The 122,980-nt window shown below is 42.2% G+C and overlaps 2 pseudogenes; both read left to right on the plus strand.

Moving 5' to 3' along the window:
• Positions 1-41,202: 41,202 nt before the first annotated feature.
• Positions 41,203-78,588, plus strand: LOC117521222 (annotated as a pseudogene).
• Positions 78,589-78,848: 260 nt separating this feature from the next.
• LOC117521223 lies at positions 78,849-104,780 on the plus strand (annotated as a pseudogene).
• Positions 104,781-122,980: the final 18,200 nt, after the last annotated feature.

Raw genomic sequence — 122,980 nt, forward strand, 5'->3', positions numbered from 1 at the left:
TATGATTCAAACCACCGCAGCGCAGTGCCTTTAATACCTATGGCATGCTCTAATCTCTGTAATAAAATTTTATGGTCAACAGTATCAAAAGCAGCACTGAGGTCTAACAGAACAAGAACAGAGATGAGTCCACTGTCCGAGGCCATAAGATCATTTGTAACCTTCACTAATGCTGTTTCTGTACTATGATGAATTCTAAAACCTGACTGAAGCTCTTCAAATAGACCATTCCTCTGCAGATGATCAGTTAGCTGTTTTACAACTACCCTTTCAAGAATTTTTGAGAGAAAAGGAAGGTTGGAGATTGGCCTATAATTAGCCACCTTAAAAGCCTGTGGTACATAGTCAACTAATACAGATAGATTGATCATATTTAAGATCGAAGCATTAAATAATGGTAGGGCTTCCTTGAGCAGCCTGGTAGGAATGGGGTCTAATAGACATGTTGATGGTTTGGATGAACTAATGAAATAACTCAGACAGAACAATCTGAGAGAAAGAGTCTATCTAAATACCGGCATCACTGAAAGCAGCCAAAGATAACGATACGTCTTTGGGATGGTTATGAGTAATTTTTTCTCTAATAGTTAAAATTTTATTAGCAAAGAAAGTCATGAAGTCATTACTAGTTAAAGTTAAAGGAATACTCGGCTCAATAGAGCTCTGACTCTTTGTCAGCCTGGCTACAGTGCTGAAAAGAAACCTGGGGTTGTTCTTATTTTCTTCAATTAGTGATGAGTAGTAAGATGTCCTAGCTTTACGGAGGGCTTTTTTATAGAGCAACAGACTCTTTTTCCAGGCTAAGTGAAGATCTTCTAAATTAGTGAGATACCATTTCCTCTCCAACTTACGGGTTATCTGCTTTAAGCTGCGAGTTTGTGAGTTATACCACGGAGTCAGGCACTTCTGATTTAAAGCTCTCTTTTTCAGAGGAGCTACAGCATCCAAAGTTGTCTTCAATGAGGATGTAAAACTATTGATGAGATACTCTATCTCACTTACAGAGTTTAGGTAGCTACTCTGCACTGTGTTGGTATACAGTTTTACTGTTACAGTGCTGTCAACAGTTAAATATGAGGTCAAGAAAGATTATTTTACTTTTTATAAAACAAGTATTTATTGTCATTGAAGTCAAGAAAGGGTGACTATAAAGTGAGTTTTGGCAAAACAGGTATCATTGTCATGTTGAGGTGGCAGAGGGTTGTTGAGGGTAGCTGGGGAAAGTAACTAAAAAGTAACTAGTAATCTAACTTAGTTACTTATACAATTGAGTAATCAGTAAAGTAACTAAGTTACCTTTTCAAGGAGTAATCAGTAATCAGTAATTGGATTACTTTATCAAAGTAACTGTGGCCACACTGATTATTACATTTCAAAATCAATATGAATTATTTATGAATAGGCCCATCGTTTTTGTCTTTAAACATTGTGTAGGCCCCTACCCCATTACTTAATTGGGGCAAATTAACAGTTTTTTTGCCTAATATAAAGCCCCCATCCACCCCGCCCCGATTCCCTGAAATGGTACAGCCCTGTTTGCGTCTTTCTCTGTTCGCTGTGTCAGCTAACCAGGGTTGCCAGATGTGATGATTTACAGTCCAATAAATGCTCAAAAATGCATGGAGGCACTAAATCCTGCGCAATTTGAACTGATTTTAAAAATGTGTGTGGCAATTCTATACAAAAAACTCGTCCAGTGCCATATTTTTACCCTAAACAAACCAATTGGATGGGAAAACACCCAATCTGGCAACCCTGCGCCTAACTGAAGTAGCACTGCTAGCCCACATTCAATTCTGACACGAGACGACAAGTTGCCACTATGCCACAATTAAACAATGAAGCGACAGCAGGAGTCTGGAGCTGAAAAACGGAGGAAAAAGAAATGAAAAGATGATGCCCGTGCATCCCTTGCTGGTAAGTATGTGTTAAAGGTTTAAATTGTTTTGATTACTTAATGTTCAGTGGTGTTGCTTAAGCTAGGTTGCGTTGGCTTTGCTGATTTGATGTAGCTTTAAACGCTAAACTTAAACACTTTAATAAATAGTAATGGTTTGAGTAGAACTTTTGTGTGTGTGTGTGTGGGGGGGGGTTCTCTTGTATGGGGATGAGGGGGCCTCCCTGACCAGTTATGCTTAGGGCCCCCAAAACCTTAGCAGCAGCCCTGTCTGGTTCCCTGCACTCCACCCATTCTGGTCCAGCCTTTGTCGCCGAATTCCTGCGTCTCTACCAGTATTTCTGTATCATTATTCTTCATGTACAATAAATTGTCATCTTGTTTTGCCACTCCAGTTCCCAGCATTTTTGGGTCTAATCCTTTCATTCTGGTTAAATCGTAACACACAAGTAATTTCCACAATAAGGAATTAAAGCATTTCCAAACATGGCCTTGTGGATACCAGTTTTCAGAAATGCTTTGATGATGAATCCGGCTGAAAGCATGCAACAGGTCAGGTTAAAAGACTTTATATTTACTCTGAGTGTTGCTTTAGCTTCTGCTGCTACATTGATTAGCTCCTTACAGCAGTTACAGTGGGGAAAAATAAGTATGTGAGACACTGTTGATTTTGCAAGTTCTGAGGACTCTGTGTCCACCTACAAAGAATGGAGAAGTCTGTAATTTTTATCGCAGGCACACTTCAACTGTAAGAGACAGAATCTAAAAAAAAAAAGAAAAATCCAGAAAATCACATTGTATGATTTTTAAATAATGAATTTGCATTTTATTAGAAGTATTTGATACAATAGAAAAACAGACCTTAATATTTGATACAGAAACCTTTGTTTGTAATTACAGAGGTAAGATGGCTCCTGTAGTTCTTGACCAATTTTACACACACTGTAGCAGGGATTTTAGTCCACTCCTCCATACAGATCTTCTCCAGAACATTCAGGTTCTTGGGCTGCAGCTGGGCAACACAGAGTTTCAGCTCCCTCCATAGATGTTCTATTGAGTTCAGGCCTGGACACTGGCTAGGCCACTCCAGAACCTTGAAATGCTTCTTATGGAGACACACCTTAGTTGCGGGCTGTATGTTTCAGGTCAATGTCATGCTGGAAGACCCAGCCATGACCCATCTTCAATGCTCTTACTGAGGGAAGGAGGTTGTTTGCCAAAATCTCACGATACATGACCTCATCCATCCTCCTTTCAATATGGTGCAGTCATTCCATCCCCTTTGCAGAAAGGTACCCCCAAAGTCTGATGTTTCACCACTATGCTTCACAGCTGGGACAGTGTTCTTGGGTTTGTACTCATTTTTCTTTTTCCTCCAAACACGGTGAGTGGAGTTGATACCAAAAAGCTCTATTGTGGTCTCATCTGACCATATGACCATCTCCCATGCCTCCTGTGGATCATCCAGATGGTCATTGGCAAATTTCAACCAGGCCTGGACAACTGCTGGCATGAGTAGGGGACCTTGGTGCCCTGCAGGATTTTAAACCATGATGGTGATGTTTGTTACTAATGTAATCTTTACGACTGTGGTCCCAGCTCTCTTCAGGTCCAAGTCCTCCCATGTACAACCCCAATTCCAATGAAGTTGAGACATTGTGTGAAATGTAAATTAAAACAGAATACAATGATTTGCAAATCCTCTTCAACCTATATTCAATTGAATACACCACAAAGACAAGATATTTAATGTTCAAACTGATAAACTTTATTGTTTTTGTGCAATTATTTGCTCATTTTGAAATGGATGCCTGCAACACATTTCAAAAAAGCTGGGACAATGGTATGTTTACCACTGTGTTACATCACCTTTTCTTCTAACACTCAGTACGCATTTACAGAGAGATAAGATAAAGTTCCGTTTGCTTGTGGACAAGGCCTAAATAAGCACGCCCCAAATGACCTGATGACTCACCTCATACAGTTTTTATGATTGAAAAACTAGCTATACAGAGACCAAAAGTGTTTTGTGCCAGGCACATGGATCAAAGTTCATGGTGCATTCAATACAGTTTGCATATTGGACAGGTGTTGGTGTGGAAGATGCCATCCTCTACCTGCTACACTGAGTCCACTTGCACCTGAATAAGGGAAGCAGCACAGTGAGGATTCTCTTCTTGGACTTCTCGAGCACCTTCAACACCATCCAGCCCCTTGTGCTTCAGGTCATACTGAAAAGGATGCGAATGGACTCCTGCCCTGTCACTTGGATCTCCAGCTACCTCACTGACAGACAATAGTATGTCAGGCTGAGGGACACCATGTTTAACACCAGAGCACCCCAGAGCATGGTACTGGCCCCTCTTTCACTTCAACCTGTACACCTCAGACCTCTGCTGCAACTTTGAGCTGTGTCACATCCAGAACTTTGCAGATTACACAGCCATTGTTGGATGCATCAATGATGGCAGAGAGGAGGAGTACAGGAGCCTAGTGAGGGACTTTGTTGTCTGGTGCCACACAAACCATCTGCAGCTCAACACCTCAAAGACAAAGGAGCTGGTCATTGACTTTGGGAAGACCAAACCAAGACCACGACCAGTTCTGATTGAGGGAGCTGAGGTGGAGGCTGTGGATTCCCACAAGTACTTCAGGCTGTGGTTGGACAACAAACCAGACTGGACAACCCACACCAACTGGAAGGGACAGACCAGGCTGTACTTTCTGAGGAGTCTGTGGTCATTTAACATCTGTAGGAAACTCCTGTGGATGTTCTACCAGGAGCCCCGTGGGTGTGCTGGGGGGCAACACATCCAAGAAGGACACATCAAGCATGGAAAAACTGATCAGGTGGGCAGGCTTCGTGGTTGGCATGAAGCTGAACTCTCTGGTGATGGTGGCAGAGAAGAGAACGCTGGACAAACTGCTGGACATTATGGACGATGCCAGTCACCCTCTGCACACCGTCATCAGCAACCAGAGGAGCCTCTTCAGCCACAGACTGCTCCTTCCCAAGTGCAGGACCAATAGACTGAAAAACTCCTTTGTCCCTCAGGCCATCAGAATGTACAACTCCTCACTCGGGGGGAGGAGGAGTAACAGGAAGACAGAGATGGGAAGGAGAGGAACAGTAGTAGCCAGTAAACCAGTAGTGAGCAGTATTTCTGGTATTCATATTTGTGTATTTATATTTGAAAATTGTTTTTTGCTTTCACTTTTGATACTCTGTGTGCTTCTTACCCTGTGTGCTGCTATACATTGCAGCTGGAACCTCAATTTCCCTGAGGGAGTCTTCCCAATGAATTAATAAAGTTATATCTAATCTAATCTAATCTAATCTAATGGGAATTGCACAACACGTGTAAGTGTAGCCTTCCCTGTCCAGCAGATATCCAACAAAATTTCCACATGAAATCAGTGCAGATTTTATCCTCAGATCTTCCCAGTGTGGTTGCTGGTTGGTTTTCTAACTGTGTGTCACTTTCCTTCTGTTTTAGTTTTGCTTTCTTTTTTTTTTTTTAGACTTGCAGTTGAAACTGAAGGACTTATGTGATTATGTAACAAAATAGTGTTATTCAAATGGCAACAAGAAGCAGTTTCCTCTTAAGTACACTGTGTCTAGTCCAACAACACTACCATAGCCTGTTCTCCTCTGGCCGGTGCTGCTCTGCAATGAGTAAATAAATGTCAAGTGCAGAGGTGGGGCTGTGTCTCACAGAATGAGCCCCTACTTGGCACCCAACTTGCATTTAGTCAGTGGAAAGCAGTGCCAGTTCAGGTCTTGGACCTGGCTGAGTGTGGGAAGTCACTGAAACCCTGGATCTTAGTCTTGATTCAGAATAATCACAAACCCTGGCACTCTGATTCTTCACTCAGCTTCTCAAGTGCTGCAATCAACCCTACCCAACAGCCAGTCCATGCAAGCATTGAAGAACGTAGGAGTCACATCACATCCTTAACAAACGCCACTCACCGTAACTGTGTATAGGCTGGCTATGATGTCCAGCAACATTTTTGGGGATCCCATAAATTATCAGGATGCCCCAGAAAGCAATCCCATCAACTGAACACTTTGTGAAAGTCAACATAGGCTGCAAAGAAGCAGTGCTGATAGTCCCGCTTGCAATCTATGAATATTTGCAGTGCTAGAATGCCATCAATGGTTGACTTCTTGTACATGAAGCCAGACTGAATCTTATTAGAATCAGAATCAGAGAATCAGAATCGTCTTTATTGTCATTGTAATTTACATTGCAACGAGATTTGAGTGCAACTCCAAAAGGTGCTTATCCGAGGTGCGAGTAATTATTATCCAAATAAAAGATAATAAAATTTAACAAAATAAATTATATATATATATATATATATATATATATATATATATATATATATATATATATATATATATGTGTGTGTGTGTGTGTGTGTGTGTGTGTGTGTGTGTGTGTGTGTGTGTGTGTGTACAACTAAAAATAAAATGTGGACAAAATATACGAGGTCTGTTAGAAAAGTATTGGACCTTTTTATTTTTTTCAAAAACCTGATGGATTTGAATCACGTGTGCTTGCATGAGCAAACCTTGAACCTTCGTGCGCATGCGTGAACTTTTTCACACCTGTCGATTGCATCATTTTCTGGAAAGCAGCCTTTGTGTGAGGTGTGTGTCGTGCACTCTGTGTTTTTTCATTCCAAGGAAAAAGACGGAACGACTGGAGCAGTGCCGCATCAAATTTTGCCAGATACTGGTCTCAAAAACATTTGGTGGTTTATAGTTGACTGGAGAATCAGCCACAAGAAGTATGGCACTGGAGATGCCTAACATCCCAGAAAGAGCATCTGCCTTATACATCTGCTCAAAGTAGTTGGCCCAGCGTGACAGCACAGTAGGCGCATTTGTCAGGAATGAACAATCATTTATCATGACTACATTGGGACAAGGTGTAGATTTGGAGGAAGGAAGTGCTTTGATTCCTCTGTAATGCTGCGTTTACACAGAACAACGGCAAGTCATGAATGCCACGAAGTATACATTCTTTGTCACGAATGTGATTATTTGAGACAGAGGCATCAGGTGTCCTCAGGAACTGCTGCAACCTGTTACCACGCGTTATGATTAATGGCACATGTTGCTGGAGAATTATCAGGAACCATTACGCACGGTCAAGAATAATGTTCTGTACTGTTGCACGCTGTTGCATTTAACATTGCATCGTTACATTCTGTCACGTTGTGAATGAGGCGAATTGTCTCCACATACACACCCATATTCATCCAACTGTCAGTTGCTGAACAATTCAGATCACTTCAGTTTGCTCCTCAAAATCCACAGCATAAGAACTTTGTGCTCTGTGCCGTGGAGTGGCGCAGAGAGGAGGAGGAGGAGACTGGGAGCCAGATGTTTGGCTCCACACAGCTCTCGTCTTGCTCGTTTTCCCAAACATCAGGCACATGCAGCAGGTGGAACACCTGCAGGAGCACGCTGAGGAGCATTGGAACAAAACTTTTAGCCAACTTGGCATCACTGTCATTCTTCATCACACTGCAGCAATGAAACTGAATGTGGCGCAGCAGGGTTTGATTGTGTGCACGTCAGAGAAGAACGCTGTCACACTCTATTAAGGATCACCACTAATCAAGACGGATCAACACGCTCAGTTGCGACCTCCACGACATGAGGCGAAATGAGGGTGGTGTGGGACATTCATGGAATATTTTTTTGACAGCCAAAAACATGCTCTACAAAAATCACAAATACTACGCACCAACACGCACTATTAAGAAACTCATTCAGATGCGTTAAGTCACATTAAGAATGTCAGGAATGTGTCAGGAATGTGCCAAGAATGACGCAAATATGACATTCGTAACGCGTCTTGCCTACGTGTAAACGCAGCATAGGCAGGTTAAAGGACACGAGACGACAAATGGTGAGTGACCCGAAAAAAAGATGAGCATGTCTTTTCATAAATAAAATGCACATTTTTGAAAGACCTAAATTTAGCAAAAGTTCAACACTTCTTTAAAATATTTCAAATTACAAAATCTCCAGCACCCTTGTGGTTCCATGTTTAGCGCTATGAATGGGAGTGCAGTTGTGAATCAGAAACATGTACACACATAAGAATCAACTTATCCAAACAACAGAAGGTATATGTCCTTCCAGGGTGTCTTTAAATTTTAGTTTAACCTTCATTTAACCAGGGTACTCCCACTGAGATCAAGATCTCTTTTACAAAGGAGACCTGAACAATTATAAAGTTTCCAATTCACCTAACCAGCATGTCTTTTACGTCTCCAGACCGCTAAATGTTGGTGCCCTCACCACTAATATCAACAGTAAAGCGGCTGCACAGATCACACGGGGACAGGAGTAAATTGTGTGTGATAGCATGCAGCATTCCCCGACTACCACTGAGGAATGTCAGCAAGGATTTTACTGCACCTAAATGGGATTCATCCGGCCCATGTGTTTTTCAACTTTGAAACCATTGAAATCAAACCTTCCCCACTGATGCTGCTGAATTATGATGAGGGATGAGCGTTATGACATCCTTTAATATGTTGAATGAGTACTGTTTGGATCTTTGCAATTTCTTTCAAAGACTTAAACTGCCCAAACCAAAAACACATTACATAGGTTAGTGCAAAGATTTTGACATTTTGGTTTGAATGGCAAAATCATTACTCTGCTTCCAAACACTGTTACATAAGTGTGTTTGGATATGAATAAGGAAAACATACTGTACTGTATGTGTCTGACAGCAGTGGTTGAACTATTAAGTCTATGACTGGTCACAATGAGTGGATGTTGTCAAAAAGTTGAATTAATGACGATGGTAAGCTCCTGTCAGTTTTTATAATTGCTAACAGCCACAGTTACTAAGTGCTTGTCTGCAATGGAACCGATCCCTAACGAATGTGTATTACCTAAAAATAATCATCCCATTGGAGGGCTACACTGCTCTGAATGCCAGACTGACAAGAAAAATGTGAGGTTGAAATAAGTTGGATGAATATTACATATGGGAACAGTAACTCAATGGGAAAGTTCTGAAGGGGCAAGATGTCTGTATGGTTCATAAGATTTATTCAGCAAAACATTTAAACGGACTGCTGTCAAAGCAACTGAACTCCACTGAGCAAAACATCAATGTGACACAAACGCTATTGAGTAAGTTACATGATATATTCATTTTTGGTTCCATCGATGTGCATACAGAAGTTTTAAGAGCTCTTCATTTTGTATCAAGAAGTATGTAAAATTTACTGGTTCATTTGCAGAATCACTGAATGCAGCCCTTGAGACGTTTAATGAGAAATCAAAGTGTCTGGGTTTGTGATTTTCCTGGATCAAGGCTAAGACTCGGGCTTTCAGTGACTGCCTGGATTTGGCTATCTCTATGGTGTGAAAATGTCAAACCTGTAGAGAAATTCACAAATGTCTGCAGAGAGATTTGTTGGGCATCGAGAGATGCCTGGGAAGAGCTGATGGGCTCACTGGACAGAACTGTTTGATGATTCTGATATATCTATGCACAAGAATGAATGTACGAGTCGTTTAGGGTCCTGGGGCCTCATGTACAAAGGCTTGCACAGATTTCCTACTGAAACATGGTGTATGCTAAAACCCAGAAACTTGCGTATCCAGATGTATTAAAGTGTGCACACGCATGGATCCAAGCACATTCCATTTTTACATCCCATTGAACGTGGAATTGAGTGCACAAGCAGATGTACCAAACTCCTAACTCTCCACACCCCTATTTAAATATGCAAATTCATGTAAATAGGCCCTGGGATGTGAGATTCCACATGAACACAGAAAAGAAATGATACAAAGTGTGAGCTACAGATGGTTGGAAATGATGTGAACACATGCAGGGATAGTTTATTTGGTTCTCTGTCAAACTGAATAAACATGAAATGGAAATCAAGTTAGTGTGTGTGTGTGTGTGTGTGTGTGTGTGTGTGTGTGTGTGTGTGTGTGTGTGTGTGTGTGTGTGTGTGTGTGTGTGTGTGTGTGTGTGTGTGTGTGTGTGTAAGGCTGTAAACCCTGTGGGTTCAGAGCAATGCACACACAGAAGTTAAGATAAACGAAGTGTGCCCTGGCTGACAGTGTGTGACATCCACAACTTTACACGCAAGTTTATTGACAAATACTGGACACAGAGAGACAATGGGGGCCTGTTAAGATTTTCTGGATCTCTAGTATCACCATCAAGAAAAAACATCAATAATAATAACAAAAAAACATATTTGAATGCGCACATGCCCAAATGTGCCCACGCTGGTTTTCATTCAGAACAATTACACAAATAAACTATCTACTCACTAAGCAGACACTCATCATGCACCGTACCAGCCCCTAGCCTGTTCTCAACCCACCCCAATGCATTTGCACATCACATATGATTTGTACATTGATGGAATGAAAACGTTGCCTATTAACAAAGACAAAATCATCATCTGATGGTGCCTTTATCGCAATATGTGTGCAGTCAATAGCTCCAATCACATTAGGGAAACTGGCTCTCACTGTAAATTGCACTTTCATGTTGGACTGTATTGTGTTGTGTGGGCCGCTGAAGAGGAGGTACTGCTGGCCCACCACCACCAGATGGCGCCCTGCTTGAAGTGCGGGCTTCAAGCACGAGAGGGCGTCGGAGCAACAGAGAGTGACAGCTGTCACTCATCACCAGCACCAGCTGTCACTCATCATCCACATCACCATAAAAGCCGGACTGCAACTCCACCTCCCCGCCGAGAAATCAGCAACCAAGAGGTAATCTGTCTCTATTGAAATTTCTCTGCTAAACTACCACTGAACTCTTCTTTGCAGCCGTTTGCCCTGTGGTGTCCTTATCGGAGCTGGCGTAAAGGCGTGACCGCGACGATTTCGCATCACGCTCCATCTCAGATAAGTGGTTAAACAGGAGCTGCACGAGTGTGTGATTGGAGGTGGAGGTGCTCCCTCCATAAAAGAACATTAACTGTGAGTGGACTACTGAGTGTGCGGACTCACACTCACCTGGACTTTCTCTATTCTCTGCCAGCAGTACCAGGGTCGACAGCCGAAGGCAGAGGCCACCTGGGGTCTCGGGACTTGGCGGCTCCGGTGTTCTTCAGGCCCATTGGTGGTGGAAGCTGTGTGGGAATCAGCTCTTCTCTCGCCAGAGGTCTTCTATCTTCGAGCCTGCCCACACGTCACCTGGTGTATTATTGGCAATCCATATTTCTGTCTGTATTCCGTTGTGTGTTTTCACAACATTAAATTGTTACTCGTTGGCTTATCCATTGTCCGTTCCTTAGCGCCCCCTGTTGTGGGTCCATGTCACAACAACCATCCCAACAGGATTTCTCGGCCAATCGTCATGGATCCTGAGGGGCGTCAACCAGAGCTTGAATGGCCAATAGAAGAGCAAGAGGCGCAGGCGTCAGCGGGAGGCGTGTTGAGTGATCTGCAGCATATTCTAACCGCTTTCACGGCTCGGTTGGATTTGGTGACCGAGCAGAATGTACTCCTTAATCAGAGGATGGAGGCTCTCACCGCCAGGATGGAAGCGCGCGATCAGGGCGCTGCTGCAGTCCCTCCTCTTGCTGGTCCTGGGCCCGACACAGACATTCCACTGGTTGTTCAAGGACCCCCCCCCCCCACCATCCCCTGAAGCATACATAAGCCCCCCGGAACCGTACGGAGGTTGTGTCAAGACGTGCGCAGACTTCCTCATGCAGTGTTCGCTCGTTTTTGCACAGCGTCCAATTATGTACGCTTCAGATGCTAGCCGGGTGGCTTATGTGATCAATTTGCTTCGAGGAGAGGCACGCGCCTGGGCTACGGCACTCTGGGAGGAGAACTCACGGCTCCTAACGTCTTACGCTGGGTTTGTGCGGGAGTTCAAACAGGTTTTTGATCATCCCAACAGAGGCGAGACTGCTTCGAGCGTGCTACTGTCAATGAGACAGGGGCGCCAGAGTGCAGCTGAGTATGCAGTCGACTTCCGCATCGCGGCAGCGAGGTCCGGCTGGAATAACGTTGCGCTCCGCGCCGCCTTCATAAACGGACTGTCTCCGGTCCTGAAGGAGCATCTGCTGGCTAAGGAGGAACCGCGGGATTTTGATGGGCTTGTTGATTTGGTTATACGCTTAGACAACCGTTTGGATGAACACCGTCGGGAGCAGGCCGGGGGGCATGGCCGGGCACGAGCCGTCTCTCTCCCTTCCGGTTCCGAAAGGGTGCCGTCGTCCCCACGCTTCACTGCCAGAGAGCTCCGTGTGGCAACAGCTCTCCCTGCTGACGAAGCTATGGACACGAGCAGGGCCAAAGTGAAAGCAAACATCAGACAAAGGAGGCTGGCCCGCGGGGAGTGTTTTTTCTGTGGTTCTTGTGAGCACATGCAAAAAGACTGCCCCAAACGGTCAAACTACAACGCCTGTCCTTAGAAACTGGGCTAAGGGTGGGCCATAACACACACGCGGGGAAGCCCCGCAAATCTGCACGAATCCCAGTAACGATCCTGAGTGGGGATTTAACCCTTCACGCCCCAGCACTGGTAGACACGGGTCGGAAGGGAATCTGCTGGACAGCAGATGGGCAAGGGAAGTAGGGCTCCCCCTGGTGACTCTGCCGTCACCATTGCAGGTGCGGGCACTAGATGGCACCCTACTTCCATTAATTACACATCAGACACATCCCGTGACCTTGGTTGTGTCTGGGAATCACAGGGAGGAGATCGTGTTTCATGTAACACCTTCTACCTCCCGAGTGATTTTGGGGTTCCCATGGATGGTGAAGCACAATTCGAAAAGGGGCCGCCCTCCCCACACTCCACAGCCGCAGCGCTTTGTGGGGCAACAGCTCCCCCTGCTGACGTTGTTAGGGAAACGCACAGGGCCAAAATGGGGAGGCTGATCCGTGGAGAGTGTTTTCTCTGCAGCTCAACTGAGCACACACAGAGAAACTGCCCCAAATGACCAAACGACAACACTCGCCCTTAGAGACTGGGCTAAGGGGGGGTCAAAACATTCAAGTGAGACACACACAAATTGCCACACGACTCCCAGTCACAATCCTGAGCGGGGATTTAACCCTTCAAGCCCGAGCACTGGTGGACACAGGGTCAGAAGGGAATCTGCTAGACAGCAGATGGGCAAGGGAGGTAGGGCTCCCTCTGGTGGCGCTTCCTTCGCCGCTGCAGGTGCGGGCACTAGATGGCACCCTCCTCCCTTTACTCACACACAAGACACAACCAGTAACTCTGGTGGTGTCTGGAAACCACCGGGAGGAGATTGAGTTTTTTTGTAACTCCTTCTACCTCCCGTGTGATTTTGGGCATCCCATGGATGTTGAAGCACAATCCCCGGATTGATTGGCCGTCTGGGGTGGTGGTTCAGTGGAGCGAAACCTGCCATCGGGGGTGTTTAGGATCCTCGGTTCCTCCCGGTTCACAGGCTAAGGAGGAGGTCAAAGTCCCTCCCAATCTGACGGCAGTGCCGGTTGAGTACCACGATCTTGCTGACGTCTTCAGTAAGGATCTGGCACTCACCCTTCCCCCGCACCGTCCGTACGATTGTGCCATTGATTTGGTTCCAGGCGCTGAGTTCCCGTCCAGCAGGCTGTACAACCTCTCACGACCTGAGCGCGAATCAATGGAGACCTACATCCGGGACTCATTAGCTGCCGGGCTGATCCGGAACTCCACCTCCCCGATGGGGGCAGGTTTTATTTTGTGGGCAAGAAAGATGGCGGACTTCGTCCATGTATTGATTACAGGGAGCTGAATGAGATTACGGTTCGCAACCGATACCTGTTGCCATTGTTAGATTCCGTGTTCACCCCCCTGCATGGAGCCAAAATCTTTACTAAGCTGGATCTTAGAAATGCGTATCACCTGGTTCGGATCCGGAAGGGAGACGAATGGAAGATGGCATTTAACACCCCATTAGGTCACTTTGAGTACCTGGTCATGCCGTTCGGCCTCACCAACGCCCCCGCGACGTTCCAAGCCTTGGTTAACGACGTCTTGCGGGACTTCCTGCACAGATTCCTCTTCGTATATCTGGACGATATTCTCATCTTTTCTCCGGATCCTGAGACCCATGTCCAGCATGTACGTCAGGTCCTGCAGCGGTTGTTAGAGAACCGACTGTTTGTGAAGGGCGAGAAGTGCGAGTTTCACCGCACGTCTTTGTCCTTCCTGGGGTTTATCATCTCCTCTAACTCCGTCGCCCCTGATCCGGCCAAGGTTGCGGCGGTGAGAGATTGGCCCCAACCAACAAGCCGTAGGAAGCTGCAACAGTTCCTCGGCTTCGCTAATTTCTATAGGAGGTTCATTAAGGGCTACAGTCAGGTAGTTAGCCCCCTGACAGCCCTGACCTCTCCAAAAGTCCCCTTCACCTGGTCGGATCGGTGCGAAACCGCGTTCAAGGAGTTGAAACGACGGTTCTCTACTGCGCCAGTTTTGGTGCAGCCCGACCCTAGCCGCCAGTTCATGGTTGAAGTGGATGCCTCTGACTCAGGGATAGGAGCCGTGCTGTCCCAGAGCGGAGAGACCGATAAGGTACTTCACCCGTGTGCCTACTTTTCACGCAGGTTGACCCCGGCTGAACGTAACTATGACGTCGGCAATCGAGAACTCCTTGCAGTGAAAGAGGCTCTTGAGGAGTGGAGACACCTGTTGGAGGGAGCGTCTGTGCAATTCAAGGTTTTCACTGACCATCGGAACCTGGAGTGTATCAGGACCGCCAAGCGGCTGAACCCCAGGCAAGCCCGCTGGTCACTGTTCTTCGGGCGTTTTGACTTCCGGATCACCTATCGCCCCGGGACCAAGAACCAGAGGTCGGATGCCTTGTCCCGGGTACACGAAGAGGAGGTCAAAACTGCACTGTCGGATCCACCGGAGCCCATCCTGCCTGAGTCCACTATCGTGGCCACCCTCACCTGGGACGTGGAGAAGACCATCCGGGAGGCCCTGGCACGGAGCCCGGACCCAGGAACAGGTCCGAAGAACCGTCTGTACATCCCACCAGAGGCCAGAGCTGCAGTCTTGGACTTCTGTCACGGTTCCAAGCTCTCCTGTCATCCAGGGGTGCGAAGGACTGTGGCAGTTGTCCGGCAGCGCTTCTGGTGGGCGTCTATGGAGGCAGACGTCCGGGAATATATCCAGGCCTGCACCACCTGTGCCAGGGGCAAGGCAGTACACACAAAGGCCCAAGGACTCCTCCAGCCGCTGCCGGTGCCTCATCGCCCCTGGTCCCACATCGGCCTGGATTTCGTCACGGGCCTCCTGCCGTCCCAGGGCAACACCACCATCTTAACGATAGTGGACCGTTTCTCCAAGGCGGCCCACTTCGTGGCCCTCCCGAAGCTCCCAACAGCCCAGGAGACAGCAGACCTCCTGGTCCACCACGTTGTCCGTCTGCATGGGATACCCTCCGACATCGTCTCAGATCGTGGTCCCCAGTTCTCCTCACACATCTGGAGGAGCTTCTGCAGGGAACTGGGGGCCACCGTGAGCCTCTCGTCCGGTACCATCCACAGACGAACGGACAGGCAGAGCGGGTCAACCAGGAACTGGAACAGACCCCTCCGCTGCGTCACATCCACGCACCCCGACGGCCTGGAGTAACCATCGGGCCTGGATCGAGTATGCGCATAACAGCCAGGTGTCTTCGGCCACCGGCCTCTCCCCATTTGAGGTGTGTTTGGGGTATCAGCCCCCGTTGTTTCCCGTGGTGGAGGAAGAGGTCGGTGTGCCCTCGGTCCAGGCCCACCTGCGGAAGTGCCGTCGGGTGTGGCGCTCCGGCCCGCTCTGCCTTGCTGAAGGCCCTGACGAGGGCGAAGACCCATGCAGACCGCCGGCGATCCCCGGCCCACTGCTTACCAGCCCGGGCAGGAGGTGTGGCTTTCCACGAAGGACATCCCCCTCCAGGTGGACTCCCCGAAACTCCAGGACAGGTACATTGGCCCCTTCAAGATCCTCAAAGTCCTCAGTCCTGTCGCAGTGAAGCTCCAACTCCCGCTTCACTGCGGATCCATCCGGTTTTCCACGTGTCCGGCTCAACCCTCATCACACCTCACCCCTCTGTGCTCCCGGACCGGCGCCCCCTCCTGCTCGGATCATCGACGTGGGGCCGGCTTGGACGTGCGCCGGCTTCCTGGACGTCCGTCGGATGGTCGTGGGTTCCAGTACTTGGTGGACTGGGAGGGGTATGGACCCCGAAGAACACTCCTGGGTGAAGAGGAGCTTCATCCTGGATCCGGCCCTCCTGGCCGACTTCTACCGCCGACAACCCCCGACAAACCTGGTCGGGCGCCAGGCGGCGCCCATTGAGGGGGGGGTCCTGTTGTGTGGGCCGCCAGAAGAGGAGGTACTGCTGGCCCACCACCAGAGGGCGCCCTGCCTGAAGTGCGGGCTTCAGGCACGAGAGGGCGCTGCCGCCATGGACACAGCCGGGGGTGACAGCTGTCGCTACATTACCTCTTGACAGCTGTCACCCATCTACTCAACATCATCTCACTCCATAAAGACCAGACGTCATCTCCACCTCGTTGCCGAGATATCATACTTCATTGGAGGTAATATCCTCAGCCATTTTTTGTTTCTAATAAGCTGTATATTGTGAGTGTTTGCAGGAGTACTGGTCCCTCTTCTTGTGGAGGCTGAGTGAGTGCAGGACGGCACTCTTTTCCTCTGAGGGATCACTGTAAATACCTCAGCATTCCTGAGTGAGAGGTGAGGTGGCATTCCCACCGTTGTTGTTACTGGGTGTACACACACTCACACTTGACTATCTTTGTTCTTCGCCAGCAGTACCAGATCCGACAGTCGGGGACGGTGATCACCTGGGAATTCGGGACTTGGCGGCTCCAGTATTCACCAGGTTCTGGGGCGGCGGAAATCGTGTGGTTCCGGCTCTTCTTGGGACAGACGTCTTCTATCCTCGAGCCTGCCCACACGTCACCTTTGTGTATTGACTGTTATGATATTCTGAGATTGTCTGTATGTTCATTGTGCACATTCACAACATTAAATTGTTATATTTTGGCTCATCTATTGACCGTTCATTTGCGCCCCCTGTTGTGGGTCCGTGTCACTACACTTTCCCAACATCCGGACCCTGAGACTCATGTCCAGCATGTACGTCAGGTCCTACAGCGGTTGTTAGAGAACCGGTTGTTCGTGAAGGGCGAGAAGTGCGAGTTCACCGTACATCTTTGTCCTTCTTGGGTTCATCATCTCCTCCAACTCTGTCGCCCCTGATCTGGCCAAGGTTGCGGCGGTGAGAGACTGGCCCCAACCAACAAGCCGAAGGAAGCTGCAACAGTTCCTCAGCTTTGCGAATTTCTACCGGAGGGTTCATTAAGGGGTACAGTCCAGGTAGTTAGCCCCCTGACTGCCCTGACCTCCACTAAGTCCCTTTCACCTGGTCGATCGTGCGAAGCCGCGTTCAGGGGAGTTGAAAACGCCGTTCTCGTCTGCGCCAGTTCTGGTGCAGCCTGATCCTAATCGCCAGTTCATAGTGGAGGTGACGCCTCTGACTCAGGGATAGGAGCCGTGCTGTCCCAGAGCGTGGAGGCCGACAAGGTTCTCCATCCTTGTGCCTATTTTTCCTGCAGGTTGACCCCAGCTGAGCGCAACTATGACGTGGGCAATTGGGAACTCCTCGCGGTGAAGGAGGCTCTTGAAGAGTGGAGACACCTGTTGGAGGGAGCGACGTTGCCCTTCACGGACCATCGGAACCTGGAGTACATCCGGACCGCCAAGCAGCTGAACCCCAGGCAAGCCCGCTGGTCTCTGTTCTTCGGGCGCTTTGACTTCCAGATTACATACCGCCCCAGGACTAAGAACCAACGATCGGATGCGCTGTCCCGGGTGCACGAAGAGGAAGCCAAGGCTGAGCTGTCGGACCCAACCGAGACCATCATCCCCGAGTCCACTGTCGTGGCCACCCTCACCTGGGACGTGGAGAAGACCGTCCGGGAGGCCCTGGCAAGGAACCCGGACCCGGGGACCGGCCCTAAGAACAGATTGTACGTCCCACCAGAAGCCAGAGCTGCCGTCTTGGATTTCTGTCACGGGTCCAAGCTCTCCTGTCATCCCGGAGTGCGTGCGTAGGACCATGGCAGTTGTCCAGCAGCGCTTCTGGTGGGCATCCCTGGAAGCCGACGTCCGGGACTACGTCCAGGCCTGTACCACCTGTGCCAGGGGCAAGGCAGACCATAGGAGGACCACGGGCCTCCTCCAGCCCCTGCCGGTGCCTCATCGCCCCTGGTCCCACATCGGCCTGGACTTCATCACGGGCCTCCCGCCGTCCCAGGGCAACACCGCCATCCTCACGATAGTGGACCAGTTTTCCAAGGCGGCCCACTTCGTGGCCCTCCCGAAGCTCCCGACGGCCCAGGAGACGGCAGACCTCCTGGTCCACCACGTCGTGCGTCTGCATGGGATACCATCGAACATCGTATCGGATCGTGGTCCCCAGTTCTCCTCACAGGTCTGGAGGAGTTTCTGTAGGGAGCTGGGGGCCACCGTGAGTCTCTCGTCCGGGTACCACCCCCAGACAAACGGCCAGGCAGAACGGGCTAACCAGGAGCTGGAGCAGGCCCTTCGCTGCGTAACCTCTGCGCACCCGGCGGCCTGGAGTAACCATCTGGCCTGGATCGAGTATGCCCATAACAGCCAGGTCTCGTCTGCTACCGGCCTCTCCCCGTTTGAGGCGTGTTTGGGGTACCAGCCCCCATTGTTTCCGCTTGTGGAGGGAGAGGTCGGAGTGCCCTCGGTCCAGGCCCACCTCAGGAGGTGCCATCGGGTGTGGCGGACCGCCCGTTCTGCCCTGTTGAAGGCCCGGACGAGGGCCAAGGCCCATGCGGATCGCCGGCGTTCCCCGGCCCCTGCGTACCAGCCCGGGCAGGAGGTTTGGTTATCCACCAAGGACATACTGCTCCAGGTCGAGTCACCGAAACTGAAAGACCGTTTCATCGGACCGTTCACCGTCCTCAAGGTCCTCAGCCCGGCCGCAGTGAAGCTGAAGCTACCAGCTTCACTGCGGATCCACCCCGTCTTCCATGTGTCCTGTTTGAAACCTCATCATACCTCACCACTTTGCACCCCTGGACCTGCACCGCCTCCTGCCCGGATCATCGACGGGGAGCCGGCATGGACCGTACGTCAGCTCCTGGACGTCCGTCGGAAGGGCCGGGGTTTCCAATACCTGGTGGACTGGGAGGGGTACGGACCCGAGGAACGCTCCTGGGTGAAGAGGAGCTTCATCCTGGACCCGGCCCTCCTGGCTGAGTTTTACCACCGTCACCCGGACAAGCCTGGTCGGGCGCCAGGAGGCGCCCATTGAGGGGGGGGTCCTGTTGTGTGGGCCGCTGAAGAGGAGGTACTGCTGGCCCACCACCACCAGATGGTGCCCTGCTTGAAGTGCGGGCTTCAAGCACGAGAGGGCGTCGGAGCAACAGAGAGTGACAGCTGTCACTCATCACCAGCACCAGCTGTCACTCATCATCCACATCACCATAAAAGCCGGACTGCAACTCCACCTCCCCGCCGAGAAATCAGCAACCAAGAGGTAATCTGTCTCTATTGAAATTTCTCTGCTAAACTACCACTGAACTCTTCTTTGCAGCCGTTTGCCCTGTGGTGTCCTTATCGGAGCTTGCGTAAAGGCGTGACCGCGACGACTTCGCATCACGCTCCATCTCAGATAAGTGGTTAAACAAGAGCTGCACGAGTGTGTGATTGGAGGTGGAGGTGCTCCCTCCATAAAAGAACATTAACTGTGAGTGGACTACTGAGTGTGCGGACTCACACTCACCTGGACTTTCTCTATTCTCTGCCAGCAGTACCAGGGTCGACAGCCGAAGGCAGAGGCCACCTGGGGTCTTGGGACTTGGCGGCTCCGGTGTTCTTCAGGCCCGTTGGTGGTGGAAGCTGTGTGGGAATCAGCTCTTCTCTCGCCAGAGGTCTTCTATCTTCGAGCCTGCCCACACGTCACCTGGTGTATTATTGGCAATCCATATTTCTGTCTGTATTCCGTTGTGTGTTTTCACAACATTAAATTGTTACTCGTTGGCTTATCCATTGTCCGTTCCTTAGCGCCCCCTGTTGTGGGTCCATGTCACGACACCATCCCAACATATTGTACCTGGATGACATTTGGATGATTGTGTTCCACACAGCTGGCTCAAGGTTAACAGGCACACTCCTGACTGATCAGCCAGCTCATGTTGAAATGCCCCTGTTGCCAGGACACTCAGTGTGGTCAGCAACTGTGTGGCACAGAAACCCCTGGCTCCTCACTGTATTGCGCTCTGGGCCTACTGCAGTTCTGCGCAACCCCAGTAACAGTGGCCTTGGTAATCAAAATCGGCTGATGAGCCAATTATCGTCATTTGCAAGTAATTCCTTGCATTCCCCAAATACACGCTCCCCTCGGATTACACCATTTGCAAGGTCCTCCAACAATGCTGTTAAAGCCATTGTTAATGCCATTTTCATCATCACTTTATGCATGCTTTCATATCCACCTGTATAATTGCAATAATGTGGGTGTGTTAAATGTTCATCAGTGTGTCTCTGGTGTGCACATCATTCTGATGACTTCTTGTTTTCACACTCTTAAGGTAAAATAAATATACAGATTAATTAATTAATTAATTAATGATGATAGTTGACTTTGTAAAAAGGATGGAAATGGCTGGGGTGAACACCTACTTTAAGAAAATGTAGGAGCACAGGGTGGCATATCAGAGTGGAGGAAGGTGCACCCAGGTGAACTACATTCTTTGTAGGAGATGCAAGCTAAAAGAAATTAGAGACTGTAAGGTGGTGGCAGGAGAGAGTGTAGCTAGACAGCATAGGATGGTGATTTGTAGGATGACTTTAGAAGTGAAGAAGAAGAAGAAGAAGAAGAAATCAACAAAGAATCAGATGGTGTAAACTGAAGGAGGAAGACCGTTGTGTGAAATTCAGTGAGCAGGTGAGAGATGCAGTGGATGGAAGGGAAGCAATTTTGTACAACCGGAAAATACTGCAGATGTGGTGAGGGAGACAGCTAGAAGGTCCTGGGTATGACATCTGGAAAGCAGAAGGAAGAGAAGGAGACTTGGTGGTGGAACAAAGATGTCCAGGAAAGCATAAGGAGAGAAATGTTGGCAAAAAAGAATTGGGATAGTCTGAGAGATGAAGAAAGTAGACAGGATCACAAGGAGATGCGGCGAAAGGCTAAAAGAGAAGTGGCACAAGCTAAGGAAAAGGCATTTAGCAAGCTGTACAATAAAGTGAATAGTAAGGATGGAGAAAAGGACTTGTACTGATTGGCCAAACAAAGGGACAGAGCTGGAAAGGATGTGCAGCAGGTTAGGGTGGTAAAAGATACATGCACATGGTAATGAGCTGACAAGTGAGGAGAGGGTTCTGAGAAGGTGGAGAGAATATTTTGAGGAGCTGGTGAATGAAGAACAGGAGAGAGAGAGAGAAAAGGCTGGATGATGTTGAGAGAGTATATCAGGAAGTACAAGGGATAAATAAGGATGAAGTGAGGGCAGCTATGAAAAGGATGAAGAGTGGAAAGGCAGTTGGTCCAGATGACATTCCGGTGAAGGCATGGAAATATCTTGGACAGATGGCAGTGGAGTTTCTAACCAGATTGTTTATTAAACTCTTGGAAAGTGAGAGGATGCCCGAGGAGTGGAGATGAAGTGTACTGGTTCCTATTTTTAAGAACAAGGGTGATGTGCAGAGGCATAAAGTTGATTAGCCACAGCATAAAGTTATGAGAAAGAGTAGTAGAAGCTAGGCTGAGAAAACAGGTAAAGATCTGTGAGCAGCAATATGGTTTCATGCCAAAAAAGAGCACTGCTCTGAAAATACTGGTAGAGAAGTATAGAGAAGGCCAGAAGGAATTGCATTGTGTGCTTACGAATTTAGAGAAATTTAGAATTTAGAGAAAGCTTATGACAGGGTGCCAAGAGAAGAGTTGTGGTACTGCATGAGGAAGCCTGTAGTGGCAGACAAGTATGTGAGGGTAGTGCAGGACATGTATAAGGATAGTGTGACAGCGGTGGGTGAGATGCATAGTAGGAATGACAGACTCATTCAAGGTGGAGGTGGGATTACACCAAGGATCAGCCCTGAGTCATTTCTTGTTTGCAGTGATGATGAACAGATTGACTATTGAGGTTAGACATGGACGTTTGCAGATGACATTGTGATCTGTAGTGAGAGAAGAGAAGTAGGTTGAGTCTGGCCTGTTGATGTGGAGATATGCTCTGGAGAGAAGGGAAATGAAAGTAAGTAGGATCAAGACTGACTACATATGTGTGAATGAGAGGGAGCCAATTCTGTTCTATTCTATTATTTATTTATTCATTCATTAATTTGTTTTCTCCTTTTTTTTGTTTTCTGGAGTCAAATTTGAGTGGGCCAAAGTTGTTGCCTGCTGAGGATATTAAAAAATTGTGCCAAATTTTACTTTTCATTTTAGTAGTTTAATTGATACAGAGCAGAAAATATTTAAAGTTCATATGCAGTTGTGTTTCTGATCATTTATTTCATTTTGATATTATATCCAATCTTCTTGTGGTATTACAAAATGGATGAGAGCTGATCATACCTGGCATAATGTGATTAAGAGAATTAAATAACTAAATAGTGGATATCAACCTTGAGGCTCACAATATTCATGTGTCATTTGATTCTCGTCTATTGTTATTACTTATTACTTTTATGTTTTCTTCAATGAATGGTTTTAAGAATTTTTTCACTGTTGTTAGAAGTGTTAATGAATTGTTTAAAATTTTTGTTTGTTTGTTTTCTGGCATATCTAGGTCTATATAAACACCTGGGAAGGAGTTGGAAAAACAAAAACAAAAGAAAACAACCTGCCGGTGCAGGATTTTAGTCAAATTGTTGGTAAAACAACTAAAATCGCTCTCCAGTGACCCTTACTTGGAAAAAGTGGATACTGAAAATGAATGAATAAATTAATAATTTATCAATTAATAATATGAAGATTTATTTATTTGAGATATGTTGTAATCTGCCATTTAACTGCAAGGAGAAGGATTCAAAATGTTTGAAGCAGTACTTGTATTTCAAGTTTGCCATTGCAGTACTGGTGAAAAGATTTGGCACCATACCCAGCCACATGTTCTGTATTTTTCTTTACTGTTTTACTTTCCTGGTTTGTTATGTATTTCCGCTCATATTGTGGCGTCTTCCTTTTCATGCTCTGGCACAATATTTCAAATGTGTGTTTCAAAGGTTTCAAATGATTTTGAAACAGTGTTTTAAGATTGACATTGTGGTACTGACAAAAACTTCTGGCACCACCCACTGCCACACATTCTGTCTTGAATTCTGTTTTTCTGTTTTTGTTGTATATTTTGTGTTGAATATGCCTACATCATCATGCTTCTCTCCCTGTAGAGCAAATATGTTGATGGTCATTGGTCAAATAAAGTGGCTACGTGCAAGTTCACCACAGACAAATCCGTTTCATTTGGTAAGTTTCAAGAAAATAACATGTATTGTTTTGAGTTATCATTTCAAGTGAAGACTTGGGTTTACTGTTTTTGTTATTGCTTCTGGGATTGTGGGTTGTGTGACAGTGTTTGTCTGGTTGTATTCTGAAAATTGTGTTTATGGTTGCATGCTTGTATAAATGTGTGTACATAATTTTAATTTTTTGTATAAGGGGTGGGCATTTATAAGCTTTACTTCTGCCCTCACCCTTTCGACCACATGGGATCTTTGTAAAGTTGTTTTATGAGTTGTTTTTTTTTTTATGAGTTTTTTTGTTGTCAAACTGTGTGCCGAATAAATTCATTCATTCATTCATTCGTGCAACAGATAACATCAATCTGACAGCAAAACTGTCCAAATACAGGTACAAACACTAAATTTGGCATAATGATTCCCAAGGTAGTAAACCAAATCTGGTTGATTGGCCACTTGAAAATCCAACATGGTGGCCACTGTCCGAGATAGCCACCAAAATGACCGAACAAAAATTACTTTTTGCACTGAAATGCTCCTATGACAATTGATCTGTTTTACAGCATCAGTCAAATCCAAGATAGCATCTAATTTCAAGATGGCTACCAAATCAACAGTAGAGAAGCTTGAATCTTTGACTGGACTGGCTTGCTTGATGTGAGGACGTTTCGCTTCAAATCGCAGAAGCTCCCTCAGCTAAAATTCTTGCTCTGGTAGTCTGTCTTGACTCTTGTGTAGAAGAATCTTCTCTAGAAGAATCTTCTCTAGAATCTTCTCTTTTGTTTTTGTAGAGAAGAATCTTCTCCACAAGAGTCCCTACAAGATTTGAAGCGAAACGTCCTCACATCAAGCAACCCAGTCCAGTTGAAGATTCAAGCTTCTCTACTATGGAAACCACCTGGACAACTGAGAGCCTACACAGAAACTACCAAATCAACCCTCAAATCTTTTTTTTTTCTCAAAGAATGTTGTTACTTATTTCATTTGTGCGATCTTGGTGTCAAATTGTAGGTTTTCAGGCATGTCAGATTTAATTTTCCATGTTCAAACAACAGTATGACACTTTTACTGACATAAATTGACATTTGACCACGTTTAATGCAGCTATTAAAAATAACAGCACAACATATTCAACACTAAACACCTTTTTATAGGCCAACATGCAGTAGGTTCAAGAGGTGAACACTTTCAAAACAAGTGCTGGGTTGAAACCATTAATATTAAATGTAATAAACCTTATTCTAATTTTAAAAACCATAAATACCAAAAAAAAAACTTGACTTTTCAAGTGGCCACTGGACTAGATATGCAAAGAAATAGCATGAGAATCGGCATGCCCAATTTGGAGCTTGTATCAGGAAATGCACAATATTTCCCATTATTTGCTCCGCTACATCTACATCAGTGCTTACAAACCTTTATTCATTGGCTTGGGCATAATTAAATGTTGAAATGACTAAATTAAAAAAAAAAAAATTCATGAGGTTTATGTCACATATAGAAATCCCAATTACAAACACACTGCAGTCATTGTTAAATCATCTCCTGTTGTGTTTATAATAACTATTACAGGATTATCAACCTTGCTTGCTCAGTCTGTATGAGAAAATATCAGACTGAGGTCTTGACAGTACAAAAAAGACTGACGTCTGATATTCCCGTACAGACCGAGCAAGCGAGGTTAATAATTTGTTTATTATAAGGCTGTTCGGAGCAGTGTTTTCATCTTGTTGGTCTTCATTTTGCATGTCCCCTTCGAGTTTGTTTGCTATTAATTCCTCCAATTCAAACACGTCAGTGGAATAAAATTTGCTTAGAGAATGGTCCTCTTCATCGCTCATAATTTCTTTGTTCAGTTTTTGTTTTGTTTTAATTTCACGCTGTGAAAATTGTAAATAAAGTCGAAACTCTGATACACGATCTGGACCAATTGTCATGGTAACGGTCTGAAATCAGCCAATCAGAGCGCATGTACCATCGTAGCCATATAATACTTGTATTTATTTATGGTGTCTTTTGTCCTGGTTTCAGATATGAATGAATGAATCTACCAACTTAAAAATATAGACATTACCTTTCATGCTATTTTATTTGTCTAAAAATAAAGGTGCAAGGTTCATTATCATGTTAAGAAATCATGTCATCTGAAACAACAACAACAGATAAGTTGTGGTTTTAATTTACAAATGAACAAAGATTTCTAAAGAATCTTTTACTTATTTTTTTTAATTAAACCTATTTTAATTACAAGTTTTCTACAACCCCAATTCCAATGAAGTTAGGACGTTGTGTAAAATGTAAATAAAATAATACAATACAATGAATACAATGATTTGCAAATCCTCTTCAACCTATATTAATTGAATACACCACAAAGACAAGATATTTAATGTTCAAACTGATAAACATTTTTGTTTTTGTGCAAATATTTGCTCATTTTGAAATGGATGCTTGCAACACATTTCAAAAAAACTGGGACAGTGGTATGTTTACCACTGTTACATCACCTGTCCTTCTAACAACACTCAATAAGCATTTAGAAACTGAGGACGCTAATTGCGAGTGTCATATTGGGTATAAAAGGAGCATCCCCAAAATGCCTGAGCCGTTCACAAGCAAAGATGGGGTGAGGGTCACCACTTTGTGAACAACTGTGGAAAAAATAGCCCAGTAGTTTAAAAACAATGTTTCTCAACGTCATCTACAGTCCATAATAGAATTAGAAGATTCAGAGAATCTGGAGAACTTTCTACACGTAAGCGGCAAGGACCGAAAACCCAGTATCGAATGCCCGTTGACCTTAGGTCTCTCAGGGCAGTACTGCATTAAAAACCGACATCATTGTGTAAAGGATCTTACCGCGTGGGCTCAGGAACACTTCAAAAAGCCATTGTCTGTTAATTGTAGTTCGTCGCTACATCTACAAGTGCAAGTTAAAAACCTACCATGTAAAGCGAAAGCCATACATCAACAACATCCAGAAACGCCGCCACTTTCTCTGGGCCCGAGCTCATTTGAAATGGACAGATACAAAGTGGAAAAGTGTGCTGTGGTCTGATGAGTCCAAATTTCAAATTGTTTTTGGAAATCATGGACATTGTGTCCTCCGGACAAAAGAGGGAAAAAGACCATCCAGATTGTTACCAGCGCAAAGTTCAAAAGCCAGCATCTGTGATGGTATGGGGGTGTGTTAGTGCCCATGACATGGGCAACTTACACATCTGTGATGGCACCATCAATGCTGAAAGGTACATCCAGGTTTTGGAGCAACACATGCTGCCATCCAAGCAACGTCTTTTTCAGGGACGTTCCTGCTTATTTCAGCAAGACAATGCCAAGCCACATTCTGCACGTGTTACAACAGCATGGCTTCATAGTAAAAGAGTGCTGGTACTAGACTGGCATTCTGCACGTGTTACAACAGCATGGCTTCATAGTAAAAGAGTGCTGGTACTAGACTGGCCTGCCTGCAGTTCAGACCTGTCGCCCATTGGAAAATGTGTGGTGCATTATGGAGTGCAAAATATGACAACAGAGACCCCGGACTGTTGAACAACTGAAGTCATACATCAAGCAAGGAAAGAATTCCACCTACAAAGCTTCAACAATTAGTGTCCTCAGTTCCCAAATGCTTATTGAGTGTTGTTAGAAGGAAAGGTGATTTAACACAGTGGTAAACATACCACTGTCCCAGCTTTTTTGAAATGTGCTATACAGTAATCAGAAATTAATCTTGAGGTAAAAAAATAAATTTTGTAAGGGTTTTCTTCAGAAAACTGCTGTGTATAAATTAGCAGTTCTGATATTTCTCTGGCACACATTTTTGCACCCTGTCGTCATCCACTTATTGCCTGATCCGTCATTTTTATTGGACGCGTGAAGCTATGGTGATAGTTGGAATGGGTTGAACTTTGACCGTGGTGGCTCCCAGCGCAGTACTGCACTAGCTTGGTTTTTGTCACGCTGCAACATGTCAAAAATGCGATGCTTCTCTTTGAAAATAATGAGTTTTAGAGCGTGATGTATTTAATGCCCTGAACACGTTCGGTGTGGCCCAGAGCAATGCATGACACGTTTAATATCCTGCGTTCGGTGTGAAAGGCAACACACACGTTGCGGTGGTAATGGTCTGAAATTCAGGGGGAACACAGAGCACATAGTCCTGCGCAGGGCTCTAACTGTTCTGGCCTTTAAAAAAGTGCCCCCCTCGGAGCAATGCAAGGCCACTCTACAAATCTGTGTCCGGTGCCGGGACTGGGTGGGACACACCGTGAACAAGACACCAGTGTATCACAGGGCTCTCTCTTTGATTCATCCAACAAAAATTATATTTTTAATTAGTTGTGAATGCTAACTTCCAGGACCCCCGTGATCCTCAACACCCACCAAAAGCGGGACTCGGTACCTGGCTTGGGAACCGGGGAGCAACACAATCTGGTGGGAATGGACAAACTCACTCAGCTACTCATCTACATTTTTGCTGTCTTAGTCCGACAGTGTTAGAAGTGCAGAGGAAAATTTATTCAAGTAATTTCTTAGATGTTTCTGTGAAACTCTTGTAACCTGAATATGAGCCAGTGTTCACAAACTGGTAACCATCTATTTAGCTCTCAGCCTCTTTGTGCTTCAAACAATCCCCACAGCTTTGATCCAAATATTAAAGCTGTGACTGAAGCCATATAGACTTGGAAGATCTTAAAAACACTTACAAACACTAAAAATGTACACCCTCAGGTAGATGACCCTCCTTTTCCTGCCACAAGTATTTTTAGTTAATCTTTTCCGAAGCTGTGAAGGATTATCACCTCCACCATTATGTTTTTATGACTGTCTGTCTGTAGCAGCAGGATCACACAAAAAGTGTCATTTCAAATTTCATGAAACTTGGTGGGGGGGTGGCACATGTCCCAAGGAATTGCCTAATAAAACTGTGGACCAGATTCAGATCAAGTTGCATCCATATTTTTACATTGTGGGCTAAGGGTTTTTTTGTTTCATTAATTTCTCTGTAAAAATTACATTGATTGTTTGTAAACATAAATAAATAAATAAAAAGATCAGATATATTTACAGTGATTATATCATGAATAAGTACGATTTACAGCAGATTAAGAAAAAGTTCTGAGAGTAAGAAAACATTTTTCTAGTAGGGTGTTCTTAATTCAATCACCATATGGTAGCACATAGAGATAGTAATGCATATCATGTAGAAAAAAAGGACTTTTAATGTTGGTAGAAATCTAGGTTACTTTTGTAGTGTCTGTAAACAATGTATGGCATTGTTATTTTTAGTTATTTTAATTTTGTTTCAATATACAGCAGGTAAATAATTATTTTTCTTGGTAAATATATTTCTAAAGGTGCTATTGCCATGAAATTTTCTCCAGATGTCAGTAACAACCTAGGTAATCCATAGATGCAAAGAAACCAAAACAACTAAGCACAGAAATTAAGTTATGTGCAATTAAATGGAAAGACAGTGAAAAAGTATTAAACACGGTTTCTGAAATTTATTTGTGGTGCATCTGGAAAGCATTTACAGTGTTTCACTTTGTCCACATTTTGTTATGTTACACCCTTGTTCCAAAATTGAGTAAATTCAGTTTCCCCACCAAATTCTACTCACAACAGCCCATGATGACAATATGAAAAACAGTTTTGTTTTGTTTTTTACTAGTTTAATAAACTAGTAAAAAAAAAACTCCCTTTGCTCAATATTTTGTTGATGTACCTTTGGCAGTAATTACAGCATCAAGTCTTCTTGAATATGATGCCAAAAGCTTGCTGCACCTATCTTTCGGCAGTTTTGTCCATTCCTCTCTGCAGCAGCTCTCAAGCGCCATCAGCTTGAATGGGGAGCGTCTGTGCACAGCCATTTTCAGATCACTCTAGAGACGTTCAGTCAGATTCAGGTCTGGGCTCTAGCTGGGTCACTGAAGGACATTCACAGAGTTGTCCTGAAGCCACTCCTGTGATATCTTGGCTGTGTGTTTAATGTACTGACAGATGTATTGTTGCCCCAGTTAGAGCACTGTATGGATGTCACTGTACATTGCTAGAACTGCAAATTTCCGCTCAGCACTAGAGTTCAACCCCCCCCAGCATGGATTTTCCAAAAAATGAACTGAAATGTTGCTAAAAAATGTGCCAATTTGATCGCATTTCAATCTTATAGTGTTGTACATTTGTTTTATTGTGCAATTTCAACCAAATAATTAAATAAATAAATATATTTCTCATTTTCTTCATATCATATGACTCCGCCGCAAACTCTGCCATTTGTTGCGGAGTTGAATGACTGATCGGAGACACTGTGCATCTCTCTCTCCACTCTAAAGGAAAAAAAAACTCCATTAAAATGTTTCATTAAAATAATCCAGTGTCAGTGTTGGTAGACGTTGACACATTCAGAAGTTTAAAGGCTCCTGTTTCCAAAAAGCTCGCAGGAGAGAGCGTGCACAAGAGAGAAGGGAGGAGGGGGAGCGGAGGGGGGGGAGCCTCATTCAGCTCTTGTTCAAACAAGACAATTAGTGGTTATATTGTTTAGCCACATGGGGTGTGCAGCCAGTACATTCTGAGTGCCGGTCCCAAGCCCGGATAAATGAGGAGGGTTGCGTCAGGAAGGGCATCCGGCGTAAAACAAGCCAACCCAACTATGCAGACTCAGAATCGAATTCCCATACCGGATCGGTCGCGGCCCAGGTTAACAACGTCCGCCACCGGTGCTATTGCCCAACAGGGTGCCGGTGGAAATTGGGCTACTGCTGGGCGAAGACGACGAAGAAGAGGAGGAAAACGTTGCCACGATCAGCGGGAGAAGAAGAAAACTAGAAGGGTGGAAATGAGAGTGGGGACTTGAATGTTGGTAGTATGACTGGTAAAGGGAGAGAGCTGGCTGATATGATGGAGAGGAGAAAGGTAGACATACTGTGTGTGCAAGAGACCAAGTGGAAGGGAAGTAAGAGCAGGAGCATCGGCGGTGGGTACAAGTTGTTGTACCATGGTGAGGACAGGAAGAGAAATGGTGTCAGGGTCATTTTAAAGGAAGAGTATGTTAAAAGTGTGTTGGAGGTTAAGCGAGTGTCTGACAGGGTGATGAGTGTGTGAAGTTGGAAATTGAAGGGGTGATGATGAATATCATCAGTGCATATGCCCCACAGGTAGGTTGTGAGATGAAGGAGAAAGAAGATTTCTGGAGTGTGTTAGATGAGGTGGTGGAGAGAGTGTGCCCAAGCATGAAAGAGTGGTGATAGGAGCAGATTTCAATGGGCATAGTTGGTGAAGGGAACAGAGGTGATGAGGAAGTAATGGGTAGATATGGTATCAAGGATAGGAATGGGGAAGGACAGATGGTAGTTGATTTTGCAAAAAGGATGGAAATGGCTGTGGTGAATACCTACTTTAAGAAAAGGGAGGAGCACAGGGTAACATATAAGAGTGGAGGAAGGTGCACACAGGTGGACTACATTCTTATAGGAGATGCAAGCTAAAAGAAACACAGACTGTAAGGTGGTAGCAGGAGAGAGTGTCACTAGACAGCATAGGATGGTTGTTTGTAGGATGACTTTAGAGGTAAGAAGAAGAAGAGAGTGAGAGCTCAACAAAGGATCAGATGGTGGAAGCTGAAGGAGGAAGACTGTTGTGTGAAATTTAGCGAGTAGGTGAGAGAAGCACTAGTGGAGGGGAAGCAATTTTTGGACAACTGGAAAAGTACTTCAGATGTGGTGAGGGAGACAGCTAGGGCAGTACTGGGTATGACATCTGGACAGTGAAAGGAAGACAAGGAGACTTGGTGGTGGAATGAAGAGGTCCAGGAAAGCATAAGGAGAAAGAGGTTGGTGAAAAAGTTTTGGGATAGTCGGAGAGATGAAGAAAGTAGACAGGAGTACAAGGAGATGCGGCGTAAGGCGAGAAGAGAAGTGGCAAAAGCAAAGGAAAAGGCATATTGCGAGTTGTACAAGAAGTTGATAGTAAGGAAGGAGGAAAAGGACTTGTACCGATTGGCCAGACAAAGGGACAGAGCTGGAAAGGATGTGCAGCAGGTTAGGTGGTAAAAGATGCACATGGTAATGTGCTGACAAGTGAGGAGTGTGTGCTGAGAAGGTGGAGGGAATATTTGAAGAGTTGATGATAAAGAAAATGAGCGAGAGAAAAGGCTGGATGATGTGGTGAGAGTAAATCAGGAAGTACAAGAGATTAGCAAGGATGAAGTGAGGCTGCTATGAAGAGGATGAAGAGTGGAAAGGCAGTTGGTCCAGATGACATTCCAATGGAGGCATGGAAATGTCTAGGAGAGATGGCAGTAGAGTTTCTAACCAGATTGTTTAATAAATCTTGGAAAGTGAGAGGATGCCTGAGGAGTGGAGACGAAGTGTGCTGGTTCCTATTTTCAAGAACAAGGGTGATGTGCAGAGCTGCAGTAACTACAGAGGCATAAAGCTGATCAGCCACAGCATGAAGTTATGGGAAAGAGTAGTAGAAGCTAGGCTTAGAAAACAGGTGAAGATCTGTGAGCAGCAATATGGTTTCATGCCGAGAAGAGCACTATAGATGCAATGTTTGCTCTGAGAATACTGTTGGAAAAGTACAGAGAAGGACCGAAAGAGTTACATTGTGTGTTTGTTGACTTAGAAAAAGCTTATGATAGGGTGCCAAGAGAAGAGTTGTGGCATTGTATGAGGAAGTCTGGAGTGGCAGAGAAGTACGTTAGGGTAGTGCAGGACATGTACAAGAATAGTGTGACAGCGGTGAGATGCGCAGTCGGAATGACAGACTCATTCAAGGTGGAGGTGGGATTACACCAAGGATCAGTTCTGAGTCCTTTCTTGTTGCAGTGGTGATGGACAGGTTGACAGATGAGATCAGACAGGAGTCCCCATGGACTATGATGTTTGCAGATGACATTGTGATCTGTAGTGAGAGTAGAGAGCAAGTTGAGTCTAGTCTGGAGAAGTGGAGATACGCTCCGGAGAGAAGGGGAATGAAAGTCAGTAGAAGCAAGACTGAGTATATGTGTGTGAATGAGAGGGAGCCCAGTGGAATAGTGCAGTTACAAGGAGTAGAAGTGGTGAAAGTAGATGAGTTTAAATATTTGGGGTCAACTGTTCAAAGTAATGGAGAGTGTGGTAGAGAGGTGAAGAAGAGAGTGCAGGCAGGGTGGAGTGGGTGGAGAAAGGTGGCAGGAGTGATTTGTGACCGAAGAATATCAGCAAGAGTGAAGGGGAAAGTTACAAAACAGTAGTGAGACCAGCTATGTTGTATGGTTTAGAGACAGTGGCACTAACAAAAAGACAGGAGGCAGAGCTGGAGGGTGGCAGAGCTGAAGATGTTGAGATTCTCTTTGGGAGTGACAAGAATGGACAAGATTAGGAATGAACATATCAGAGGGACAGCTCAGGTGGGACGGTTTGGAGACAAAGTCAGAGAGGCAAGATTGAGATGGTTTGGACATGTGCAGAGGAGGGACCCAGGGTATATAGGGAGAAGGATGCTGAGGATGGAGCCACCAGGCAGGAGGAGAAGAGGGAGACCAAATAGGAAGTTCATGGATGTGCTGAGAGAGGACATGCAGGTGGTTGGTGGACAGAGGAAGATACAGAAGACAGGGTGTAGATGGAAACGATTGATCTGCTGTGGCGACCCCTAAAGGGAACAGCCGAAAGACAAAGAAGAAGATTGTTTTGTTGTTGTTGTTGTTGTTGGTTATCCCACTCAATATGTTGGGGAAAAAACAGTCATGACAGTAAACTCTGCCTGCTTCACGGATGGAAAGAAGAGTGCTATATGCCGAACAAATATTAATGCGTTTTTAACCTTTTTTAAACATTATTTAATTTATTAACTTCGACTTTGACGGAAGCATTTTAAAAAGAACTTTGGTTTTGCAAATATTACAACATAAATGTCATTATTCTTGCATCTAAACCACTCAAAATGGCTGACAAGTCTCCCAGCTGCTGACATCCCTCCAGCATAATGCTGCCACCACCATGCTTCACTGTAGGGATGGTCAGGGGCGTAGCACCAAATTCTGGGCCCTAGGTACTAGCCATATTGAAGACCGCCCCCCCCCCCCCCCCACACACCACACACACACACACTGTTATGTTCTTTTTTTATTAACGCAAACACCAATTTCTAATGTAGCCAAACCAGGTCTAAATCATGTATACCTTAGATCACACCTGGGAGTCAGAACCCTTTTTAATGTTGGGGGAGCAATATGAGTGGGGGTCTGGGAGACCAAACTGCACCACTTTCTAGGAAAATGGTGCAATTTGGTGCATTCCCATCTGTTAAAATGCACGGAATGCACCAAATTGCAACATTTTTCAACAAAATGGTGCAATTTGGTCCCGCAGACCCCCGAACTCAATATAGCTAGCTTTCAAGCTCACCTCTCTTTTCAAAGAATTTGGTTAGCAGCTGCTTTTCCCTCACTTAGGTTTCTTTCCCTGTCCTTTTTTTCCTCTTCTTCTTGGAAATCCGGACTTTGATTTTTAGGAAAAACATATTTTATTTCAGCATAAACACTAGGGCTGCAACTAACGATTATTTAGTAATCAATTCATCGGTTGATTATTTTTTAGATTAATCGTTTTGTTTTTTTTTCCACTTACATGTGAGTTTTGCCATTATTTCTTTGAGTATTATTAACAAGGCCTTTATCACGCAACATCAACGTTTCAGCTTGTAACAAAGTTATGTTAAATTGTCGTCAAAAACATACCTGGAGTAGTGTTTTGTTTTATTTTGCACATATACATCACCGACACACCACAAAGAGATTTCCACCAGGTTTCACCCGATATGAGCATTTTAGATGCCTACAGCATCTAAAAGGTAAGGTTAGTCCTTACTGGCGTAAAGTGCCTTGATTCGACTTTCTTGTGATCTGGTACTATATAAATATAATTATAAGTGAATAGTATATTGATGTGTAGGTCTGTGTGTCGACATGTAGTAGTGAATTTGTAGTTATGTAATATGACTGATTAGAATTGTTGGACTTGTACTAGCAGGGGTGGGCGCTAATAAGCTTGCTTCAGCCCACACCCTTTCGGACTCACTAGTTTTGTCTGTGTTTGTTTGTGGAATTGTTCATTTTTTTCTATTGAATATTTTGTGTGCCGAATAAAAACTTTGTCACTTGTCACAAACTATCTCAACCACCTACAACATATTACAGCAAGAGTCCACAAAAGACCTTTTTAAAGACCTGACTAAGTGTAATATGTGATCTTTCTCCCGGCTGCTGTAAGACTGTACAATGAACAATTGCTAGTACTGTGGTAACCATAGCAACCAGGACAATAATCATGTCATTACCTGCTGTATTTATTAGGTGCAATAATTTAACTTATTTAACTTACCTACTAAATTTTAACCTGTCCATATTGTAAATATCAGAGTAACTTATCGTACATTTCATGCTGAAGTCATTTTATCTGATCACTCTCACATCCCAACAGTGTATATCATCCCGGCAGTGCAGCATTGAACTGAACAATGGTAGCCTTAGCTTTACCTGGCACTCGGTGCTTTTTTAGTTCTCTTTTTAAGAGTACTTGTTTGTTTTATTGCTGCCCTTCTATCTATTCCTACTGTTCTATGCTGCGATGTGACACTGAAATTTCCCCATTGAGGGATGAATAAAGGCTTTCTTATCTTATCTTAAAAACATATTTTCATGAAAAAAGACACAAATGTGCAGTTAACTACATTTCCATTTTTTCCTTGTGTAAAAACACAGCTTAGATGTGGTTGACCGAACAAATTGTCATAAACTTAAATAAAACAGGGACGAAGTGGAGGTTTAAGAGCCACTATGTATTCACAGGAAGGTCCATTCATCCATCCATCCATTTTCTTCCGCTTTATCCGGAGTCGGGTCGCAGGGGCAGCAGCTCAAGCAAAGCCGCCCCAGACCTCCTGATCCACACACACCTCCTCCGCTCCTCCGGGGGAACCCCAAGGCGTTCCCAAGCCAGCCGAGAGATGTAGTCCCTCCAGCATGTCCTGGGTCTTCCCCTGGGCTTCCTCCCAGTGGGACGTGCCCGGAACACCTCTCCAGCGAGGTGAGTTCCTGTGTGTTCACAGGAAGGTTTTTTTTCTCTACAATTCTATTGTAGCATTACTGGTTATTATTACTAGTATTGTTGTTGCTATTATTACTAATATATAAATAAAAAATAAATTAAAAATATTACAATTTGCAATACTTTGGACTCTTTTAGCACACAAATGTGCTGACAGCTGCAACAGCTTAATGCTAACTTTAACATTGAAATGCCATAGACATGCTAACGCGTTAGCATCTGTCCCGTTTTTAAGTTATAAAATCATCTATCAACTGTTTCAGAAGACCATAACAGGTCAGATTAACATAGAAAGGTAAATATTACTCACAGACATATGCTCTTTGGGTTTTAGTGGGGAAAAATTAAGATAAAGTGAAATAAAAACTGAATGAATCAACAGTGTGAATCAGTGCTTTGATTGGTTCAAGGTTCAAAGCAAAGCGCGCTGCAGAAACAGTTGATTTATATGGAAGAAATGAAACATTTGCGGTAAAACAAAGTTATTTAACAACTAATCGATGACTAAATTAGTGACAACTATTTTAATAATCGATTAAATCGATTAGTTGTTTCAGCTTTACTAAAGACCTCCTCTTTCTGTGAGATCCCGTTTGGGATGTGTGTGTGTGGGGCAGAGTGCATCCTGTGTGTCTGGACTAAACCACTGTACTACTGTGCAGGGGTGGGAAGGGCCCTCAGAGATCTTCAATATTATTGTTTAGAGCAGAATTATGTTTCGCAACATTTATAGATTTATTCTAATTATATCTTTTAACAACATGTAGGACATTAATAACACGCAACACAAAATGTATTTAATGCCAGTTTTTTGTTGCCCCCCCCCCCCCGCCCATGCTCTGGGCCCTGGGTACATAGTACCCTTTACCCCCCAGTCCGATGCTCCTGGGGGTGGTGCCTGATTTCCTCCAAACATGACGCCTAGCATTCACACCAAAGAGTTCAATCTTTGTCTCATCAGACCAGAGAATTTTGTTTCTCATGGTCTGAGAGTCCTTCAGGTGCCTTTTGGCAAAACTCCTTTTCCCAAGGAGTGACTTCTGCCTGATACCGATACAGATTCTTTATTGTCGTTGTAACAAGTACAATGAAAAGTAAGGTGCAAGCCTTTGCAGTGTAACTATAACCTGAAGAGAAATAAGAAAATAGAGAAAAAAAAATCAGTATCTTCAAGCACAAGTTAAAAAAATCATAAGTTGCCTAGTAGCAAAAAAGATATATGTTAAAAAAAAAAGAAAAACAAAAAAGACAACTGCAACACGATATTGCACATTGGCCACTATACCACACAGGCCTGATTGGTGGATTGTTGCAGAGATGGTTGTCTTCCTGGAAGGTTCTCCTCTCTCCACAGAGGAATGCTGGAGCTCTGAGGCCATCTGGTTCTTGGTCACCTCCCTGACTAAGGCCCTTCTCCCCTGATTGCTCAGTTTTGACGGCCGGCCAGCTATAGGAAGAGTCCTGTGGATCCAACTTCTTCCATTTACGGATGATGAAGGACAATGTGCTTATTGGGACCTTCAAAGCAGCAGAAATGTTTCTGTACCTTTTTCCAGATTTGAGCCTTGAGACAGTTCTGTCTTGGTCAACCTGGTAGATTTTATCAAGAGTGTCTTGGTAAATTTTTCATTCATCCTTCAAGGATTCTTTATTGTCATACCATATACAGTAGTGTTCAGAATAATAGTAGTGCTATGTGACTAAAAAGATTAATCCAGGTTTTGAGTATATTTCTTATTGTTACAGGGAAACCAAGGTAACCAGTAGATTCAGTAGATTCTCACAAATCCAACAAGACCAAGCATTCATGATATGCACACTCTTAAGGCTATGAAATTGGGCTATAAGTAAAAAAAAAGTAGAAAAGGGGGTGTTCACAATAATAGTAGTGTGGCATTCAGTCAGTGAGTTCGTCAATTTTGTGGAACAAACAGGTGTGAATCAGGTGTCCCCTATTTAAGGACCTGTTGAACATGCTTTTCTCTTTGAAAGCCTGAGGAAAATGGGACGTTCAAGACATTGTTCAGAAGAACAGCGTAGTTTGACTAAAAAGTTGATGGAGAGGGGAAAAACTTATACGCCGGTGCGAAAAAATTATAGGCTGTTCATCTACAATGATCTCCAATGCTTTAAAATGGACAAAAAAAACAGAGATGCATGGAAGAAAATGGAAAACAACCATCAAAATGGCTAGAAGAATAACCAGAATGGCAAAGGCTCACCCATTGATCAGCTCCAGGATGATCAAAGACAGTCTGGAGTTACCTGTAAGTGCTGTGACAGTTAGAAGACGTTTGAAGTTTGTGAAGTTAGAAGTTTGTGAGATGACCCCCAAACTCTGAATTCAAGCCACAGTTCACAGTGAAGACAGTGAAGCATGGTGGTGCAAGCATCATGATATGGGCATGTTTCTCCTACTATGGTGTTGGGCCTATATATCACATACCAGGTATCATGGATCAGTTTGGATATGTCAAAATACTTGAAGAGGTCATGTTGCCTTATGCTGAAGAGGACATGCCCTTGAAATGGGTGTTTCAACAGACAATGACCCCAGCACACTGGTAAACGAGGCAAAATCTTGGTTCCAAACCTACTTTGTTTTACTAATAGCCCAATTCATAGCCTTAAGAGTGTGCATATCATGAATGCTTGGTCTTGTTGGATTTGTGAGAATATACTGAATCTACTGGTACCTTGTTTCCCACGTAACAATAAGAAATATACTCAAAACCTGCATTAATCTTTTTAAGTCACATAGCACTACTATTATTCTTAACACTACTGTATGTTTCCACAGGACATGGTACAAGATTACATTTCAAAAGATTCCGGGGTCCTTCAATTATTTGAAGTTTGCAAGTGCAGTATGCTGAAAACAGCCCCACACCATGATGTTCCCCACCTCCAAACTTCACTGTTGGTATGGTTTTTTTTGGGGTGATGTGCAGAGCCATTTATGATGTGTATTTTGGCATCCAAAGAGTTCAGTTTTGGTCTCTCCTGACCAGACTATATTCTCACAGTGTTTCACGGGCTTATCTAAATGCTGTACAGCAAATTTTAAATGAGCTTCAACATAATTTTTCTTCAGCAATGAAGTGTTATACAGCCCATACATACATACAGCCCGTGGTGGTTACTTATTGTTTTCTTTGAAACAATTGGACCTGCTAATTCCAGGTCTTACACAACACGTCTGATAACTCTTTTCAATCCTGCGTCAGTAATCTTGTGAGGAGCGTCTGGTCACGTCTGGTTTATGGTGAACTGATGTTCTTTAATATTTTCAGTTACGGCCCCAAAAGTGATCACTGGAAGATTCAGAAGTTTAGAAATCCTTCTATAACCAATGCCATCAGTATGTTTTGCAGCAATAAATGGTAAATAGACTGCATTTATATAGCGCTTTTCCATCTGCATCAGAAGCTCAAAGCACTTTACAATTATGGCTCACATTCACCCATTCACACAGACACACTCACTGGTGTTAGGGTGCTGCCATGCAAGTTGCTCTCTACACACCCGGAACAACTTGGGAATTAAGGACCTTGCCCAAGGCCCCTTATTGATTTTCCGGTCCGGCTGGGCTTTGAATCAAGGATCTGAGCCCAACACTTAACCAGTAGACCACCACCTCCCCTTCGTAACAATAAGGTTGCGAAGATCTTAAAAGAGCTCTTTGGTTTTTCCCATCATGAGAAGTTTCTTGTGTGACACCTTGGTAATGAGACACCTTTTTATAGGCCATCAGTTGGGACTGAACTAGTTGCTATTAATTTGCACTGACAAGGGGCAGGACTGCTTTGTAATTACTGTTTACCATATCAATGGAGCGAGGGGGATGGCCGCTCCTCAGACTGTAAGGAGCCAAAGTGTGAATGAAAGCTGCAGCACAGAACACTCCAAAACACAGTAGAAGTAGAGGTTTGTGACGTAACCTTTGTGTAATAGCAGACAGAAGTTGCTTTGAGATGAGACAACAAAACACATAGACCATTTTGTATATATTGTTCAAAATGTGCATTTGTGTTAATGTTTGAACCTTTTTGTACAGTCTTTCACACAAGACCTCAAATTACCTTCATAAAGTGTCAAAATAGTTGTTTATTATAGTTTGCTGTGTGTTTTGAATAAACGTGTGTGGAAAATTATTTTCCACTTTATTTTTTCCTTTCTTAGTATTTCTGATTTTAAACCTTTATATATATACTGTATATTATGAAAGCACAGGTTGTCCTGAAAAAAAAGAGACATAAAACTTGATTGTGGACTGCAGGGAGAGCTGTTAACAGCGATAATAAAACATTTATGCCAGGCGAGTGAACTGTCCAAAAAAGGCCCTCGGACCCCAGAGGGTTAAAACAAGTGGTGCTCAACTCAGTGCATCATACAACACCAACGCAAATGACTATCCACTGTGATTTCTGGTCTTGTGCCATTGTGGAAAATCTTGCATTTTTATACCCATGTACAGCAGCAGAGTATGCACGGGTATTACTTTTATTCCCATGTGTCTGTTTGTTCATCCATCAACTGTCTATGTCTGAGAAAAGTAACTCAAACGTTTTGCTATGATCTGGACCAAAGTTGGTGGAAATTAGAGTCTGCCAAGTACAAAGTCAACTATCATTTGAAAGTCAAGGTTAAAATTTTGGTCCAGTAATTATAGATGATATTTAGCATGGCTATTTTGAGGACCCGTTCAAAGATTTGCCTATGGTTATTATTAAACACTAAGATCTAGGAAAAACCTTTGTGATGGTCAAATGATGTTTGACCTTGGGTGACCTTCAAAGGTCATATCTTTTAAAATGGTTAGTAATTGTAACTTCAGTGAGGAGGAAACAGATGCAAAGTTGCTGTGATGGTGTTATTTCATTAAAATGACTCAAAATTGGTTCATTTTATAATGGTGTTGATGTTACTAACAAATATTGAAAAGCTACCCTTTAATGTGGGCGTGGCCTTTTTCTGGCTTCCAAAGAGCAGTGTGTCACAAAAAGTTTGACAACCACTTGAGCAAAAGATGCAAACTTCAACACTGAACAATGCACATTAACATATTTAGACACATCACGCATTCAATCAAATGCACTTCTGAAAAGATACAAATATCTAATTCATTTTTTGTTTGTTTGCATTGACTTTATCAGGGACAGTTTGCACTAAAATCCATTTGGACTCAGTCAGAGTTTGGTGGTTTTGCTTGTTATTAGGCACCATGTAATTACAGCCAGGAGGTTGCAGAGTGCCCTGGTACAACATGTATTATGTGCTGACGTGAATTTCAATAAACCCACAAGATCCACAGGATTCATACACCTCATGTAGAAAATATGAAGGCATGTCCAATTGCTAAGCACAGGCTGGAGTCACACCAGGAGGAATCTCACTTGTAAAGCTCATGACCACATTTGCTGATATTCTTGCATGATTTTTCATATTGTGGGTGCTCAGCAAGCTTTTCCTCAGACGGCGCACCGCAGACGTGATTGGACACTGAGATGACCAATAAGCATCCGAGTAGCAGGTTATTGAACTCCCCTCTTACAGGCAGCATCTAACTTTCTAACATCATTCCCTCATAAGCGACACAGAGACGGTCTGCCTCACTGCACAACTTCCTCCCGGGAAGAAAAGAAAGCACTTTTTGACCACTTGAAAAACAACCTTGCTGAATATCAAGTGCATCCAGGATGAGAACCTGCATCTTTCTCCATTGTGGAACTCTACTGATGCACCTGTCCACTGGGGAAACTGTGCTTTGAGAAGGTTGAACTTTTGTGATGAAGTCAGATACGCTCCTTCATTTGGAGGACAGCAGCAGCTTGAACTGTGTGGACGTTATCTCAAAAGTGCTTTAACAGATGGGCAGCACACAGACCAGCTGCGATGCCAGGACCCAACTGAAACCAGCTCCGCTGTCAAGTACCGAAGATATGGGTAGGCCCCTCTCTGTGGAAAAATGTGGCGACTCAGCTTCATGCTTAAACAAGCATTAGAAAGTCTAAAATGTATCATATTAAGTTTTACAGATGTTGGGAAATATTGTGAGTATCATTATTTCATCCATCAAAGTGAATTTAATGTCATCTGCAAATGGTTTAGTACAATACCAACATAATCCTGGATTTAGAATATTTTGTCTGATATACACAGTACTGTGTAGAAATTTTGATTTTAAAGAACCATAAAGCAGAGGTGATAAAATCAAGAGCTTCCACATATTGAAAAATTTACCGTATTTGAAAAAAAAAATTTGTCTTGTACACGTCATAACTTTATAAATTCTTTTGGGTAAACTACCCCAAAATTTTACACGATTTTACAACATGTTCAGCAATCTATTATGCGTGCATGCGTGTGTGCGTGCAACAGAAAAAAAAAAAAAAAAAAAACAGCTGGATGAATTTTCACTGAACTTGGTGTCTCCAGATGATTAAGATTTGGAACAGACTGGTCAAAGGTCAAGGTCAAGCAAAGGACCCCAAAAACATGTTTACTGTAACATGTTAGTCTATCGTGGCTAGAGATTTGATCAATAGCTCATATTGTTCAGCAGAATATTTGATGATTGGTATAAGGGCATCATGATGAGGTCACAAAGAAGTATATTATGTCATATATATATGTTTCAAAAACCACCTTATTCGCAATATCTCCACAACCAGTTGTAGCCAGTGAGGTGATCTAAAGTTCATATTGATCAGCAATGGGACTGCCAGCATTTGGTACAAATTAAGTCATTGGGAAGTCATAAATTACCTCACAGCTCTGAAAATGCATTCTTTTTATATGGCGTTCTTTTATATCCTCCCCTTCCTAAAATAATGGCCTAGTCATATTTTCCAAACATGTCTTAGGCCATTATTTTAGGAGGGTGGCGATATAATGTTATATTTCAGTGTGCACAGGCACAGCGGTACGCATCAGCTCTAATGTCTTTTCTTCACTGATAATTGCACCATGTCAACTTTATGGAATCCTACTTTGGGATATAAAGCTACAGACTAATCAGGTATTTAGCAATCTGAAAAAGCTCGTTTACTTTCTTTAATACGGTGCTTTTTAAGAAATAAAATACACAAACATTTCTGGAACTTTGTTTAAAACTAAATTTTGAACATGAAATTTTTTACTTCTAGCATTAGTTTGGAGGAAACAATCAAATCAAAAGTCACACCTACATTATCATGCCAAAAGTTTAGCTTTTACACATACAGTACTTTTAATTTTATGTTTACATCACATTAATAAAAATAATTCATATTTCAAATGTATAAAATTAAGTCCTTTAAATCCAGTGGAAACAAACATGATTTAAATTTAATAATAAATATCAAAGCCAAAATTCTGGAAAAACTGAGTGTTTGTGTAAGAAGGAGACAAGTGAGGGAAGCTACCAAGACACCAGTGACAACTTTGAAGGAGTTATAGGCTGTTGTGGCTGTGATTAGAGAGACTGTGCAAAGTGTGTCTTTTTTATTCCATCACCACTCAGAGCTTCATGGTAGACTGGAGCAGAGTACACGTTTTACAACAAAAACTCAACTCTAGGCTTGGGTTCATCATGTGCCTTCTGGTAAAATGTACAGAGCCCTCCAAAAGTATTGGGACCGCTTGATATTTCACACATCTTAATTTGTTTATGCCATTTTCAAATACAAATAAATAAATAAAATAAATAAAAATAAATCAGACTTCTCAATATAAAATTTCAAAATTAACTTACTTAACTTAAACTCAAACTGAAAGCAAATCTGTTACAACCTGATATAAATTAGTTAAAAATATAAAGTCAAAATAATGGGGTACAAAAGTAACGGGCCCATTTGGCATAATACCTGTAAATAAACAGTTTATTGTTTTCTTCAGACAAATCAGGGGATGGATACATGAACATTTCCAAGTCAGTGAATAAACTCTTGCACTTCTTTGCATCAATTATTATGTGCTTTGCTCTAGGGGTTGGTAAGGTTAGACCTTATTTGTGAAGCGCCTTGAGGCAGCTTTGTTGTGATTTCACGCAATATAAATTAAATAAATTGATTTGAATTTAAATTATGAAGAAATACAAACAGTATGGTAAATCTCCACTCTGTGGTAAATCTGCATAGAGTAGATAGTTCTCAAAAACCGAGTGACTGTGCAAGATGGAAAAAAAAGGTGAGGAAGCCACCAAGACACCCAAACAAACCAGAAGTCATAGGCTTCTCTGGCTGTGACTGGAGAAATTATGCATAGTGCATGTTTTGCATTTTGTATCACCAGTTATACAGCTTCATGATGAAGTGGTACAGAGGAGGATTTTCTTATAAAGTAGACCTGAAAGTTCAGCTATAATTTGCCAGAAGGTACATCTAAGATGCAAGCCTAGATTTGATGTTTTGTAGAAAGAAAATCCTGGTGGCTTTCCTCACTCTTCTCCTTCTTGCACAGTCAGTTTTTGAGAACTGTCTACTCTATTCCATACAGATTTACTAAGAGTGCCATACTGTTTTTAATTCTTCATAATCGAGGTAAATAAAGTCCAAGACATATTCAGTGACTTGGAAATGCTCATGTCAGGTTGAAGAGATTTACACTGACTTTGAGTTTAAGGGAGATAATTTTAGAAATTTACTTTTTGTACTTGAAATGGCATAAACAAATTAAAATATGTGAAATATCAAGCGACCCAATACTTTTGGGGGGCACTGTAGCTGAAACTTCACATATTTTTTGAGAAGACCTTTTCTGTTCCAGTTCCGCATGAAGCTGTATAACTGGTGATGCAACAGACTATAATCGCACAGTCTCTCCACAGAAACCAGCAACTCCTTTGGAGTTGTCATGGGTGTGTTGATGGCTTCCCTCATTACTCTTCTTGCATGGTCACTCAGTTTTTGAGAAATGCCTGCTCCAGACAGATTTGCCATACAGAACCATAATATTTGTATTTATTCTTGATTATCATTACAAAGTTCAACACACCATCAGTGTGTTGGAAAAGTTCATGTATTCATCCCCTGACTTGTCTAAAGAAAACTGGCTTTAAAAGTGATTATTTAGGTGTGATTATGTATGTCATTATTTTCACCTTGGTATTTTTATTTATTATTTACTTTTTAGATTTGTTTTCATGTTGTTTAAAGGGAATTATATTATAATGTTAATACTCTAGAGCCAGAACTATTTTATTTAAATTGAAAACAAAACACAATTAAAATGTCTGAAAACACAGACGCTTGCATGCCACTGCATACAGCAACACTCACTTTTGCACAGTAATGTATCAATGCCACAATGTGGATCGTAGACTTTGATCAATTTTCACTCTTTCAGGTCTCGTTTGAATGGGGTCAAAGTACGCCACAAGAGGCAGGTGCTGCAGGACATGGCTCGGCCTCTTAAACATTGGCTGTACAAACACCGAGACAATCCTTACCTACCAAGACAGAGAAGGTCCTGCTTGGCCCTAGGCTCACATATGACATTAGTACAGGTGAGACGATGCCTGGATCTTGTATATGCCATCAGCAATGAAATACCATGTATCCTAACACTTACTGTATTTGCAGATGATACACAGCTCTATAGTTCTCTCTTCTTTCCAATATTTTCAATTAGGAAGATTGGAAAATGCATCAATGACATAATTTAATGGCTTGCTAAAAATGTATTACATCGACAAGACGGTGCTATTTGTACTAGGTTCCAGAACTGAAAAACAAATGACCATTCAAACTTGGATCCACTATTTCTCAAATGCTGCTTTCAGCAACATATCGGTAACACCGAATAAAAGAGAAAACATTATTCCATTGCTTCAAATCAATTAAATTTGTCCAAATTACAATTACAAATTTGTGTAAATGTTATTTATATTAATTTCACTCAGTCACTCATTTTCAACCGCTTATCTGGGATTGGGTCATGGGGTTATAATCATTTTGATCAATCTAATTAATCTTAGTGTTCCCAACTGAGCCACATTTTGAGGTTGGTCCAGCAATCATCTGTTTTACAATGAACATAATGTCAGTTTTCCACCACATAAAGAACATAACTACAACCAGAGGGGTACCCTTTAGAGCGCATTCCTCTGCTCAGTCTTTAATTTGCAATAACCTTGTATTCCACTTTTTTTTTTAATTCTGTATTAACTTTGATGAAAATGCACAGAAAACATGCCATAAAATTCAGTGTTGACAAAAAAAAAAAAAAAATCAGATTCTGACCAATATGTAATTTTTTTTTCCTTGGGCCATGCCCCTTTCCTCCTCTGAGTTCCATGAAAATTGTGGAATCAAATTTTGAATAATCTTGTCAAAAAACAATCAACCAAATATGAGTGAATGCATAGCCTCCACAGTGTACGTAATGAGTACATTTTTGTCTATACAGAGCTAACTCGATTATAATATTGCACTAGCACACAATCCCCAGGGTGTAATTAATTCAGAATGCAGTATGTGGTGTTTAAAGCAGTGAATGATGTGGCTCCACTGTCTGTTACAGACTTCCTCACTGTTTGCGATCCTGTTAGAACTATTAGGTCTTGTTGCAGCGATCTTTTATTGGTCCCTAAAATAGTTTCCAGATCTGAGCATTTACTGGCCATGTTCTTTGGAACCGATTCCCTCGTGGCTTTAGACTTATTACCGCTGTCTCATTTAAAGAAACCTTTATGTTTTCTAAAGCCTGCAAATAATTTTGCACTTTGACTTGGCTTTTGGCTTGATGTTGCTCAATAAATAAAGCTTACTTGTTTTTCATGCAAAGAGTGTAGAATGAAGAAGTACAGTGAAAGCGGGTGAGTTACTTCAGGAGAGGTCACTGCTGTCCTGTAACAACTGAGATCCCTGCAGGTTTCAAACTGGTTCGCAAAATGCACGACGGAGGCTGAAGAACACAGTGAGACAGCCAGACCTGAGCTGGGCACTGAGGGATCAAACTCTACAACCAGTAATCCAAGGAAACGCAGAAAGGTTGAGTGTGTGCAGCGATGACGCCGACTCAGATGGTGTGTGTGCTTTGCTTTTATCCTATATTTTGGCTCATTTAACATCAGCATAAAATGTTAGAATAATCATCAGACTATTACACTATAAATCTGACATAATTTGTGAAACATTTGTGTATTTGAGTGCTTGGTCCTATTTCTACCTAACTTCCTGTGTGCATGAAGGTTGACCCCAGAATTACCTGAAAGGGTGTTTTGGCAAAGGTTAAGGTCATTTGGATCAAAAGTCATAATTACATTTTTTTTTTTCAACACGTTCTCAAACTTGACACTCATATGTACATAGATTCTGGAATTGCTCAGGCAACATCAGATTAATCAAAGATCAATCATTGGGGTCAAGGTCATTGGGTCAAAGATCAAAATGTAAGTTTGTCACTCTCATTTTGCATCAAATTGGCACACATATGGGGATTGGTTCTGGAATTGCCACAGCAAGGTCAAATTTGACAAAGGTCAGTCATTGGGTGAAGGTCATGTCTGCTTGTTTGCTTGTTTGTGTCAGGTCCCAGACCACTCAGGTCCTTTTGCTGATTTCTACCAAACTTGATGTGTCAGTGAAGGTTGGCCATAAAATTGCTGCTATTTTTTTTAATTTATTTATTGGCAAAGGTCAGAGTCAAGGGATTTGATTTAATACCTGAATTGGATCAAATGTGGCTCACGCTTAGATGGATTCCAAACTGCCTTGGCAAGCTCAGCAGAGGTTAATCAAGATCAAGGTTACTGGTGTCAAATGTTAGGCTGCCACAGCCATTACTGTGCAGTTACTATCACCTAGTTGTTCTTATTCTACAAAACCAAAACTGTTTATGACAGCTAAAGATTTTATAATACAGTGTAGGAATCATTTGTCACTGTGCAATTCATTTATGGTTTTTATAATATTTTGGGGGTTTTGTGTGCGTGTGTGTGTGTGTGTGTGTGTGTGTGTGTGTGTGTGTGTGTGTGTGTGTGTGTGTGTACTTTGCTACAGATGAAGAGTGTCCCTTAAAGGCTCCTGTCAGCCAATCAGATTTTGGCAGGCAAACCTCCCACAAACATGTGCTTGAGAAACAAAATGTGGCCGACTCTGCCAACAGTGATGACAGCACATCGCCGCCACCCAAGTACAAGAGCAGTTTGCTGAACCGGTATCTGAATGATACCCTGCGCCACATGATGGCAGTGGAGTCGGATGGTGTCGCTGCCACCACACGAAAGAGAAGGAGCCACTGTGAGTCATTCAGCTCTAATGAATGTGACCGTGACGCTGTGTCTCCAGCATCATCGTATGAAACAGAGACCAACTTTGTCTACCACCACATGGGTGAGTTTTCAATGTTTAAACTTGGAATTGAAACTAAAAGGGGGAAATGTGTCTTACCACCCGTATGCTGATGACATTCAGTTGTACTGCTCTTTCAAGGAATCTGAGTTACACAAGTTAGCTGACCTAATAAACTGTGTTTCTTGTATCAAGGACTGGCTAGCTAAAAACTGTTTTCAATTAAATTCTTCTCAGTCCTGTCTCAGAAACCTTGGTGTCCTGTTTGACCAGTCTTGGTGTCTGGACAGCCATTCAAGACATCTGGTTAAAACTGCTTTTTCATTGAGAAATATTTCTAAATTGAGAGCAATATATCCATGCCTTATCTGAAGATGATCATTCATGCTTTTATATCCTCTCATTTAGATTACTGTAACTCTCTTTTTACTTGTTTTAATAAATCTGCAGTCACTCGTCTCCAGTTGGGGCATAATGCTGCAGAGAGGCTTTTAATGGGAATCACACTGGTTTATCTCCTTAAATTGGCTACCTGTGAAGTTCAGAATTAATTTTAAATTTTAGTCTTGACTTTTAGAGCTTTAAGGGACAGGTTCCCCAATACATCATAGACCTGTTAACCCCCCTATTCTTCTGACCACTCTCTTCGGTCCTCGGGCCAGAACCTTCTGAAGGTCCCTAAGACCCGGTTTAAAATTCGGGGAGGCCTGTCATTTCAGTTAATTATACCATATAGCAGACAAACACAGTGATATTTGAGAAAGTGAAATGAAGTTTATAGGATTTACAGAAAGTGTGCAATAATTCTTTAAACAAAATTAGGCAGGTGCATAAATTTAGGCACCCCCCCCCCCCAAAAAAAAAAAAAAATCAATATTTCATAGATCCTCCTTTGCAGAAATAACAGCCTCTAAACGCTTCCTATAGCTTCCAATGACAATCTGGATTTTGGTTGAAGGTATTTGGACCATTCTTCCTTTACTAAAATCTCAGGTTTGTTGGTTTCCGAGCATGGACAGCCCACTTAAAATCACACCACAGATTTTCAATAATATTCAGGTCTGGGGGACTAAAATGGCCATTCCAGAACATTGTACTTGTTCCTCTGCATGAATTCCTTAGTAGATTTTGAGCAGTGTTTAGGGTCGTTGTCTTCTTGAAAGATTCAGCCCCGGCGCAACTTCAACTTTGTCACTGATTCATGAACACTGTTCTCAAGAATCTGCTGATATTGACTGGAATCCATGCGACCCTCAACTTTAACAAGATTCCCAGTACCTGCACTGGCCACACAGCCAAACAGCATGATGGAACCACCTCCAAATTTTACTGTAGGTAGCAAGCGTTTTTCTTGGAATGCTGTGTTCTTTTTCAGCCATGCATACCTTCCCTTGAAATAACTCAATTTTAGTTTCATCACTCCACAGCACCTTATTCCAAAATGAAGCTGACTTGCCCAAATGTGCTTTAGCATACCTCAAGCGACTGTTTGTGGTGTGCACGCAGAAAAGGCTTCCTCTGCATTACAACATCATACAGCATCTCTTTGTGCAAAGTGCACCGTATAGTTGAACGATGCACAGAGACACTATCTGCATCAAGATCATGTTGTAGGTCTTTGGAGCAGGTCTGTGGGTTGACTATGACTGTTCTCACCATCCTTCGCTACAGCTTATCTGAGATTTTCTTGGCCTGCCACTTTGGACCTTAACTAGTACTGTGCTTGCGGTCTTCCATTTCCTCACTATGTTCCTCAAAGTGGAAACTGACAGCTGAAATTTCTGAGATAGCTTTTTGTATCCTTCCCCTAAACAATGATCTTGAACAATCTTGGTTTGCAGGTCATTTGAGAGTTGTTTAGAGGCTCCCATGTTGCCACTCATTAGAAGAGACGCAAAGAGGAGAAACATTTGCAATGGCCACCTTAACCCTCTGGGGCCGACGCCGTCGTATATGATGGCTGAGACCAAGCTTTACTAAATTATAAATAACTTTTTAATGATATAGATAGAAACTTACTTTTTTTTGCTGAAAGAATAATTCTGTGGACGTTTGAGCCACCATCCACCATCTTTGTACTCCTCATAGAAGCTGTGTGATGACGTGAGCAATGTGAGTGTCCAATCGGAATTGGTTCACCGTCACATGGTTTTCCAAAATCCAATCGTAGGGCAGATTCCCTCACGTGACACACCAAACATTGTTTTTAGGAGTGATGTGTTACTAGTTGGCCCGTTTGAATAGCTCCCTGGCTGCTCCAATGTGCCCTGTGCCATTATGCACAGCGAAGGTGAAAGTGAGCAGACAGAGCAGACGGAGAGCCTCTCATACAATCTCACGTGCTCAAACAGTGTGTGAGTATCAGGATTGCTCGACTAGTTTACCTGTGAATGTTACTGGATAAGCCTGTGGCAAGCTCTCTCACTCCAGCGTAAAGCACTGTTTACCATATCAATGGAGCGAGAGGGGAGGGGCTGCTCCTCAAACTGAATGAGCCTCGAAGTGTGAATGTTGCTTTCAGAGCAGAAGAGAACAAACACACAGTCAACTTCACAGTAGAAGTTTGTGATAGGACCTTTGTGTAATAGCAGACAGAAATTGCTTTGAGATGAAGACAAACAAAATGCATAGACCATTTTGTATATATTGTTCAAAATGTGCATTTGTGTTTATTGTTTGAACCTTTTTGTTCTACAGTCTTTCACACAAGAGCCCATATTACCTTTATAAAGTGTCAAAACAGTTGTTTATTATAGTTTGCTGTGTGTTTTGAATAAATGTGTGTGGAAATTCTTTCCGCTTTACTTTTTCCTTTCTTATTTCTGATTGTAAACCTTTATTACACTTATAAAACACAACTATAGCATATATATCAAAAAATCTGATCACGGTTTATTGAACTCTGAGGTTGCCTGCCATCATGTTGTGGGATGTTCACCTCCACTGGACCCCAGCCAGGGAGGGCAAAGGACATGTAATAATATGTATGTGGGACACATTCATCATGTACAGTGAATGTAAACAGCGCACAATAAAACCGAACGCTCCGTGTGCAACTGTGCCTCTCTGTGGTATCATGCACAGTAATGCGTCATAGCGCACGTCAGGCACAGAGCTGAATGGATCTCACTGCTGTAATATACATATTATTACCTGATCACCATCTAAACTCTGTAGGAGGTAGGACGTGGAACTGTATTTCCAGACTGTGACAACGTTATTAAACATGAAACTCACCTCCAGCATGGAACCAGGCCAGCGCAGAGTGCACAGGAACCAAACCACAGCCTGTGGTGAAAAACCTCTCACCCGGATGCTGTGTGCTGCAAATAACCACAGCAAAATAAATCCCATATGATAATCCAACCGACATCATGGTGTACGGAGTTTTGTGTGCTCCTGAAATGAGCAAAAAAGAAAAAAGAAATTAAAGTTCACTGGAAAGGTTTTTGTGTAGGCTCTCAGTTGTCCAGGTGGTTTCCATAGTAGAGAAGCTTGAATCTTCAACTGGACTGGGTTGCTTGACGCGAGGACATTTTGCTTCAAATCGCAGAAGCTTCCTCAGCTAAAATTCTTGCTCTGGTGGTCTGACTTCTGTAGAGAAGAATAATCAAGAAGTCACAAAAGCTGGAGTTTTAAACCTAACCAGACCCCTCCTACCGAGAGGCAGACTGCTATAGGCTAGTGACTAAACAATAGCTCTAATTAGCACCTATTGTGCTCTAGTTAGCACCCTCATAATGACAGGGCAGCTGTCCCTCCTAATGATGGGATGGACCCTCTCATGATGGCTCCCTTGACGACTCTGCTGATGATGTAAATGACTCATTACCATGAACAAAAGACTGAAACTGCTTTGACCTGAGTACCCCATTGTAAACAGGGGATAAAGCGTGTCTCAGACCCCCTCCCCGGTTAAGGCTGGGTTTCAAACTTTTCACAAAGAATGCTTCCTTGACCCCTCTCTCAAACCATTTCTTCTCTCTGGCTAATATTTTAACTTCCTTGTCCTCAAACATGTGGTTAGTGTCTTTAAGGTGGAGATGAACTGCAGACTGAGATCCACTGGTGCCCTCTCTGCGGTGCTGGTATAGCCTTTTGTGTAAAGGTTGCTTAGTCTCACCTATGTAGTGTTTATTACAGTTTTCCTGACATCTGATAGAATACACTACATTGCTCTGTTTCTAACTAGGGATCCTGTCCTTAGGGTGAACTAATTTCTGTCTCAAGGTGTTAACCGGTTTAAAGTAAACTGGGATTTTGTGCTGTCTGAAGATCCTCTGTAGTTTTCCCCTACTCCTGCTAAATAAGGGAGAGACACTCCTCTTCTTCTTGTCTCCGTCTCCTGCCTATCTGGTCTCTCTGGGACTTCTGCACTTTGTCCAGGGACCATCGCGGGTACCCACATACTGTGAGGGCTTTCCGGACAAGTTGTTGTTCTTTAGCCCTTCCCTCTGCAGTTGTGGGCACCTGTAGGGCTCTGTGTTGAAGCGTCCTGATCACCCCGAGCTTGTGTTCAAGGGGGTTTGAGCCAAAGAGCAGATATTGGTCAGTGTGAGTTGGTTTTCTGTAAACCCCTGTCTGGAGCTGCCTGTTCTCTCCAATCGTAACATCACAGTCCAAGAAGGCTAAATGGTTGTTTCTGGCATCCTCACGTGTGAACTGGATATTGGCGTCCACCGAGTTGATGTGTTCTGTAAAGTCCTCAACTTCCTGTTGCTTGATTTTAACCCATGTGTCATCAACATATCTGAACCAGTGACTGGGAGAGATGCCCGTGAAAGACATCAAGGCTGTCTTCTCCACTCGCTCCATGTACAGATTGGCCACAATGGGGGATACCGGAGACCCCATCACACAACCATGAATCTGTCTGTAGTAATTCCCCCTAAACAGGAAATACATGGTGTTAAGACAGATCTCCAAGAGTTGGCAGATGTGGTCTGGTGTGAGTTTGGTCCTTTCAAGTAGAGACTGCTGGAGGATGTGTCTCTACTTGAAAGGACCAAACTCACACCAGACCAAGTGACACACGTGCACATGCGCCCTGCATGCCCCCCAGGCACGCTTAGTGGCTCATGCAGCCATTATGTACACACACACACACACACACACACACACACCACACACACACCACACCACACACACACACAGCTGAGTCATAATTTGAGCCCCACGCGTGTGTACGGGGCGCAGAAACACATCGCTCCATCCCACTCCGGTCCCGTGTTTACCATCCAGACATTTGGACATCAGGCAGTCTTCAGCACCTTTTATGGCCGTCTGACGGCAGTCTGTGTCATCTAAACTGTTGTCTACATGTGCTTTGGATGTCATCGTGCAGGTATATATATATATATATATATATATATATATATATATATATATATATATATATATACGAGGTCTGTCCATAAAGTATCGTACCTTTTTAATTTTTTTTTAAACTATATGGATTTGATTCATATGTTTTCACGTCAGACAAGCTTGAACCCTTGTGCGCATGCGTGAGTTTTTCCACGCCTGTCGGTGACGTCATTCACCTGTGAGCACGCCTTGTGGAAGGAGTGGTCCCGCCCCGTCATCGGATTTTCATTGTCTGGAAATGGCGAAATGATTTGGGGTTTTTTCCATCAGAATTTTTTCAGAAGCTGTTAGAGACTGGCACCTGGAAACTATTCGAAAAATTTATCTGGCTTTCGGTGAAAATTTTACGGGCTTCACAGAGAATAAGGTCTGTTAGTACAGCTTTAAGGACCCCTTTAAGGACGCTCAGCGCGCCGCGCTCCGAGCTGCGATGACACGGCACAAGCCACCGGACCATTTCTGAGCTGATGGCTCTGTGGATATGAGACCATCGTGTGCTCTTTCTCTGGTTATCCCAAGAGCTGGACATCAGCCATTTTCCGGCAGATTTCACTTTTAACAAGAGATTTTGTCATGGAAAGCCGCGCGGAGGCTTCGCGCGTCACGACCGATTCACTTTGGAAGCGAGACAAAGGAACACCTCCGTTTCGGCGTGTCAGAGGACAAGTTTGGACATGTCTATCTCGGCTTTCAATGCTTACCAGTCCAGTAAGTATCAGTGAAATTGTGGAGAGCTGGACATGTCCAAACTTGTCCTCTGACACGCCGAAACGGAGGTGTTCCTTTGTCTCGCTTCCAAAGTGAATCGGTCGTGACGCGTGAAGTGCCAAGCTTGTGCCGTGTCGTCGCAGCTCGGAGCGCGGCGCGCTGAGCGTCCTTAAAGGGGTCCTTAAAGCTGTACTAACAGACCTTATTCTCTGTGAAGCCCGTAAAATTTTCACCGAAAGCCAGATAAATTTTTCGAATAGTTTCCAGGTGCCAGTCTCTAACAGCTTCTGAAAAAATTCTGATGGAAAACCCCAAATCATTCCGCCATTTCCAGACAATGAAAATCCGACGACGGGGCAGGACCACTCCTTCCACAAAGCGTGCTCACAGGCGAATGACATCACCGACAGGTGTGGAAAAACTCACGCATGCGCACAAGGGTTCAAGCTTGTCTGACGTGAAAACATATGACTCAAATCCATATAGTTTAAAAAAAAATAAAAAGGTACGATACTTTATGGACAGACCTCGTATATATATATATATATATATATAATATATATATATATATATATATATATATATATATATATATATATATATATGTGTGTGTGTGTGTGTGTTTGTGTGTGTTTGTGTGTGTGTAAAGTTTAAGGTACAAATGAGCCAACTGAATGTTATGTTTGTCCACATGTATTTGAACCGAATACAGTAAAGATTTCAGTAAAGGTTGCTAGAATCTTTGGTGGATATACATACGTTTATTTCCTCATTTTACAAAACTTAAATATTAAGGTCCACATTGTGCACAAGAACCAAATTCTACCTCAATACAAAGGAAAGACACCATGTGAGTTTCAAAGAGAGATATATATTCCTGTATATTCCCGTTATCATTAGAATTTACATATTCCTTCTTATTTTACATACGTAATTATGATCATCTCATGTTTAAATCTCACAAGCTATCACAAGATTAAATTTTTACTGGTTTTGTTTTGTCCAAGACATGTTTCAATGATGAAGCTAAATACTGGGCGGATGAAAATCGTCCTGTGAAAAAAATTGAAAACAAAACAATCTATAAATAGGCCCCTGACTGGAACGACGGTCTCCTTTGATAAGTTTTTGTTGTTGTTGTTTTTAACAACAACAAAAAAACATTTAGATCAAGAGTGCACTGCTTGATCTAAAAACATGTCTTTCTATCTTACTGAAATTTCACTTTTTAAGTGCTTGTACCTTTTTATAATGTCGATTAGATGTTTTGACTAGGAATTGTACAAATACACTTGGTAAGATTTGTGTTTTTTCAGTGTAATTGTAGATTTGTATTGGGTGTGAGGTAAAATGACAGTTTAACTACAGAGCACCTCATCATGTAATGTTTAACATCCCACTGTGGACAGTAAAATAACTCCAGAATGGCCAGAAACTTCCACGTGGCTCCTCTTTTCTCCCTGAAGACTGAAAGTCAGATGCTCAACAAGATTCAATTATACTGTTACAGCAAAATTGGGAGGACATTTGACACCTGGGTGCCCTTTCAGACCTGTAAGGAACACAGCACACTGGCATGCCTCCAGTATGCCAAGCAACAGGAGCCAAACTTCACTAATAAAGACCCATGCAGATCCTGAAATCCCTCATTTTAAAATTGGATTTGGCCCGCTGCAGCTGCACCATAAATATCATTTCCATACACTAGAATGTGCCATTTGTTCCGCTTCGGTGTCTGTGCCATGGTGGAAATGTCCAGTTGAGTATCAAGGACAATTACAGAATGTCTGAGACTTTTATTCTTCCCGGGGTGAGAAGTAGAAACTTCGGCCAAAGGTACAAATCGTGCAGTTTGGAAGCACCAAAGACGTCTGAGAGTGAATGCCAATAATGCTACTGAGCTGTGAGACAAAACAGAGATCACTGATATGGAGTTCATGTTGCTGTGCTGTTCTGGGGTGGAGACATTGTTTCCTTCACTCTTTGTGCTTTGGCAGTTTGCAACTCCCAAAAGTTACTTACATACTTCTACAAAGGCCAAACACTTGTGGAATGTGTAATTCATATTAATGCTGGACACACTAAAACAACTTCATTGTTGTCATTGTGATCCAATTTCATATATATATATATATATATATATATATATATATATATATATATATATATATATATATATATATATATATATTCCTCAAAATTCTACACACATAATGACAACATGAAAAAGCTTTATTGAGATTTATGCAAATTATTAAATATAAAAACTAAGAAACCACATGAACATAAGTATTCACAGTCTTTGCCATGAAGCTCAAAATTGAGCTCAGGTACATCCTGTTTCCACTGATCATCTTTGATGTTTTCACAGCTTAATTGGAGTCCACCTGGGGTAAATTTAGTTGATTGGACATGATATAGAAAGGAACACACCTGTCTACATATATGATCCCACAGTTGACAATGCAGATCTGTATTGTCTGTAGATCTCCGAGACAGGATTGTCTCGACACACTTACCTGGGGAAGGGTACAGAAAACATTTCTGCTGCCTTGAAGGTCCCAATGAGCACAGTGGCATCCATCATCCATAAATGGAAGAAATTCAAATCGACCAGGACTCTTCTTACAGCTGCCCACACGTCAAAACTGAGAAATCAGGGTAGAAGGGCCTTGTCAGAGCTCCAGCATTCCTCTGTTCTCCTCTACAGAAGGACAAACATCTTTGCAGCAATCCACCATTCAAGCCTGTATCATAGAGTAGCCCGATAGAGGCGATTCCTGAGTAAAAGGCACATGGCAGCCCCTCTGAAGTTTGCCAAAAGGCACCTGAAGGACTCTCAGACCATGAGAAACAAAATTCTTGGTCTGATGAGACAAAGATTAAACTCTTTGGTGTTAATGCCAGGCGTCATGTTTGGAAGAAACCAGACACCATCCCTACAGTGAAGCATGGTGGTGGCAGCATCATGCTGTAGGGATGTTTTTCAGTGACAGGAACTGGGAGACTAGTCAGGATTGAGGGAAAAATGAATGCAGCAATGTACAGAGACATCCTGGATGAAAACCTGCTCCAGAGCGCTCTTGACGTCAGACTGGGGTGATGGTTCATCTTTCAGCAGGACAATGACCCTTAGCACACAGCCAAGATATCAAAAGGAGTGGTTTCAGGACAACTCTGTGAATGTCCTTGAGTGGCCCAGCCAGAGCCCAGACCTGAATCTAATTGAACATCTCTGGAGAGGTCTGAAAATGGCTGTGCACCGACACTCCCCATTAAAACTGATGGAACCTGAGAGGTGCTGCAAAGAGGAATGGGCAAAACTGTCCAAAGATAGGTGCACCAAGCTTGTGGCATCATATTCAAGAAGACTTGAGGATTGCTGCCAAAGGTGCAGCAACAAAGTATTGAGCAAAGGATGTGAACACTTATGTATATGTGATTTCTTAGTTTTTTTTTAAATAAATTTCCAAAAATTTCAAAAATACTTTTTCATGTTGTCATTACGGGGTGGTTTACTCCATCTGTACTGCAACATCCAAGTGACCTTTGTGTGCATGTGTGCATGATTATGGCGTATCACCCAGAAACCGTGGAGAGCTGACATTTGCTGTTTGGTATGAAAGGGTGAAAGCTGTGAAAACGAAAAGTTGATAGGGCTAATATTTTTGGTGAAATTACCAATTTTATCTAACCAATAAACAATGGACATTGTGCTGCAATGCACCATGGGAGTTTGGGGTTTTAAATGTCATTGTAGTTCATGTTCATTTAACAGTGTTGTTAGTGTTATTGATTTATTGTGTTTGTGCAGTTCAATTGGTTTATTCAGTTTAGTTAAGTGTCATGTTGTTGCCATGAGTGAAAAGAGTATTGCTTTTGATGTTCCCCACTGTCTCTGTTTGTGCATGTGTAAAAATTAAAACCACCTGCTTGCAGCAGAATGCAGAAACAAGCTCTGCGTGGGTGCGACTAGGGACAGCTAACACTTGCTCTTTGGTATGCTTATGTATTTTGGCTCAAGGATGAACACTGTGAAAACGAAAAGTTGATAGGACTCATATTTTTGGAGAAATTAGCAATTTTATCTAAGCAATAAACAATGGGCATTGTGCTGCAATGCACCATGGGAGTTTGGGGTTTTAAATGTAATTGTAGTTCATGTTCATTTAACAGCATGTTAGTGTTATTGATTTATTGTGTTTGTGCAGTTCAATTGTTTTTTTCAGTTTAGTTAAGTGTGATGTTGTTGCCATGAGTGAAAGAGTATTGCTTTTGATGTCTTCCCTAGTCTCTGTTTGTGCATGTGTAAAAATTAAAACCACCTGCTTGCAGCAGAATGCAGAATGCAGAAAAAAAGCTCTGTGGTCGTGCGACTAGGGACAGCTAACATTTGCCGGTTGGTATGCTTACGTATTTTGGGTCAAGGATGAACGGCACCAAAATGGAATGTTGATCGTAGTAATAATTTTGTAGAAACTACTGATATTAGTTAATGTTGCTAATTACATTAAAAATCTAATGATATAATGGAAATAATAATAATAATAATAATAATCACGATAATGCTAAGTACCAACTCTGGGCAACTAAGTTTGAACATGTTTAGGACTGTAACCTACAACATGGTGGAAAATCTGAATCAGACTTGTTGGATTGTTCAAACCAACACAATTTTATTTTGTGTTATGGGTAGGAATGGATGTGTGGCCCAGGCCTAACTTTGCAAACATTATAATAGTCTTTGTCAGAACTTGACAATATAAAGATTCTGGATTTGTTTAAGATAAGCTACTACTGTCTTAAATGCTATTTTTTTTTTTTTTGGCAGTGTTTCAATGTCATCAAACATGATGTGCTCAGCCCTGTTGAATTATTTGTGCAAACTCTAAATGCCTCCGTTGGTCTATAAAGGCGATAATAAAGTGGACACACTTTCTCATTCACTTTTGACTGGTTCTGTATGCAGAATAGGATGTATTTTATTGTGCTATATGAATATTCACATTGAGGGCGTAAAGTGTAATAGCATTTTCTCAATATATGCTTGTTTGGGACAACTACAGGAATTATAACCTAGTTGGTAGAGCAGGTTGTTCATAAACTGACAGTTGTCGGACTTGCTGAAATGTCCTTTGCAAGACGCTGAAACCCAATGTTCCTTCACCTTGGGGGAAAAACATACAGGAAGAACAATCGCTTTCATGGTGTTAATCACAATGACACCTAAGACATGACTGAACCATTGACTCAGATGTCGGGGGTATATTTTGATCATATACAATATAATGATGGGAGTGTCCCTAATATATTGAAAATTTATCTAAAAAGTTTCACATTGCAGTCAATTTATAATCAGCTGTGCATCAAGCGGCTTTATTTAGCCCTGAAATATTTTCTGCAAAAGTGACAGTCAGCAGAGAGACCACGTTTTTCTCTGTGTAGTAAAAATGGCAGCAGACAGCAGTGTTTAAAGATGTTCAGTGGCAGAAAGCATAAAATAGTCAAATGATTTACAATCAACGCATAGTTGCTTTTGGCTCCAGTGTAGATAAAAGAATCAGAGACGGGGACGTTTTGGACTACTGGCGCTGTAACTCTGTTTTACAGCTGGCCTCTAATTTTCTTGTCTATTGCTCTCTGAAGAAAAATCTCTTTGACCAGCTTCTGTCTGCTCTGGTTTTCAAAAAAGGAAATATTCCAAACCTGAAATGGAAAATATGGTCTACATATAAAACACATTTATGTACAAACCACAAATACACTGCGACAGTAAATCCTATGATGTGCTGGCGAATGATGACTAAGACAGCGCAGTAAAACACCACATTAGTGTATTTCTAATAAAATGTCCTTTTTTCTGTGTAAGCAAGCATTTCGGACAAATGCACAGGAGCAGCCACAGAAATTAAGGACAGGCAAGTGTTGACATGTCACTGCAATAATATTATTTGTCATTTTCAAAAGTCAAAGCTACTAAAAGAAATAAGAGCAATCCAAGATTTCTGACATCCACCAATCTGGATTCAGATCACCAATCATCCAAAATTCAATGGAGTCTTCCATGCCCTAATACGAGTATGTATCTGTGATGCAAATTTGGTGAGAATCTGTGAAGTAGTTTTTACGTAATCCTTCAAAGCCTATATAAAATGAAATACTGATCCAGAATCTGGATCCAAATCCAGATCACCTCCAAACTTTAATGGAGTCTTCCATGGCCTATTATATAACGGCTGAGTGGATCCTTGACATTTGATTAGTGCTTGTATATGTCACGTGACATGGATTATTTGTCCGATTTGTGTTTCATTGCATTTAGCATGCAAATATGGTTCCATATGTTGCAAGCCCTGCCCATGCACGCACTAGTGGGGGTGCCATTTTGCTAAACATGGCAGATTTTGTTTTTCTGACAGATGACGATTTGAACGAACTAAATGACGGCGCTAATTCTTCTAACACACACACAAACACACACAAAACAATTCCACTACATCATAAGTTGTCTGAAGGCATGAAGAGCTGTTACGATGAAAAGCTGGACAAATTTCTGATGCAATTTTTCGCTGGACTGGGGAACTACACAAAAGCTGGAACGTACATTTCAACTTGGATTTGCCTCGCTAAATGTAACATTCCTCATCTTTCACCTGATGAAATATTCGTACCATTGAGCTCATAAACATTCATTATTTGTATAATATCTATCTATGGTGAAAATTTCGTGAAAACCCGTGTAGTAGTTTTGACATCGTCTTGCTGACAGACAGACAAATAAATAAACGGCAATGATTTTAGGACGTCCTTGGCGGACGTAACTAGATATTTTTTTCCATGTACTAACTTGGAATATTGTACACAAAAATTACATAGTATGCAGATTATTATTTTTTGTGCTCAAAATGCTTAAACCACCCAATACAGGTGGGCAGAGCTGATCTGGCTTTTGTTTTATTTTTTAGCTGGACCTCAAAGAGTCATGGGCGCATGATGATGAGAATTTATGGTTTGACTGCTTTTAAGCAGTGATGGGCACAGATAACCAAAAAATTAACTTCGATAACAGATAATCAGATAACTGAAAAGTTATCTTTGATAAAGTTAAAACGATAAACCACCCAAAAATGTATCGGAAGTTACAGATAACCGATAACCAATAAATTCCAGTATTGTCTCCGGTACACTTGCAACTACTCACAAGCTGATTTTGAGTTTAACACCACGATCGCTTCTGAAAGCATCAAAGGTGATGACAGACCCAAACAATGAGTCAGCATTTCTGTCTTTGAGTGTCCTGCCCCCTGCTGGAAGCTCCAGTTTACTACATGGCTTCCAGCACAAACGCAGCCGAGAGAGCGCCACAAAGCTCAACTCTCTACTCAATCACAAGGCTTCGTCAGGCGGAGGTCTTGGAAAATACAGCAGTGCTGAGTTATGGTTTGGTGTAAATAAAATGAATACTGATAGAATAACTCCATTAATGTCAATTCTGCCATTTGTGCAAAGTTAAGATGTAACGTATATATTTTAATGTTGAATAATGCACTAATTCTGAAGTTTTGTAACAAACACAGACAGATGGCATTCTGGGTAAAATGTGCCTCTGCTAACACTGATTGGTTATGTAAACCAACATGTTAATGTGAGGTGTGTTGGTGTTTACAGATAAATGTGCTTTTGTAAAATATGCCATTTTTTATTTGTAAAAAAAAAGGCATTTAAAAAGAAAAAAAAGCCAAGTTGTAGTTAGATAACCGTCTGATGTGTCAAAATAAATTGAACACTGCCATGATCTACTGGTGCCAGTGCGAATTTTGGCCCTTTTTCAGCTGATTTTTCATTGGTGCGAGAATTTTTTGGATCGCACCAAGGTTCAGGTTAATCGCGCATCCTTCATTGTTTAGTATACATGGAGTAACGAGCTGTGTGTAATGAGTAACGAGTGTGGTTCTGTGGTACAGTTGAGCTGGACCCAGTCCAGTTGAAGATTCAAGCTTCTCTACTATGGAAACACCTGGACAACTGAGAGCCTACACAGAAACTACCAAATCAACCCTCAAATCTTTTTTTTTTCTCAAAGAATGTTGTTACTTATTTCATTTGTGCGATCTTGGTGTCAAATTGTAGGTTTTCAGGCATGTCAGATTTAATTTTCCATGTTCAAACAACAGTATGACACTTTTACTGACATAAATTGACATTTGACCACGTTTAATGCAGCTATTAAAAATAACAGCAAACTATTCAACACTAAACACCTTTTTATAGGCCAACATGCAGTAGGTTCAAGAGGTGAACACTTTCAAAACAAGTGCTGGGTTGAAACCATTAATATTAAATGTAATAAACCTTATTCTAATTTTAAAAACCATAAATACCAAAAAAAAACTTGACTTTTCAAGTGGCCACTGGACTAGATATGCAAAGAAATAGCATGAGAATCGGCATGCCCAATTTGGAGCTTGTATCAGGAAATGCACAATATTTCCCATTATTTGCTCCGCTACATCTACATCAGTGCTTACAAACCTTTATTCATTGGCTTGGGCATAATTAAATGTTGAAATGACTAAATTAAAAAAAAAAAATTCATGAGGTTTATGTCACATATAGAAATCCCAATTACAAACACACTGCAGTCATTGTTAAATCATCTCCTGTTGTGTTTATAATAACTATTACAGGATTATCAACCTTGCTTGCTCAGTCTGTATGAGAAAATATCAGACTGAGGTCTTGACAGTACAAAAAAGACTGACGTCTGATATTCCCGTACAGACCGAGCAAGCGAGGTTAATAATTGTTTATTATAAGGCTGTTCGGAGCAGTGTTTTCATCTTGTTGGTCTTCATTTTGCATGTCCCCTTCGAGTTTGTTTGCTATTAATTCCTCCAATTCAAACACGTCAGTGGAATAAAATTTGCTTAGAGAATGGTCCTCTTCATCGCTCATAATTTCTTTGTTCAGTTTTTGTTTTGTTTTAATTTCACGCTGTGAAAATTGTAAATAAAGTCGAAACTCTGATACACGATCTGGACCAATTGTCATGGTAACGGTCTGAAATCAGCCAATCAGAGCGCATGTACCATCGTAGCCATATAATACTTGTATTTATTTATGGTGTCTTTTGTCTGGTTTCAGATATGAATGAATGAATCTACCAACTTAAAAATATAGACATTACCTTTCATGCTATTTTATTTGTCTAAAAATAAAGGTGCAAGGTTCATTATCATGTTAAGAAATCATGTCATCTGAAACAACAACAACAGATAAGTTGTGGTTTTAATTTACAAATGAACAAAGATTTCTAAAGAATCTTTTACTTATTTTTTTTAATTAAACCTATTTTAATTACAAGTTTTCTACAACCCCAATTCCAATGAAGTTAGGACGTTGTGTAAAATGTAAATAAAATAATACAATACAATGAATACAATGATTTGCAAATCCTCTTCAACCTATATTAATTGAATACACCACAAAGACAAGATATTTAATGTTCAAACTGATAAACATTTTTGTTTTTGTGCAAATATTTGCTCATTTTGAAATGGATGCTTGCAACACATTTCAAAAAAACTGGGACAGTGGTATGTTTACCACTGTTACATCACCTGTCCTTCTAACAACACTCAATAAGCATTTAGAAACTGAGGACGCTAATTGCGAGTGTCATATTGGGTATAAAAGGAGCATCCCCAAAATGCTGAGCCGTTCACAAGCAAAGATGGGGTGAGGGTCACCACTTTGTGAACAACTGTGGAAAAAATAGCCCAGTAGTTTAAAAACAATGTTTCTCAACGTCATCTACAGTCCATAATAGAATTAGAAGATTCAGAGAATCTGGAGAACTTTCTACACGTAAGCGGCAAGGACCGAAAACCAGTATCGAATGCCCGTGACCTTAGGTCTCTCAGGCAGTACTGCATTAAAAACCGACATCATTGTGTAAAGGATCTTACCGCGTGGGCTCAGGAACACTTCAAAAAGCCATTGTCTGTTAATGTAGTTCGTCGCTACATCTACAAGTGCAAGTTAAAACCCTACCATGTAAAGCGAAAGCCATACATCAACAACATCCAGAAACGCCGCCACTTTCTCTGGGCCCGAGCTCATTTGAAATGGACAGATACAAAGTGGAAAAGTGTGCTGTGGTCTGATGAGTCCAAATTTCAAATTGTTTTTGGAAATCATGGACATTGTGTCCTCCGGACAAAAGAGGAAAAAGACCATCCAGATTGTTACCAGCGCAAAGTTCAAAAGCCAGCATCTGTGATGGTATGGGGGTGTGTTAGTGCCCATGACATGGGCAACTTACACATCTGTGATGGCACCATCAATGCTGAAAGGTACATCCAGGTTTTGGAGCAACACATGCTGCCATCCAAGCAACGTCTTTTTCAGGGACGTTCCTGCTTATTTCAGCAAGACAATGCCAAGCCACATTCTGCACGTGTTACAACAGCATGGCTTCATAGTAAAAGAGTGCTGGTACTAGACTGGCATTCTGCACGTGTTACAACAGCATGGCTTCATAGTAAAAGAGTGCTGGTACTAGACTGGCCTGCCTGCAGTTCAGACCTGTCGCCCATTGGAAAATGTGTGGTGCATTATGGAGTGCAAAATATGACAACAGAGACCCCGGACTGTTGAACAACTGAAGTCATACATCAAGCAAGGAAAGAATTCCACCTACAAAGCTTCAACAATTAGTGTCCTCAGTTCCCAAATGCTTATTGAGTGTTGTTAGAAGGAAAGGTGATTTAACACAGTGGTAAACATACCACTGTCCCAGCTTTTTTGAAATGTGCTATACAGTAATCAGAAATTAATCTTGAGGTAAAAAAAATAAATTTTGTAAGGGTTTTCTTCAGAAAACTGCTGTGTATAAATTAGCAGTTCTGATATTTCTCTGGCACACATTTTTGCACCCTGTCGTCATCCACTTATTGCCTGATCCGTCATTTTTATTGGACGCGTGAAGCTATGGTGATAGTTGGAATGGGTTGAACTTTGACCGTGGTGGCTCCCAGCGCAGTACTGCACTAGCTTGGTTTTTGTCACGCTGCAACATGTCAAAAATGCGATGCTTCTCTTTGAAAATAATGAGTTTTAGAGCGTGATGTATTTAATGCCCTGAACACGTTCGGTGTGGCCCAGAGCAATGCATGACACGTTTAATATCCTGCGTTCGGTGTGAAAGGCAACACACACGTTGCGGGTGGTAATGGTCTGAAATTCAGGGGGAACACAGAGCACATAGTCCTGCGCAGGGCTCTAACTGTTCTGGCCTTTAAAAAAGTGCCCCCCTCGGAGCAATGCAAGGCCACTCTACAAATCTGTGTCCGGTGCCGGGACTGGGTGGGACACAGTGAACAAGACACCAGTGTATCACAGGGCTCTCTCTTTGATTCATCCAACAAAAATTATATTTTAATTAGTTGTGAATGCTAACTTCCAGGACCCCCGTGATCCTCAACACCCACCAAAAGCGGGACTCGGTACCTGGCTTGGGAACCGGGGAGCAACACAATCTGGTGGGAATGGACAAACTCACTCAGCTACTCATCTACATTTTTGCTGTCTTAGTCCGACAGTGTTAGAAGTGCAGAGGAAAATTTATTCAAGTAATTTCTTAGATGTTTCTGTGAAACTCTTTGTAACCTGAATATGAGCCAGTGTTCACAAACTGGTAACCATCTATTTAGCTCTCAGCCTCTTTGTGCTTCAAACAATCCCCACAGCTTTGATCCAAATATTAAAGCTGTGACTGAAGCCATATAGACTTGGAAGATCTTAAAAACACTTACAAACACTAAAAATGTACACCCTCAGGTAGATGACCCTCCTTTTCCTGCCACAAGTATTTTTAGTTAATCTTTTCCGAAGCTGTTGAAGGATTATCACCTCCACCATTATGTTTTTATGACTGTCTGTCTGTAGCAGCAGGATCACACAAAAAGTGTCATTTCAAATTTCATGAAACTTGGTGGGGGGGTGGCACATGTCCCAAGGAATTGCCTAATAAAACTGTGGACCAGATTCAGATCAAGTTGCATCCATTTTTACATTGTGGGCTAAGGGTTTTTTGTTTCATTAATTTCTCTGTAAAAATTACATTGATTGTTTGTAAACATAAATAAATAAATAAAAAGATCAGATATATTTACAGTGATTATATCATGAATAAGTACGATTTACAGCAGATTAAGAAAAAGTTCTGAGAGTAAGAAAACATTTTTCTAGTAGGGTGTTCTTAATTCAATCACCATATGGTAGCACATAGAGATAGTAATGCATATCATGTAGAAAAAAAGGACTTTTAATGTTGGTAGAAATCTAGGTTACTTTTGTAGTGTCTGTAAACAATGTATGGCATTGTTATTTTAGTTATTTTAATTTTGTTTCAATATACAGCAGGTAAATAATTATTTTTCTTGGTAAATATATTTCTAAAGGTGCTATTGCCATGAAATTTTCTCCAGATGTCAGTAACAACCTAGGTAATCCATAGATGCAAAGAAACCAAAACAACTAAGCACAGAAATTAAGTTATGTGCAATTAAATGGAAAGACAGTGAAAAAGTATTAAACACGGTTTCTGAAATTTATTTGTGGTGCATCTGGAAAGCATTTACAGTGTTTCACTTTGTCCACATTTTGTTATGTTACACCCTTGTTCCAAAATTGAGTAAATTCAGTTTCCCCACCAAATTCTACTCACAACAGCCCATGATGACAATATGAAAAACAGTTTTGTTTGTTTTTTACTAGTTTATTAAACTAGTAAAAAAAAAACTCCCTTTGCTCAATATTTTGTTGATGTACCTTTGGCAGTAATTACAGCATCAAGTCTTCTTGAATATGATGCCAAAAGCTTGCTGCACCTATCTTTCGGCAGTTTTGTCCATTCCTCTCTGCAGCAGCTCTCAAGCGCCATCAGCTTGAATGGGGAGCGTCTGTGCACAGCCATTTTCAGATCACTCTAGAGACGTTCAGTCAGATTCAGGTCTGGGCTCTAGCTGGGTCACTGAAGGACATTCACAGAGTTGTCCTGAAGCCACTCCTGTGATATCTTGGCTGTGTGTTTAATGTACTGACAGATGTATTGTTGCCCCAGTTAGAGCACTGTATGGATGTCACTGTACATTGCTAGAACTGCAAATTTCCGCTCAGCACTAGAGTTCAACCCCCCCAGCATGGATTTTCCAAAAAATGAACTGAAATGTTGCTAAAAAATGTGCCAATTTGATCGCATTTCAATCTTATAGTGTTGTACATTTGTTTTATTGTGCAATTTCAACCAAATAATTAAATAAATAAATATATTTCTCATTTTCTTCATATCATATGACTCCGCCGCAAACTCTGCCATTTGTTGCGGAGTTGAATGACTGATCGGAGACACTGTGCATCTCTCTCTCCACTCTAAAGGAAAAAAAAACTCCATTAAAATGTTTCATTAAAATAATCCAGTGTCAGTGTTGGTAGACGTTGACACATTCAGAAGTTTAAAGGCTCCTGTTTCCAAAAAGCTCGCAGGAGAGAGCGTGCACAAGAGAGAAGGGAGGAGGGGGAGCGGAGGGGGGGGAGCCTCATTCAGCTCTTGTTCAAACAAGACAATTAGTGGTTATATTGTTTAGCCACATGGGGTGTGCAGCCAGTACATTCTGAGTGCCGGTCCCAAGCCCGGATAAATGAGGAGGGTTGCGTCAGGAAGGGCATCCGGCGTAAAACAAGCCAACCCAACTATGCAGACTCAGAATCGAATTCCCATACCGGATCGGTCGCGGCCCAGGTTAACAACGTCCGCCACCGGTGCTATTGCCCAACAGGGTGCCGGTGGAAATTGGGCTACTGCTGGGCGAAGACGACGAAGAAGAGGAGGAAAACGTTGCCACGATCAGCGGGAGAAGAAGAAAACTAGAAGGGTGGAAATGAGAGTGGGGACTTTGAATGTTGGTAGTATGACTGGTAAAGGGAGAGAGCTGGCTGATATGATGGAGAGGAGAAAGGTAGACATACTGTGTGTGCAAGAGACCAAGTGGAAGGGAAGTAAGAGCAGGAGCATCGGCGGTGGGTACAAGTTGTTGTACCATGGTGAGGACAGGAAGAGAAATGGTGTCAGGGTCATTTTAAAGGAAGAGTATGTTAAAAGTGTGTTGGAGGTTAAGCGAGTGTCTGACAGGGTGATGAGTGTGAAGTTGGAAATTGAAGGGGTGATGATGAATATCATCAGTGCATATGCCCCACAGGTAGGTTGTGAGATGAAGGAGAAAGAAGATTTCTGGAGTGTGTTAGATGAGGTGGTGGAGAGTGTGCCCAAGCATGAAAGAGTGGTGATAGGAGCAGATTTCAATGGGCATGTTGGTGAAGGGAACAGAGGTGATGAGGAAGTAATGGGTAGATATGGTATCAAGGATAGGAATGGGGAAGGACAGATGGTAGTTGATTTTGCAAAAAGGATGGAAATGGCTGTGGTGAATACCTACTTTAAGAAAAGGGAGGAGCACAGGGTAACATATAAGAGTGGAGGAAGGTGCACACAGGTGGACTACATTCTTTATAGGAGATGCAAGCTAAAAGAAATCACAGACTGTAAGGTGGTAGCAGGAGAGAGTGTCACTAGACAGCATAGGATGGTTGTTTGTAGGATGACTTTAGAGGTAAAGAAGAAGAAGAGAGTGAGAGCTCAACAAAGGATCAGATGGTGGAAGCTGAAGGAGGAAGACTGTTGTGTGAAATTTAGCGAGTAGGTGAGAGAAGCACTAGTTGGAGGGGAAGCAATTTTGGACAACTGGAAAAGTACTTCAGATGTGGTGAGGGAGACAGCTAGGGCAGTACTGGGTATGACATCTGGACAGTGAAAGGAAGACAAGGAGACTTGGTGGTGGAATGAAGAGGTCCAGGAAAGCATAAGGAGAAAGAGGTTGGTGAAAAAGTTTTGGGATAGTCGGAGAGATGAAGAAAGTAGACAGGAGTACAAGGAGATGCGGCGTAAGGCGAGAAGAGAAGTGGCAAAAGCAAAGGAAAAGGCATATTGCGAGTTGTACAAGAAGTTGAATAGTAAGGAAGGAGAAAAGGACTTGTACCGATTGGCCAGACAAAGGGACAGAGCTGGAAAGGATGTGCAGCAGGTTAGGGTGGTAAAAGATGCACATGGTAATGTGCTGACAAGTGAGGAGTGTGTGTGCTGAGAAGGTGGAGGGAATATTTTGAAGAGTTGATGAATAAAGAAAATGAGCGAGAGAAAAGGCTGGATGATGTGGTGAGAGTAAATCAGGAAGTACAAGAGATTAGCAAGGATGAAGTGAGGGCTGCTATGAAGAGGATGAAGAGTGGAAAGGCAGTTGGTCCAGATGACATTCCAATGGAGGCATGGAAATGTCTAGGAGAGATGGCAGTAGAGTTTCTAACCAGATTGTTTAATAAAATCTTGGAAAGTGAGAGGAGGAGGAGTGGAGACGAAGTGTGCTGGTTCCTATTTTCAAGAACAAGGGTGATGTGCAGAGCTGCAGTAACTACAGAGGCATAAAGCTGATCAGCCACAGCATGAAGTTATGGGAAAGAGTAGTAGAAGCTAGGCTTAGAAAACAGGTGAAGATCTGTGAGCAGCAATATGGTTTCATGCCGAGAAAGAGCACTATAGATGCAATGTTTGCTCTGAGAATACTGTTGGAAAAGTACAGAGAAGGACAGAAAGAGTTACATTGTGTGTTTGTTGACTTAGAAAAAGCTTATGATAGGGTGCCAAGAGAAGAGTTGTGGCATTGTATGAGGAAGTCTGGAGTGGCAGAGAAGTACGTTAGGGTAGTGCAGGACATGTACAAGAATAGTGTGACAGCGGTGAGATGCGCAGTCGGAATGACAGACTCATTCAAGGTGGAGGTGGGATTACACCAAGGATCAGTTCTGAGTCCTTTCTTGTTTGCAGTGGTGATGGACAGGTTGACAGATGAGATCAGACAGGAGTCCCCATGGACTATGATGTTTGCAGATGACATTGTGATCTGTAGTGAGAGTAGAGAGCAAGTTGAGTCTAGTCTGGAGAAGTGGAGATACGCTCCGGAGAGAAGGGGAATGAAAGTCAGTAGAAGCAAGACTGAGTATATGTGTGTGAATGAGAGGGAGCCCAGTGGAATAGTGCAGTTACAAGGAGTAGAAAGTGGTGAAAGTAGATGAGTTTAAATATTTGGGGTCAACTGTTCAAAGTAATGGAGAGTGTGGTAGAGAGGTGAAGAAGAGAGTGCAGGCAGGGTGGAGTGGGTGGAGAAAGGTGGCAGGAGTGATTTGTGACCGAAGAATATCAGCAAGAGTGAAGGGGAAAGTTTACAAAACAGTAGTGAGACCAGCTATGTTGTATGGTTTAGAGACAGTGGCACTAACAAAAGACAGGAGGCAGAGCTGGAGGTGGCAGAGCTGAAGATGTTGAGATTCTCTTTGGGAGTGACAAGAATGGACAAGATTAGGAATGAACATATCAGAGGGACAGCTCAGGTGGGACGGTTTGGAGACAAAGTCAGAGAGGCAAGATTGAGATGGTTTGGACATGTGCAGAGGAGGGACCCAGGGTATATAGGGAGAAGGATGCTGAGGATGGAGCCACCAGGCAGGAGGAGAAGAGGGAGACCAAATAGGAAGTTCATGGATGTGCTGAGAGAGGACATGCAGGTGGTTGGTGTGACAGAGGAAGATACAGAAGACAGGGTGAGATGGAAACGATTGATCTGCTGTGGCGACCCCTAACGGGAACAGCCGAAAGACAAAGAAGAAGATTGTTTTGTTGTTGTTGTTGTTGTTGGGTTATCCCACTCAAATATGTTGGGAAAAAACAGTCATGACAGTAAAACTCTGCCTGCTTCACTGGATGAAAGAAGAGTGCTATATGCCGAACAAATATTAATGCGTTTTTAACCTTTTAACATTATTTAATTTATTAACTTCGACTTTGACGGAAGCATTTTAAAAAGAACTTTGGTTTTGCAAATATTACAACATAAATGTCATTATTCTTGCATCTAAAACCACTCAAAATTGGCTGACAAGTCTCCCAGCTGCTGACATCCCTCCAGCATAATGCTGCCACCACCATGCTTCACTGTAGGGATGGTCAGGGGCGTAGCACCAAATTCTGGGCCCTAGGTACTAGCCATATTGAAGACCGCCCCCCCCCCCCCCCCCACACACACACACACACTGTTATGTTCTTTTTTTATTAACGCAAACACCAAATTTCTAATGTAGCCAAAACCAGGTCTAAATCATGTATACCTTAGATCACACCTGGGAGTCAGAACCCTTTTTAATGTTGGGGGAGCAATATTGAGTTGGGGGGTCTGGGAGACCAAACTGCACCACTTTCTAGGAAAATGGTGCAATTTGGTGCATTCCCATCTGTTAAAATGCACAGGAATGCACCAAATTGCAACATTTTTCAACAAAATGGTGCAATTTGGTCCCGCAGACCCCCGAACTCAATATAGCTAGCTTTCAAGCTCACCTCTCTTTTCAAAGAATTTGGTTAGCAGCTGCTTTCCCTCACTTAGGTTTCTTTCCCTGTCCTTTTTTTCCTCTTCTTCTTGGAAATCCGGACTTTGATTTTTAGGAAAAACATATTTTATTTCAGCATAAACACTAGGGCTGCAACTAACGATTATTTTAGTAATCAATTCATCGGTTGATTATTTTTTAGATTAATCGTTTTGTTTTTTTTTTCCACTTACATGTGAGTTTTGCCATTATTTCTTTGAGTTATTATTAAAAGGCCTTTATCACGCAACATCAACGTTTCAGCTTGTAACAAAGTTATGTTAAATTGTCGTCAAAAACATACCTGGAGTAGTGTTTTGTTTTATTTTGCACATATACATCACCGACACACCACAAAGAGATTTCCACCAGGTTTCACCCGATTATGAGCATTTTTAGATGCCTACAGCATCTAAAAGGTAAGGTTAGTCCTTACTGGCGTAAAGTGCCTTGATTCGACTTTCTTGTGATCTGGTACTATATAAATATAATTATAAGTGAATAGTATATTGATGTGTATGTCTGTGTGTCGACATGTAGTAGTGAATTTGTAGTTATGTAAATATGACTGATTAGAATTGTTGGACTTGTACTAGCAGGGGTGGGCGCTAATAAGCTTTGCTTCAGCCCACACCCTTTCGGACTCACTAGTTTTGTCTGTGTTTGTTTGTGGAATTGTTCATTTTTTCTATTTGAATATTTTGTGTGCCGAATAAAAAACTTTGTCACTTGTCACAACTATCTCAACCACCTACAACATATTACAGCAAGAGTCCACAAAAGACCTTTTTAAAGACCTGACTAAAGTGTAATATGTGATCTTTTCTCCCGGCTGCTGTAAGACTGTACAATGAACAATGCTAGTACTGTGGTAACCATAGCAACCAGGACAATAATCATGTCATTACCTGCTGTATTTATTAGGTGCAATAATTTAACTTATTTAACTTACCTACTAAATTTTAACCTGTCCATATTGTAAATATCAGAGTAACTTATCGTACATTTCATGCTGAAGTCATTTTATCTGATCACTCTCACATCCCAACAGTGTATATCATCCCGGCAGTGCAGCATTGAACTGAACAATGGTAGCCTTAGCTTTACCTGGCACTCGGTGCTTTTTTAGTTCTCTTTTTTAAGAGATACTTGTTTGTTTTATTGCATGCCCTTCTATCTATTCCTACTGTTCTATGCTGCGATGTGACACTGAAATTTCCCCATTGAGGGATGAATAAAGGCTTTTCTTATCTTATCTTAAAAACATATTTTCATGAAAAAAGACACAAATGTGCAGTTAACTACATTTCATTTTTTCTTGTGTAAAAACACAGCTTAGATGTGGTTTGACCGAAACAAATTGTCATTAAACTTAAATAAAACAGGGACGAAGTGGAGGTTTAAGAGCCACTATGTATTCACAGGAAGGTCCATTCATCCATCCATCCATTTTCTTCCGCTTTATCCGGAGTCGGGTCGCAGGGGCAGCAGCTCAAGCAAAGCCGCCCAGACCTCCTGATCCACACACACCTCCTCCAGCTCCTCCGGGGGAACCCCAAGGCGTTCCCAAGCCAGCCGAGAGATGTAGTCCCTCCAGCATGTCCTGGGTCTTCCCCGGGGCTTCCTCCCAGTGGGACGTGCCCGGAACACCTCTCCAGCGAGGTGAGTTCCTGTGTGTTCACAGGAAGGTTTTTTTCTCTAAAATTCTATTGTAGCATTACTGGTTATTATTACTATTATTGTTGTTGCTATTATTACTAATATATAAATAAAAAATAAATTAAAAAATATTACAATTTGCAATACATTTGACTCTTTTAGCACACAAATGTGCTGACAGCTGCAACAGCTTAATGCTAACTTTAACATTGAAAATGCCATAGACATGCTAACGCGTTAGCATCTGTCCCGTTTTTAAGTTATAAAATACATCTATCAACTGTTTCAGAAGACCATAACAGGTCAGATTAACATAGAAAGGTAAATATTACTCACAGACATATGCTCTTTGGGTTTTAGTGGGGAAAAATTAAGATAAAGTGAAATAAAAACTGAATGAATCAACAGTGTGAATCAGTGCTTTGATTGGTTCAAGGTTCAAAGCAAAGCTGCGCTGCAGAAACAGTTGATTTATATGGAAGAAATGAAACATTTGCGGTAAAACAAAGTTATTTAACAACTAATCGATGACTAAATTAGTTGACAACTATTTTAATAATCGATTAAATCGATTAGTTGTTTCAGCTTTACTAAAGACCTCCTCTTTCTGTGAGATCCCGTTTGGGATGTGTGTGTGTGGGGCAGAGTGCATCCTGTGTGTCTGGACTAAACCACTGTACTACTGTGCAGGGGTGGGAAGGGCCCTCAGAGATCTTTCAATATTATTGTTAGAGCAGAATTATGTTTCGCAACATTTATAGATTTATTCTAATTATATTCTTTTACAACATGTATGGACATTAATAACACGCAACACAAAAATGTATTTAATGCCAGTTTTTTGTTGCCCCCCCCCCCGCCCATGCTCTGGGCCCTGGGTACATAGTACCCTTTACCCCCCAGTCCGATGCTCCTGGGGGTGGTGCCTGATTTCCTCCAAACATGACGCCTAGCATTCACACCAAAGAGTTCAATCTTTGTCTCATCAGACCAGAGAATTTTGTTTCTCATGGTCTGAGAGTCCTTCAGGTGCCTTTTGGCAAACTCCTTTTCCCAAGGAGTGACTTCTGCCTGATACCGATACAGATTCTTTATTGTCGTTGTAACAAGTACAATGAAAAGTAAGGTGCAAGCCTTTTCAGTGTAACTATAAACCTGAAGAGAAATAAGAAAATAGAGAAAAAAAAATCAGTATCTTCAAGCACAAGTTAAAAAAAATCATAAGTGCCTAGTAGCAAAAAAGATATATGTTAAAAAAAAAAGAAAAACAAAAAAGACAACTGCAACACGATATTGCACATTGGCCACTATACCACACAGGCCTGATTGGTGGATTGTTGCAGAGATGGTTGTCTTCCTGGAAGGTTCTCCTCTCTCCACAGAGGAATGCTGGAGCTCTGAGGCCATCTGGTTCTTGGTCACCTCCCTGACTAAGGCCCTTCTCCCCTGATTGCTCAGTTTTGACGGCCGGCCAGCTATAGGAAGAGTCCTGTGGATCCAACTTCTTCCATTTACGGATGATGAAGGACAATGTGCTTATTGGGACCTTCAAAGCAGCAGAAATGTTTCTGTACCTTTTTCCAGATTTGAGCCTTGAGACAGTTCTGTCTTGGTCAACCTGGTAGATTTTATCAAGAGTGTCTTGGTAAATTTTTCATTCATCCTTCAAGGATTCTTTATTGTCATACCAATACAGTAGTGTTCAGAATAATAGTAGTGCTATTGACTAAAAAGATTAATCCAGGTTTTGAGTAATTTTTATTGTTACATGGGAAACAAGGTACCAGTAGATTCAGTAGATTCTCACAAATCCAACAAGACCAAGCATTCATGATATGCACACTCTTAAGGCTATGAAATTGGGCTATAAGTAAAAAAAAGTAGAAAAGGGGGTGTTCACAATAATAGTAGTGTGGCATTCAGTCAGTGAGTTCGTCAATTTTGTGGAACAAACAGGTGTGAATCAGGTGTCCCTATTTAAGGACCTGTGAACATGCTTTTCTCTTTGAAAGCCTGAGGAAAATGGGACGTTCAAGACATTGTTCAGAAGAACAGCGTAGTTTGACTAAAAAGTTGATTGGAGAGGGGAAAACTTATACGCGGTGCGAAAAAATTATAGGCTGTTCATCTACAATGATCTCCAATGCTTTAAAATGGACAAAAAAAAACAGAGATGCATGGAAGAAAATGGAAAACAACCATCAAAATGGCTAGAAGAATAACCAGAATGGCAAAGGCTCACCCATTGATCAGCTCCAGGATGATCAAAGACAGTCTGGAGTTACCTGTAAGTGCTGTGACAGTTAGAAGACGTTTGAAGTTTGTGAAGTTAGAAGTTTGTGAGATGACCCCCAAACTCTGAATTCAAGCACAGTTCACAGTGAAGACAGTGAAGCATGGTGGTGCAAGCATCATGATATGGGCATGTTTCTCCTACTATGGTGTTGGGCCTATATATCACATACCAGGTATCATGGATCAGTTTGGATATGTCAAATACTTGAAGAGGTCATGTTGCCTTATGCTGAAGAGGACATGCCCTTGAAATGGGTGTTTCAACAAGACAATGACCCCAAGCACACTGGTAAACGAGCAAAATCTTGGTTCCAAACCTACTTTGTTTTACTAATAGCCCAATTTCATAGCCTTAAGAGTGTGCATATCATGAATGCTTGGTCTTGTTGGATTTGTGAGAATATACTGAATCTACTGGTACCTTGTTTCCCACGTAACAATAAGAAATATACTCAAAACCTGCATTAATCTTTTTAAGTCACATAGCACTACTATTATTCTTAACACTACTGTATGTTTCCACAGGACATGGTACAGATTACATTTCAAAAGATTCCGGGGTCCTTCATTATTTGAAGTTTGCAAGTGCAGTATGCTGAAAAACAGCCCCACACCATGATGTTCCCACCTCCAAACTTCACTGTTGGTATGGTTTTTTTTGGGTGATGTGCAGAGCCATTTATGATGTGTATTTTGGCATCCAAAGAGTGTCAGTTTTGGTCTCTCCTGACCAGACTATATTCTCACAGTGTTTCACGGGCTTATCTAAATGCTGTACCGCAAATTTTAAATGAGCTTCAACATAATTTTTCTTCAGCAATGAAGGTTATACAGCCCATACATACATACAGCCCGTGGTGGTTATTATTGTTTTCTTTGAAAAATTGGGACCTGCTATTCCAGGTCTTACACAACACGTCTGATAACTCTTTCAATCCTGCGTCAGTAATCTTGTGAGGAGCGTCTGGTCACGTCTGGTTTATGGTGAACTGATGTTCTTTAATATTTCAGTTACGGCCCCCAAAAGTGATCACTGGAAGATCAGAAGTTTAGAAATCCTTCTCTAACCAATGCCATCAGTATGTTTTGCAGCAATAAATGGTAAATAGACTGCATTTATATAGCGCTTTTCCATCTGCATCAGAAGCTCAAAGCACCTTTACAATATGGCTCACATTCACCCATTCACACAGACCACACTCACTGGTGTAGGGTGCTGCCATGCAAGTTGCTCTCTACACACCCGGAACAACTTGGGAATTAAGGACCTTGCCCAAGGCCCCTTATTGATTTTCGGTCCGGCTGGGCTTTGAATCAAGGATCTGAGCCCAACACTTAACCAGTAGACCACCACCTCCCCTTCGTAACAATAAGGTTGCGAAGATCTTAAAAGAGCTCTTTGGTTTTTCCCATCATGAGAAGTTTCTTGTGTGACACCTTGGTAATGAGACACCTTTTTATAGGCCATCAGTTGGGACTGAACTAGTTGCTATTAATTTGCACTGACAAGGGGCAGGACTGCTTTGTAATTACTGTTTACCATATCAATGGAGCGAGGGGGATGGCCGCTCCTCAGACTGTAAGGAGCCAAAGTGTGAATGAAAGCTGCAGCACAGAACACTCCAAAACACAGTAGAAGTAGAGGTTTGTGACGTAACCTTTGTGTAATAGCAGACAGAAGTTGCTTTGAGATGAGACAAACAAAACACATAGACCATTTTGTATATATTGTTCAAAATGTGCATTTGTGTTTAATGTTTGAACCTTTTTTTGTACAGTCTTTCACACAAGACCTCAAATTACCTTCATAAAGTGTCAAAATAGTTGTTTATTATAGTTTGCTGTGTGTTTTGAATAAACGTGTGTGGAAAATTATTTTCCACTTTATTTTTTCCTTTCTTAGTATTTCTGATTTTAAACCTTTATATATATACTGTATATTATGAAAGCACAGGTTGTCCTGAAAAAAAAGAGACATAAAAACTTGATTGTGGACTTGCAGGGAGAGCTGTTAACAGCGATAATAAAACATTTATGCCAGGCGAGTGAACTGTCCAAAAAAGGCCCTCGGACCCCAGAGGGTTAAAACAAGTGGTGCTCAACTCAGTGCATCATACAACACCAACGCAAATGACTATCCACTGTGATTTCTGGTCTTGTGCCATTGTGGAAAATCTTGCATTTTTATACCCATGTACAGCAGCAGAGTATGCACGGGTATTACTTTTATTCCCATGTGTCTGTTTGTTCATCCATCAACTGTCTATGTCTGAGAAAAGTAACTCAAACGTTTTGCTATGATCTGGACCAAAGTTGGTGGAAATTAGAGTCTGCCAAGTACAAAGTCAACTATCATTTGAAAGTCAAGGTTAAAATTTTGGTCCAGTAATTATAGATGATATTAGCATGGCTATTTTGAGGACCCGTTCAAAGATTTGCCTATGGTTATTATTAAACACTAAGATCTAGGAAAAACCTTTGTGATGGTCAAATGATGTTTGACCTTGGGTGACCTTCAAAGGTCATATCTTTTAAAATGGTTAGTAATTGTAACTTCAGTGAGGAGGAAACAGATGCAAAGTTGCTGTGATGGTGTTATTTCATTAAAATGACTCAAAATTGGTTCATTTTATTAATGGTGTTGATGTTACTAACAAATATTGAAAAGCTACCCTTTAATGTGGGCGTGGCCTTTTTCTGGCTTCCAAAGAGCAGTGTGTCACAAAAAGTTTGACAACCACTTGAGCAAAAGATGCAAACTTCAACACTGAACAATGCACATTAACATATTTAGACACATCACGCATATCAATCAAATGCACTTCTGAAAAGATACAAATATCTAATTCATTTTTGTTTGTTTGCATTGACCTTTCAGGGACAGTTTGCACTAAAATCCATTTGGACTCAGTCAGAGTTTGGTGGTTTTGCTTGTTATTAGGCACCATGTAATTACAGCCAGGAGGTTGCAGAGTGCCCTGGTACAACATGTATTATGTGCTGACGTGAATTTCAATAAACCCACAAGATCCACAGGATTCATACACCTCATGTAGAAAATATGAAGGCATGTCCAATTGCTAAGCACAGGCTGGAGTCCACACCAGGAGGAATCTCACTTGTAAAGATCATGACCACATTTGCTGATATTCTTGCATGATTTTTCATATTGTGGGTGCTCAGCAGCTTTTCCTCGACGGCGCACCGCAGACGTGATTGGACCTGAGATGACCAATAAGCATCCGGAGTAGCAGGTTATTTGAACTCCCCTCTTACAGGCAGCATCTAACTTTTCTAACATCATTCCCGCATAAGCGACACAGAGACGGTCTGCTCACTGCACAACTCCTCCCGGGAAGAAAAGAAAGCACTTTTTTGACACTTGAAAAACAAACATTGCTGAATATCAAGTGCATCCAGGATGAGAACCTGCATCTTTCTCCATGTGGAACTCTACTGATGCACCTGTCCACTGGGGAAACTGTGCATTTGAGAAGGTTGAACTTTTGTGATGAAGTCAGATACGCTCCCTTCATTGGAGGACAGCAGCAGCTTGAACTGTGGTGGACGTATCTCAAGTGCTTTAACAGATGGGCAGCACACAGACCAGCTGCGATGCCAGGACCCAACTGAACCAGCTCCGCTGTCAAGTACCGAAGATATGGTAGGCCCCTCTCTGTGGAAAAATGTGGCGACTCAGCTTCATGCTTAAACAAGCATTAGAAAGTCTAAAATTGTATCATATATAATTTTTACAGTGATGTTGGGAAATATGGTGAGTATCATTATTTCATCCATCAAAGTGAATTTAATGGTCATCTGCAAATGGTTTAGTACAATACCAACATAATCCTGGATTTAGAATATTTTGGTCTGATATACACAGTACTGTGTAGAAATTTTGATTTTAAAGAACCATAAAGCAGAGGTGCTATAAAATCAAGAGCTTCCACATAATTGGAAAAATTTACCGTATTTGAAAACAAAAAATTTGTCTTGTACACGTCATAAGCTTTATAAATTCTTTTGGGTAAACTACCCCCAAATTTTACACGATTTTACAACATGTTCAGCAATCTATTATGCGTGCATGCGTGTGTTGCGTGCAACAGAAAAAAAAAAAAAAAAAAACAGCTGGATGAATTTTCACTGAACTTGGTGTCTCCAGATGATTAAGATTTGGAACAGACTGGTCAAAGGTCAAGGTCAAGCAAAGGACCCCAAAAACATGTTACTGTAACATGTTAGCTATCCGTGGCTAGAGATTTGATCAATAGCTCATAGTGTTCAGCAGAATATTGATTGATTGGTATAAGGGGCATCATGATGAGGTCACAAAGAAGTTATATTATGTCATATATATATGTTTCAAAAACACCTTATTCGCAATATCTCCACAACCAGTGTAGCCAGTGAGGTGATCTAAAGTTCATATTGATCAGCAATGGGACTGCCAGCATTTGGTACAAATTAAGTCATTGGGAAGTCATAAAATTACCTCACAGCTCTGAAAAATGCATTCTTTTTATATGGCGTTCTTTATATCCTCCCTTCCTAAAATAAGGCTAGTCATATTTCCAAAACATGTCTTAGGCCATTATTTTAGGAGGGTGGCGATATAATGTTATATTTCAGTGTGCACAGTGCACAGCGTAAGCATCAGCTCTAATGTCTTTTATTCACTGATAATTGCACCATGTCAACTTTATGGAATCCTACTTTGGGATATAAAGCTACAGACTAATCAGGTATTTAGCAATCTGAAAAGCTCGTTTACTTTCTTTAATACGGTGCTTTTAAGAAATAAAATACACAAACATTTCTGGAACTTTGTTTAAAACTAAAATTTTCGAACATGAAATTTTTTACTTCTAGCATTAGTTTGGAGGAACAAATCAAATCAAAAAGTCACAACCTACATTATCATGCAAAAGTTTAGCTTTTACACATACAGTACTTTAATTTTATGTTTACATCAAATTACATAAAAAATAATTCATATTTCAAATGTATAAAATTAAGTCCTTTAAATCCAGTGGAAACAAACATGATTTAAATTTAATAATAAATATCAAAGCCAAAATTCTGGAAAAACTGAGTGTTTGTGTAAGAAGGAGACAAGTGAGGGAAGCTACCAAGACACCAGTGACAACTTTGAAGGAGTTATAGGCTGTTGTGGCTGTGATTAGAGAGACTGTGCAAAGTGTGTCTTTTTATTCCATCACCACTCAGAGCTTCATGGTAGACTGGAGCAGAGTACACGTTTTACAACAAAAACTCAACTCTAGGCTTGGGTGTCATCATGTGCCTTCTGGTAAAATGTACAGAGCCCTCCAAAAGTATTGGGCCGCTTGATATTTCACACATCTTAATTTGTTTTATGCCATTTCAATACAATAAATAAATAAATAAATAAAAATAATCAGACTTCTCAATATAAATTTCAAAAATTAACCTTACTTAAACTTAAACTCAAACTGAAAGCAAATCTGTACAACCTGATATAAATTAGTTAAAAATATAAAAGTCAAAATAATGGGGTACAAAAGTAACGGGCCCATTTGGCATAATACCTGTAAATAAACAGTTTTATTGTTTTCTTCAGACAAATCAGGGGATGGATACATGAACATTTCCAGTCAGTGAATAACTCTTGCACTTCATTTGCATCAATTATTATGTGCTTGCTCTAGGGGTTGGTAAGGTTAGACCTTATTTGTGAAGCGCCTTGAGGCAGCTTTGTTGTGATTTCACGCAATATAAATTAAATAAATTGATTTGAATTTAAATTATGAAGAAATACAAACAGTATGGTAAATCTCCACTCTGTGGTAAATCTGCATAGAGTAGATAGTTCTCAAAAACCGAGTGACTGTGCAAGATGGAAAAAAAAAGGTGAGGAAGCCACCAAGACACCCCAAACAAACCAGAAGTCATAGGCTTCTCTGGCTGTGACTGGAGAAATATGCATAGTGCATGTTTTGCATTTTGTATCACCAGTTATACAGCTTCATGATGAAGTGGTACAGAGGAGGATTTTCTATAAAGTAGACCTGAAAGTTCAGCTATAATTTGCCAGAAGGTACATCTAAGATGCAGCCTAGATTTGATGTTTGTAGAAAGAAAATCCTGGTGGCTTTCCTCACTCTTCTCCTTCTTGCACAGTCAGTTTTTGAGAACTGTCTACTCTATTCCATACAGATTTACTAAGAGTGCCATACTGTTTTTAATTCTTCATAATCGAGGTAATAAAGTCCAAGACATATTCAGTGACTTGGAAATGCTCATGTCAGGTTGAAGAGATTTACACTGACTTTGATTTAAGGGAGATAATTTTAGAAATTTACTTTTTGTACTTGAAATGGCATAAACAAATTAAAATATGTGAAATATCAAGCGACCCAATACTTTTGGGGGCACTGTAGCTGAAACTTCACATATTTTTTGAGAAGACCTTTTCTGTTCCAGTTCCGCATGAAGCTGTATAACTGGTGATGCAACAGACTATAATCGCACAGTCTCTCCCAGAAACCAGCAACTCCTTTGGAGTTGTCATGGGTGTGTTGATGGCTTCCCTCATTACTCTTCTTGCATGGTCACTCAGTTTTTGAGAATGCCTGCTCCAGACAGATTTGCCATACAGAACCATAATAATTTGTATTTATTCTTGATTATCATTACAAAGTTCAACACACCATCAGTGTGTTGGAAAAGTTCATGTATTCATCCCCTGACTTGTCTAAAGAAAACTGGCTTTAAAAGTGATTATTTAGGTGTGATTATGTATGTCATTATTTTCACCTTGGTATTTTTATTTATTATTTACTTTTTAGATTTGTTTTCAGGTTGTTTAAAGGGAATTATATTATAATGTTAATACTCTAGAGCCAGAACTATTTATTTAAATTGAAAACAAAACACAATTAAAATGTCTGAAAACACAGACGCTTGCATGCCACTGCATACAGCAACACTCACTTTGCCCAGTAATGTATCAATGCCACAATGTGGATCGTTAGACTTTGATCAATTTTCACTCTTTCAGGTCTCGTTTGAATGGGGTCAAAGTACGCACACAAGAGGCAGGTGCTGCAGGACATGGCTCGGCCTCTTAAACATTGGCTGTACAAACACCGAGACAATCCTTACCCTACCAGACAGAGAAGGTCCTGCTTGCCCTAGGCTCACATATAGACATTAGTACAGGTGAGACGATGCCTGGATCTTGTATATGCCATCAGCAATGAAATACCATGTATCCTAACACTTACTGTATTTGCAGATGATACACAGCTCCTATAGTTCTCCTCTTCTTTCCAATATTTTCAATTAGGAAGATTGGAAAATGCATCAATGACATAATTTAATTGGCTTGCTAAAAATGTATTACAGCGACAAGACGGTGCTATTTGTACTAGGTTCCAGAACTGAAAAACAAATGACCATTCAAACTTGGATCCACTATTTCTCAAATGCTGCTTTCAGCAACATATCGGTAACACCGAATAAAAGAGAAAACATTATTCCATTGCTTCAAATCAATTAAATTTGGTCCAAATTACAATTACAAATTTGTGTAAAATGTTATTATATTAATTTCACTCAGTCACTCATTTTCAACCGCTTATCTGGGATTGGGTCATGGGGTTATAATCATTTTGATCAATCTAATTAATCTTAGTGTTCCCAACTGAGCCACATTTTGAGGTTGGTCCAGCAATCATCTGTTTACAATGAACATAATGTCAGTTTTCCACCACATAAAGAACATAACTACAACCAAGGGGTACCCTTTAGAGCGCATTTCCTCTGCTCAGTCTTTAATTTGCAATAACCTTGTATCCACTTTTTTTTTTAATTCTGTATTAACTTTGATGAAAATGCACAGAAAACATGCCATAAAATTCAGTGTTGACAAAAAAAAAAAAAAAATCAGATTCTGACCAATATGTAATTTTTTTTTCCTTGGGCCATGCCCCTTTCCTCCTCTGAGTTCCATGAAAATTGTGGAATCAAATTTTGAATAATCTTGTCAAAAAACAATCAACCAAATATGAGTGAATGCATAGCCTCCACAGTGTACGTAATGAGTACATTTTTGTCTATACAGAGCTAACTCGATTATAATATTGCACTAGCACACCATCCCCAGGGTGTATTAATTCAGAATGCAGTATGTGGTGTTTTAAAGCAGTGAATGATGTGGCTCCACTGTCTGTTACAGACTTCCTCACTGTTTGCGATCCTGTTAGAACTATTAGGTCTTGTTGCAGCGATCTTTTATTGGTCCCTAAAATAGTTTCCAGATCTGAGCATTTACTGGCCATGTTCTTTGGAACCGATTCCCTCGTGGCTTTAGACTTATTACCGCTGTCTCATTTAAAAGAAACCTTTATGTTTTCTAAAGCCTGCAAATAATTTTTGCACTTTGACTTGGCTTTTGGCTTGATGTTGCTCAATAAATAAAGCTTACTTGTTTTCATGCAAAGAGTGTAGAATGAAGAAGTACAGTGAAAGCGGGTGAGTTACTTCAGGAGAGGTCACTGCTGTCCTGTAACAACTGAGATCCCTGCAGGTTTCAAACTGGTTCGCAAATGCACGACGGAGGCTGAAGAACACAGTGAGACAGCCAGACCTGAGCTGGGCACTGAGGATCAAACTCTACAACCAGTACATCCAAGGAAACGCAGAAAGGTTGAGTGTGTGCAGCGATGACGCCGACTCAGATGGTGTGTGTGCTTTGCTTTTATCCTATATTTTGGCTCATTTAAACATCAGCATAAAATGTTAGAATAATCATCAGACTATTACACTATAAATCTGACATAATTTGTGAAACATTTGTGTATTTGAGTGCTTGGTCCTATTTCTACCTAACTTCCTGTGTGCATGAAGGTTGACCCCAGAATTACCATGAAAGGGGTGTTTTGGCAAAGGTTAAGGTCATTTGGATCAAAAGTCATAATTACATTTTTTTTTCAACACGTTTCTCAAACTTGACACTCATATGTACATAGATTCTGGAATTGCTCAGGCAACATCAGATTAATCAAAGATCAATCATTGGGGTCAAGGTCATTGGGTCAAAGATCAAAATGTAAGTTTGTCACTCTCATTTGCATCAAATTTGGCACACATATGGGGATTGGTTCTAGGAATTGCACAGCAAGGTCAAATTTGACAAAGGTCAGTCATTGGGTGAAGGTCATGTCTGCTTGTTTGCTTGTTTGTTGTCCAGGTCCCAGACCACTCAGGTCCTTTTGCTGATTTCTACCAAACTTGATGTGTCAGTGAAGGTTGGCCATAAAATTGCTGCTATTTTTTTTAATTTATTTATTGGCAAAGGTCAGAGTCAAGGGATTTGATTTAATACCTGAATTGGATCAAATGTGGCTCACGCTTAGATGGATTCCAAAACTGCCTTGGCAAGCTCAGCCAGAGGTTAATCAAGATCAAGGTTACTGGTGTCAAATGTTAGGCTGCCACAGCCATTACTGTGCAGTTACTATCACCTAGTTGTTCTTATTCTACAAAACCAAAACTGTTTATGACAGCTAAAGATTTTATAATACAGTGTAGGAATCATTTGTCACTGTGCAATTCATTTATGGTTTTTATAATATTTTGGGGGTTTTGTGTGCGTGTGTGTGTGGTGTGTGTGTGTGTGTGTGTGTGTGTGTGTGTGTGTGTGTGTGTGTGTACTTTGCTACAGATGAAGAGTGTCCCTTAAAGGCTCCTGTCAGCCAATCAGATTTTGGCAGGCAAACCTCCCACAAACATGTGCTTGAGAAACAAAATGTGGCCGACTCTGCCAACAGTGATGACAGCACATCGCCGCCACCCAAGTACAAGAGCAGTTTGCTGAACCGGTATCTGAATGATACCCTGCGCCACATGATGGCAGTGGAGTCGGATGGTGTCGCTGCCACCACACGAAAGAGAAGGAGCCACTGTGAGTCATTCAGCTCTAATGAATGTGACCGTGACGCTGTGTCTCCAGCATCATCGTATGAAACAGAGACCAACTTTGTCTACCACCACATGGGTGAGTTTTCAATGTTTAAACTTGGAATTGAAACTAAAAGGGGGAAATGTGTCTTACCACCCGTATGCTGATGACATTCAGTTGTACTGCTCTTTCAAGGAATCTGAGTTACACAAGTTAGCTGACCTAATAACTGTGTTTCTTGTATCAAGGACTGGCTAGCTAAAAACTGTTTTCAATTAATTCTTCTCAGTCCTGTCTCAGAACCTTGGTGTCCTGTTTGACCAGTCTTGGTGTCTGGACAGCCATTCAAGACATCTGGTTAAAACTGCTTTTTCATTTGAGAAATATTTCTAAATTGAGAGCAATATATCCATGCCTTATCTGAAGATGATCATTCATGCTTTATATCCTCTCATTTAGATTACTGTAACTCTCTTTTTACTTGTTTTAATAAATCTGCAGTCACTCGTCTCCAGTTGGGGCATAATGCTGCAGAGAGGCTTTTAATGGGAATCACACTGGTTTTATCTTCCTTAAATTGGCTACCTGTGAAGTTCAGAATTAATTTTAAAATTTTAGTCTTGACTTTAGAGCTTTAATGGACAGGTTCCCCAATACATCATAGACCTGTTAACCCCCTATTCTTCTGACCACTCTCTTCGGTCCTCGGGCCAGAACCTTCTGAAGGTCCCTAAGACCCGGTTTAAAATTCGGGGAGGCCTGTCATTTCAGTTAATTATACCATATAGCAGACAAACACAGTGATATTTGAGAAAGTGAAATGAAGTTTATAGGATTACAGAAAGTGTGCAATAATTCTTTAAACAAAATTAGGCAGTGCATAAATTTAGGCACCCCCCCCCCCAAAAAAAAAAAAAAATCAATATTTCATAGATCCTCCTTTGCAGAAATAACAGCCTCTAAACGCTTCCTATAGCTTCCAATGACAATCTGGATTTTGGTTGAAGGTATTTCGGACCATTCTTCTTTACTAAAAATCTCAGGTTTGTTGGTTTCCGAGCATGGACAGCCCACTTAAAATCACACCACAGATTTTCAATAATATTCAGGTCTGGGGACTAAAATGGCCATTCCAGAACATTGTACTTGTTCCTCTGCATGAATTCCTTAGTAGATTTTGAGCAGTGTTTAGGGTCGTTGTCTTCTTGAAAGATTCAGCCCCGGCGCAACTTCAACTTTGTCACTGATTCATGAACACTGTTCTCAAGAATCTGCTGATATTGACTGGAATCCATGCGACCCTCAACTTTAACAAGATTCCCAGTACCTGCACTGGCCACACAGCCACACAGCATGATGGAACCACCTCCAAATTTTACTGTAGGTAGCAAGCGTTTTTCTTGGAATGCTGTGTTCTTTTTCAGCCATGCATACCTTCCCTTGAAATAACTCAATTTTAGTTTCATCACTCCACAGCACCTTATTCCAAAATGAAGCTGACTTGCCCAAATGTGCTTTAGCATACCTCAAGCGACTGTTTGTGGTGTGCACGCAGAAAAGGCTTCCTCTGCATTACAACATCATACAGCATCTCTTTGTGCAAAGTGCACCGTATAGTTGAACGATGCACAGAGACACTATCTGCATCAAGATCATGTTGTAGGTCTTTGGAGCAGGTCTGTGGGTTGACTATGACTGTTCTCACCATCCTTCGCTACAGCTTATCTGAGATTTTTCTTGGCCTGCCACTTTGGACCTTAACTAGTACTGTGCTTGCGGTCTTCCATTTCCTCACTATGTTCCTCAAAGTGGAAACTGACAGCTGAAATTTCTGAGATAGCTTTTTGTATCCTTCCCCTAAACAATGATCTTGAACAATCTTGGTTTGCAGGTCATTTGAGAGTTGTTTAGAGGCTCCCATGTTGCCACTCATTAGAAGAGACGCAAAGAGGAGAAACATTTGCAATGGCCACCTTAACCCTCTGGGGCCGACGCCGTCGTATATGATGGCTGAGACCAAGCTTTACTAAATTATAAATAACTTTTAATGATATAGATAGAAACTTACTTTTTTTTGCTGAAAGAATAATTCTGTGGACGTTTGAGCCACCATCCACCATCTTTGTACTCCTCATAGAAGCTGTGTGATGACGTGAGCAATGTGAGTGTCCAATCGGAATTGGTTCACCGTCACATGGTTTTCCAAAATCCAATCGTAGGGCAGATTCCCTCACGTGACACACCAAACATTGTTTTTAGGAGTGATGTGTTACTAGTTGGCCCGTTTGAATAGCTCCCTGGCTGCTCCAATGTGCCCTGTGCCATTATGCACAGCGAAGGTGAAAGTGAGCAGACAGAGCAGACGGAGAGCCTCTCATACAATCTCACGTGCTCAAACAGTGTGTGAGTATCAGGATTGCTCGACTAGTTACCTGTGAATGTTACTGGATAAGCCTGTGGCAAGCTCTCTCACTCCAGCGTAAAGCACTGTTTACCATATCAATGGAGCGAGAGGGGAGGGGGCTGCTCCTCAAACTGAATGAGCCTCGAAGTGTGAATGTTGCTTTCAGAGCAGAAGAGAACAAACACACAGTCAACTTCACAGTAGAAGTTTGTGATAGGACCTTTGTGTAATAGCAGACAGAAATTGCTTTGAGATGAAGACAACAAAATGCATAGACCATTTTGTATATATTGTTCAAAATGTGCATTTGTGTTTATTGTTTGAACCTTTTTGTTCTACAGTCCTTTCACACAAGAGCCCATATTACCTTTATAAAGTGTCAAAACAGTTGTTTATTATAGTTTGCTGTGTGTTTTGAATAAATGTGTGTGGAAATTCTTTCCGCTTTACTTTTTCCTTTCTTATTTCTGATTGTAAACCTTTATTACACTTATAAAACACAACTATAGCATATATATCAAAAAATCTGATCACGGTTTATTGAACTCTGAGGTTGCCTGCCATCATGTTGTGGGATGTTCACCTCCACTGGACCCCAGCCAGGGAGGGCAAAGGACATGTAATAATATGTATGTGGGACACATTCATCATGTACAGTGAATGTAAACAGCGCACAATAAAACCGAACGCTCCGTGTGCAACTGTGCCTCTCTGTGGTATCATGCACAGTAATGCGTCATAGCGCACGTCAGGCACAGAGCTGAATGGATCTCACTGCTGTAATATACATATTATTACCTGATCACCATCTAAACTCTGTAGGAGGTAGGACGTGGAACTGTATTTCCAGACTGTGACAACGTTATTAAACATGAAACTCACCTCCAGCATGGAACCAGGCCAGCGCAGAGTGCACAGGAACCAAACCACAGCCTGTGGTGAAAAACCTCTCACCCGGATGCTGTGTGCTGCAAATAACCACAGCAAAATAAATCCCATGTGATAATCCAACCGACATCATGGTGTACGGAGTTGTGTTGTGCTCCTGAAATGAGCAAAAAAGAAAAAAGAAATTAAAGTTCACTGGAAAGGTTTTTGTGTAGGCTCTCAGTTGTCCAGGTGGTTTCCATAGTAGAGAAGCTTGAATCTTCAACTGGACTGGGTTGCTTGACGCGAGGACATTTTGCTTCAAATCGCAGAAGCTTCCTCAGCTAAAATTCTTGCTCTGGTGGTCTGACTTCTGTAGAGAAGAATAATCAAGAAGTCACAAAAGCTGGAGTTTTAAACCTAACCAGACCCCTCCTACCGAGAGGCAGACTGCTATAGGCTAGTGACTAAACAATAGCTCTAATTAGCACCTATTGTGCTCTAGTTAGCACCCTCATAATGACAGGGCAGCTGTCCCTCCTAATGATGGGATGGACCCTCTCATGATGGCTCCCTTGACGACTCTGCTGATGATGTAAATGACTCATTACCATGAACAAAAGACTGAAACTGCTTTGACCTGAGTACCCCATTGTAAACAGGGGATAAAGCGTGTCTCAGACCCCCTCCCCGGTTAAGGCTGGGTTTCAAACTTTTCACAAAGAATGCCTCCTTGACCCCTCTCTCAAACCATTTCTTCTCTCTGGCTAATATTTTAACTTCCTTGTCCTCAAACATGTGGTTAGTGTCTTTAAGGTGGAGATGAACTGCAGACTGAGATCCACTGGTGCCCTCTCTGCGGTGCTGGTATAGCCTTTTGTGTAAAGGTTGCTTAGTCTCACCTATGTAGTGTTTATTACAGTTTTCCTGACATCTGATAGAATACACTACATTGCTCTGTTTCTAACTAGGGATCCTGTCCTTAGGGTGAACTAATTTCTGTCTCAAGGTGTTAACCGGTTTAAAGTAAACTGGGATTTTGTGCTGTCTGAAGATCCTCTGTAGTTTTTCCCCTACTCCTGCTAAATAAGGGAGAGACACTCCTCTTCTTCTTGTCTCCGTCTCCTGCCTATCTGGTCTCTCTGGGACTTCTGCACTTTGTCCAGGGACCATCGCGGGTACCCACATACTGTGAGGGCTTTCCGGACAAGTTGTTGTTCTTTAGCCCTTCCCTCTGCAGTTGTGGGCACCTGTAGGGCTCTGTGTTGAAGCGTCCTGATCACCCCGAGCTTGTGTTCAAGGGGGTGGTTTGAGCCAAAGAGCAGATATTGGTCAGTGTGAGTTGGTTTTCTGTAAACCCCTGTCTGGAGCTGCCTGTTCTCTCCAATCGTAACATCACAGTCCAAGAAGGCTAAATGGTTGTTTCTGGCATCCTCACGTGTGAACTGGATATTGGCGTCCACCGAGTTGATGTGTTCTGTAAAGTCCTCAACTTCCTGTTGCTTGATTTTAACCCATGTGTCATCAACATATCTGAACCAGTGACTGGGAGAGATGCCCGTGAAAGACATCAAGGCTGTCTTCTCCACTCGCTCCATGTACAGATTGGCCACAATGGGGGATACCGGAGACCCCATCACACAACCATGAATCTGTCTGTAGTAATTCCCCCTAAACAGGAAATACATGGTGTTAAGACAGATCTCCAAGAGTTGGCAGATGTGGTCTGGTGTGAGTTTAGTCCTTTCAAGTAGAGGATGCTGCTGGAGGATGTGTCTCTACTTGAAAGGACCAAACTCACACCAGACCAAGTGACACACGTGCACATGCGCCCTGCATGCACCCCCAGGCACGCTTAGTGGCTCATGCAGCCATTATGTACACACACACACACACACACACACACACACACACACACACACACACACACACACACAGCTGAGTCATAATTTGAGCCCCACGCGTGTGTACGGGGCGCAGAAACACATCGCTCCATCCCACTCCGGTCCCGTGTTTACCATCCAGACATTTGGACATCAGGCAGTCTTCAGCACCTTTTATGGCCGTCTGACGGCAGTCTGTGTCATCTAAACTGTTGTCTACATGTGCTTTGGATGTCATCGTGCAGGTATATATATATATATATATATATATATATATATATATATATATATATATATATATATATACGAGGTCTGTCCATAAAGTATCGTACCTTTTTAATTTTTTTTTAAACTATATGGATTTGATTCATATGTTTTCACGTCAGACAAGCTTGAACCCTTGTGCGCATGCGTGAGTTTTTCCACGCCTGTCGGTGACGTCATTCACCTGTGAGCACGCCTTGTGGAAGGAGTGGTCCCGCCCCGTCATCGGATTTTCATTGTCTGGAAATGGCGAAATGATTTGGGGTTTTTTCCATCAGAATTTTTTCAGAAGCTGTTAGAGACTGGCACCTGGAAACTATTCGAAAAATTTATCTGGCTTTCGGTGAAAATTTTACGGGCTTCACAGAGAATAAGGTCTGTTAGTACAGCTTTAAGGACCCCTTTAAGGACGCTCAGCGCGCCGCGCTCCGAGCTGCGATGACACGGCACAAGCCACCGGACCATTTCTGAGCTGATGGCTCTGTGGATATGAGACCATCGTGTGCTCTTTCTCTGGTTATCCCAAGAGCTGGACATCAGCCATTTTCCGGCAGATTTCACTTTTAACAAGAGATTTTGTCATGGAAAGCCGCGCGGAGGCTTCGCGCGTCACGACCGATTCACTTTGGAAGCGAGACAAAGGAACACCTCCGTTTCGGCGTGTCAGAGGACAAGTTTGGACATGTCTATCTCGGCTTTCAATGCTTACCAGTCCAGTAAGTATCAGTGAAATTGTGGAGAGCTGGACATGTCCAAACTTGTCCTCTGACACGCCGAAACGGAGGTGTTCCTTTGTCTCGCTTCCAAAGTGAATCGGTCGTGACGCGTGAAGTGCCAAGCTTGTGCCGTGTCGTCGCAGCTCGGAGCGCGGCGCGCTGAGCGTCCTTAAAGGGGTCCTTAAAGCTGTACTAACAGACCTTATTCTCTGTGAAGCCCGTAAAATTTTCACCGAAAGCCAGATAAATTTTTCGAATAGTTTCCAGGTGCCAGTCTCTAACAGCTTCTGAAAAAATTCTGATGGAAAACCCCAAATCATTCCGCCATTTCCAGACAATGAAAATCCGACGACGGGGCAGGACCACTCCTTCCACAAAGCGTGCTCACAGGCGAATGACATCACCGACAGGTGTGGAAAAACTCACGCATGCGCACAAGGGTTCAAGCTTGTCTGACGTGAAAACATATGACTCAAATCCATATAGTTTAAAAAAAAATAAAAAGGTACGATACTTTATGGACAGACCTCGTATATATATATATATATATATATATATATATATATATATATATATATATATATATATATATATATATATATATATATATATATGTGTGTGTGTGTGTGTGTTTGTGTGTGTGTTTGTGTGTGTGTAAAGTTTAAGGTACAAATGAGCCAACTGAATGTTATGTTTGTCCACATGTATTTGAACCGAATACAGTAAAGATTTCAGTAAAGGTTGCTAGAATCTTTGGTGGATATACATACGTTTATTTCCTCATTTTACAAAACTTAAATATTAAGGTCCACATTGTGCACAAGAACCAAATTCTACCTCAATACAAAGGAAAGACACCATGTGAGTTTCAAAGAGAGATATATATTCCTGTATATTCCCGTTATCATTAGAATTTACATATTCCTTCTTATTTTACATACGTAATTATGATCATCTCATGTTTAAATCTCACAAGCTATCACAAGATTAAATTTTTACTGGTTTTGTTTTGTCCAAGACATGTTTCAATGATGAAGCTAAATACTGGGCGGATGAAAATCGTCCTGTGAAAAAAAATTGAAAACAAAACAATCTATAAATAGGCCCCTGACTGGAACGACGGTCTCCTTTGATAAGTTTTTGTTGTTGTTGTTTTTAACAACAACAAAAAACATTTAGATCAAGAGTGCACTGCTTGATCTAAAAACATGTCTTTCTATCTTACTGAAATTTCACTTTTTAAGTGCTTGTACCTTTTTATAATGTCGATTAGATGTTTTGACTAGGAATTGTACAAATACACTTGGTAAGATTTTGTGTTTTTTCAGTGTAATTGTAGATTTGTATTGGGTGTGAGGTAAAATGACAGTTTAACTACAGAGCACCTCATCATGTAATGTTTAACATCCCACTGTGGACAGTAAAATAACTCCAGAATGGCCAGAAACTTCCACGTGGCTCCTCTTTTCTCCCTGAAGACTGAAAGTCAGATGCTCAACAAGATTCAATTATACTGTTACAGCAAAATTGGGAGGACATTTGACACCTGGGTGCCCTTTCAGACCTGTAAGGAACACAGCACACTGGCATGCCTCCAGTATGCCAAGCAACAGGAGCCAAACTTCACTAATAAAGACCCATGCAGATCCTGAAATCCCTCATTTTAAAATTGGATTTGGCCCGCTGCAGCTGCACCATAAATATCATTTCCATACACTAGAATGTGCCATTTGTTCCGCTTCGGTGTCTGTGCCATGGTGGAAATGTCCAGTTGAGTATCAAGGACAATTACAGAATGTCTGAGACTTTTATTCTTCCCGGGGTGAGAAGTAGAAACTTCGGCCAAAGGTACAAATCGTGCAGTTTGGAAGCACCAAAGACGTCTGAGAGTGAATGCCAATAATGCTACTGAGCTGTGAGACAAACAGAGATCACTGATATGGAGTTCATGTTGCTGTGCTGTTCTGGGGTGGAGACATTGTTTCCTTCACTCTTTGTGCTTTGGCAGTTTGCAACTCCCAAAAGTTACTTACATACTTCTACAAAGGCCAAACACTTGTGGAATGTGTAATTCATATTAATGCTGGACACACTAAAACAACTTCATTGTTGTCATTGTGATCCAATTTCATATATATATATATATATATATATATATATATATATATATATATATATATATATATATATATATATATATATATATATATATTCCTCAAAATTCTACACACATAATGACAACATGAAAAAGCTTTATTGAGATTTATGCAAATTATTAAATATAAAAACTAAGAAACCACATGAACATAAGTATTCACAGTCTTTGCCATGAAGCTCAAAATTGAGCTCAGGTACATCCTGTTTCCACTGATCATCTTTGATGTTTTCACAGCTTAATTGGAGTCCACCTGGGGTAAATTTAGTTGATTGGACATGATATAGAAAGGAACACACCTGTCTACATATATGATCCCACAGTTGACAATGCAGATCTGTATTGTCTGTAGATCTCCGAGACAGGATTGTCTCGACACACTTACCTGGGGAAGGGTACAGAAAACATTTCTGCTGCCTTGAAGGTCCCAATGAGCACAGTGGCATCCATCATCCATAAATGGAAGAAATTCAAATCGACCAGGACTCTTCTTACAGCTGCCCACACGTCAAAACTGAGAAATCAGGGTAGAAGGGCCTTGTCAGAGCTCCAGCATTCCTCTGTTCTCCTCTACAGAAGGACAAACATCTTTGCAGCAATCCACCATTCAAGCCTGTATCATAGAGTAGCCCGATAGAGGCGATTCCTGAGTAAAAGGCACATGGCAGCCCCTCTGAAGTTTGCCAAAAGGCACCTGAAGGACTCTCAGACCATGAGAAACAAAATTCTCTGGTCTGATGAGACAAAGATTAAACTCTTTGGTGTTAATGCCAGGCGTCATGTTTGGAAGAAACCAGACACCATCCCTACAGTGAAGCATGGTGGTGGCAGCATCATGCTGTAGGGATGTTTTTCAGTGACAGGAACTGGGAGACTAGTCAGGATTGAGGGAAAAATGAATGCAGCAATGTACAGAGACATCCTGGATGAAAACCTGCTCCAGAGCGCTCTTGACGTCAGACTGGGGTGATGGTTCATCTTTCAGCAGGACAATGACCCTTAGCACACAGCCAAGATATCAAAAGGAGTGGTTTCAGGACAACTCTGTGAATGTCCTTGAGTGGCCCAGCCAGAGCCCAGACCTGAATCTAATTGAACATCTCTGGAGAGGTCTGAAAATGGCTGTGCACCGACACTCCCCATTAAAACTGATGGAACCTGAGAGGTGCTGCAAAGAGGAATGGGCAAAACTGTCCAAAGATAGGTGCACCAAGCTTGTGGCATCATATTCAAGAAGACTTGAGGATTGCTGCCAAAGGTGCAGCAACAAAGTATTGAGCAAAGGATGTGAACACTTATGTATATGTGATTTCTTAGTTTTTTTTTAAATAAATTTCCAAAAATTTCAAAAATACTTTTTCATGTTGTCATTACGGGGTGGTTTACTCCATCTGTACTGCAACATCCAAGTGACCTTTGTGTGCATGTGTGCATGATTATGGCGTATCACCCAGAAACCGTGGAGAGCTGACATTTGCTGTTTGGTATGAAAGGGTGAAAGCTGTGAAAACGAAAAGTTGATAGGGCTAATATTTTTGGTGAAATTACCAATTTTATCTAACCAATAAACAATGGACATTGTGCTGCAATGCACCATGGGAGTTTGGGGTTTTAAATGTCATTGTAGTTCATGTTCATTTAACAGTGTTGTTAGTGTTATTGATTTATTGTGTTTGTGCAGTTCAATTGGTTTATTCAGTTTAGTTAAGTGTCATGTTGTTGCCATGAGTGAAAAGAGTATTGCTTTTGATGTCTTCCCCACTGTCTCTGTTTGTGCATGTGTAAAAATTAAAACCACCTGCTTGCAGCAGAATGCAGAAACAAGCTCTGCGTGGGTGCGACTAGGGACAGCTAACACTTGCTCTTTGGTATGCTTATGTATTTTGGCTCAAGGATGAACACTGTGAAAACGAAAAGTTGATAGGACTCATATTTTTGGAGAAATTAGCAATTTTATCTAAGCAATAAACAATGGGCATTGTGCTGCAATGCACCATGGGAGTTTGGGGTTTTAAATGTAATTGTAGTTCATGTTCATTTAACAGCATTGTTAGTGTTATTGATTTATTGTGTTTGTGCAGTTCAATTGTTTTTTTCAGTTTAGTTAAGTGTGATGTTGTTGCCATGAGTGAAAAGAGTATTGCTTTTGATGTCTTCCCTACTGTCTCTGTTTGTGCATGTGTAAAAATTAAAACCACCTGCTTGCAGCAGAATGCAGAATGCAGAAAAAAAGCTCTGTGGTCGTGCGACTAGGGACAGCTAACATTTGCCGGTTGGTATGCTTACGTATTTTGGGTCAAGGATGAACGGCACCAAAATGGAATGTTGATCGTAGTAATAATTTTGTAGAAACTACTGATATTAGTTAATGTTGCTAATTACATTAAAAATCTAATGATAAAATGGAAATAATAATAATAATAATAATAATAATCACGATAATGCTAAGTACCAACTCTGGGCAACTAAGTTTGAACATGTTTAGGACTGTAACCTACAACATGGTGGAAAATCTGAATCAGACTTGTTGGATTGTTCAAACCAACACAATTTTATTTTGTGTTATGGGTAGGAATGGATGTGTGGCCCAGGCCTAACTTTGCAAACATTATAATAGTCTTTGTCAGAACTTGACAATATAAAGATTCTGGATTTGTTTAAGATAAGCTACTACTGTCTTAAATGCTATTTTTTTTTTTTTTTGGCAGTGTTTCAATGTCATCAAACATGATGTGCTCAGCCCTGTTGAATTATTTGTGCAAACTCTAAATGCCTCCGTTGGTCATATAAAGGCGATAATAAAGTGGACACACTTTCTCATTCACTTTTGACTGGTTCTGTATGCAGAATAGGATGTATTTTATTGTGCTATATGAATATTCACATTGAGGGCGTAAAGTGTAATAGCATTTTCTCAATATATGCTTGTTTGGGACAACTACAGGAATTATAACCTAGTTGGTAGAGCAGGTTGTTCATAAACTGACAGTTGTCGGACTTGCTGAAATGTCCTTTGCAAGACGCTGAAACCCAATGTTCCTTCACCTTGGGGGAAAAACATACAGGAAGAACAATCGCTTTCATGGTGTTAATCACAATGACACCTAAGACATGACTGAACCATTGACTCAGATGTCGGGGGTATATTTTGATCATATACAATATAATGATGGGAGTGTCCCTAATATATTGAAAATTTATCTAAAAAGTTTCACATTGCAGTCAATTTATAATCAGCTGTGCATCAAGCGGCTTTATTTAGCCCTGAAATATTTTCTGCAAAAGTGACAGTCAGCAGAGAGACCACGTTTTTCTCTGTGTAGTAAAAATGGCAGCAGACAGCAGTGTTTAAAGATGTTCAGTGGCAGAAAGCATAAAATAGTCAAATGATTTACAATCAACGCATAGTTGCTTTTGGCTCCAGTGTAGATAAAAGAATCAGAGACGGGGACGTTTTGGACTACTGGCGCTGTAACTCTGTTTTACAGCTGGCCTCTAATTTTCTTGTCTATTGCTCTCTGAAGAAAAATCTCTTTTGACCAGCTTCTGTCTGCTCTGGTTTTCAAAAAAGGAAATATTCCAAACCTGAAATGGAAAATATGGTCTACATATAAAACACATTTATGTACAAACCACAAATACACTGCGACAGTAAATCCTATGATGTGCTGGCGAATGATGACTAAGACAGCGCAGTAAAACACCACATTAGTGTATTTCTAATAAAATGTCCTTTTTTCTGTGTAAGCAAGCATTTCGGACAAATGCACAGGAGCAGCCACAGAAATTAAGGACAGGCAAGTGTTGACATGTCACTGCAATAATATTATTTGTCATTTTCAAAAGTCAAAGCTACTAAAAGAAATAAGAGCAATCCAAGATTTCTGACATCCACCAATCTGGATTCAGATCACCAATCATCCAAAATTCAATGGAGTCTTCCATGCCCTAATACGAGTATGTATCTGTGATGCAAATTTGGTGAGAATCTGTGAAGTAGTTTTTACGTAATCCTTCAAAGCCTATATAAAATGAAATACTGATCCAGAATCTGGATCCAAATCCAGATCACCTCCAAACTTTAATGGAGTCTTCCATGGCCTATTATATAACGGCTGAGTGGATCCTTGACATTTGATTAGTGCTTTGTATATGTCACGTGACATGGATTATTTGTCCGATTTGTGTTTCATTGAATTTAGCATGCAAATATGGTTCCATATGTTGCAAGCCCTGCCCATGCACGCATTAGTGGGGGTGCCATTTTGCTAAACATGGCAGATTTTGTTTTTCTGACAGATGACGATTTGAACGAACTAAATGACGGCGCTAATTCTTCTAACACACACACACAAACACACACAAAACAATTCCACTACATCATAAGTTGTCTGAAGGCATGAAGAGCTGTTACGATGAAAAGCTGGACAAATTTCTGATGCAATTTTTCGCTGGACTGGGGAACTACACAAAAGCTGGAACGTACATTTCAACTTGGATTTGCCTCGCTAAATGTAACATTCCTCATCTTTCACCTGATGAAATATTCGTACCATTGAGCTCATAAACATTCATTATTTGTATAATATCTATCTATGGTGAAAATTTCGTGAAAACCCGTGTAGTAGTTTTGACATCGTCTTGCTGACAGACAGACAAATAAATAAACGGCAATGATTTTAGGACGTCCTTGGCGGACGTAACTAGATATTTTTTTCCATGTACTAACTTGGAATATTGTACACAAAAATTACATAGTATGCAGATTATTATTTTTTGTGCTCAAAATGCTTAAACCACCCAATACAGGTGGGCAGAGCTGATCTGGCTTTTTGTTTTATTTTTTAGCTGGACCTCAAAGAGTCATGGGCGCATGATGATGAGAATTTATGGTTTGACTGCTTTTAAGCAGTGATGGGCACAGATAACCAAAAAATTAACTTCGATAACAGATAATCAGATAACTGAAAAGTTATCTTTGATAAAGTTAAAACGATAAACCACCCAAAAATGTATCGGAAGTTACAGATAACCGATAACCAATAAATTCCAGTATTGTCTCCGGTACACTTGCAACTACTCACAAGCTGATTTTGAGTTTAACACCACGATCGCTTCTGAAAGCATCAAAGGTGATGACAGACCCAAACAATGAGTCAGCATTTCTGTCTTTGAGTGTCCTGCCCCCTGCTGGAAGCTCCAGTTTACTACATGGCTTCCAGCACAAACGCAGCCGAGAAGAGCCACAAAGCTCAACTCTCTACTCAATCACAAGGCTTCCGTCAGGCGGAGGTCTTGGAAAATACAGCAGTGCTGAGTTATGGTTTGGTGTAAATAAAATGAATACTGATAGAATAACTCCATTAATGTCAATTCTGCCATTTGTGCAAAGTTAAGATGTAACGTATATATTTTAATGTTGAATAATGCACTAATTCTGAAGTTTTGTAACAAACACAGACAGATGGCATTCTGGGTAAAATGTGCCTCTGCTAACACTGATTGGTTATGTAAACCAACATGTTAATGTGAGGTGTGTTGGTGTTTACAGATAAATGTGCTTTTGTAAAATATGCCATTTTTTATTTGTAAAAAAAAAGGCATTTAAAAAGAAAAAAAAGCCAAGTTGTAGTTAGATAACCGTCTGATGTGTCAAAATAAATTGAACACTGCCATGATCTACTGGTGCCAGTGCGAATTTTGGCCCTTTTTCAGCTGATTTTTCATTGGTGCGAGAATTTTTTGGATCGCACCAAGGTTCAGGTTAATCGCGCATCCTTCATTGTTTAGTATACATGGAGTAACGAGCTGTGTGTAATGAGTAACGAGTGTGGTTCTGTGGTACAGTTTGAGCTGGAACCGAGTACAGTGATGGAAAATATCAACCCAGCTTCAGTTTGAATACTGCCATGAACATTACTGGCCAGTAGATGGCAGTAGAGACCTTGAAAACGTGCCAAAGCAAAATTCCAGATAATTTGTGTCTGCTGTAGCGTAAGCACAGGCTAAATGCATGTGAGCGTAGTTTAAATGCACCTCTAATATTGAGCTACTGAATCGGATTTTAAAACTTCATGCAACTCCTTTATGCACCACCTTTATTATTGTTACCAGCAGGACATGCAACTCATACCCAACGTGTGTTATCCGTTACGATGAAATTCACAGGTTCTTTCACTCCCTATTTCACTCTCTTCTAGGAGCCTCTGTAGTCCTTGATTAGAAATGCAGTATATCCATCTTATAGTTCAGCATGTTTTAATACTCCTTAAAGTACAGTAATTTGATTTTCAGCATTTTTTTCACTTCTCACTCTCTTTCTCAGCTAGGTCCAGTAGTCAACACTTCATACGTATCATTTATTTATTGATTAACAAGTATTGATTAAATCAGTATACTTGTTCACGGCACTTAGATTGATGAGGAGTTGATTAAAAATGCAGGCGTGGTAAAAAGTCTGTCTGCACATCTGAATGGCAGATGTTGTGGGAACTACATTACTGACCTGAATGAAAAAAAGATGAAACTGTGTTACAAATCTTCATTAAATATCATAAGAAGAAAATGTAACTCCAACTTTCACTGAATGAGATGGGTCTTCCAATGTTAAGCCTCATTGACAGTTATTTTAGTTTTCAATTTGTAGACAAATTGTATAACTGAGGCAGTAAAGGTCAACAAGCTGTGAGCCACTATATTTGTGCATAAGAACAAATAGTAAAGATTAATGCATTTTTTTTACTGTGTAAAGTGATGGAAAAATAGGCAAAAATAAGACATTGCTGTCTATTTATAATGGCAAACCATCAAGTATTGACACGTTAGATGGAAAATTATTGAGGTAGCGTATGCAAGGGTATTGCTTTTGATCCTTTGTGCCCATTTGTCCATGACCGAACAAAATAACTCAGAGTTCTAATCCAAATTGGACCAAACTTTCTGGAATGTTTAAGGGTCAGTGAAAGACAAAGTTATTTGATATTATTTGAGGGGGAAAGGGGATAAAAATATATGCCAAAGGCCACCAAAAGTTTGGCCCAATGCTTATATATATGCAATGTTTAGAATGGCTTTTTTCATGAATTGGCTAAGGTCATACTGATTATTATTACACACTAACATGAAGTCACATATCACCTATCTAAAACACAGTGATGACTTTGTAAGGTCCAACTCAAAATCATAAATCCTCAGCTCAAACATTTTGGAGCCAATTTGGGTTAAACATGGTGGAAAGGTTGTGTGTTCGTCAAGGATAAATTGGTTCAACTGAGCAAATGCCAAGGCTGCACAGAACCATATATTATGGCAACACTTAATCACAAAGAAATAATTTACATGAATCTGTCAGATATGTGAGGTATGGACATTGAACTCTCTGGATGAATCTTCTTCTTACTTCATGTAATTTTCCAGAGTAGAAGTCACACCAGACTATAAGTCACACTTGTTGAAAATGCCTCTTGAAGAGGATAAACCCTTATTACAAGTCGCACAGGAATATAAGTGACACCTTCTTTCTATATTATTAGCTGTTGAATTCGGGATTTTTGAGCATTGTTGAAATGTGCTTTTTATTATTATTATTATTATTATTATTATTGATATTTGTTCTTTTATTATTAGATGTTACTTTGTTTAGTACTTTGATTCCTGGTAAAGTCCAATATAAATAGTCATGATAGTTCTTATTAACAATGAATGTGTGATAATTCAGTGTATAAGTCATACTCAAGTATAAGTTGCAGGGCCTCCCAAACTACTAAAAAAAAGTGTGATTTATACAGTGGTGGGCACAGCTAACCAAAAAGTCAGCTTTAATAACCTCTAATCAGCTAATTGTTAAAAGTTAACTTTTCAGTTAGCTAAACCGATAAATGACTAAAAATTTTACCGGAAGCTACAGCTAACCGCTAAAACGGCTAACTTTCAGTATTGTCTCCAGTACACTCTCAGCTACAGACAAGCTGATTTTGAGTTTTAGTACTGCCAACACTTCTGATTAGAGTCAAAGATGATCCCAAACCCAACACAATCGCTTCTGTCTTTGTGCACCCTGCCCACTGCTGCAAGGAAGAGTCATTTACATTCACAGCATACAGTGGTCCAGACGTGAGGCAGGAGTCCAATTGTTGACCTGAGTCACAACTTAAACAGAATTTTCAGTTATGCAAATGCCTTTTTTTTTAACAAATGGAAAAAAAACATATTTTACAAATACACATTTATTTGTAAAAAAAAACATTAAAAAAAACCACACGTTACAGTAACTTGTGTGTTGGTTTTACATATAATAAACCAACCAATCAGTGATGAGTGGAGGCTCATTTTACCCATAATGCCTTTTGGCATCTGTATGTGTTAATGTTCAAACATTCAGAATTAGTGCATTATTTTAAAATTAAAAGATATGTGTTATATTTTCACTTTGTAAAATTGACAGAATTGACATTAATGTAGTTAAACTATCTGGATTAATTTGGTTTATAAATCAAAACCATAAGTCAAACCTGCTTTCCTTTTCATGACGTCTGCCTCACGTCTGGACCACTGTATGCTGTGAATGTAAATTACTTTTGTTCTTTTCTTTTAGTAGCAACATAGCAGCCTGGTCCCTTCTGCAGGGGTACAGTTGAGCTCAGCTCCTGTTAGCTGCCTGATAGCTGCAAAATACGCAGCAGACAGGAACCAACATGCATGATTTTAGGGTTTACAAATGTTTTTCACTGTTACTAACTATGCAAAAAAAAAAAGTTACTGGAGTAAATTAGCAGAACCATATTTAACGGAAAGTAATTGGTCTGCTGACGATTTCTGAAGTTAGCTGAAAAGCTAATCTGCTAACAAAAAGTTATCTTTTCTAATTAACGGTTAGTGGATTAGCGGAACTGTGCCCATCACTGGATTTATATTCTGTAAAGTACAGTAATTTGATTCAAATCCCTTCCAGACAGGAAAACCATTAAAGTTCAGAGGGCAAGGTCCTTAATCCCCAAGTTGTCCTGGTGTGCAGTTGAGCACCTTGCATGGAGGTATAATGACATATACATATCTATGTGCATGAGAGAATGAGTGAATGTGAGGCATCAATGTATAGCCCTTTCACCATGTAAAACCACGGTCACACGGCACTAACGAAGGACAACAGAGCCCAAATGAACCAAGAAATCTGGAGTTACATTCACTTTTAGAGGCATTGTTTAACCTTCGTCCAGCTTCGCCTCTGCAACTGGCACTTCGTTAGAACTGTTGAAAAATTTGAATGACAACCTGAATTTGTCCGTATTTTGTTTTGCTTTCTTTCTTGGCAGTTTCTTATCGTTTGCTTAGTTTTCATAATGTTAGTGTTTCATTTGACTTTTGTCCAACATCGTTCAACCTCCCAAGTCTGACATAGTGAATGAAGGTTGACGATATCTGAACGAATCAATAACTAAAGCGTCAATGAGCTGACCGAAACATCCTCGTATCGCTAATGAATCATCCATGTTTGGGGTGAAAAACAAAGTTTTCAGACAGAAACAGCGTTGCGTTGCGAATGTTTTAGCAACTACTTTATTTATGCACATTTTACCATTTACCATTTGTGTGGACTTTAAGAATAGTAACATGATGTTCTGTATCACGTGCCAACAGCCGTGATACAGAACATCAACTATAGGGATCAGAACTGTATCAACTAATAGGGATCATAATAAAGTCATGTGATCTTAATCTGACACAAAACATCTCTTTTATGAGATTTTTCTTTTTTATGTCATTCCTTAATATTCTGGCTTAATGACATGACAAAGTTTGCTGAGGATAAAATAATTCTGACCATTTTCCTCTGGCTGTTGGTATGCTGCACGTTTGCTGTGGGATTTTCTAGTTCTGTAGTCTGCAAATGTTAGTTCAGACATCTATCGAATACAAATATATATGTCTGGTGTAAAAAAAAAAAAAAAGATTTTTGGGGGGATGTCAAAGTCCACCTGTGAGGGGTAGCATATGGAAATCGAAGCACAAACTTCACACGTGCCAGCAGAATTCTGAAAGCTACAGCGTCTGTCCTCTTGACATGGTCCAGATATGAGATTTTTCCCCTCTCAAAAGCACAAGAGAAACACAGCATTGCATTTGTTTTGGCCAGAGTAGCCGAGCGCGGTCACGCTGGTGCACTTCACTGAGACAAGACTTTCTGGCGCAAGTCAGAGTATGATCAAATGAACTAAAACCCAGAAATGCACAGACACGTGCAGACACATTTGGGAGCAGCCACACATGCACAAACACACATACTAAGTCATGCACACAAACCATACAGTGCAAATGCAAGCACAGCAACTAAGCATCACGAGCATATAATCAAATAATGCAAAATTGTGTTAGTGGGTAGAAATACATGTACTGTATGTGCCATATTAACATACTGTGATGGTCTCTGATTGAGTTAACTGATTATTTTGTTCTTCTCTTGCAGACAGAGTGAACTATACTTCATATAAATGTGACAAGTAAGTGTAATTATTCACTGCTCTGTTCCCAATCAAACTGGCTTTTTGAACTTTTCACTTTGATTAATTATAAAGTCATACATTTTATAATCTCTCTTGGCAGTTCCTCTTGAAATCGGTACATCTGCTCTGATTTATGTGTGTTATTCTGGCTTACAAAGGACACATCTGAAGAAACAGACAACTTCAGTTCTGAATTTCCACTAGTTTTTCCCATGTTAGAAGTGTGATGGTATTTAAAAAGTCTTCTGCACATATACACCTGCTTGTCTTTGTGATCCACAGCGATCAGCAGCAGGATCAAGTTTATCAGAGGAGAGATGAGCAGAGCTGGAGGGAGATCCATGCTGCTATGGCTCTGACCAACTTGGCCCAGGGGCAAATTGGCCCGGCAGAGCAGAACAGCGGAAGAGTAACCGTCACTGCCAAGGCCCACAACGTCACCCGAGAGGAGGTGACGAGGACCACTATGTGCATCACAGGGCCTACTTGTGCTCTGAGGCAGAGCTGCACCGTAGGGCCCACTCTTACCAGCCGCATCATCCAGAAGTCCTCTCATATCGCTGAGGTTCAGACTGTCAAAGTCGCTGTAGCAAACAGCGTGTAGGACATAAGAATTACATCCACCAAGCGAGTTAATGTTTCCACCTGGAGTATTAGAAGGATTACTCAAAATCTGACCAATGCCATCAAAACACTTAAGTAGGTTGGGTCTGATCTGGAAAACAGCCATTACATTTGGCCTCAGGAAATGCAAAGTTTCTTTCTACATGTCAGATTCTGCATTTAGATAAAGAGAATTTCATGAAAATAGGTGGAAAGGCAGTGATTCACTTAAATTCCATTCCATTCAATGAAGGGGTGGAGCTGTACAAAGGGGTGGAGACAGAACATTTTTAAAACAAATTAAGAGATGTTTCTCCGTATGCGATCCATCCATCCATCCATCCATCCATCCACTTTCTTCCTCTTTATCCGGAGTCGGGTCGCGGGGGCAGCAGCTCAAGCAAAGCCGCCCAGACCTCTCGATCCACACACACCTCCCCCAGCTCCTCCAGGGGAACCCCAAGGTGTTCCCAAGCCAGCCGAGAGACGTAGTCCCTCCAGCGTGTCCTGGGTCTTCCCCGGGGGTCTTCCCCGGGGCCTCCTCCCAATGGGATGTGCCCGGAACACCTCCAGCGAGGCGTCCAGGAGGCATCCGGAAAAGATGCCCAAGCCACCTCAACTGGCTCCTTTCGACATGGAGGAGCAGCGGCTCGACTCCAAGCTCCTCCCGAGTGACTGACCTCCTCACCCTAACTCTAAGGGAGCGCCCAGCCACCCTGCGGAGGAAACTCATCTCGGCCGCTTGTACTCGCGATCTCGTTCTTTCGGTCATGATCCAAATCTCATGACCATAGGTGAGGATCGGAACGTAGATCGATCGGTAAATCGAGAGCTTTGCTTCCCTACTCAGCTCTCTCTTCACCACAACGGTCCAATACAGCGACCGCATCACTGCAGATGCTGCACCGATCCGTCTATCGATCTCACGCTCCATCCGTCCCTCACTCATGAACAAGACCCCGAGATACTTAAACTCCTCCACTTGAGGCAAGGACACTCCACCGACCTGAAGAAGGCAAAGCACCTTTTTCCAGTCGAGGACCATGGCCTCGGATTTGGAGGTACTGATTTTCATCCCGGATGCTTCACACTTGGCTGCAAACCGCCCCAGTGCACGCTGAAGGTCCTGATTTGACGAAGCCAACAGAACCACATCGTCCGCAAACACCAGAGACAAGATTCTGTGGTTCCCAAACCAGACCCCCTCTACACCCTGGCTGCGCCTAGAAATTCTGTCCATAAAGATAATGAACAGAACCGATGACAAAGGGCAGCCCTGGCGGAGGCCAATGTGCACTGGAAACAGGTCTGACTTACTACCGGCAATGCAAACCAAGCTCCTGCTGTGGTCGTACAGGGACCGGATAGCCCTTAGCAAAGGACCCCGGACCCCGTACTCCCGGAGCACCCCCCCACAGGGTGCCCCGAGGTACACATTCAAACGTCTTCTCCAGATCTACAAAGCACAGTTTTCCGTATGCCAGATTTTTTTTTTATTAAACCATGTCAGCACTGGACCTGGTCAAGCATATCTCCCACCATATTATGAGGTGGATCTGCATAAAGGGACATTTTAAAATATATTCTTTTATTTGAAATCCTATAATTGACTGTCCTACCCATTCTGACTTAACTAACTTGGGACAGATACCCTTATATTTTGCAGCTAATCTGAGTAAATTAACTGTATTTAATACAACAATGAGGCATGTTAAGCCTTGGCAGAGGTATGCACTCTAATAAATGCCCTTCTAGTTCTACACAGGAGCCTTGCTCTATCTGTAATGTTGCTCACACATTTATTTAGGCATTTTATTGACTTTTTTACTGTACAAACTAACACAGATGGATTTTTTTTCTACTATTGTTGTTATAGCTGTGTTAATATCACCACCCTGTTGACCTGCAGTAAGTTATATTAACTTCCACAGGACTAGATTATCATCTGGAGCTAAAATTTGACAGCAGCTATTTGAATAAAGCCATATGAAACCTACAGTGCCTCAACTTGCATGTCTGTTATGAAGTAAAGTCTGGGAGCATGCGCTGGCATGCACACCATGGAACCACCCTGGTTCTTGTGTGGCAACCACCTAACCAGTCCATCCCTACCTCTTAAAGCAATCAGTCTATCTGCCGCAGCCAGGTGAAAAGCAGGGATCTCCTTGACCTTCTCCACTCACTGGAGTCCTCAATACTAAAGCCCAGGTTACACATAGACGGTTTTGTCGGCGGGTAGTACGTAGACCGAAGTTCGCGGTAGTTCCGGCTGTTTTCGCGGTGGAAAGGGGCGGAGCATTTCGCCGGCATTTTGAGCGCCGTACTAGCCGCAAATAAGCGGATAAAACGCCACTAAATCCGCCGAATAAAGTGGCGTTTTGACGCCATAGCATCCGGCACACGTCAGGCAATGGGGATTAATACCCAGTTCTATCCTTTACAATCGCAGGTTAAAACACGTGTGAGAACGGCGGTGTGCTGCTGCCACCGATAATGTCCTGTGTACCGCTGGATTTATCCAGGCAAATCCTGTGTTACTCCAGGAACTTTTGCATATAGGCACCGCCCCCAGAGTATAATAGGCTGAAGCAGCTGTCACTGCAGGGGGAGGGAGCTCATCTCTCAGCCTTTTCTTCTCCTTCCTTTTTCCCCTCCTCAACGTGTTGCTCGTCTCCACCACAGGGCTACCCTCTGCTTCTGAACCAGACCTCTTGGTAAGTCCTTGCCGCTGCCAATTTTCTTTTAGGAGGCATACTGGAGCTTCTCTGCAAAAATATCTGGAACTGGCCGCGAGTGAGAGGCCTGCATGCAGCGCGCTAGAGTTTTTATACTGACCGCCGCCTATCGGCCGTTTGGAACGCCGTTAACCGGGAGGTGGCGTTTAGACTGACGTACTGTCCACTAGCGCCGCCGTTTTGTCTGCCTCTGTCGCCGGTTAAAACGCCTTTGAGGACGCCGATGTGGGCTCTATCGCCGTTTTACACGCCGTTGGTTAGGGATACAACGCCGGCCGCCAATTACGGCGGTGTAAACTGTGGCACTACAGGAAGGGGCAGGATGAAACGGCGATTAAAAAGTATCAAACGCCGTTGTTCGCGTTGTCTCCGTCATCACGTGAATTCTCTGGGAGCGCTCCCGTAATTATTCGACATAATTTTTTCGACGATTCCCGGTAAAGCCGGAACTAAGCCACGCCCCCTGGTGCCGGCATTAACAACGGCGTGTGATCCTTAAGACGGCCAAAAACTCTTCCGGGACGCTTCCAGGAGCTCTTACCGTCTATGTGTAAACAAGGCTTAAAGCACCTGCATGCTGTAGCACATGACCAAAATGTCATAGCTGATGTTCCATCACAATGCAAAAAATACTCTTCATCTGAGTCTCCCTACGTAGCCCAGCTAGTCTGACGCAAAGTCAGTCCAGCAGTACCTAAGGATCCGCCAATGAAACCAAGCACCAAAGACATTCAATCCTTGCCTTAGGTCACTGGTTAATGTCCAAGCACAACCATACAATAAAAAGTGTGATAACCCGAAAGACTTTGACCTTCATCCTCTTGCAAAGATATGGCTAACACCAAAGATCTCTGTCAAGTGACCTCTTGACTCCATGAGCTCTTCCCACAGTGGAGCAGATCATGGAAAAATCATGCATTTGATGGTACAAGCACCAACTTTGAAACAGTGATTCTCATTATATTACTCAGCATATCTGGTCAATTGGCCACTTGAAAATTCAAAATAATGGCCATTTTCCAAGTTGGCCACCAAAATGACCTATTTCGATACATCATTTTGGTTATGTTTGTCTGCTATATGATATATTTAACTGAAATTTCTGATCCAGACAAGCAATGATTTATAAAGGAAAATCATGAAAATGATCAGGGGTGCCCAAACTTGCATACAACTGTATAATGTGAAATATACATTAAATGGGGTTTTCAATGTTACATTTAAATGGCCACAAAATCTGTAATCTGGATCAGATCCGGATCAAACTCTATCAGTCGATAAAGGATACCATTCTACACAAGGTTCTCAAATATGAAAGAAAGTTGATATTTTTTGACAGTGTTATGATTTTTTTGAAAATTCATTCAATGTTAAAGATAGGGATTTTTTTTCCAATTTCCCAAGCTTTTTCCTGACTTTTCCCTTTGACCTTGAAAATTGAATCAGTTCTTGCCTATCATGACATGAATCTTCAGCAAAAAATAAAAAAATAAAACTTAACGATATATGAAAAATTATGGGCTCCAGGCTGTTCACAAACAAACAACCAGGGGCAATAACATAACATGGTAATGAAATCCCTCCTGCCTGAAAACCTACAATTTGACAAGATCACACAAATTACATAAGTGAAGACATTTTGGGGTTGATTAGGAGGCCATCATGAAATTGGTGCCATCTTGGATTTCACTGATGCTTTAAAACATATCCATTGTGATAGAAGCATTTCAATGCAAAAAGTCATTTTCATTAGGCCATTTTGTTGGCCATCTTGGAAAATGGCCGCCATCTTGGATTTTCAAGTGGCCAATCGAGCAGATGTGTTAAGTACTATCTTGGGAATCATCATGCCAGATTTGGTGCTTGTATCAGCATTTGCACGATTTTGCTGTAAAACTGATATTATCTGCTCCACTACCAGGTGTCTCTAAAGCTCAAAGGCCCAAGACCCAGAGACATGAATATCACAGCTGAGATAAATTAATGTTTCTCCAAATTCATCACTTTCACCACTTACATATGCGTCTTAAGAAGCATACGTCTTATGCTTCTCAAGTCCAGGAAGTCACTGAAAACCTAGATCTTAGTTGTGACCCAGGGCAACTGAAAAGCCAGATAATCCAGTTCCTCACTCAGCTGCTGCAATCGGGGAATCCATTGATTTCGCAAGGTTCACAGCATCACCCACAAAGTCACTCACTGAAAAAGGCACCTAAACTGCTAGTCTCCACAACCCTAAACAACACCCAGCCAGTTATCTATATTATAATAGCCAAGTGGCCTCTGTGTATGTGCATGCGTGTGTGCATGCGTATGGCTTTGATCACGGAGAAACCCGGAAAAGCTGACATTTACCGTTTGGTATGCTTATGTATTTTGGGTCAAGGATGAACGCTGCGAAAACAGAAGGTTGACAAGACTAATATTTTTGGAGAAATTAGCGATATTAGTTAACAACAGTGAACAGTGGATGTTGTGCTGCAATGCACAATGGGAGTTTGGGGTTTCAAATGATGCTTTTGTGGTTCATGTTATTTTAACAGTGTTAGTGTCATTGATTCATTGTTTTTGTAGTTCAGTTGGTTTAGTCAGTTTAATTAAGTGTTGTGTTGCCATTACCATGACTGAGAAGTGTAGTGCATTTGATGTCTTCCGCCACCCGCCTCTGCTTGTGGGTGTGTAAAACTAAAACACCTGCTTGCAGCAGAATGCAGAAAAGACAAAAATCTCTGCATACGTGTGCAACTTCGATCACAAACTGGGGAGAGCCGACATTTGCCTTTTTCTATGCTTATGTATTTTGGGTCAAGAATGAACGCTGCCTAAACAGAGTTGATAGGTCTAATATTTTTTAGCAAAATTAGCTAACAACAATGAACAATGTGATAATTGCATTCTGTATTCACATGCCATTCCAGCAGGGGGCGGTAAATTATATATTAAAAGTGTGCATGCATGCATGATTTTATTTAGTAAGTTCAATGGAAGTACATAGCACAGGGGTGGTGACCAAATGGTTAGTGCACTTGGTTTCAGTTCAAAAGGTTTCCAGTTCAAAGCCCACCCTTGCCACATTTCTCCATGTAATGTGGAGTTGCATCAGGAAGGGTATCCGGCATAATTCACCATGTGCCAATTCAATATGCAGGTCCACTTCGGACTAGCTGTGGCAACCATGAGTGCAAAAAGGAGAGCAGCCGAAGAGACTTACTTACTTACAAATGTAAGTACATAATGTAATTGTCCATCCATCTATCCATTTTCTTCCGCTTTATCCGGAGTCGGGTTGCGGGGGCAGCAGCTCAAGCAAAGCCGCCCAGACCTCCCGATCCACACACACCTCCCCCAGCTCCTCCGGGGGAACCCCAAGGTGTTCCCAAGCCAGCCGAGAGATGTAGTCCCTCCAGCGTGTCCTGGGTCTTCCCCGGGGCCACCTCCCAGTGGGACGTGCCCGGAACACCTCTCCAGCGAGGCGTCCAGGGGGCATCCGGAAAAGATGCCCAAGCCACCTCAACTGACTCCTTTCGACGTGGAGGAGCAGCGGCTCGAGTCCGAGCTCCTCCCGAGTGACCGAGCTCCTCACCCTATCTCTAAGGGAGCGCCCAGCCACCCTGCGGAGGAAACTCATCTCGGCAACTTGTACTCACGATCTCGTTCTTTCGGTCATGAGCCAAATCTCATGACCATAGGTGAGGATCGGAACGTAGATCGATCGGTAAATCGAGAGCTTTGCCCCCCTACTCAGCTCTCTCTTCACCACGACAGTCCGATACAGCGACCGCATCACTGCAGATGCTGCACCGATCCGTCTATCGATCTCACGCTCCATCCGTCCCTCACTCATGAACAAGACCCCGAGATACTTAAACTCCTCCACTTGAGGCAAGGACACTCCACCGACCTGAAGAAGGCAAAGCACCTTTTTCCAGTCGAGGACCATGGCCTCGGATTTGGAGGTACTGATTTTCATCCCGGATGCTTCACACTTGGCTGCAAACCGCCCCAGTGCACGCTGAAGGTCCTGATTTGACGAAGCCAACAGAACCACATCGTCCGCAAACACCAGAGACAAGATTCTGTGGTTCCCAAACCAGACCCCCTCTACACCCTGGCTGCGCCTAGAAATTCTGTCCATAAAGATAATGAACAGAACCGATGACAAAGGGCAGCCCTGGCGGAGGCCAATGTGCACTGGAAACAGGTCTGACTTACTACCGGCAATGCAAACCAAGCTCCTGCTGTGGTCGTACAGGGACCGGATAGCCCTTAGCAAAGGACCCCGGACCCCGTACTCCCGGAGCACCCCCCCACAGGGTGCCCCGAGGTACACATTCAAACGTCTTCTCCAGATCTACAAAGCACAGTTTTCCGTATGCCAGATTTTTTTTTTATTAAACCATGTCAGCACTGGACCTGGTCAAGCATATCTCCCACCATATTATGAGGTGGATCTGCATAAAGGGACATTTTAAAATATATTCTTTTATTTGAAATCCTATAATTGACTGTCCTACCCATTCTGACTTAACTAACTTGGGACAGATACCCTTATATTTTGCAGCTAATCTGAGTAAATTAACTGTATTTAATACAACAATGAGGCATGTTAAGCCTTGGCAGAGGTATGCACTCTAATAAATGCCCTTCTAGTTCTACACAGGAGCCTTGCTCTATCTGTAATGTTGCTCACACATTTATTTAGGCATTTTATTGACTTTTTTACTGTACAAACTAACACAGATGGATTTTTTTTCTACTATTGTTGTTATAGCTGTGTTAATATCACCACCCTGTTGACCTGCAGTAAGTTATATTAACTTCCACAGGACTAGATTATCATCTGGAGCTAAAATTTGACAGCAGCTATTTGAATAAAGCCATATGAAACCTACAGTGCCTCAACTTGCATGTCTGTTATGAAGTAAAGTCTGGGAGCATGCGCTGGCATGCACACCATGGAACCACCCTGGTTCTTGTGTGGCAACCACCTAACCAGTCCATCCCTACCTCTTAAAGCAATCAGTCTATCTGCCGCAGCCAGGTGAAAAGCAGGGATCTCCTTGACCTTCTCCACTCACTGGAGTCCTCAATACTAAAGCCCAGGTTACACATAGACGGTTTTGTCGGCGGGTAGTACGTAGACCGAAGTTCGCGGTAGTTCCGGCTGTTTTCCGCGGTGGAAAGGGGCGGAGCATTTCGCCGGCATTTTGAGCGCCGTACTAGCCGCAAATAAGCGGATAAAACGCCACTAAATCCGCCGAATAAAGTGGCGTTTTGACGCCATAGCATCCGGCACACGTCAGGCAATGGGGATTAATACCCAGTTCTATCCTTTACAATCGCAGGTTAAAACACGTGTGAGAACGGCGGTGTGCTGCTGCCACCGATAATGTCCTGTGTACCGCTGGATTTATCCAGGCAAATCCTGTGTTACTCCAGGAACTTTTGCATATAGGCACCGCCCCCAGAGTATAATAGGCTGAAGCAGCTGTCACTGCAGGGGGAGGGAGCTCATCTCTCAGCCTTTTCTTCTCCTTCCTTTTTCCCCTCCTCAACGTGTTGCTCGTCTCCACCACAGGGCTACCCTCTGCTTCTGAACCAGACCTCTTGGTAAGTCCTTGCCGCTGCCAATTTTCTTTTAGGAGGCATACTGGAGCTTCTCTGCAAAAATATCTGGAACTGGCCGCGAGTGAGAGGCCTGCATGCAGCGCGCTAGAGTTTTTATACTGACCGCCGCCTATCGGCCGTTTGGAACGCCGTTAACCGGGAGGTGGCGTTTAGACTGACGTACTGTCCACTAGCGCCGCCGTTTTGTCTGCCTCTGTCGCCGGTTAAAACGCCTTTGAGGACGCCGATGTGGGCTCTATCGCCGTTTTACACGCCGTTGGTTAGGGATACAACGCCGGCCGCCAATTACGGCGGTGTAAACTGTGGCACTACAGGAAGGGGCAGGATGAAACGGCGATTAAAAAGTATCAAACGCCGTTGTTCGCGTTGTCTCCGTCATCACGTGAATTCTCTGGGAGCGCTCCCGTAATTATTCGACATAATTTTTTCGACGATTCCCGGTAAAGCCGGAACTAAGCCACGCCCCCTGGTGCCGGCATTAACAACGGCGTGTGATCCTTAAGACGGCCAAAAACTCTTCCGGGACGCTTCCAGGAGCTCTTACCGTCTATGTGTAAACAAGGCTTAAAGCACCTGCATGCTGTAGCACATGACCAAAATGTCATAGCTGATGTTCCATCACAATGCAAAAAATACTCTTCATCTGAGTCTCCCTACGTAGCCCAGCTAGTCTGACGCAAAGTCAGTCCAGCAGTACCTAAGGATCCGCCAATGAAACCAAGCACCAAAGACATTCAATCCTTGCCTTAGGTCACTGGTTAATGTCCAAGCACAACCATACAATAAAAGTGTGATAACCCGAAAGACTTTGACCTTCATCCTCTTGCAAAGATATGGCTAACACCAAAGATCTCTGTCAAGTGACCTCTTGACTCCATGAGCTCTTCCCACAGTGGAGCAGATCATGGAAAAATCATGCATTTGATGGTACAAGCACCAACTTTGAAACAGTGATTCTCATTATATTACTCAGCATATCTGGTCAATTGGCCACTTGAAAATTCAAAATAATGGCCATTTTCCAAGTTGGCCACCAAAATGACCTATTTCGATACATCATTTTGGTTATGTTTGTCTGCTATATGATATATTTAACTGAAATTTCTGATCCAGACAAGCAATGATTTATAAAGGAAAATCATGAAAATGATCAGGGGTGCCCAAACTTGCATACAACTGTATAATGTGAAATATACATTAAATGGGGTTTTCAATGTTACATTTAAATGGCCACAAAATCTGTAATCTGGATCAGATCCGGATCAAACTCTATCAGTCGATAAAGGATACCATTCTACACAAGGTTCTCAAATATGAAAGAAAGTTGATATTTTTTGACAGTGTTATGATTTTTTTGAAAATTCATTCAATGTTAAAGATAGGGATTTTTTTTCCAATTTCCCAAGCTTTTTCCTGACTTTTCCCTTTGACCTTGAAAATTGAATCAGTTCTTGCCTATCATGACATGAATCTTCAGCAAAAAATAAAAAAATAAAAACTTAACGATATATGAAAAATTATGGGCTCCAGGCTGTTCACAAACAAACAACCAGGGGCAATAACATAACATGGTAATGAAATCCCTCCTGCCTGAAAACCTACAATTTGACAAGATCACACAAATTACATAAGTGAAGACATTTTGGGGTTGATTAGGAGGCCATCATGAAATTGGTGCCATCTTGGATTTCACTGATGCTTTAAAACATATCCATTGTGATAGAAGCATTTCAATGCAAAAAGTCATTTTCATTAGGCCATTTTGTTGGCCATCTTGGAAAATGGCCGCCATCTTGGATTTTCAAGTGGCCAATCGAGCAGATGTGTTAAGTACTATCTTGGGAATCATCATGCCAGATTTGGTGCTTGTATCAGCATTTGCACGATTTTGCTGTAAAACTGATATTATCTGCTCCACTACCAGGTGTCTCTAAAGCTCAAAGGCCCAAGACCCAGAGACATGAATATCACAGCTGAGATAAATTAATGTTTCTCCAAATTCATCACTTTCACCACTTACATATGCGTCTTAAGAAGCATACGTCTTATGCTTCTCAAGTCCAGGAAGTCACTGAAAACCTAGATCTTAGTTGTGACCCAGGGCAACTGAAAAGCCAGATAATCCAGTTCCTCACTCAGCTGCTGCAATCGGGGAATCCATTGATTTCGCAAGGTTCACAGCATCACCCACAAAGTCACTCACTGAAAAAGGCACCTAAACTGCTAGTCTCCACAACCCTAAACAACACCCAGCCAGTTATCTATATTATAATAGCCAAGTGGCCTCTGTGTATGTGCATGCGTGTGTGCATGCGTATGGCTTTGATCACGGAGAAACCCGGAAAAGCTGACATTTACCGTTTGGTATGCTTATGTATTTTGGGTCAAGGATGAACGCTGCGAAAACAGAAGGTTGACAAGACTAATATTTTTGGAGAAATTAGCGATATTAGTTAACAACAGTGAACAGTGGATGTTGTGCTGCAATGCACAATGGGAGTTTGGGGTTTCAAATGATGCTTTTGTGGTTCATGTTATTTTAACAGTGTTAGTGTCATTGATTCATTGTTTTTGTAGTTCAGTTGGTTTAGTCAGTTTAATTAAGTGTTGTGTTGCCATTACCATGACTGAGAAGTGTAGTGCATTTGATGTCTTCCGCCACCGCCTCTGCTTGTGGGTGTGTAAAACTAAAAACACCTGCTTGCAGCAGAATGCAGAAAAGACAAAAATCTCTGCATACGTGTGCAACTTCGATCACAAACTGGGGAGAGCCGACATTTGCCTTTTTCTATGCTTATGTATTTTGGGTCAAGAATGAACGCTGCCTAAACAGAGTTGATAGGTCTAATATTTTTTAGCAAAATTAGCTAACAACAATGAACAATGTGATAATTGCATTCTGTATTCACATGCCATTCCAGCAGGGGGCGGTAAATTATATATTAAAAGTGTGCATGCATGCATGATTTTATTTAGTAAGTTCAATGGAAGTACATAGCACAGGGGTGGTGACCAAATGGTTAGTGCACTTGGTTTCAGTTCAAAAGGTTTCCAGTTCAAAGCCCACCCTTGCCACATTTCTCCATGTAATGTGGAGTTGCATCAGGAAGGGTATCCGGCATAATTCACCATGTGCCAATTCAATATGCAGGTCCACTTCGGACTAGCTGTGGCAACCATGAGTGCAAAAAGGAGAGCAGCCGAAGAGACTTACTTACTTACAAATGTAAGTACATAATGTAATTGTCCATCCATCTATCCATTTTCTTCCGCTTTATCCGGAGTCGGGTTGCGGGGGCAGCAGCTCAAGCAAAGCCGCCCAGACCTCCCGATCCACACACACCTCCCCCAGCTCCTCCGGGGGAACCCCAAGGTGTTCCCAAGCCAGCCGAGAGATGTAGTCCCTCCAGCGTGTCCTGGGTCTTCCCCGGGGCCACCTCCCAGTGGGACGTGCCCGGAACACCTCTCCAGCGAGGCGTCCAGGGGGCATCCGGAAAAGATGCCCAAGCCACCTCAACTGACTCCTTTCGACGTGGAGGAGCAGCGGCTCGAGTCCGAGCTCCTCCCGAGTGACCGAGCTCCTCACCCTATCTCTAAGGGAGCGCCCAGCCACCCTGCGGAGGAAACTCATCTCGGCAACTTGTACTCACGATCTCGTTCTTTCGGTCATGAGCCAAATCTCATGACCATAGGTGAGGATCGGAACGTAGATCGATCGGTAAATCGAGAGCTTTGCCCCCCTACTCAGCTCTCTCTTCACCACGACAGTCCGATACAGCGACCGCATCACTGCAGATGCTGCACCGATCCGTCTATCGATCTCACGCTCCATCCGTCCCTCACTCGTGAACAAGACCCCGAGATACTTACACTCCTCCACTTGAGGCAAGGACACTCCACCGACCTGAAGAGGGCAAAGCACCTTTTTCCGGTCGAGAACCATGGCCTCGGATTTGGAGGTGCTGATTTTCATCCCAGATGCTTCACACTCGGCTGCAAACCGCCCCAGTGCACGCTGAAGGTCCTGATTTGACGAAGCCAACAGAACCACATCGTCCGCAAACAGCAGAGACGAGATTCTGTGGTTCCCAAACCAGACCCCCTCTACACCCTGGCTGCGCCTAGAAATTCTGTCCATAAAAATAATGAACAGAACCGGTGACAAAGGGCAGCCCTGGCGGAGGCCAATGTGCACTGGAAACAGGTTTGACTTACTACCGGCAATCCGAACCAAGCTCCTGCTGCAGTCGTACAGGGACCGGATAGCCCTTAGCAAAGGACCCCGGACCCCGTACTCCCGGAGCACTCCCCACAGGATGCCCCGAGGGACACTGTCAAATGCCTTCTCCAGATCCACAAAACACATGTGGACTGGTTGGGCAAACTCCCATGAATCCTCGAGCACCCGATGGGGCGTGTAGAGCTGGTCCAGTTTGCCGCGACCAGGACGAAAACCACACTGCTCCTCCTGAATCCGAGGTTCGATCATCGGTCGAATTCTCCTCTCCAGTACTCTGGAATAGACCTTACCAGGGAGGCTGAGGAGTGTGATCCCCCTATAGTTGGAACACACCCTCCGGTCCCCCTTCTTAAACAGAGGGACCACCACCCCAGTCTGCCAATCCAGAGGCACTGTTCCCGATCGCCACGCGATGTTGCAGAGGGGTGTCAGCCAAGACAGCCCCACAACATCCAGAGACTTAAGGTACTCAGGACGGATTTCATCCACCCCAGGAGCCTTGCCACCGAGGAGCTTTCTAACCACCTCAGTGACTTCAGCCTGGGTAATGGATGAGTCCGCCTCCGAGTCCCCAGTCTCTGCTTCCTCTTCGGAAGACGTGACGATGGGATTGAGGAGATCTTCGAAGTACTCCTTCCACCACCTGACAACATCCCCAGTCAGGGTCAATAGCTCCCCACCCGCACCGTAAACAGTGCTGGTGGAGAGCTGCTTCCGCCTCCCCACCCGCACCGTAAACAGTGCTGGTGGAGAGCTGCTTCCGCCTCCCGAGGCGTCGGACAGTTTGCCAGAATCTCTTCAAGGCCGACCGACAGTCCTCCTCCATAGCCTCCCCGAACTCCTCCCAGACCCGAGTTTTTGCCTCTGCGACCGCACGGGCTGCGGCACGCTTGGCCTGCCGGTACCTGTCAGCTGCCTCTGGGGTCCCACCTACCAACAAAGATAAGTAGGACTCCTTCTTCAGCTTGACGGCATCCCTTACGTCCGGTGTCCACCACCGGGTTCGGGGATTGCCGCCGCGACAGGCACCAGAGACCTTGCGACCACAGCTATGAGCAGCTGCATCGACAGTGGAGGTGGAGAACATGGTCCACTCAGACTCCATGTCTCCAACCTCCCCTGGGATCTGGGAGAAGCTCTCCCGGAGGTGGGAGTTGAAGACCTCACTGACAGAGGGTTCCGCCAGTTGTTCCCAGCAGACCCTCACGATACGTTTGGGCCTGCCAGGTTTGACCGGCTTCGTACCCTCCCAGTGGATCCAACTCACCACCAGGTGGTGATCAGTCGACAGCTCTGCCCCTCTCTTCACTCGAGTGTCCAAGACACATGGCCAAAGGTCAGATGATACGACTACAAAGTCGATCATCGACCTCCGGCTCAGGGTGTCCTGGTGCCACGTGCACTTATGGACACCCTTGTGCTCAAACATGGTGTTCGTGATGGACAAACTGTGACTAGCACAGAAGCCCAACAACTGAACACCGCTCGGGTTCAGATCGGGGAGGCCGTGCTTCCCGATCACACCCCTCCAGGTCTCACTGTTGCCGCCCACGTGGGCGTTGAAATCCCCCAGGAGAACAATGGAGTCCCCAGTCAGAGCACTAGTCCCCAGTCGGAGCGATAGCTGCCACCTTATCGTGGTGGGGGAGTTTGCGTACCCGGATGATCCTAGGAGCTATGTTGTTGGGGGCTTTGTGCTCCCTGTAGGGTCTCCCAAGGCATACAGGTCCTAGGTGATGGGTCAGACTAAGGGCAGTTCAGAACCTCCATGACCAGTAAAAGATCAAGGACCGTGACGTCGCCTGGTATGGCGGAGCCGGGGTCCCACCCTGGAGCCAGGCCTGGGGTTGGGGCTCGCCCTCCTGTGGGCTCACCACCTGCAGAGGGGGCCATGGGGGTCGGGTGCAGAGAGGATTGGGTGGCGGTCGAGGGCGGGTGGCCCGGCGGACCCGTCCATACTCACAGCCCCTGGCTGTTGGGACGTGGAATGTCACCTCGCTAGGGGGGAAGGAGCCTGAACTTGTGCGGGAGGTTGAGAGATACCAACTAGAGATAGTCGGGCTCACCTCCACGCACAGCTTAGGCTCTGGTACCCAACTCCTGGAGAGGGGCTGGACGCTTCATTTTTCTGGCGTCGCCCACGGGGAGAGGTAGAGAGCTGGGGTCACACTGCTTATTGCTCCCCAGCTCAGTCGCCAAGTGTTGGAGTTCACTCCGGTGAACGAGAGGGTTGCGTCCCTATGCCTTCGGGTCGGGGACAGGTCTCTCACCATTGTCTCGGCCTATGGGCCGAGCAGCAGTGCAGAGTACCCGACCTTCTTGGAGTCCCTGGGAGGGGTACTAGATAATGTCATTGTAAATACATTAAAAATACATGGATGACACAAGGAAGTGAAAACACTTATTTCCATTGTGGTCCATATCAAAATCAAATGACAACATAAAAGTAGTATTAATAACAATAACAATGTGTATATTATACTAAACAAATTATAAATACATTAATACAGTAACATTTAAAAAATTACATAATTAACAGGAAAATAAAGGGGTGAGTTCTTCTTCTAAAAACTGTTGAGGTCTAAGGTTCTAAAAACATTCTGGACTCACACTCCATTTCAACTCGTTATAGAAACTTTGCACAATTTATTACCACCCTTGAGAAATGTCAGCCACTTATTTTATAAACACTACCCAATCTAGAGACTGCAGATGCCCATGGGCAAAATGCTACCATTTAATTTTAATTTTCAGTAATTCCTGACATTTACTTGGAAAAAGGTTTCAATTTGCACCAATGAGTAGCACTCTGAATTACGCATTTGTTCAGACCAACATCTACTTGGAACAAAGCTCATCCAGGGAGCTGAAGGAGTGGACACTGTTGGACATCAGTGACTTTTGTCACTTTAAAAACATCAGTAAATGTGAACATGAAGAAAGATTTTGGAAATGCTATTACATTAAATAAATAAATAAATACAGTGGAATTTTGGGGGGAAGAAAACACAAGGTTGGAAAAGTGAGATTCTCTGTATGTCAGGAATTTTGGGAATTACGCAAACTGTTTCTCTTCTTTAAGCTGCTCCCATCCAATCGGGGTCATCACAACAGATCCAGGACAGCTCCATATTGATTGGTACTTTTCAGTTTGATTTTCAAGTCCAGACTTAAGACGCACTTATTTTCCCTTTCATATGGCTAGCATACTGGCACTGTTTTGTTTTACGCTTTTTACTCGTTTAATTCATTAGTAATTGGAGCGGGCTGCGGCCTCAACTTTACCTAAATTCTGGGTCTTTTAGTGAAGTTTAGGGCTAGTGGCCGGCGATCACCTTAGTATTTCTGTTTTTCTTGTTGTTTAATGCTGGCAAATTATACAGTATTTTTTGTCTTTCTGATGCCTGATTCTGTTTTTTCTCTCTGTTAAAGGTGCAGCTCCATCCAGAGATGGAAGTTGTGTTGGCGATCCTCCTGTCCTGTGCGCCAATAGCATTTCTTATATATTTGTCTGTGAATTGTTCTGTAATTTATGTTTGTAGCATGGCCCAAGCAGAGGGTCACCCCTTTGAGTCTGGTCTGCTTGAGGTTTCTTCCTCAGAGGGAGTTTTTCCTTACCACTGTTGCTCTGGGGGTTGGTAAGGTTAGACCTTACCTGTGTGAAGCACTTTGAGACAACTCTGTTGTGATTTGGCGCTATATAAATGAAAATAAATTGAAATTGAAAATGCTTTTCCTGACAACTCCAGATCTACTGGGCACAAGATCTTAATGTGCATATTTTAATAATGATACAGGGAGAACAGGGGGGACGCCACACAAAAAGTCGCCAGACATAGGGATGCACCGATCCACAATTTTTCACTTCCGATCCAATACCTGAATTTGGTTATCTGCCAATACCGATATTTTTCTGATCCGATACCAGAGCTTTGTTTAATATTATTATCATTATTGTTGATTTTATATGAGGATTTTCTTAAAAAAGAGACCTGAAAGTTGAGCTACAATTTGCCAGAAGGTGTATCTATGAAAGCCTAGATTTGATGTTTTGGTGAAAGAATTAAGTACTTTTATTTATTTTTGTAGACTTTTATAGCCTTATTTTTATAGACTTAAAGAGAAAAGACAGCACTCTCTCGCTGTCTCTCCTTCTCAATATTCAATTTCAGTGGAGCTTTATTGATATGGGAGACATGTTTACATTGTCAAACTAAGTGTTAGAGTAAAAATGAAAAATCAAGTCCTCTCTCGCTGTCTGTCTCTCTCTGTCACTGTTTCTCAATTTTCAATTTCAATGGAAACTGAAAATTCCATTGACATGGGAAACATGTTTACATTGTCAAAGCAATTAAAAATTAAGTTTTCTCTGTCCCTCTCTTTCGGTCTCTCATTTGCTTTCTTTCTCTCTTGTTCGCTCTCTCTCCTGACTCTCTCCTCTGTCTCTCTCTCTCTGGCTCGCTTTCTCTCTCCATCTGGCTCTTTTTCTTTCTCTCGCAGTTTTCGTGCTGCGCAAATTTCAAACTTTTTTGGAACACGAAGCCTTTCAACTGTAAAATAAATTAAACTTTCTAAATATCATTAGCGATACTCATGCACAGGATTTTAATGGAGACTTTTTTCCCTTTCAGCGGACAGAATCTCTGTTCGGTTGTCCTCCACGGCTTCACAGCCTCGGGACAGTGAAATGGCTAACTTTTTAGCACACATTTTCAGCAACAATTCATTTTTTCAGAAAATCCACGCTCAACAAACAGACAATTTGAACCCGAGAGCTGGGCAGAAATTTGCCGCTACCCACAGCTAGAACACTGCAGAAGAGCGCTCTCTCAAACAGCTCTGCTTCAAAAACCTCCCCCTCCCGCTTAGCAGCAAACAAAGCAGAGAGCAAACAACAGCAACTGAGAGGATTCCCAGTGGTTCTTCTCCGGTGTTGGAAAATATTGAGGGTTGGATCGGTATTTTCCAATACGTGAATTACGTTGGTATTGGAAGCCGATCGCGATACCGAAACAGTCGCAACCTTAACCAGATGCTAATGGAACATCTTGCAGTGACCCCAGAGTGCTAACCTCTGCTTCACACTGCCACCTCAAATTAGGAAAACTATACAGGACCTAAAATGCTCATTTTCACTTTTTTGAAGCCAGGATTGTTTCCATCTTGACCTTCAGGATCACAAAGTAGCATTAAGTTTTTATGGGGTTTGTCAGGAAGTAGTACGTAGAACAGAATGAATGACTTCCTCAGTTTAACTCACTTTGATGAGCAGCTAATTTTTGGAAAACTTCACCAGAAAACCTGTTCAGGTAGGATTGTCAAGACAGGTGAGATTGACACTGACTGGACATGTATGAGGGATGCAGGTTATATCTAGAGAAGGATCCATTTATACTCAACAAAAATATAAACGCAACACTTTTGGTTTTGCTCCCATTTTGTATGAGATGAACTCAAAGATCTAAAACTTTTTCCATATACACAATATCACCATTTCCCTCAAATATTGTTCACAAACCAGTCTAAATCTGTGATAGTGAGCACTTCTCCTTTGCTGAGATAATCCATCCCACCTCACAGGTGTGCCATATCAAGATGCTGATTAGACACCATGATTAGTGCACAGGTGTGCCTTAGACTTCCCACAATAAAAGGCCACTCTGAAAGGTGCAGTTTTGTTTTATTGGGGGGGATACCAGT

This window comes from Thalassophryne amazonica, chromosome 12 (assembly GCF_902500255.1).
Source record: "Thalassophryne amazonica chromosome 12, fThaAma1.1, whole genome shotgun sequence".
Lineage (NCBI taxonomy): Eukaryota > Metazoa > Chordata > Actinopteri > Batrachoidiformes > Batrachoididae > Thalassophryne > Thalassophryne amazonica.